Genomic DNA, 132,782 nt, shown 5'->3' with positions numbered 1-132,782 from the left:
TTTAATACAGAATATTATAAAATATTATATGTAATATATATATATATATATATAGCTAGATCTATATTATATATAAGGTGGCCTACTCTTATATTCATGTCACCTCCACCTCAAAAACATCTCCAGAATACGCCCTTTCCTTACCAGAGATACACTAAAGACACTTATTCATTCTCGCCTTGACTACTGTAACTCCTTACTAATCGGTCTTCCCCTCACTAAACTCTCCCCTCTACAATCTATTCTGAATGCAGTGGCCAGGCTCATCTATCAGGCTAGACACTACAGCGATGCCTCTGGTCTGTGCCAGTCACTACATTGGCTGCCTATTCCTTATAGAATACAATATAAAGTTATCACTCTCATCCACAAGGCTCTCCATAATGCCGCACCTCCATACATTTCCTCCCTCATCTCTGTCTACCGCCCAACCCGTGTTCTCCGCTCACACAATGACCTAACACTTCCATCCTCTATTATCAGAACCTCCCGCGCTCGTATACAAGACTTCTCCCGAGCTGCACCACTTCTCTGGAATGCTCTACCCCGGACAATCAGAGTAACTCCCAATTTCTACAGCTTCAAACGCAAACTAAAGACGCATCTTATCAGACCGGCCGATCACAATGTCTAACGTAAACCCTTAACCCTCCTCTGTCCCCGCTCCCACATTACCCCACATGATATGATGTCATCTCAGGATAACTTTATATGTCCGAGCTCCATCCACATGTTACAGGACACGGCTGGTGATGGCTCATAAAGTCTTATGTATGTGTAATAACAGTCACCTCTATTACAGGATTGTCTGACCCCTGTATAAGCAATGCCGCCCCTGCTACCTCTTGTGTCACCCCCTCTACCTCATAGATTGTAAGCTCTTGTGAGCAGGGCCCTCAGGCCCATTGTGTGAAATGACTTTCTCTGTAATGTATCTTTCTGTCTGTATTTGATCCCTACAAATTGTACAGCGCTGCGGAATATGTTGGCAATATAGAAATAAAATGTATTATTATTATTATGTGCCAATACACACCTGACAGACATTTCTGGAGCCATATTGTAAATGTAAAAGGACACATCTGCTACCAATCACTTGTAAGATAGATACATTTTTGGTGAGGGCCCCAGTGACCCCCATAATGAAGCAGAGCAGGTATACATGGCCGTGTAGGACACATATACACTGTATAAGTCATGTACCCTGTGTCTGGTTATGGCCATTATACCCCCCATACATCCTCTATCCATACTACACCCCTATAACACGGCGCAGGTCTATAGCAGCCGCTCTCTCTCTCCCACCTCACTCCAACTTTCCGTCTTCACGGCTCGCCTGTCTTGCTAGCGGCCATATTCCGTCTCCTCGGTAACGGGACGCGGCTCTGCAGACAGTGCGTTACTAGGCAAGCACGGCGGCCGCGCTGGGTCAAATCTCTTAGAAGTCGAAGCTTGCAGGTTGTAGAGATTTGTGTTTGTGAAATTTCCCGCTCCGAATGTGTTTCATGTGGCTGAGAAGAGCCCAGTGTCGTGTCTGAGGTAGACGGTGGCAGCCAGGCAGGCTATCCTCTATAATGTCCTGGGACAGCAGTATATATAGGGCCTCTGTATATAGTACAGGGTGAGGATATGCTCAGCACTTACCTGCTTTACCTCATAGACAAATGCTAATATGGAGGATTCTCACTGTGATACCACAGAGGCGTCTGAGGGGTTAAATCCATATGTTCAGGTAATTTACGTCCATTCCGAATTTCTGTAATGTAACCCCGCGATTGCCAGAAATCGCTGGCGGAAAGTAACATCTACCGTACAACTGTATATACCGTAAAGGGCGCCATTGGAAAGTCTACTAAAAATACATTTTATTTGGGCCCCCAGTATGTGCGGGATCTGTGGTGCCAGGTGTAGACAGACGCCAATGACAGTAAGGGTGCATTCACACTGAGTAAACGCTAGCTTATTTTGTAGAGTAAAATTACACTTGTAAATTTTGCTATCCCATTGACTTCAATGATATTTTTTTACAAGTGTAAAAATACGCCTGTAAAAAATACGCCTGTAAAAAATACGCCTGTAAAAATACGCCTGTAAAATGTCATTGAAGTCAATGGGATAGCAAAATTTACAAGTGTAATTTTACTCTACAAAATAAGCTAGCGTTTACTCAGTGTGAATGCACCCTAAGGGTGCATTCACACTGAGTAAACGCTAGCTTATTCTGAACGTAAAACACGTTCAGAATAAGCGGCGTCTAAAGCAGCTCCATTCATTTCTATGGGAGCGGGGATACGAGCGCTCCCCATAGAAATGAATGGGCTGCTTCTTTCACTCCGTGCAGTCCCATTGAAGTGAATGGGGAGTGCCGGCGTATACGGCAAGCTCTGCTCATGCCGGAGCGTACACGCCGGCACTCCCCATTCACTTCAATGGGACTGCACGGAGTGAAAGAAGCAGCCCATTCATTTCTATGGGGAGCGCTCGTATCCCCGCTCCCATAGAAATGAATGGAGCTGCTTTAGACGCCGCTTATTCTGAACGTGTTTTACGTTCAGAATAAGCTAGCGTTTACTCAGTGTGAATTCACCCTTAGGCGCCATATAGTAACGTTTATCGCAAATATACGCCCGTCAGAAGACCACGACCAGGTCAGTGACCCATCTATCCTCTACCCCTGTGTCGGCACAGTTCACATTGGAACATATGTCAGGAAAATCCCCTGCTATACTGTACGCCCCTGTGTACATTGCAATGGCGGATCCGCCCGCAGCCGTAATAAAACAAAACAATGGCCGCCACCTAGTTATATGCAGCGTTGGGTGCTGTTCACATGACATATGCACCTTATGTTCTGAATACACCTCAGGTAAGTCTGACACATGTAAAGGCGCATTCACATGATGCAGCTGGGAGTAGTTAAACCTGCGTCAAATCTCCATTATAAGGCGTTTTTGCTGCGTTCCTCCTCCTACAGGTGCAATGTCAATGAAAAACAAAATCTGCATCCAAACCTCGCACAGTTTGTTCCGCTGTGGTTTGGATGCAGTGTGAATACAGCCTCAGGCCTAGCCATTAGATTCTATATATAATGCCATGGCATTCTAAGCCTATATTCAGACCACCGTAAAAACATCCATTTTTCACAGCAGTTTTGCACCGGGGGGGCGCCCATGTTCACAGACTGTCAAAATATCAGTCATCTGAAAAGCTGCTATCCACAGACCGTGAGACGAACGCGACCCTGCGATGGCCGAAATCCACCGTCATGTGTATATAGGGTAAGGCCGGGGCCCCACGTGGTGTAAACTCTGTCAAAATAAACAGATACTGTGTAGGTGGATGGGATTCTAGTCAGGTAAAAACGCGCAGTGAGAACGTTATGATTTCCAAAACCATCCTGGAAAGTTCTGCCAACTCTCTGTGAAAAGCGCTGTGGGGAAAAACCGCCATGCATTTCCGCCTCGGTTTTTTCTGCAGTCCTTTTTTTTTGTTGTTGTAGCCTGCATGGGGATTTAGCTTAAGGGTGCCTTCACACGGAGTAACGCTCCACGCATTTTGCTACATAATGCACGTGTGAAATGTAGTAAGCCATTGAGTTCAGTGGGTTTTTTCGTATAACGCTTTTTGTGCGCGCAAAAACACGCGCGTTTAAAAAAAAAAAAAAAAAAAGCCATTGAACTCAAAGGCTTACTACATTTTACACGTGTGGAGGTAGATTGGTGGTGGGGGGAGGAAATAGGGGCTGCCCGTTGGAGTTTGTGTGTATAGCACTGCTGGGAGGCGTTGTTACGTGCCGTGGACGAGTACGGCTGCTGTGCATGGATGGGAGTGGCGCCTTTGGTTGCACGGGAGGATGGTGTGCAGGACCCACTTTGGGGGGGGGAGAAGGGTTGCCTCGCAGCAGAGAGAGGTTGCCTCTCCGCGGCTCAGCGCCGCCGCCAACCCACGGACGAAGTGTCGGGCAGATACTAGTCCCTTATACATTGTAGTTTATGGAGGGTAAAAATAGAAAATGACCTATATTTTGACATATAGTGCAATGAATGTTGTCTTGTGCATATAGGGTTACGTTCACACAGAAGCTTTTGCAGGCGGCTGTATTTTTCCGTTGGAGCAGTACCTTGTATTATGGATCCATAGAGCCTGTGTGCCGCCGTACAGGGTCATTACACAAGACTTTGTCATATACATGAGATCTAAGTGTATTATAGCGTCTTATGATGACTGAGAAGCTGGGTGGGGAGCCCGGAGCTGACCCCATACCAGCAGCGCCCCCTGTGCCTATAATTACACCTTGCAGGTTAGGAATGTTGGGATGAAAGTAGAAGTCTATGATGACCTTAGTCATGTTGACTCCTTCACCAATATAATTCACATTGTGACTCTGATAGTGCTGCGCTCGTGACTACTCACAAAAAGATTCCACACTGGTAGGTTTTTTTTGCAATTACGCATATGCAGGGTGGCAATATGACTCCATTCTCTTACAGTGGTGAAGGAGTCACAGGCAACATTTTGGTCTCCTAATGGGAGTCACCGTGTAGCCCGGACCATAGAATTGCTGGGTCCTATTGGCTAGTGATGAGTGATAGCCAGACGAGTTATCAGGAGTCCATTGATTCTGGCCAAGGATAAGTAATAATGGAGCCTGACAAGTATGGCGGCCTTTGCCTCTCTCCCGCCGCAGATTACAGGTGTATGTTAGTTCAGGCCGGTGTTTAAGGCTCAGGGATAAGTGGGATTAATGAAGCACTAATGAGATCAGTCTGTGTATACACCGTGAGTCATTCACCACGGGGGCCATAAATCAGCGCTCCCAGGCTGGGAAGCAGAACTGGGCCCTCTGCCCATCTCTCCCAAGTAGACTCATAAATAAAAAAGGCCACTGCAAGGATCCTGCCGCCCAGCACTCACTGCAGGAATTACAGCACCACATCCATCACTTTAATGCTTGTACTTTGCAAATTAAAGCTGTCACCGCCGCAGCGAGGAGCACAATTTAAACCCTTGACGTCCTTCCATTTTCACTGACATCCATTCCCTTTCATCCATCTCTATGAATTTTTACTGGCTGACATGTGTCTTTAGGATTTTTTATTTTCTAGCACAAGTGCGTTTATCTTCAAGATGTTGGCCAGGGTGAAATTTTGGGATTTTTTTTTTTTTTAAATTGAAAATTAAATTGGCCCAAATTGATCATTGGTCAAGTGACTTAGAGATCAAGTGTACCATCACATAACCTGGATGGCAGTGCAGTAGCGAATGTGTGAAGTGTAATGGAGCAGGCCACAAGTCATACAGAATACAACCTAAAAAAGTTTTGCATGTACCTATGTGGAAACCCTGTAATGCCTGCATAGAAAACAGGGCCATTGTAGACACCGGATATTTTTTTGAGTGCAGCTCTGGAGTATCATGCAGGATGTAACTCAGGATCAGTACATTATAAGTAATGTATGTGCACAGTGGCTGCACCAGCAGAATAGTGAGCGCAGCTCTGGAGTATAATACAGGATAAGTAATGTAATGTATGTACACAGTGACTGCACCAGCAGAATAGTGAGTGCAGCTCTGGAGTATAATACAGGATAAGTAATGTAATGTATATACAGAGTGACTGCTCCAGCAGAATAGTGAGCGCAGCTCTGGAGTATAATACAGGATAAGTAATGTAATGTATGTACACAGTGACTGCACCAGCAGAATAGTGAGCGCAGCTCTGGAGTATAATACAGGATAAGTAATGTATGTACACAGTGACTGCACCAGCAGAATAGTGAGCGCAGCTCTGGAGTATAATACAGGATAAGTAATGTAATGTATGTACACAGTGACTGCACCAGCAGAATAGTGAGCGCAGCTCTGGAGTATAATACAGGATAAGTAATGTAATGTATGTACACAGTGACTGTACCAGCAGAATAGTGAGCGCAGCTCTGGAGTATAATACAGGATAAGTAATGTAATGTATGTACACAGTGACTGTACCAGCAGAATAGTGAGCGCAGCTCTGGAGTATAATACAGGAAAAGTAATGTAATGTATGTACACAGTGACTGTACCAGCAGAATAGTGAGCGCAGCTCTGGAGTATAATACAGGATAAGTAATGTAATGTATGTACACAGTGACTGCACCAGCAGAATAGTGAGCGCAGCTCTGGAGTATAATACAGGATAAGTAATGTAATATATGTACACAGTGACTGTACCAGCAGAATAGTGAGCGCAACTCTGGAGTATAATACAGGATAAGTAATGTAATGTATGTACACAGTGACTGCACCAGCAGAATAGTGAGCGCAGCTCTGGAGTATAATACAGGATAAGTAATGTAATATATGTACACAGTGACTGTACCAGCAGAATAGTGAGCGCAGCTCTGGAGTATAATACAGGATGTAACTCAGGGCAAGTAATGTGTCTATGGCATTGCATATTGAGTATTGTACTTTCCTTTTCCCGGCAATGATTACCCATCGTGTATGGCTTTATATACTTGTCTGGGACCGCACAGAATATAAATGTATATTTATGTAATGACTTTATTCAGGATTTGCAGTTTCCAGCTCCATAAATTTTCTAATTTTATTTCTGTTCCTTGTAATATAAAGATTGAGCGATGACTTCAGGGTCACAAGGAGAGGACATGGGGACTTACAAGGGGTCACAGCACTCAATAATTATATTATAGTCAATAATCTTATCCGGTGACCCCCATCCATCTCTGGTCTTATAGATCATAACTATTCTGCAATAAGGAAATGAGAAAGCCGAAGCCGACATGAAGCGATGCATTAAATCTATAGATATGATGCCCTTTCGGCCCCCCCGGAGGATGGTAAAGTCTTCTTACTCCGTGGGCTGTTTGCTAATCTTTATCCTGGATATGGGAGCTGCAGAAGCCATTGACCATGGATAGGACATGATTGGGAATGATGGGGAACCCTGGACAAAAAGCAAGGTTACCCCCTTCTTCTTTATTATGTGACTGTTTTCCTCATTGTACCAGCTCACATAATTGTGCCATACAGTACACCATAACTATTTACTGCCCATGAAATAGTGTTACACAATATGTCACCCATAAAGCCGACCCTGTCCATGGTCACTGCCCTATGACGCCAGGTACCCGGACCTGATGGGTAACTTATTACTAGGCCGGTTGCAGTTCTTCCATAAGTTTACTCTGGAACTATGACAAGCCGTGTATGTTGATCTCATGTCCCAAACCACTGCTACTCCTTGCGTGAGGTTTACCTGAAATTTATTCTCTTTAGTTTTGACAGCTTTGTAGCTCTGCTTCATCAGGATCCATCAGTGACTCCATCTTACCTGCATTGTCTCTAGGAGGCTGAATTCTGTCCGCCATGCTCTACCCTGCAGACAGTCTAGTGCACTTAGTACATGGAAAGGTAATATGAATTAGGATAAGGTCACATGGCAGAAAATGAAGAGGAATTCCTTGTCATTTTCCGATGCAGTTTTCTGTCCCCGGGTTTGCCACAACAGGACAGCGATGTTGGGCGTTTCATTGCGGCTTTCTCAGATAAATGACCCTGATCAGCGGAGAGTCTCGAGCAGCAGGATAGGTGGCAAAAGCGAGCAGGATTCAGATTTATTTTTTTTCTTTTCAGTGTCCCACTACAATCTGTACCCCCAAATTGGTGACAAATTTCTCTGTGTGAACTTATCCTTACAGTAAAGAGAGTGATTATAAATAGAGATGAGCGAGTAGTGAAATATTTGAGATTCGTTTCGAGTAGAGCCTCAATATTCGACTACTCGATCGAATATCGAATCCCATTATAGTCTATGGGAAAAAATGCTCGTTTCCGGGGAAACCACTATTCGACTAAAGGAGAGTCACCAAGTCCACGAGTAGCAGGAGGAGAGTGTTTAGGAGGAGCGCTGTGCAGTTAAAGCGCACGGATCGCATTATAGTCTATGGGATCCGTGCGCTTTAACTGCACAGCGCTTGCAGTTGCACTGATAAAAAGTAAGCTCCCTCGTAAAAGCAAGCTGCCAGCTCTCTCGACTAGCAAAGACGAGCCTGTGGCAAATCAACGCTGGTTGTGCAGCAGACTCATCCTTGCTAGTCAGGAGAGCTGGCAGCTTGCTGTTACAAGGGAGCTTACTTTTTTCTCATAGGAATGCATTCACCAGCGTTGATTGGCCAGTGTACAGCATTCGGCCAATCAATGCTGGTTCTGCCGGAGGCTCGTCTGTGAGGAAGCGAGTCTAAAATTGGACCACAATGGAGACTGCTGTGGTCCGATCTTGGACTCCGCCTCCTCACAGACGAGCCTGCTGCAGAACCAGCGTTGATTGGCCGAATGCTATAGCATTCGGCCGATCAACGCTGGTTCTGAATCGAATATTTACTGCGAATAGCTAGTAGTATTCAATCGAGTACGAATATTTTGAATACCATAGTATCCGATCGAATACCTACTCGCTCATCTCTAATTATAAACCACAAGTAACTAATCCCCTAGTATCAGAAGGCTAAACCCCCACTAGCGGATGGGGCCTGCAGTACCACTATACTTCCCAGGGGGTGCTGAAGGTGGATGATTCTTGGTTCATCATCAGAGTTTATTATCACATAATTAATTCTCATTATTAACATGGACTTTTCATATGGCTTTTCTCAGACAAGGCAATAAACAATGACGGAATTAACAGAAGAGCGCCACCAAGTGTACAAATGAAAGTGGAAAAATTCAGTAAACCCAAATCAAGCATTTATTCCAGCCACCACCCCTGTCCTTATGTGAGTCACGCTGAGACCTGTAGTTAGTCTATCTCTAGCTCAGCCGGTCCTCTCTAGTTTACTGAGCAGTTCATGGTTTGGGATGTGGCTAGAGGCTCTGAGAAGCCAATATGGATGTGGATTAGGTGAGCAAAAACCGCCCCAATGTCTATGGTGGAAACCTCCCTTAATCCAATATATCATATAATCTGACACCTAGCAGATCCCATTGATGCAGGATTACAGCTGAGTATGAGATACCTGTCCATGACCATCCAATAATCCAAAATGTCTCATAATCTCCACAACAGATGACAATACCGGAGTAAAAGAGTTTTACTGATCACGTGCATTATTTTGTTGAATTCCTCTTTTTTGGACTCCCAGTGTATGTTTTTTTTTTTTTTTTGAGGGGACAGAATTTTTGCCTAAAAAATTCCCCCGTGGTGCTTCATTCCCTCGTCAATATCTCTGCTTTCTGTCCTTTTTACATCCTGAGGCTACAAATGTAACATTTTCCACAGCTGAGTTTTTGCTACAGTTGTACCCAGCCTAGACAATCCTCTGTGAGCTAAACCTATCCGCAGCACAAATCTCTCTGATAGTTTGTTACAGTGTGACACTGCATTGTCTACATGTAATTCCATTGTAGCAAACACTCAGCTGTGAAAAGTATTAGTCTGTACAAATTTTAAGATCTGGCAGTAAACTGTTATATTTCCATAGACTGACAGCAAGTAGAGATCAGAGAGGAATTACAACACAAAGTCTATTCCATATGTAACAGGGTTTCCAGGACTTTCCTATTAAAGGGATCCTATCATTCAGATGACTTTTTTTCTAAGTACCACGTCAGAATAGCCTTAAGAAAGGCTATTATTCTCCTACCTTTCGTTGTCTTTTCTGCGCGGCCGTTTGCCTACAATCCCGATTCTTCTCAGTATGCTAATGAGCTCTCTCGCAGCACTAGGGGCGTCCCCAATGCTGCGAGACAACTCTCTACAGCGCCGCCTCCTCTTCTTCAGTAGCGTCATCTTCAGCCTCTTCTTCCGGCTGTGGCTGTAACTTCTAAGGCCTCCCGCCTTGGGCAGGGCAGACTGCGCATGCCCATAGGCCACAAGAAAATGGCCGCTTGCATAGTATTGTAAGCGGCCATTTTCTCGGGGCCTGTGGGCATGCGCAGTCTGCTCTGCCCGAGGGCTAGCAGTAAGGAGACGCTACCGGAAGAAGAGAATGAAGAAGCCGTTCCTGATGAGGATGGAGGTGGCGCTGGAGAGGGTTCTCTCACAGTATTGGGGCCACCCCCAGTGCTGTCTAAGCGCTGAGGCCCGCCCCCAGTGCTGCGAGAGAGTTAATTTACATACCGACAAGAACCGGGATTGTAGGCGAACGGCAGCGCGGAGAAGACAACGAAAGGTAGGAGAAGAATAGCCCTTTTTAAGGCTATTCCGACGTGGTACTTAGAAAAATTGTTGTCTGAATGATAGGATCCCTTTAAGGGCCTGTCCTTTGTCACCAGAGGAGGTCCGGCTCCACAGGGCAGGTGTGAATTTCCCTATGGTGGGACTATGAAAGGATTATCTTATCTTGTTTGTAACAGATGGGCGCTGTGCAGAGAATATCATGTCGGTCACATGGTATTGCATCAGCTCAGTTCCATTCAAGTAAATGGGGCTGAGCTGCAATACCAAGCACAGCCACTATACAATGTCCACCTGAACATCACACAACAGATCGGCGGAGGTCCCGGGCATCAGACCTCCACTCCTCATATATTGATATCCCCTTATAAGGAAACCTCATCAATATATAAGTCCTAGAAAGCCCCTTTAAGCGTTATTAACCCTGAAGACCCTAGAACCTTAAACTTTCCATATCCAAGAGTTTTCCAGAGTTTAACCCCTTGCTACAACTTCACCCTCCCCCTGTTCCCTTGCAGATTATTAGTTAAATACATATAAATTAGATATATCCCCCTCCACATGTATATGGAGTCATGGTGTCCACGGTCAATAAATAATCAGGGTGTTGGGCTCTCGTGTGCCCGCTGTCCATGTGCCCGGCCCTTATAGGGAGGACACGGCCGCAGTCTCTTCCTCAGAACAAAACGATTCTGGGCTGTATCCACACTGCGCAGGAAGCCGCAAGATGTCCGGGCTGCGCTCTGCACTTTGTAACCCAGCGTCCTCTTCCTCCTCTTCTTCCTCCTCTTCCTCGTCTTCGTCATGACCATCCTTGGGTGGCGTTTTGTCTCCGGGTCTCTGTCTGTCCACTTGGCCGGACGGTCCCTGCTCTTTGATTTTACGGCTCCTTTTCCATTTCATCCGGCGGTTCTGAAACCAAATCTTTACCTGGGAATAAAGTCGGAGAAGATGTTTATACAGGAGGTGGCTGGAAACGACTGATCTGTATGTCATCCTGCCCTGAGGTTTCCTCTGCGGACTTCTTGTGAAAAGCACCATGGGAAAAACCTCAATGCGTTTCTGCTGCAGCTTTCACTAGGTGAGGCCGTAGCCTAAAGCTGAGGCCCCACATTGCGGAAATGCAGCTTCTTTTGTTGCAGTTTTTTGAGCCAAACCTAGGAATGGCTACAAAAGGAATGGGAACTATATGGGAAGTTCTTATATTTCTCCCTCCAGCTCAATCCCTCCTGGCTTTGATGCAAAAAAATGCAGCAAAGTCTGCAACAAAAAAGCTGCGTTTCCGCAATGTGGGGCCCCAGCCTTAAAGGGTTTTCTGCACCCAAATCCAGTTTTCATACTGATCTCCTACCAAGTCCAATTTATTTGCATGACGCCAGGAAAACCCTGTTCAGTTCTCTTTCTACCTGCTCTTAAAAAGGTCAAATCTGTATTTTAATTTGTAAGTTGCAAATCTGTGCTAAATATTTTGCTGCTGGTGATGATCATTCATTTAAAGGGGCTCTGTCACTAGATTTTCGTGTTGTTAGCCAAAGATATGCCTGAATAGCCATTAAAAAGGCTATTCAGGTGCTGCTAATCGTTTGTATCCCCGTTATTGTTAATTAACGTGGAAATCGATATGCAAATCAGCTCCAGGATGCACGGTGGGCGTTCCGTGCACCCCCTTGCACCATACCTTCTGCACACCCACCGCTGCCTCCAAGCCCTCTTCCTGCTGCTTATTCACCGCCTCCATTGACGGCGGTTTCTACTGAAGTCAGGCGCGTGCACAGTAGCTCCCTCCAGCGCCATTTTCCCGTAGAGAACATTGCGAGCTGGAGCATGCGCAGTAGCGCGTCAGAGGGAGCGCTACGGCACACGCATGGGATTTCAATAGAAACCTCTACTGCACACGCTCCAGCGTCCTTTTCCCGTAGAGAACATTACAAAGTGGTGCTGGAGCATGCGCCGGAGGGAGCACTACTGCGCACGCGCCTGACTTCAATAGAAACCACCGACAATGAAGGCGGTGAATAAGTAGCCTGGAGACAGCGGTGGGCGTCCAGAAGGTATGGTGCAAGGGGGTGCACGGAACGCCCACCGTGCATCCTGGAGCTGATTTGCATATCGATTTCCACATTAATTAAAAATAACGGGGGAGGGGGGTTTGATACAAACGATTAGCAGCACCTGAATAGCCTTTTTAACCACTTATGACCACTAGAGGGCATCACTGTATCTGAAATAAAGTTTTTTTTTCTGTAAAACAGGCAATTACAATAAAAAAAACTCCTAAAAACCAAAATGTATACAATGTATCCAAGAGGATGTAACGCAGACCATAAAGTAACACAATGACCCACAAACAATTACGGGGTCAGACTTGGGACCCTAAATACCAGAGGGGATGTCTATATTCGCTTACCTGGGTTTCAGTCAGCATAAGGGACGTCGCCACCTCAAACCGCTTTGGTCGTGACAGATATTTGTTGAGCTTGAATTGGTTTTCCAGTTCTAGAAGTTGTTGGCTGGTGAAAGCCGTCCGAGGGCGTCTGCATTTCCCCATCAGTCCGGGCGGGGCCGAGGCTACAAAGTAAAAGACCCCAGACCATGAGTATAATAGAGTATACCAGCGTGATTTATGTTTCTTCAAGACATTTTGTAAGTAAGAGTCAAACAATATATAAGACATTGAACAGTAAGTACAAAAAGCAAGAACATGGAGAGTTTACTAAGATCAAGGAAAAAAAGCGAGATCGGATCCCGCGCAAGAAACCTTTTGTTAACAGAAGGATGGCAAAAATTGTTCTGACAGGATAGGTTCACTTAGTGGGGTCCAACACCTGGCACAGCTGATCAGCAGGGGTGCCATGTGACAGACCCTCACCAATCTGATGTAGATGACCCAGTATAAGGATAGGTTTTCCCTCCTGTCCTTCCTTTACACTGAGCATGAATCCTCTTTGCAGAACAGACAAAGTGAAGACGGTATTAGTGGTGTCATCTGACTTTGGAGGCCACATCTTGATAAACGGGTCACTTCCGGCACGCCCGTCACCTGACCACAGATAGTGGACTCCTCTCCTCTCTCTAGAGGTTTTGCCAAATTATCTTTCGCTCATCTTCAAAGCTGTGTCCCACCCTGACAGCACCCCTATAAAATACTAGATGTGGTAAGCATGGATGATCCAGATGTCATACACTGTTACCACCATGTTATGGTCTGGATACATTTGTAGCATCTCGTCTGGGCTATTAATGAGAGTTTCTGGGTCTGGTTTGGGATCTGAATTAAGTTGATAGATGAGTTTAGGGATCGGGTTTGAGGTCTGAATTGATTTTAGGCTGCTTGGGGTCCTCAGACCAGATCCCTATCTGGACATTGAACCCCCACAGATCACATACAGCTCACATTTGGTCTTCAGTACGAAACATGCACCAGGGGCCTGAAAACTCTTTTTAGGCTAAGGCCCCACGCAACGAATTGCAAAACACTGCGGTAAAGACAGGGGCGGGATCACAGCAAAGTTTTTTTCCGCAGCGTTTTACACAAAGTCCGCAGAGAGAGTCGCCAGAATCCCATCCACTTTGCAGGTAACGTAAAACGCAGCGTTTTTTGCCGTATCGTTTTTGCATATGTGGTGCCCGGGCCTTAATGAGTTTATAGGAGTTACGTTAGGATTTGGGTCTGGTCTGGGGTATGATGGGTGTAAAGGTTTGGGTCTGGTCTGGGGTATGATGGGTGTAAAGGTTTGGGTCTGGTCTGGGGTATGATGGGTGTAAAGGTTTGGGTCTGGTCTCGGGTATGATGGGTGTAAAGGTTTGGGTCTGGTCTGGGGTATGATGGGTGTAAAGGTTTGGGCTATGGTCTGGGGTATGATGGGTGTAAAGGTTTGGGTCTGGTCTGGGGTAAGATGGGTGTAAAGGTTTGGGTCTGGTCTGTTTCTCCCATTGACAAATAATAAGTCTTGTCTTGATATAAATAATTTTATATTCATATAAAAAAAATTAATATAAAAATTTTCGCTTAATTTCAGCTCAGACCTTCAGGTCACTGCAGACGCAGGTAAGTGATCTTCTCTTATATCTAGCTGAATACCCCGATGTGCTAAATACTACAGTGTTGTTGCCTATGGTATATGTTCTGCCCCTATATATATATATATATATATATATGATCTGTTCCCTTGGATCTGGATGGCGGAGAGGACAGAAGGCCGAGGATTACTCAGTCCCAGCCCCAGGTAAATTAATAAACGCTTTAGTCGCTGGCAGTGAATGGCGCCGTCTCCTTATCTGCTTCCTAATAACTAATGATTGGTCTACAAACACAGATATCGGCGCAGTTTATAGAGGAGTTTACACAGTGTTATCCGGATCCAGCCCACGGGTCATAGTGCAGGGCGCACACGGTCAATGTGAAGGGGAAATTTGCTGCTCGTGTCAATATTATTATTAGGTGTGAATCTCCTGACCACAATGAGAACCTCTCACGGGAACAGGTGCAGGGAGTGTGCGCCCAGCCGGGGGGGGGGGGGGGGGGGGCAGATTCCTCCCTACATGTATTTAGATATGGATTTAACCTGCAAACAAAAGCTTAGGGGCCAAGAACACCAACCCCCATCCCCTATGCTTCTAGTCCTAGTATTGGACTAGGGCTTTGGTGGCGTTTCGGGCCACCTTGGGGCCTACGCAGAGTAGCAAAAACATGGAGCAGCACTATTTTTTATAGCTAGAAGTCATAGTTGCACTCACAGGGTGTCACGGCCATGTTTGTGGCAAAAGTCACCAAGAAACTCAGGCCATAGTTGTCTTTTTTGCACCACCACACCTGTAATATGGCCGGCAGTGGACACAGAGACGTAGGGTACAAATCTGATGTGTATTATACAACAGGATCCGCCGTACAAAACATAGGGTGACACTTCTATAGGGGAATCAGATTGCAAGCTTCCGGGGACAGGGACTGATGGGAGCAACTACAATGAGCAAGTGCTGCAGACCCTACCGATATTACATGTATGGGTATACTGAGTATATGGCCGACAGATACAGGACAGTGCAAAAGTTGTAAGGAGGAATGGATGGCTGAACAATAAGAAGGGTTAATAGTTTATTTTTATCAATGACGAAACGAGAAATGTAAATCCCATCACTACTTGGTGTGACCTTTGCCCTTTGGAGGAGGAGTCCTGGAAGTGATGATCCGGCCGCCACAGATATAGCCCTGATCTGCAGTCTGTCTGGGACGACATGAAGAGACAGACGGATTGGAGCAAGCAACATCCAGAGAAGATCTGGGCTTAGGTCTCCAAGATGGCGGCGGGAACAATTCCCTGCCCAGCTCTGCCAAAGAAGTTCTTCAAGGTACTTGCAGACATGATGGAAGGCAAAGGGCAAAGGTCACACCAAATATTGATGGGATTTACATTTCTCTTTTCTTCATTCATTTACTTTTGTTCATTGACAAGAAATAAACTAATAACCCGCACTCTCCTAAAACTTTTGCACAGTCCGTTACGTTTGCACCGTACCCCGACCGCTCAGTATCACTTACAGGTAGAGCAGCAGCCGGTGATCCCGAGGTGGGGGAGGGGAGAGTCCTGATTTATTGCTAAGCGGAAAATAAAACACTTCTTATCTTCTGTCCACAAAACGCACAAAATTAAAATAATGAATGATGGCTTTGGGCGATGGCGGCCACAGGATAAGGCTGAGGCTCCTTGTTCCGCCGATATTTTAATAAACAGACCAGTCCAGTTGTCTCTGCTCTGATAAGCTGCAAACAGGAAGGGCGGAGGATGAGAGTATTACTGCGCCAGGAGGGGGCGCTATGACACCTAACCTATATACTGTAATACCAATGGCACGTATATCAGGGGCTGTGGTCAAAGCTCTTTCCAATACACTTTGCTTCATTTCCTTTCCCTTTCCTGGATCTCTGCTTGCTGTCAGTGAATAGTAACCTTCTTGCTTACTTGTATATGCCTAATAGGTCTCACAGCTGAGGGTTTGTTACAATGTGCTAAACACTGCAGCACAAATCTCTCCTCATCTTTCTGATATACTTTGGGGGGATAGCAAAGGCGAAAACTGGAGTCAGAACCGCCTAGAATACAGCTTCAAAATTTACATTCCCAGCCAAACCCTTTAAGATGGTCTAGTCTAAGTTTGCACTGCCTAAAAATGAGTAAATCTGCCCCATTGTATGTGACATGGTTATGGGGCCCTATGTTAGTAATATGTGATAGAAGGGTCTAGGGCAAGGGCTAGTGCCAGGGGCCAAACAGAACACTTGTTACACATCAGAATCTATCCAATACTGGTAGCAACATTGGAGGCGGACACAGATATGACAAAAACAACCATGAGAACCAGTGACAGCGTGATGGTGTCACTGGTCAGCCGCCATCTAGTGCTCTCAGTACTATAATGCTGCATTTGTAAAGTTCATTGACTGTACAGTCATTCTCTAGATAGGAAGATAATACTATCAGCGCTGTCAGATACTGTGAAGATACTTCCCAGCTTACAAATCACTACAGCAGCCTATACAGTATTGGCCAAAAGTATTGGTATATGCTCTGCTGGAATCTTAGACCATTCTTCTTTGGCAAACTGCTCGCGGTCCCCCCTGAGATGTGAAGGGGGCCTTCTCCAAACTGCCCCCAAGAGATCTCTCCCCCTCCCCCACAGGTGTTCTATGGGATTCAGGGCTGGACTCATTGCTGCCACTTTACAAGTCTCCAGGGCTTTCTCTCACCACCATTTTCTAGTGCTGACCTGAAGTGTGTTTTGGGTCCTTGTCCTGCTGGAAGAGCCCTGACCTCTGAGGGAGACCCAGCTTTCTCACACTGGGCCCTACATGATGCTACACAATGTGTTGGTCGTCTTCAGACTTCATAATGCCATGCACACGGTCAAGCAGTCCAGTGCCAGAGGCAGCAAAGCAACCCCAAAACATCAGGGACCTCCGCCATGTCTGGCTGTAGGGGGCGTCTTCTTCTCTCTGAAGGCCTCTTTTTTTTCCTGTAAACTCTATGTTGAGGCCTTTTCCTACTTTTGTCTCCTCTGACCAGAGAACATTCTTCCAGAACGGTTTTGGCTTTCTCAGGTAAGTTTTGGCAAACTCCAGCCTGGCTTATGTCTCTGGATAAGAAGTGGGGTCTTCCTGGGTCTCCTACCATACAGTCCCTTCTCATTCAGACGCTGACACTGGATAGTACGGGGTGACACTGTTGTACCCTCGGACTGCAGGGTAGCTTGGACTTGTTTGGATGTTAGTCGAGGTTCTTTATCCGCCATCCGCACAATCTTGCGGTGAAATCTCTGGTCAATGTTTCTTTTGCGTCCACATCTAGGGAGGTTAGCCACAGGGCCATGGGCTTTACACTTCTTGATGACACTGCGCACGGTAGACACAGGAACATTCAGGTCTTTGGAGATGGACTTGTAGCCTTGAGATTGCTCATGCTTCCTCACAATTTTGCTTCTCAAGTCCTCAGCCAGTTCTTTGGTCTTCTTTCTTTTCTCCATGCTCAATGTGGTCACACAAGGACACAGGACAGAGGTGGAGTCAACTTTATCCATTTCAACTGGCTGCAAGTGTGATTTAGTTATTGCCACCACCTGTTAGGTGCCTCAGGTAAGTAACAGGTGCTGTTAATTACACAAATTAGAGAAGCATCACATGATTTTTCAAACAGTGCCAATACTTTTTTCCACCCCCTTTTTAATGTTTGCCATGGAATTATATGCAATTTGGCTTTGACCGGTGCTGCCCACGTAATGCCTCCAACCTATCCGGCCACCCGGCTTCCCCTGTGGCCTGCCCTGAGATGGCTGGCAGCAAATCGGAGGCCCACTGAAAGACCTGCGATGACATCATCGTGAAGTTTGAGGGGAGCAGCCGTGACTTGGGGGGGGGGGGGGGAGTGTGGGAGCTAAGAAGTAGCCTATGTTTCCTTCCTGGTGAATTTGAAGATATGTGTGAAATCTGAAGCCAATCCGTACAGCCGTTTGCTTGTGATTGAGGAACAAACATCCAAACTTTCGTAGGATTCCTTGTTATTTATTTATATTTTATGGTGAATTCTTCTTTTTGTAATAAGTATCCGAGTTTCTTCTCTCGCTTCTGCTTTTTGCTTTGTCGATTACATATCTGATATTTCAGTAATTCAGTGCTGGAGGTATCAGATTAGTAATTCGGGATTCCTGACTTCTGCAGTGTGAACATTAGTTGGGTAAATGATGTTATAATAAGCATATAATCCTCCGTCTAATCCCACATTAATAATCATAATCTCTGATAAATAATCTTGCTCGGTCTCACACAATTTTCACTTTCAGAAGCCAAATATCCGCCCTGTAGACAAACTCCCATGTAAAGTGTCATTTGCACTCACACCCCAATCACTAATCTGTGGTTTACGAGGAGGGGGGACACTTTGTTAATAATACTAAGCCTTGTATTCAGAGCAAAGATCTCTTCATTCAGGGTAATGGGGCAGAAAATGAAACCGTCCCATGAGATCAGACTAACAGGACATAAAGCAAAGAGGACAATGAGGCTGAAGAGAATGAGCCCCTGCCCAATTACCCCCCCCATAATATACGTCCTTGTGCCACACTCCAGGCTGCGCTGCCCAAGGTCACTGCCACATCGGATAACCCAGCTGGACTTGGGCTCTGAGACTTTTGCATATATCAGCAGCAACAATGTAACACTGCAGGGGGGGGATACTGTATCTAAGCCTGTCAGGAGGGATACAGTCCGTATAACCAAACTGACTGCTGGGCTGGTGTAGCTAAGCCTGTCCTGTCTGATGCTTGCCATCTACACTTTAAGGCTAAGGCCCCACGGGACATCCTGGAGCAATAAAATGCTGCGGGAAAAACCATGGCGGGAACGCATCGTGGTTCTTCCCCGCAGCGCTTTAAACAGAAAGTTTGCGGAGTTTTACTCTGCGGACTTTCTGTTGCAGTTGTATTTACAGGGAAACCGCCGGCATTTCCGTAGATATAATTGACATGCTGGGATTTCCAAAACCGCGCCAGTTTTTGAAATCGTGGCTTGTCCACACGGCGGTTTATACTGCACAGTGGATTCACTAGAATCCCATCCACTTTGTATGTAATGTAAAACGCTGCGGCATTTCCGTCCCGTGGGCGCCCCAGCCTTAAGGGGTTTTCCAGGATTTATATATTGATGGCCTATTGTTAGCATAGCGCATCAATATATATGTAATATGTATATATGTAATATCCCAGGGGGGCTAGAGGGGATTGTGGACTAACACTGACCACTGAACAATCTGAAATACAATCTGAACTACATGTTCTATCCGCCATTTCATCAGGTCTCGCTTTCTGCTATAGAGATTGGATGGGGACCATTCGAGTTAGACATGGCTCTGTTTATTGTTCTGTATGGGGGGCGCAGGGGGGGGGGGATGTTGTAGCTCCATCATTACTTAGAGCCACCGCCATGCAATAAGACAAAGAGAGAGGAGTTTACAGCGCTGTCACCACAAAGCCGCCACTTAACACCACAATTTATGGCCGACAAACCCACTCGTCCTAATTTATAGAAATGTCCTTGGGAAATAAATAGAATAAACTGGGGGGAGGTCGGCTCTGCAGGAGGATAACACTGACTTTAGGACATACTAATTATAAGGGGGCGTCCTTAGCCACTGAGCCGCCTCATCTTCCTCCATTCTTAGGAAAACCGTCGTCCTGAGGATCAAGTTCTTCACATGTTTTTTATTCAGCCATTTCTGGTTGGGTAGAGAATAATCTTCAAGGGCCTAAGTGTATCTAAGCCTGTCATGTGATAGACTTAGATACATCAGTCATGCTGCTACTATCGTGCAATATTGTCACAATCCTACGTGATACCGTCTGTAGGATTGGCATATCTATATCTGTCATGTGTGATACAGTCAGCTAAGCTAGTGTATCTAAACCTGACCTATGTTATACTGTATGCATAGCTGGTGTAGCTAACATGTGCGACACGGTCTGCTAAACAAGTGTATCTAAGCTGATCATCTTTAATACTGTCTGATAAACCAGTATAATCCTATCATATGTGATACTGTATGCTAAGGCGGTGTATTCAAGTCTATCATAGTAGATGTATGTAATCCTATCCTGTATAATACTGTCTAGAGATTGGATGTATCTAAACCTATCATGTGTGATCCAGTCTGTGAGGAGCCCAAGCGGTATATCCTATAGGTGATGTCAGATATAATCTCTTAGCTGTGCTATCTTCAGTGCAGCGATTATATACACATTACCCAAGGGGGGCGGGGGGTGATAAGCGCTATCTCTCCCGCCATAGAATTATCTGGATACAAAGTTCTCACGTGTAGTTCCTGTTCACTGCTGTCCCCGCGGCTGTCACTGATATATGATCACCTATAATTCTAATCAAACATTGATCTCAGGTCCCTGTCACTACCTGCGAAGACGGCGAGTCCACTGATAGACTTAGCTCTGGTGATTGCTGTGGGTAAATCTAGTCTTGTTTCATTATATGGATGTATACATAACGAGCGGCGTACACGTGAGATGTGATATGTGTGTCCCTGTCATCTCGTGATCCCACTCCGACCAGTCAGTAGAGGTTTCTCCCAGTGCCATATAAAGACGGGTTGACCCTCTTTATGGGACTGGATTTTGTCACTCATGACCAGTGGTTTGGTTTTTGTTTCCAGTTCCAGACTCTTCCACGTAGCGAAGCGCGGCATAAAAACACTGTGGACGTTTCTGACATGTCAGTATTCCCGCTGCAGATTATGGAATGTAAATCTCCACTTGTGAAGAACGTTCCCATCCATACGTGACTCCTCTTACCTCTTTGCTCCACATTTTGGGGACACTGACTCCCCAGCTCTTGAGTAACTACAACTCCCCATGGGCCCTGACCGCTGGCTATTAGAACACGCTGAGAGTTGTAGTTTCTCTGGAGACCACCTGGTTATAGTGCCCAGATTTACTCTAAAAACAAGTCGCCTTCCACTCAAAGTCTTCACTTTCACCACAACTCCTGCGGCCTAAGCAAAGATCACCATGCCGCCCTCCAACTCCTTCATCAAGGTAAACAAATGGAGTCACATGGTGACTCTGAAGATGCTGAGACTGTGACTGAAACATCCAGCGGTGCCTTGATACTTTTGCAACCAGAAGTTGTAGTTGCAGCAGGGTTGCAATGCAAATCCATTCACTGAAGTATTTGCAGAACCACGCAGCGATCTTTGGTAGCCAAACTATCTTTACATTCTGTGCATGTGTAGGGGACCTCGATGGATCTGCGACCTCCTAGGATGGGTTAGCACTGACTATATTCAGTCCGAGGACAATGAAGAAATTCTCCTTGGTATCATTCCATAGTATTTAGTGTAATCTCAGGTACCTGAACATTAAGGTGTTATCACTGTATACATAAAGCAGGGTGTACAGACTACAGTATATAGGATATTCACCGCTATCACCTGGAATAAAGGTTTGCCATTATCTTATCAGGCTTATAAACCAAACCTGGAATCTGGGCAGAGTCACCATTTCCTTATGTCTCTTATCAAAGGGAAATGATTGTACCGTGCCCTTAAGAGATTGTGATCTGAAAGTCTCCATAGATCAGAAGTGGCCTCTCTGTCACATATCCCTGCCAGCCAGTGACTACATATATGTCAGACATCTGCTGATGGGGTACTACAGCTCTCGGCATACCCTGCCAGCCAGTGACTACATATATGTCACGTGTCTGCTGATGGGGTACTACAGCTCTCGGCATACCCTGCCAGCCAGTGACTACATATATGTCACGTGTCTGCTGATGGGGTACTACAACTCTCAGCATACCCTGCCAGCCAGTGACTACATATATGTCAGACATCTGCTGATGGGGTACTACAACTCTCAGCGTACCCTGCCAGCCAGTGACTACATATATGTCAGACATCTGCTGATGGGGTACTACAGCTCTCGGCATACCCTGCCAGCCAGTGACTACATATATGTCAGACATCTGCTGATGGGGTACTACAGCTCTCGGCATACCCTGCCAGCCAGTGACTACATATATGTCACATGTCTGCTGATGGGGTACTACAACTCTCAGCATACCCTGCCAGCCAGTGACTACATATATGTCAGGCGTCTGCTGATGGGGTACTACAACTCTCAGCGTACCCTGCCAGCCAGTGACTACATATATGTCAGACATCTGCTGATGGGGTACTACAGCTCTCGGCATACCCTGCCAGCCAGTGACTACATATATGTCACGTGTCTGCTGATGGGGTACTACAACTCTCAGCATACCCTGCCAGCCAGTGACTACATATATGTCAGGCGTCTGCTGATGGGGTACTACAGCTCTGGGCATACCCTGCCAGCCAGTGACTACATATATGTCACGTGTCTGCTGATGGGGTACTACAACTCTCAGCGTACCCTGCCAGCCAGTGACTACATATATGTCCGGCGTCTGCTGGTGGGGTACTACAACTCTCAGCGTACCCTGCCAGCCAGTGACTACATATATGTCAGGCGTCTGCTGATGGGGTACTACAACTCTCAGCGTACCCTGCCAGCCAGTGACTACATATATGTCCGGCGTCTGCTGATGGGGTACTACAACTCTCACCATACCCTGCCAGCCATTGACTACATATATGTCACGTGTCTGCTGATGGGGTACTACAACTCTCACCATACCCTGCCAGCCAGTGACTACATATATGTCAGGCATCTGCTGATGGGGTACTACAACTCTCACCATACCCTGCCAGCCAGTGACTACATATATGTCCGGCGTCTGCTGGTGGGGTACTACAACTCTCACCATACCCTGCCAGCCAGTGACTACATATATGTCAGGCATCTGCTGATGGGGTACTACAACTCTCACCATACCCTGCCAGCCAGTGACTACATATATGTCCGGCGTCTGCTGGTGGGGTACTACAACTCTCAGCATACCCTGCCAGCCAGTGACTACATATATGTCCGGCGTCTGCTGGTGGGGTACTACAACTCTCACCATACCCTGCCAGCCAGTGACTACATATATGTCCGGCGTCTGCTGGTGGGGTACTACAACTCTCACCATACCCTGCCAGCCAGTGACTACATATATGTCCGGCGTCTGCTGGTGGGGTACTACAACTCTCACCATACCCTGCCAGCCAGTGACTACATATATGTCAGGCGTCTGCTGATGGGGTACTACAACTCTCAGCGTACCCTGCCAGCCAGTGACTACATATATGTCCGGCGTCTGCTGATGGGGTACTACAACTCTCAGCATACCCGAGCTGCCAATAATTGGTGCTGTAGTTTGCAACTCTCACAGTGTTGGATTGATTCCCTCCGGTACCAGAGGATCCTCCGGTGGGCTCAGGCTTTAACACAATAATGGTCCAGCAGAGGACACCCAGATTTATAGGTGCTATGGTCTACCTAGGGGTTGTTGGACGGTGACCCCTAGAATCATGTTATCTGATGTTCCCTCATTCTGTCATTGGACACACACACATATGTGTATGTACCATATATATAAATATATATATATATATATATATATATATATATATATATATATATATATATGAGCCACATGTTGCAGCCCAAGGCTCAGCAGTTTATTAGAGGTAAAATGGGCAGAAGTTCAAACTACAAGAGGTGGCATCAGGCCATGTCCCTGAATGACAGGGTGTGGTAGTGTGAACTAGCACCAATAGGGGGCTCCGTTGTGATATTTGTGATGGAGCCCCTATATGTGCACCCTGGGATTTGTAGGTTCTGCCCATTCTCCTATGGGCTTTTCCTATAAGGTCTCACTGCCTGGAGGGAAGCAGAATTAGAACTCATGCCAGTTTTAAGAGTTTTCATGGAAATTTTTTATAAAACTTTTATAAATGATCTGAACCCGGGTGTAGATGCTTAAAATGCCGGATAGACTTCAGGAGGTTCAAGGGGCAGAAGGTATAGGTATGAAGCGGGTATAAGTAGGTGCCAGTGTCATCCCAAGATGGATGGATAAGGTTGCTGTATGTGTTTAATGTTGTGCCAGTGTCGGACGATGATGCAGAGGTATGGGTGCCACATGGGTATAAGGAGGTTCCAGGTGGGTATAAGGAGGTGCCACGTGTGTATAAGGAGGTGTCAGGTGGGTATTAGGAGGTGCCACGTGGGTATAAGGAGGTGTCAGGTGGGTATTAGGAGGTGCCAGGTGGGTATAAGGAGGTGCCACATTGGTATAAGGAGATGTCAGGTGGGTATTAGGAGGTGCCAGGTGGGTATTAGGAGGTGCCAGGTGGGTATTAGGAGGTGCCAGGTGGGTATAAGGAGGTGCCAGGTGGTATAAGACTGGTGCCTGTGTCAGCTCAGCTATAAGGTAGTTTATATAGCCCCGGGCTGTCCTACTGCAGACATTCCTCAGTATACAGAGGCCAGGGACTATAGACAATGCTCTGTGACCTTTGCTCCTTCTCTGACCTCCTTGGGGACTGTGAAATAAACTCTAGACATTTACTTCAATTGATTTTCACTGAGGAACAAAAGTCAGCCATTGTCTAATCCCCAGGGAGCCATGAACTGGGAAAACCAAAGCATCCTAATGTCAGTGTATGCTCCACAGTCCTGAGGGGCACGGACCCACCTGTACACAGTCCCGAGGGGCACGGACCCACCTGTACACAGTCCCGAGGGGCACGGACCCACCTGTACACAGTCCTGAGGGGCACAGCCCCTCTAGCACAGACCTGGCTCCACTATCTTATTCTCTTATGTTTTCCTCTTACTATGTCGGATATTCTGCTATAGAATTGCATCACTTATATCTTTACATTGTGCGACCGGAGAGATTCTCAAGCAATGTTTTCTTTCCTCATCTAACTGTACAGTCACAAGAAGTCAAGTCTGAAATCATCTGCAAGAAATATCTGTCACCTCAGACATCCAGAATATCCGCACATACCAATAACCTATAATATACAGACAGTGGCCCCTGTATACCTGCAGATATCAGGGGAAAGATGTGATACAGACAGAGCCATAGATACAATAGATAATGATATTTTATAGATACATATTACATAGATGATTAGATAGGGGGTAGTTATATTATTTTAGCATATATCTAATATTAGATTATAGATCTCGCTAGATATTTGATAGTTGCAAAGGTATAAGTTATCTAGGTAGATATTGAGTAATTAAATATGAAACATTAGCTGTTTGATGGATATAACAGATAAGACATAGCTATGACAGACATCTGGATATGAGAGGAATACATATGACATAATTAAGTAAATGACAGATATTATTAGAGATATTTTATGTGATATTTACCATACTATGAAGCACCCCCCCTCCCCCCCATGATTCTTTCGGCCCCTGGCACTTACCATGCAGTTCGGGGCCCCTGTGCAGGAGTAGCCCTGCCCTCAGCCAGTGCTCCAGGGGCAGCGAGGCCGCTTTAATGTGCTCTGGGGCAGGAAGCCCTGAGAATCCATTGTAGGGGAAGTGAGGGTGCTGCACAGTGCCCAGGGGGGGCATATGGTACAGGGGTGCAGGGTACAGTCCATGGAGAGGCAAAAATCCAGCTTTAGGGTACAGCTGAGATACAGGGGCAGATAGACTATGCTCTCTGCCCTGAATTGGCACCACACGAGGGCGCTCTTCAGCGAGGAGGGCATCAATACGAAACTTCTGCGAATTCTCCATTATCTTCTGCATTATGGGAGTAGTAGTACAAGACTGGACTCGGGCTCCGCTGCTGGGGTGTGTATGGAAACTAAGTGCAAGCTCTGCAGCTCCTGCAGATTCTTAGTGACAGATCCTTGGGTAATAGCACATCTCGGGACTTGTTTTGATTCGGGCTTGTACCTGTCCCTTGTCCTTCAGCGATGATTCTAGCAGGAGTTGTAGTAATAAGACATCTTGAGGTTGATGGAAGGGATCATTCGTTTATCATAGTGAGTGTATTGCAAGCCCTTTGGTTTGTTGGTGGCGCCTTGTTGTCTTGGCCACGTCTTGGGGCTCTGGAGATTACCTTATGGTTCAGGTTAGTTGGTCTTGAAGAAGAGGGAAGGTGGTTGTCTCCGCTTGGCCAATACTGGATACTTTGGTGATAGGGTTAATGTTTGGCAAGCTCTTTGTCTCCTTCCAGATCTTTAGCAGATACCTTCAGCACACCTTGAGGCTGCAGAGAGATACTTGAGGCTCAGGTTCGTCTTTGTTGCAAATCCAAATTTGTTGATGCAAAATGTGTCAACTCCGCAAAGTTCTTCCTTCCTTGCACTTGTGTTCTCCTCTGAGTCCTGCAGCCTTCTCTGCCCCGTCCTGTCTCCTGGTGCCGGCTCCTCATTGGTTGTCAGACAGTTACCTCACCCCCTGTAGGTGTCAGCAGGACAATCACTTAATGAGCTCATTAGCCTGTCATTGCCACCAAGCCAAACCCTCTGGAGATAAGAGCAGGACCACGAGGAGGTGGCGGCACAGGGTGCCATAGAATATATATATATATATACACTGCACTACATCTGGAGGGAACTTCTGCTCTTTCTGTCCATCTCTGGTATCAGACAGTCAGTAGTCGGCTGTAGAGAATAGTCAGAGCAAAGCAATGTACAGTGTCTGATGGGAGTAGTCATAGAGGCGGGCTCTGCAATAACTATTATTATTATTATTATTATTATTCAGATTTATCTATTTATTTCATGAATAATAACCTTATCATTTATAGTGATAAATATGTGTATAATTATCTGTATGATCTCTAGTCATATAAAATAATAAACCTTATTATTGATATTAATGGAATTTCTGAAAGTATAACAATGTATGTATAACCTGTTACCTATAGTAATATATAATAATAATAATAATAATAATATTATTATTATTAATAATAATATAATATTATTCTCTCATTTATCTGTTGTAGAAATAAAATATTTCTTTCGATGTTTTTATCCTGTGTCTCTATATAGTCACCCATTGATAACCTGGATAAAGCGAGTACATGTTTATCCATCAGTATATATTGCTTAGCACATTTATATTTCTATAATATTTATCTATACATCCGCGAATATTTTCTGCATAGATCTATCTGCTCCCTCCGTCTTCTATCTGTCTCATAGATGTTTGCTGTCTTTTTCATATATATTGCGTCTGTCTTTTATCTATGACTTTTTTTTCTCATTGATATTTTGTCTTTTTATTTTCTAGGACTATCTATCTATCTATCTATCTATCTATCTATCTCCTATCCTATCTATCTCCTATCTTATCTATCTATCTATCTATCTATCTATCTATCTATCTATCTATCTATCTCCTATCTATCTATCTATCTATCTATCTCCTATCTATCTATCTATCTATCTCCTATCTATCTATCTATCTATCTATCTATCTATCTATCTATCTATCTATCTATCTCTCTCCTATCTATCTATCTATCTATCTATCTATCTATCTATCTATCTATCTATCTATCTATCTATCTCCTATCTATCTATCTATCTATCTCCTATCTATCTATCTATCTATCTATCTATCTATCTATCTATCATCTATCTATCTCCTATCTATCTATCTCCTATCTATCTATCTATCTATCTATCTATCTATCTATCTACCTGTCTTTATCTATCTATCTATCTATCTATCTATCTATCTATCTATCTATCTATCTATCTATCTACCTGTCTTTCTCTATCTATCTATCTATCTATCTATCTATCTATCTATCTATCTATCATCTATCTATCTATCTCCTATCCTATCTATCTATCTATCTATCTATCTATCTATCTATCTCCTATCTTATCTATCTATCTATCTATCTATCTATCTATCTATCTATCTACCTGTCTTTCTCTATCTATCTATCTATCTATCTATCTATCTATCTATCTATCTATCTATCTATCTATCTATCTATCTATCTATCTCCTATCCTATCTATCTATCTATCTATCTATCTATCTATCTCCTATCTTATCTATCTATCTATCTATCTATCTATCTATCTATCTATCCTATATGTATTATTTAATACTGTAACACTATAGATAAGCTACATAATAATAATAATAATAATAATAATAATAATAATAATAATAATCTAGATGCTTCTTCATACCTGTTTCCATATTCTAATCCTGTGACTGTACAGAGTACAATATCCCCCATATTCCCTATATCCCCAGCTGAGTGTCTTGCAGGGTCTGTATGTTCTTGTCCTCTCCTGTCACCCACCATTCCTGATCTTCCTGGTTCTTGTCCTTGCTCCTTGTCCATGTAATGACCACTAATGATTCCTGAGAATGTGTCTGATGTCTCCTGAGTGAGCAGATCCTTCTACCCCCAGCAGATAAGACAATCCTCAGTATACAGCGCTGGCTCTATAAACAGGTTATCACTTTATGGCCGGGCCCCTGTGATAGTGACAAGGCCTCCTTTGTTGTAGTCGCTTCATGTCACAGCCGGGCAAATCACTAATCTGAACAGTTCCCTGTGCCCAACAGCTGCTGGAGTTAGCCAGAACGCCATAAAACAATTAAATGTCAATTTACTAAAGGTTACAATTTCCCAGCATTGATATCAGGACAGGACGGCCATAAAGAGGCAAACACGGATTATTACATTTATATAAGAAAGATAAATATGGTTTACCATTAAAGGGAAATTTACAATAATAACTGAGCTATAATAAAGCGCAGAAGACAAGTCACAGACAAGAAGAATGAAAAGCAAAGATAGTAAAAAGTGCAATCCTGAAAATGAAAACAAAATCCTAATAAGCTAAAAAAAATAAATTGTAATAAAATAATTTGGAAAGAGATGAGTAACATTAGAGCAAAACCTATTATTTACTGTAAGCGTTATTCTTAATTATCTCCATTGTAAGTCATACAATTCCAATCAAATATCTAATATCATTGAATGTCATTTAATGTCTCTTATGATACATTTAGTTTATGATTATAATTCGCTATCATGGTTATTAATTGATGATTTAAAATTAATAATAAATATAAATAATATAATAGAGAATTTTAGTAATTGTTTTTCATTCATATATTTGTAATAATAATAATAATAATAATAATCTATTTGTAATTATTACCAATAGACTGCCTCAATTAAATTTGTCAATTCTATATAAAAATAAGAATGAATTATTCTCTGTACAATATTACGATATATGATGATTATTAGTACAATTATTATTACTAGTATATGACTCTGTATATACATTGTATAAACAAGGTAATTGTAGTTATATTAGCAGTATACATTGTGTAAAAGATGCTGCATTATTACAGGCACTAGGATTATTATTATTATTATTATTATTATTATTATTTTGTTTAATCTGTAGAAATTTAACATCTCTATTAAAATAATTACTGGAATATTACAATAGTTCCTTCAGAATTCTATAACATTCCCTTCTACGTAGGAGAGAAATAGAAACGTAAATGTTTGTTGTCCGGGATGTGCAGGAAAGAGAAATCTGTACAAAGAAAAAATAGATGATCTGAGAATTAGTAATCAATATATTTATCTCTCTATAGAATGTATTTCTATATAATCTAATGTCATTTATCTAGTGTCTATGTGTTGTATTCTTGGTTCATAATAATCTGTTGTATCCAAATATCTATCTATTTAATGTAAGGTAATCTAAATAATAGATTCTAGCTATCTATCATCTATCTATCTATCTATCTATCTATCTATCTATCTATCTATCTATCTATCTCCTATCTATCTATCTATCTATCTATCTATCTATCTATCTCCTATCTATCTATCTATCTATCTATCTATCTCCTATCTATCTATCTATCTATCTATCTATCTCCTATCTATCTATCTCCTATCTATCTATCTATCTATCTATCTATCTATCTATCTCCTATCTATCTATCTATCTATCTATCTATCTATCTATCTATCTATCTCCTATCTATCTATCTATCTATCTATCTCCTATCTATCTATCTATCTATCTCCTATCTATCTATCTATCTCCTATCTATCTATCTATCTATCTATCTATCTATCTATCTATCTATCTATCTCCTATCTATCTATCTATCTATCTATCTATCTATCTATCTATCTCCTATCTATCTATCTATCTCCTATCTATCTATCTATCTATCTATCTATCTATCTATCATCTATCTATCTATCTATCTATCTATCTCTCTCCTATCTATCTATCTATCTATCTATCTATCTATCTATCTCCTATCTATCTATCTATCTATCTCCTATCTATCTATCTATCTATCTATCTCCTATCTATCTATCTATCTCCTATCTATCTATCTCCTATCTATCTATCTATCTATCTATCTATCTATCTATCTCCTATCTATCTATCTATCTATCTCCTATCTATCTATCTATCTATCTATCTATCTATCTATCTCCTATCTATCTATCTATCTATCTATCTATCTATCTATCTCCTATCTATCTATCTATCTCCTATCTATCTATCTATCTATCTATCTCCTATCTATCTATCTATCTATCTATCTATCTATCTATCTCCTATCTATCTATCTATCTATCTATCTATCTCCTATCTATCTATCTATCTATCTATCTATCTATCTATCTATCTATCTCCTATCTATCTATCTATCTATCTATCTATCTATCTCCTGTCTATCTATCTCCTATCTATCTATCTATCTATCTATCTATCTATCTATCTATCTATCTCCTATCTATCTATCTATCTATCTATCTATCTATCTATCTATCTATCTCCTATCTATCTATCTCCTATCTATCTATCTATCTATCTCCTATCTATCTATCTATCTATCTCCTATCTATCTATCTCCTATCTATCTATCTATCTCCTATCTATCTATCTATCTATCTATCTATCTATCTATCTATCTATCTATCTCCTATCTATCTATCTATCTATCTATCTATCTCCTATCTATCTATCTATCTCCTATCTATCTATCTATCTATCTATCTATCTATCTATCATCTATCTATCTATCTATCTATCTCTCTCCTATCTATCTATCTATCTATCTATCTATCTATCTATCTATCTCCTATCTATCTATCTATCTATCTCCTATCTATCTATCTATCTATCTATCTATCTATCTATCTATCTATCTCCTATCTATCTATCTATCTCCTATCTATCTATCTCCTATCTATCTATCTATCTATCTATCTATCTATCTATCTATCTATCTCCTATCTATCTATCTATCTCCTATCTATCTATCTATCTATCTATCTATCTATCTATCTATCTCCTATCTATCTATCTATCTATCTATCTATCTATCTATCTCCTATCTATCTATCTATCTCCTATCTATCTATCTATCTATCTATCTATCTATCTATCTATCTCCTATCTATCTATCTATCTATCTATCTCCTATCTATCTATCTATCTATCTATCTCCTATCTATCTATCTATCTATCTATCTATCTATCTATCTCCTATCTATCTATCTATCTATCTATCTATCTATCTATCTCCTGTCTATCTATCTCCTATCTATCTATCTATCTATCTATCTATCTATCTATCTATCTATCTCCTATCTATCTATCTATCTATCTATCTATCTATCTATCTATCTCCTATCTATCTATCTCCTATCTATCTATCTATCTATCTATCTATCTATCTATCTATCTATCTCCTATCTATCTATCTCCTATCTATCTATCTATCTATCTATCTATCTATCTATCTATCTATCTCCTATCTATCTATCTATCTATCTATCTCCTATCTATCTATCTATCTATCTATCTATCTATCTATCTATCTATCTCCTATCTATCTATCTATCTATCTATCTATCTATCTATCTCCTATCTATCTCCTATCTATCTATCTATCTATCTATCTATCTATCTATCTATCTCCTATCTATCTATCTATCTATCTATCTATCTATCTATCTATCTATCTCCTATCTATCTATCTATCTCCTATCTATCTATCTATCTATCTATCTATCTATCTATCTATCTATCTCCTATCTATCTATCTATCTATCTATCTATCTATCTATCTATCTATCTCCTATCTATCTATCTATCTATCTATCTATCTATCTATCTCCTATCTATCTATCTATCTATCTCCTATCTATCTATCTATCTATCTATCTATCTATCATCTATCTATCTATCTATCTCTCTCCTATCTATCTATCTATCTATCTATCTCCTATCTATCTATCTATCTATCTATCTATCTATCTATCTATCTATCTATCTATCTCCTATCTATCTATCTATCTATCTATCTCCTATCTATCTATCTATCTCCTATCTATCTATCTCCTATCTATCTATCTATCTATCTATCTATCTATCTATCTATCTATCTATCTATCTATCTCCTATCTATCTATCTATCTCCTATCTATCTATCTATCTATCTATCTATCTCCTATCTATCTATCTATCTATCTATCTATCTATCTATCTATCTATCTCCTATCTATCTATCTCCTATCTATCTATCTATCTATCTATCTATCTATCTATCTATCTATCTCCTATCTATCTATCTCCTATCTATCTATCTATCTATCTATCTATCTATCTATCTATCTCCTATCTATCTATCTCCTATCTATCTATCTCCTATCTATCTATCTATCTATCTATCTATCTATCTATCTATCTCCTATCTATCTATCTCCTATCTATCTATCTATCTATCTATCTATCTATCTATCTATCTATCTATCTATCTCCTATCTATCTATCTATCTCCTATCTATCTATCTATCTATCTATCTATCTATCTATCTCCTATCTATCTATCTATCTATCTATCTATCTCCTATCTATCTCCTATCTATCTATCTATCTATCTATCTATCTATCTATCTCCTATCTATCTCCTATCTATCTCCTATCTATCTATCTATCTATCTATCTATCTATCTATCTATCTCCTATCTATCTATCTATCTATCTATCTATCTATCTCCTATCTATCTATCTATCTATCTATCTCCTATCTATCTATCTATCTATCTATCTCCTATCTATCTATCTATCTATCTATCTATCTCCTATCTATCTATCTATCTATCTCCTATCTATCTATCTATCTATCTCCTATCTATCTATCTATCTATCTATCTATCTATCTATCTATCTCCTATCTATCTATCTATCTATCTATCTATCTCCTATCTATCTATCTATCTATCTATCTCCTATCTATCTATCTATCTATCTATCTATCTATCTCCTATCTATCTATCTATCTATCTATCTATCTCCTATCTATCTATCTATCTATCTATCTATCTATCTCCTATCTATCTATCTATCTATCTATCTATCTATCTCCTATCTATCTATCTATCTATCTATCTATCTATCTATCTATCTCCTATCTATCTATCTATCTATCTATCTATCTATCTCCTATCTATCTATCTCCTATCTATCTATCTATCTATCTATCTATCTATCTATCTCCTATCTATCTATCTATCTATCTATCTATCTATCTATCTCCTATCTATCTATCTCCTATCTATCTATCTATCTATCTATCTATCTATCTATCTATCTATCTATCTATCTATCTATCTCCTATCTATCTATCTATCTATCTATCTATCTATCTATCTCCTATCTATCTATCTCCTATCTATCTATCTATCTATCTATCTATCTATCTCCTATCTATCTATCTATCTATCTATCTATCTATCTATCTATCATCTCCTATCTATCTATCTCCTATCTATCTATCTATCTATCTATCTATCTATCTATCTATCTATCTATCTATCTATCTCCTATCTATCTATCTCCTATCTATCTATCTATCTATCTATCTATCTATCTCCTATCTATCTATCTCCTATCTATCTATCTATCTATCTATCTATCTATCTATCTATCTCCTATCTATCTATCTATCTATCTATCTATCTATCTCCTATCTATCTATCTCCTATCTATCTATCTATCTATCTATCTATCTATCTATCTATCTATCTATCTCCTATCTATCTATCTATCTATCTATCTATCTATCTATCTATCTCCTATCTATCTATCTCCTATCTATCTATCTATCTATCTATCTATCTATCTCCTATCTATCTATCTATCTATCTATCTATCTCCTATCTATCTATGTATCTCCTATCTATCTATCTATCTATCTATCTATCTATCTATCTATCTTCTATCTATCTATCTCCTATCTATCTATCTATCTATCTATCTATCTATCTATCTCCTATCTATCTATCTTCTATCTATCTATCTATCTATCTATCTATCTATCTATCTATCTCCTATCTATCTATCTATCTATCTATCTATCTATCTCCTATCTATCTATCTATCTATCTCCTATCTATCTATCTATCTATCTATCTATCTATCTCCTATCTATCTATCTATCTATCTATCTCCTATCTATCTATCTATTTATCTCCTATCTATCTATCTATCTATCTATCTATCTATCTATCTATCTCCTATCTATCTATCTATTTATCTCCTATCTATTTATCTATCTATCTCCTATCTTTCTATCTATCTATCTATCCATTTATCAGTGGAATTTTTTAAATTTGTGATCTATTTATTTTCTTAAAGTGTTGTCAAGAAAACTGGGAAAATTGCCATGAAATAAAGCTAACCCCCCTCTCCAAAAAACAGGCAAAAAAAGTCTTTAAAATGTACTTTTATGTAAAAATATTTATAACATATAAAATCCAACAAACTGTTTGTTGTTCTGATCCTCCAATGGAGCTTTCTTCACACGTCCATAAGGTGAGATCCGTAATAATAATCACAGGCGCACGCTCTTCTGATTATTGGCGGCTGCTGTGCTGTGCGTGGTTAATCCATTTTTCCATTTATGTTAGGGGTGGTTTATAAAATATATATATATATATATATATATATATATATATATATATATATACACACATAATATTTTTAGGAAGACCATCTCTTCTTTTACAGCAAGATATTCCATGGCCAGATGTTGGCTGAAATATTTCTGCACTACAAAATATTCTTTGTGGGGTTTTTTCCCCCTCTTGGTGCCCTTTTGGCACATGGCGTTCTTCACCTTTTTTTTTCAGGTGTTTTCCTTAATTTTTTTTTTTTATTTAAAAAAAAAATGTTGTAAAATGTATAGACAAAAACAAGTATAAATTTTTTTGGCTTGTTTACCATATAGATTTAATAAAGGAAATAAAAACGCAGCGCAAAACGTAACAAAAACTCAGAGATTCGAAACACAGCTTTTCTTGTTGCAGATTTTGCTGTGGTTTTTGAGCCAAAGCCCGGCTTGGATTGAGCAGGAGGTCTAAGAGTTTTCTTCATATCTTCCATTCCTTTTCAAAAAGCCGCAACAAAAAAAATTTGCATTTTCATCAATGTGGGACCTCTGCCTAAGGTTGAGGCCGAGGCTTGCAGAAATGCAGCTTTTTTTTGTTGCATATTTGGCTGCGTTACTTTAAAGCCAAGAATGGCTACACAAGGAATAGGAAATCTATAGGAAGTTCTTATACTTCTACCTTCTTCTCAAGCTACCCCTGGCTTTGGCTCAAAAAACCGCAGCAAAATCTGCAACAAAAACGCTGCGTCTCCACAACGTGCAGCCTAACATCCCACATTGCGGAAACGCAGCTTCTTTGGTTGCAGATTTTGCTGTGGTTTTTTGAGCCAAAGCTAGGGGTGGATGAGCAGAAGGTTGAAGTATAAGAACTTCCTATAAAGTTCCCATTCCTTTTGTAGCCATTCTTGGCTTTGGCTCAAAAAACTGCAACAAAATCTGCAACGAAAAAACCTGTGTTTCCGCACTGTGGGGCCTTAGCCTTAAGGTGTTTTTTACACATCCCAAAAATGCAGATTTTCTGCAGTCTGGATAGTTAGGGGAAAAATCTTAATTTAAAAAAAAAAAAATAATTAAATAAATTAAATAAAAATAATAAAAATTTATATGAATTTTTCTTTTCTTTTTAGAAAAACCCTCTTTTATTACTTACTGTTATGCTATAGGGCACAGCTTAGGCTGAGTTCACACTGATTTTTTTAGGTCAGTAATCTGCCTCCAAAAATAGCCTCCCAATAGAACTGTATTGGGAGGCTTTTTTTGGAGGCTGATGTTGAAGTGGATTCCTGACCAAAAAACTCTGTGTGACCTCAGCCTTAGGGTGCATTCACACTACGGAACGCCAGCGTGTATCACAGCCGTACACGCCGGCGTTACAGCAGGGCTGCCGGACACTTCCCATTCATTTCTATGGGAGCCGGCATGCGAGCGCTCCCCATAGAAATGAATGGAAAAAAGCAGTCCATTCATTTCTATGGGGAGCGCTCGCATGCCGGCTCCCATAGAAATGAATGGGAAGTGTCCGGCAGCCCTGCTGTAACGCCGGCGTGTACGGCTGTGATACACGCTGGCGTTCCGTAGTGTGAATGCACCCTAAGGCTGGATTGCCATAGCCACAGTATACAGATTATATTATCGCAGGATACTCTTTCCTGACCACCGCTTGGGTTATATTCACACAGCTGTGAAAAAGGGATGAATTGGTTAATTTTTAATAGCCGTTTTGCGTTTGTTCCGTCTCCATTTATCCAGGTTTGACGGCCGTGTCCTCTGTGAACACCGGACGCAAAACAGAACAGACTGTTTAAAACCAAAATAAAAATCTGACATGTGAATACACTCATATTGTTAGAAAAACTTCCATGTGAATAAGCCCTAAGGTTACGTGGACAGGAATGACTTCAGTGGTTTTTACTGTCTGCAAAATGTGATCCATAATCTGTAAGAAATCATGTCCGCGTTGTCTCAGTGTGTCATCCGTAATCTCAGACCTGCAATAAGACTTGTCCGCTCCCTACCCTTGTATCTGTGAGTCCGTGCCACAAATACGGACAAGTACAGGGCCTGCTCCATCCCGTGCGGATACGGACACTGATCAGTAATAAGTGCAGACGTGTGTGACCGCAGCCGCTCTATACAGGCAGGACTTGTCATTTTTGCAGGGTCTTTGGTTGTGTATGGAGCATAGGCAGATACATCTAGAAATATAACAGTGTAACATATAAGGATTGCAGGACAGAACTCGGGCTATCGCTGACCCTGCATATACCCAACATCTGTATACAATGTCTATATGGCCGTGTCTTCTGAAATGACATTGTCTATTCGTTCCACACCCCGCTCCTCCCATCCATTTAATAAGGCATATTGCTGCCTGATATAGAGCAAATTTACTCCTGGGAAATCAGAGGTAACGGCGGCGTCTACTCCCCCAGCACCAGGAGCGGCCATGATTTAATGCCCCTCTATGTGAAGCTGTAATTACTACTACTCCCATTATGGCGCTGTGAGGGAATGCATCACCAAGACCGGGCGTCATGATATTACTCATCCCCACAAAAGCTTCTGAGATTAAAGGGATTTTACTAGATAAGAAAAACATGGCCACTTTCTTCCAGAAACAGCGCCACAACTGCCCACAGGTTGTGTCTGGTATTGCTGCTCCATTTAATTGAGGTGTATGAAACGAATTTGCTGATCCACACGTATGTCCTGTCTGTGTTTGGAAGAAGGTAGTCATGTGTCATCTATAGCTGGTCCAAGATGGCAGCAGTGTCTTGTACTTCTCCTCTGCTGACGTTTGTGCAGGTGCTGAAGATGATACCACTGCCATCTTAGAGAAGCCATGAGTGTCCTAGAGGAATGTCTTCAGAGTAGAAGCAATACAGGGAGGGAGGAAGCACCATCTGTGACTAGCTGTAGGCACTCTTGTTTACGCTGGGGGGAGGCTGCGGCACCCGTGGTAAACTTCTTGGGTAGGCTAAAGTAATCACTGATAGGCTCAAATTTCTTCTACCACTACCCAAGATATTTAGGAAGTTTCCCAATCAACTGCTAGACCCAACATATCACCCCAGCCCTGCAGATAGATAGGTTACTGTCACCAGAACCAGCATATCACCCCAGTCCTGCAGATAGATAGGTTACTGTCACCAGACCCAGCATATCACCCCAGTCCTGCAGATAGATAGGTTACTGTCCCCAGAACCAGCATATCACCCCAGTCCTGCAGATAGATAGGTTACTGTCACCAGAACCAGCATATCACCCCAGTCCTGCAGATAGATAGGTTAGTGTCACCAGAACCAGCATATCACCCCAGCCCTGCAGATAGATAGGTTACTGTCAGCAGAACCAGCATATCACCCCAGTCCTGCAGATAGATAGGTTACTGTCAGCAGAACCAGCATATCACCCCAGCCCTGCAGATAGATAGGTTACTGTCACCAGAACCAACATATCACCCCAGTCCTGCAGATAGATAGGTTACTGTCACCAGAACCAGCATATCACCCCAGCCCTGCAGATAGATAGGTTACTGTCACCAGAACCAGCATATCACCCCAGCCCTGCAGATAGATAGGTTACTGTCACCAGAACCAGTATATCACCCCAGCCCTGCAGATAGATAGGTTACTGTCACCAGTACCAGCATATCACCCCAGCCCTGCAGATAGATAGGTTACTGTCAGCAGAACCAGCATATCACCCCAGCCCTGCAGATAGATAGGTTACTGTCACCAGAACCAGCATATCACCCCAGTCCTGCAGATAGATAGGTTACTGTCACCAGAACCAGCATATCACCCCAGTCCTGCAGATAGATAGGTTACTGTCACCAGAACCAGCATATCACCCCAGTCCTGCAGATAGATAGGTTACTGTACCCAGAACCAGCATATCACCCCAGCCCTGCAGATAGATAGGTTACTGTCACCAGAACCAGCATATCACCCCAGTCCTGCAGATAGATAGGTTACTGTACCCAGAACCAGCATATCACCCCAGCCCTGCAGATAGATAGGTTACTGTCACCAGAACCAGCATATCACCCCAGCCCTGCAGATAGATAGGTTACTGTCAGCAGAACCAGCATATCACCCCAGCCCTGCAGATAGATAGGTTACTGTCACCAGAACCAGCATATCGCCCCAGCCCTGCAGATAGATAGGTTAATGCCACCTGAATCATATGAAGCATAGCCCCCTGGTGAATCGCTACCTCCATTGCCAAGTTATCGCTGATATCAGCGATTCACAAGAAGAAAACACTGTATGATTTAGGTGACCCTCGCCCATCTATCTGCAGGACTGGGGTGATATGTTGGTTTTTGGGGACAGACTCCCTTCACGTCTGGACCATCTCTTTGAGCAGATCACTCCCTTACCCAGACCAGATATGCGACATATTTTGGGCTCCGCTATATATTATATGTATTGGCCATCCTTTGATCCCTTTTCAGTGCAGTTTCCCAGTATATTTTATTTGGGGGTCATTGCTGCTTTATTCTACAGTAATGTCTAATCCAGACTTGGAGCAATTGTCTATTGAGTCACTGAAGAAGACATCCTCCGGAGTGAGCTGTGACTTCAGATGTCCTCGCTGCAGCCATCTTGGTCGGTTTCGGTGACTGTGAACCTTCCATACTCTCCTGATACAACGTCTTATCTATTCTTTGTCTAGTAACTATATCATTATTCCTGCCGTCCACCCTGCAGAGTCCTCTGTTACATGAACTGGTTGCACTATAGGTATCATACCTCTTATCCTTGCCTTTATTAACCCCTTCATGGCCAGGCCTGGATTGTCCTTTAAGAGATTGTGCCAATCACGACACCTCCACTATCCACATTATAGGCGTTAAGGCCGCACGTTGTGACTCTTTACGTTTTTTTTTTCTAGAAATGAGCTTTCTTAGGACCTTCCTTTACTATTCCTTGCCCCCTTCCAGATCGACCCAAACTCCCCGCAGCCCCAGACTGTCTTATCTGTAAACCTATTGAGATTTCATCACCTCTCCCAGTGGTGATGTAGCAGAGTTCAGCCGGTTCATCAGCTGATCCTACTATACCTAATACAGCTTATCACAGACAGGACCCTGAACTATGTACAGCTCGGCACAACGTCTGGATCCCAAAGCTGGGAGTAATCTCAGATCACATGGTGCGTAGGCGCAGGTCACTGGGTTCCTTGAAAGCTTAGTCCTGAAGTTCCTGTGTCCGTTGTATACAGGAGTAGTGGTCCCAGACGTTCACTTAGTCCCCATTTTCTGATGGGTTATTAATAAATTCCTTTAGCCTCATTAAAGGGGTTTTCCAGGATTTTGATATTGATGTCGGATCCCACAGGATTTTCCCACCATGGATTATGAATTATAATCTATTAGAGCCTCTTTTCCACTAGATAATCGGGACCCCTGGAGGATTGCAATGACATTCCAGTCTCCGTGCAGTCTATAGTCTATGGGGTTTACATCCTTGAGCCCGCACCGTCGCACCTCCATCATCAGTCATTATGGCTCCTACTTAGTGATAACAGAGCAATTTGTCACCTGCCTCTACGTCCTGCACCTCTCACCCAAATACCAGGCAAATTACACTGCAAATTACAGGTCCATCTGTGAGTTTCCAGGCCGGGGTGATAAGGAGTCATGAATGTGGATGAGAAGTCCTGGTCTCCCACGTAGAGCACATCTGTGGGGGTCCGAAATCTGTATCCTCCATAATCCTTCCATTATCAGAGGGCCAGGAGATGGGTAACCTGTGATGTAAGACACATACAGTATATGACCTGTGTTGCCGCCATCTTAGACGTGTACCTGTGCATTAAAGGGATCCTATCATTAAAATCACATTTTTTGTCGTTCACACGTAGGAATAGCCTTAAGAAAGCCTATTCTTCTCCTACCTTTAGATGTCTTCTCGGGGCCGCCGTTCGGTAGAAATCCAGGGTTTTGTCGGTATGTAAATGAGTTCTCTCGCAGCACTGGGGGCGGTCCTCAGCGCTCAAACAGCACTGGGGTCGTCCCCAATGCTGCACCGCCTCCATCTTCTTCACGTATGGCCTCTTCACACGTCTTCTTCTGGAGCTGGGTTCAAACTTCTAGGCTTTGGGCAGCGCTGATTGTGCATGCCCGCAGGCCACAAGAAAATGGCCGCTTACACCAGCTGGCCATTTTTCTTGTGGCCATCTGCTCTGCCCGAGGCCTAGAAGTTTGAACCCAGTGCCGGAAGAAGACCCGCAGAGAGGCTGTTCCTGAAGAAGATGGAGGCGGCGCTGGAGAGTTCTCTGGCAGCATTGGGGACGACCCCCAGTGCTGTTTGAGTGCTGAAGACCGCCCCCAGTGCTGCGAGAGAACTCATTTGCATACCGAAGAACACCGGGATTTCTACCGAATGGCGACGCGGAGAAGACATCTAAAGGTAGGAGAAGAAGAGCCTTTCTTAAGTCTATTCGTACGTGTGAATGACAAAAAATTAGATTTTAATGATAGGATCCCTTTAATACGTCTATTCTTCTCCTATCTCACATCCTCTTGTGCTCCTCACTGTTTCTGTAAAAAAGCGTTTCTTCTGCAAATTATGCTCTGGGAACACAGGAGCCGTCCCCCTGTGCTCCGAACACACCAGCACCATCCGCTGCTCGCCGCCCCTTAGTGCCTCCTGTTCACTCCCCCCTGCATCTTCTCCTCGTCTTCAGCCTTGCATAGACATCCAACGCTGTGCTATATGCGGTTAGAGCATGTGCAGGCGGATCTGCCACCTTGGGTTAGGGCAGAGCCGACTATGCATGCTCCGTCGGCCATTTTGCGGCGGTCTGTTACACGATTTCAACTGCGTATAGCGCAGCCTCGGATGCCTATGCGAAGGTGAAGATGACGAGAAGGTACAGGGGGGGAGTGAACAGGACGCAGTCCCTGAATAGATATTATGTTCATTTCTAGAAATATAGGTTGTCCTCTTTGTTCAGTCTCTTTATGGGTGTCTTAATGTAAGTGGGAGAATGACCGATGGATATGAAGAAAACCGCGCTACTCTCTTGGGATAAACCAATACATATATATATATATGTATATATATATGTATATATATATATATATATATGTATATTTATTTATTATGCCATTTGTTGTTTTTATTAGGGTATATTGTGTGTTTCGTGACACTTGAAAAAGGGGAATCCCCGAAATGCTGTGTTGTAGCGTCGTGTTTTTAAGAAAGTGGAATAAAGTGCGTGTATTGGTTTATCCCAAGAGAGTAGCGCGGTTTTCTTCATATCCATCGGTCATTCTCCTGCATCTTCTGTTCCCTAAGGGGTTCTGGATTGAATTACTGCTGCTGCCAATCTTCTTTGTATTGTATTAACAATCTATTTCTGTGGTTGCTCGGTATTATCATTTGTTCCTCATTAATGTAAGTGGGATACCACAACTCTTGGTTAGAAAAAAATAGCGTCCAGTTAGAGATTCTCTCCGGCTCAGAATACAAAGCCATTCACATACATCACATCCCTTTCATAGACATTTATTGCTATTTTGCATGCTCTGTAGTCTTGTCTTTAATAGGTCCTGCAGTACAAAGAGGTATTGGCTGTCTGCTCGCAATAGAAGTGTATGGAGAGGGGAGAGTTTGGGAGTGGCACAGTCACTGGGTAAATAGGACGTTTCTATATTCACATAAATACAGGTCATTACCCCTCTAAAATGTGCTACAAAGTGCTGCCCCTTGCAGACAGCTGTGTGCTATCTGTGTATTTCACGGATAGGGCACTGACCCATTCTCTTCTATGGACTCGTACGCACCATATCAGATAGAACCGGTCCTATTCCCGTCTTATTTTGCGGCCCATGCTTCCGTGGCTCCTATTCATTTAATGAAGGGAGCCATGGTGAAGAAGAAAGCATGGCCGGCACAATGGGACATCCCCGTGTCCCCCATGTGCAGCCCTTGCTTTTAATTCACAGTCATCTACAACCAGCCTTAGAGAGGGTTTTGGAGCGGATTCTCCTCTTCTTTCTTTGGGCAGATTATGGCAGGCATCATAGCAGCAAGTGTCTGTTGAAAAGTTTAGTTTGCTTTAAATAGTCCCTGTTAGAGGGGTAACTTGGATCTGCTTTGCCCCAAATTGCAAATTGTGTAAGAGTCCCGTTCGACCTTGTGCCATTTTGAATATTGGATTATTGTTACAGGGACCATTGGGGCACACGCAGGGCCCCGTGCATGCTAACTACTACTCCACCTTCCCTAGGTACGGCCCCTGGTCCCTTACATTTCAACAAGCTTTGCATAAATGAATAGTACAGGTGATTTATAAGAAATTTTGTGATCTATCTTATTAGAGACCAGTCTGCTATCCTGCAACCCTCCCTTTCGTAAACAGACTCCGAAAATCAGAAATTTCTCAAATCTCAAGGCGGACTGCAGGTCACATGACTCCGGTTATTCATGTCTATAGAAGTCTATGGAGAGGGGAAGGGGAGCAGTGAACAAAAAGTGCAGATGAGCTTGGGCTGATGCTACATAGAAGCTTTCTATCACAACCAAAGCAGTCAATGTCTCCTCTATATGTCCCGGGGCGGGTTATGGAGCGGATTATCCTCTAGTGACTGTGCGCAGCCTGTAGCAGCGAGTGTCCACCACCAGCTCAGAGAGAACTGCAAATAATGCAGAATACAAGTTACGTACTGACCACAAATATAGTATCATCTGACCCCCAGCATTATTTGGCCGTGGTACATGGATATTCCTCTTCACGCCCCGTCTGTATGTATCCGTGTGTGCTGCGGCCTACGGCCAGTGTGGATAGTGGTTAATAATTATACAGCTGGCAATCACTGCTCATTATCTCTTAATGATGGACATTAATTACAAGCCAAGGTCTAGGCAGACGCTGCAAATAATCCATCACGAAACCCTGGGAATCAGTCAACCCGGGACGGCTCCGTTTAACCCCTGACACACTGGAACGGGGAAGGGGCACATTGGTTCAAAGGGTATGTCGACTTTCACAACTAAATGTGTCTAAGATTCAGGCAGTCTTGCAAATAGTCTTGACTTAAAGGGGTTCTGCTCTAGGATGGAGGATACATAGGGGTCTGACTGCTGGGACCCTCACCAATCCTAACATGGAGGGGGGGGGGGGTCTTCCTTCTGTTGTGAATACCGCCAAACCCCTGGTGGTTGCAGGCACACCCCTGCTCCCTTTCATTTAATTGGAAGAGCCAAAGTATAGCACTCAGCTATCGCACTCTGACATGTGCACCCCCACATTCACAATGGGGTAACACACCCCCTGTTCTCTAGAGGGCGCTGTCAGACCCCCACGACCAGCAATGCATCCTCTAAACTGTAGACAGAGGATAAATATGTTTCAAAGCCTGACCCCTTTAAAGCTGGATTCTGTCGTTTTGTGCATGCAGCTCCTATGCCGATCTATGTGTCTGTGGATATACATTACACAGAACCCTGTGCAATCTGATCTTTTACATCTCCCCTTCAATTGCAAGAAGAGGGAACCCTGGCAAGCCCTGATGACCGTGATCTAAATCCCTTGACTTGATTTTGCAGTCACGTAACAGGTTTTCCAATATTTTTTTTGCAAAATCGCTGTAAAACCGTGTTGTGGAATCTAACGACGATGTGAGAAGCTCCTGCAATGGGATCTCGATCAGGCTGTGAGATGGCAGCTCCGTCTCTGCGCCCCCAGAGCTGTGAGTGACAGGTTAATCAGGAAATTGGTTGGGTGTTGGGGGGAGGCGAATGCGACTTGCGCCTCATTAAAGTGATGAACTGGTTAAGCCTCATGTATATGTAATAGATATTTCTAATCCATCGCTGACACGGTTTTAAACTCTTAGCAAGGTCAATCACACGACTACTTAGCTATTCAATGCCAATAGGACTTTACTGTTTGTTGCAGTTCTGCTTCCTGCCATTAGAGGTCCCACTATTGAACCATTGATTTGTAACCTCACAGGGACACGTGCGGGATCCTTCCATTTATCAGACTACACAAGTATTTCAACAAGAATTTTTGAACATTTGCAAATAGAAAAACATTGGCTTCTGCCTGGTATCGCCAATGCTGCCATATTGGAATTGCCAAAGAGCATGCCCACAGTTTTTATCTGCTCCCTATTCCTGTCTTCCCTTGCAAAACCAACAGGTATCCTACCCCTAACCCCATTATCCATACGCATTAGTAACTTGCAATATGGCTGCTATTCTCCGATTGGCACTTTTTACTTCACGATTCCTGACCGAGTTACCCCCAAACACAACCCCCTGTGTCACCTGAAGTCGCCCACTGGTGACAAAAGACGCACAAATCCCTCGACCCCTCAGGGGAGGGGATTTTCACACAAAAGCATTTAGATTTCATCTCAAAATCAATGTCAGATCCCATCCGGATTGCTTCTGATGGGAATCTGTTATGGACATTCCTTTTTTGGGATGTTGACTTGTGCCAAGTGAGCGGTGCTTCGCCCCTTGTTTCTGACGCTTTTTGCAGAGAAGGAAAGTGGAAGAGAATCCGAGGCAGAAGGCAGAAGACCTCCTTTCATTTCTCGTGACTTTCTGACATGTGAATGGCCCCTATAGCTCTCCGTACTGTAGCAGACGTTGCAGATACAATGTATAGAACATGCCCGTGAGGTTCCAGATATTGGGCAATGCTAGGCCTGACTCCGAAAGCTTCCAGGCCACTGATGCAGGGGATGGACTGCTCACCCCCTTCCTTATTGTTTTGCCGCCGTTTCTCCGGTAGATAACCCGCGCCGTGTCCCCTCTTCCACCTTCAGTCTCTAATGAAATATTCGGTGTGTAAATGAAACTAATCACCCAAAGTACATTTTCATTCTCCCTTTATTGATCGTCACCGTCCCCGGGGGATGACCCGACCTCCAATTAACTGGATGAAATTCTGCGCTTGACCTCTTCACTGCCATTCACCGGAACCGTCCTGAGAATGCGCTACTCGTCATCGGCCTCGCAGAGAGTCAGATAATGGCGGGAATTACATGGGGATTTCTATCGGCGTCAGAGCAAGTAGAACATAGGCCTTGGGTCCTCTCCAAATCTTGGACCTTCTCTTTCCCACCGCTGTCCGGCTACACCGTGCCTATAGTCCACTCGGTACTAGGAGCAATAACTAGTTGTTTTCATTCCTCTTGCCAAAGTGCTGCACCCCTACTTACTGACAGTCTCCAATTATTGCTGACTCTTTCGCACAGGGTAGGGATACATGAAGACATTACAAGAACTTACTATAAGAAACAGGTAAAATAGAAATCCAATGAGTCACAGGTGACATCTTTCGAGATTGATAGATGTTCTTTCCTTTTCTTCTCCACTCCGCCCAGGCAGCCTTTACCACTTCTCCAAGTTTGCAGCAGACGCGTCTTTAGCGCCTCAATTTTTCAGCCAGCCTCCATTTTTTTTTTTATACAATAAATATAATCAAACCCCAAACCAGACTTTAGGAGAACTCCAGACCCAACAAACTAAGATAAACTCCCAAAGCAGATGCCCCCAATGTGCAAGGGACTTAAAGGGGTTGACCAGGAGCAATACAAAGGAGTTAAAGGCAAGGATTGTTTGAAAATAAAGAAGTGTCATTCATCCCTCCTTCTTCTGTCTGTTCCATCAGCAGCTTCCATTGTCACCTCCGGTCTCCGATTCTGGCTCCCCAGCAAAGATGCCAAGAAGCCCCCCACACACACACATTGTATCCACTGCTGCCAATCACTGTACGTTTCAGCAATGGCGTAACTAACTGCTGCTCGTGTACGTGGCAAGTGATCAGCTCCGGGGGCCACATAGGGGCTCCTTGGCGTCTTTGCAGAAGTGCCAGGAACAGAGACTGGAGAAGATCATGGGATCCCCAAAAGTGAAATGGAAGGAGACAAAAAGGGGTTAATAGTCAACCATTCCCTGCTCTTAACTCCGTTTGACCCTTTTAGGCCTTGGCAACACAAAATGTGCAGTGGAGACAACGCGCACACTTCATGGGGAAATGCAGAATTTTGGCAGGTAGAATTAAAATGCTGAGTTTTTTTTTGCAATGTGGGGACGAGATTAAATAAAATCTCAAACACTTTCTGGGACTGTAAAATGCAACTTTTTTTTTTTTCTTTGCAATGGCTTTAGCTTCAGGGCGGCTTCCAGACGACCCTCGAGCTGGTTTTTGGAGTCCGCACTGTTACCCAGCACTACGACTTGTCAGATTTTTTTATTTTTTTGTGTCTTCGGTGCCCTCGCCATATACACACTGTGCGGCGGCGGCAGCGGCAACCAGATCGAAAATTTTTTGACGTGATGGATTTTCCTGGGCTCCAGGCGTCGCTGGCTTGACGGCAGTTAAGGGGTTAAACTGCACTTCCATAATCATTATGGGATGTTTTTCTTGCTGCCTTGACGCGAGCTCGCCAGATCTGTGGAGACCTCATAAATATAAAGAGTCCATTACTCACAGCCTCTCGTGCCCATTATCATGATTGGCTTATCAGTAACGGCTGAAGATGTATTTATAGAAGGCGGCCATTTATTAAGGCGAGCGCTCGCGTCTGAGCCGCGCATCGCCCTCCGCCATTATACGTTCTGTCATAGCGAGTAAGACTGACATAGTAGCACAAACAGCGCTGCGCATCGCCCTCCGCCATTATACAGTGTCATAGGAAGTAGGACTGACAGGGTAGCACAAACAGCGCCCCCTTGGCTTATCTGTGACTCCTATTTTTATATTGACTAAAGGGTTAAATTATGCTCTAGCCTATAAAAAAAAAAAAAAAAATCTCCTCCGCACATATCTATATGACCCTCCCCATGTAATACCGACTCTGCAGCGACTTTATCCCTAACTGTTGTGACGTTCCTCTGTTATTCCTGCTGGCAGTGTATAAATGTATTGACAACTGGGCGTTGCCAGTCCCCTTATCAAAAGGGTGTTCCCTATACCACCTCAGATTGTAGAGACTGATGGGGGCAACACGGTGACTTGCAGCGCTGGAGTCCTGGGTTTGAATCCCGCCAGGAGCAACATCTGCAAGGAGTTTGTATGTTCTCCCCGTGTTTGCGTGGATTTCCTCCCATACTACAAAGACATACTGATAAGGAAAAAAATGTACATTGTGATCCCTTTATCATATATCCCTATATGGAGCTCACAATCTACATTAAAAAAAAAAATTATAGAGACTGATAAGACTTCCTTAACACACTTCCAGGAAGAACAACAGAGGAACAGCACAAGAGAGATCAATGGAAGATAAGACGGGAGGGGAGACAGCTCCTTTATATAATAATCTCTGGGGCTCTTGGATCTCCCTTATGGAAACTTTGTACTGACCTTGCCTTGTGTTCCTCATGTATATTCCTGGCAGCCCTGTATGGAGAGATGGTGCATAGGTTAACCCTTTCCTATTTAGTGTGCATGTACTTGGTGCAGTTTCGATGCAAGTTGCAGTGCAGTTTCTTAAAGGGCTTGTCCAGGAATTGGACAAACCCCTGTTGCGTCTGGGGTCCCACGTTGTGTTTCTGCATTTTGGGGTCTCTGCCTTATGCAGATTTTGACCAAACCTAGACCTTCCCTTTTATATGGCCATTATATTGTCGCTCCCGTGTGCACTTGTTGATGTTACATGTGACCAGCCGCCCCCTGGGAACCATTTACCTCTCATCTCCATGAGTTTGTAGCCCCCGCCGGCCGCTGCTGGAATTAGCCTAATGAAAAGGGGAGCGGGCCTGGCCGGCATCTGTGACCACCATTGTGTCCCACCTGCCCCAGTGCAGCCCCGCGTTCACCTTTTGGGTGTCTTAACCTTGTCCCTCCACACACTATTCACCAGCCTGAAAGCCAACACACTCCCAAACACATCTGTCACTCCCTTAGCCACAATGGCCGCCTCATCCATCATGGTTACCAGGAGGGGGGCGATGTAGACAAATTAACACCTATTAATTCTAATGACTGCGCACACAACAAGTGTCTGCTGCTGCGGGGACCCCGGGCCTCATCTGCATATTGATCTGAAGGGTCAGCGGGTCAATAGGACACTTATCCCCCAACCATATATCTGCAGACCATTGTCCTGAGGAGCGACGGTCACGGCCTGAGGGTTTTCCCGTATCCTAAAATAATGGAGGATCTAAAACGGGTCATAAGAATGAAATTTACTGCAGAAGGCGAAACTTCAATTTTTTAAATCGCCAATGATCCGATTATAGGTTGGGAGGCGACGACCTGCGGAAAAACTATAGTAAGTGTCACCAGAAGGGATCATTTATCTTTTAATATTTCTGACAAATCGTACATTTATTTTATTTGATTATTTATTTATTTATTTTTTATTTGGGAAAATCGTTTATTTTAGGAATTATATGTAAGATTAGGATTTTTAGGAGTCTCAATGTTTATTGTAGAGGAGTTTTCGAAGGTAATACCGAACACATTAAAAAGCGGTTAGCTTAGGAAGCACATGGACCTCATAGACTATAATGGGTTCCGTGTGTTTCCGGCGCGGTGTCCGCACGAATCATGCGAGGAGAGAACAGCGAACAGCGATGCTTGCAGGACATTTCTCTCCGCATGTTTCATTCGGAAATTACACGGACCACATTATAGTCTATGGGATCTGCGTGTTTTCCCAGGTAACCGCTCTTCTATGCGTATAGGTTTCCGTTTAGGGGTCTCCAAGCAGACTCCCCGAACACAGATGTGAATGGGGCCTCACAGCAGGGGCGTAACTACCGCCGTAGCAGCAGAGGCAGCTGACACAGGGCCCGGGACATTAGGGGGTCGGCGACAACCGCTACCGCTCCGTGTTTTTTTTTTTTTTTTTTTTTTTGTTAATAGGCCATTACCGGCTGGAGTTACTCCAGCTGGTAACGGGCCCTATATACTTACTGATCCTGGCAGGGGTTTGCGTCCTCTGTCCAGTTTCGCCGGGGCTGAAGATGGAAACCCGGCCGAACGCACAAACCAGAGAACAAGCGCAAGTGGGAAAGCCCCCTGACATCGGCTATACATAGTGATAACACCTACTGTTTTACCATGAGGTCTTGGACCCCCCTGTTATGTCTCAGGACCAGATAGATTTGTGATACTTTATAACATAACTAATATGTTTGCTGAGCGGCTGCAGGCACATCTGCCCCCTCCTCGGGGCCCCTGGAGACCACTGCCCTGAATTCAGAATGACATATGACATTTACTGCCTCTGTTAATATATCACTGCTCTGATAAACAAGATACAAGAGGTGCAGCCCCAGCCGAGACATGTATCTGTGCACTGTATGGACTGGGGCCCCACGTAACAACTACAGCCTGCCCATACACTGTATATACTATATGCATCATTGTATCCGAGCTGTATACACTGTACGTTGCACCCTATCAGTATTCAGTTGCCACAGTGCTGCAGTTTTTGATTGACAATATCCCAGATGTAATATTAATGTTCTGCTCCCAAAAAATTACCGTCAACATTGTAAAAAGTTCTGAAACCTTCTGACATACTGATTGGCAGATTTGTCATGACACCAGAGGTTTATATTTTAAGGGTACAGACTGTGGGGGAGCATTGCAGACACAATCCTTTACATTCAGTTTTGTAACAATTATTGAGTCAAACTTGGACACAAAATAAATGAAAAACGCTCAAACCTTTTAGTACGTGGCAGCCATATAATCATTACAAATAATTTGCTGCCCTCTACAGATCAATAGGAGTAGTGACTGTAGCCAGCTGCCTTCTGCTGGTAAGAATTAATAGTACACTGTAACCTTCTGTTTTCTGCTGGTAAGCAGTAGTAGTGCTCTGTAACTTGCTGCCCCCTGCTGGTCATTGTGAGTAGTGCTCTGTAACCTGCTGCAGTCTGCTGATCAATAAGAGTAATGCTCTGCACCCTATTGCCTTCTGCTGGTAAGAATTAGAGGTGCTCTGTAACCTGCTGCCCCCTGCTGGTCATTGTGAGTACTGCTCTGTAACCTGCTGCCCCCTGCTGGTCATTGTGAGTAGTGCTCTGTAACCTGCTGCAGTCTGCTGATCAATAAGAGTAATGCTCTGCATCCTATTGCCTTCTGCTGGTAAGAATTAGAGGTGCTCTGTAACCTGCTGCCCCCTGCTGGTCATTGTGAGTAGTGCTCTGTAACTTGCTGCCCCCTGCTGGTCATTGTGAGTACTGCTCTGTAACCTGCTGCCCCCTGCTGGTCATTGTGAGTAGTGCTCTGTAATCTGCTGCCCCTGCTGGTCATTGTGAGTAGTGCTCTGTAACCTGCTGCCCCCTGCTGGTCATTGTGAGTAGTGCTATGTAACCTGCTGGCCCCTGCTGGTCATCATGAGTAGTGCTCTGTAACCTGCTGGTCATTGTGAGTAGTGCTGTAACCTGCTGCCCTCTGCTGGTCATTGTGAGTAGTGCTGTAACCTGCTGCCCTCTGCTGGTCATTATGAGTAGTGCTCTGTAACCTACAGCCCTCTGCTGGTCATTGTGAGTAGTGCTCTGTAACCTGCTTCCCCCTGCTGGTCATTGTGAGTAGTGCTCTGTAATCTGCTGCCCCCTGCTGGTCATTGTGAGTAGTGCTCTGTAACCTGCTGCCCCCTGCTGGTCATTGTGAGTAGTGCTCTGTAACCTGCTTCCCCCTGCTGGTCATTGTGAGTAGTGCTCTGTAACCTGCTGCCCCCTGCTGGTCATTGTGAGTAGTGCTGTAACCTGCTGCCCTCTGGTGGTGATTGTGAGTAGTGCTCTGTAACCTGCTGCCCTCTGCTGGTCATTATGAGTAGTGCTCTGTAACCTACTGCCCTCTGCTGGTCATTGTGAGTACTGCTCTGTAACCTGCTTCCCCCTGCTGGTCATTGTGAGTAGTGCTCTGTAACCTGCTGCCCCCTGCTGGTCATTGTGAGTAGTGCTCTGTAACCTGCTGCCCTCTGCTGGTCATTGTGAGTAGTGCTCTGTAACCTGCTGGTCATTGTGTGTAGTGCTCTGTAACCTGCTGCCCCCTGCTGGTCATCGTGAGTAGTGCTCTGTAACCTGCTGGTCATTGTGAGTAGTGCTCTGTAACCTGCTGCCCTCTGCTGGTCATTGTGAGTAGTGCTCTGTAACCTACTGCCCTCTGCTGGTCATTGTGAGTAGTGCTCTGTAACTTGCTGCCCTCTGCTGGTCATTGTGAGTACTGCTCTGTAACCTGATGCCCTCTGCTGGTCATTGTGAGTAGTGCTCTATAACCTGCTGCCCCCTGCTGGTCATTGGGAGTAGTGCTATGTAACCTGATGCCCTCTGCTGGTCATTGTGAGTAGTGCTCTGTAACCTACTGCCCTCTGCTGGTCATTGTGAGTAGTGCTCTGTAACTTGCTGCCCTCTGCTGGTCATTGTGAGTAGTGCTCTGTAACTTGCTGCCCTCTGCTGGTCATTGTGAGTACTGCTCTGTAACCTGATGCCCTCTGCTGGTCATTGTGAGTAGTGCTCTGTAACCTACTGCCCTCTGCTGGTCATTGTGAGTACTGCTCTGTAACCTGATGCCCTCTGCTGGTCATTGTGAGTAGTGCTCTGTAACTTGCTGCCCTCTGCTGGTCATTGTGAGTACTGCTCTGTAACCTGATGCCCTCTGCTGGTCATTGTGAGTAGTGCTCTGTAACCTACTGCCCTCTGCTGGTCATTGTGAGTACTGCTCTGTAACCTACTGCCCTCTGCTGGTCATTGTGAGTACTGCTCTGTAACCTACTGCCCTCTGCTGGTCATTGTGAGTAGTGCTCTGTAACCTGCTGCCCTCTGCTGGTCATTGTGAGTAGTGCTCTGTAACCTACTGCCCTCTGCTGGTCATTGTGAGTAGTGCTCTGTAACTTGCTGCCCTCTGCTGGTCATTGTGAGTAGTGCTCTGTAACTTGCTGCCCTCTGCTGGTCATTGTGAGTACTGCTCTGTAACTTGCTGCCCTCTGCTGGTCATTGTTGGTGTTTTCTTACCTGCTGCTCATTTATAAAGGGTTTCCTATGGGAAGTTTTATCCTGGATGATAGCAGATCCTCTGCACTAGTCTTGGCAGCTGCTTCTCCTGTGTCTCAGCAATGAAAACCCTAAAGTCAGCCTATATTACTTACTCTTGGGACCTTGGTATGTTAGGGGCCCAAATTTTCATCTGCCACATAAGAAGACTCCAGTACTATAAAGAGTATGTGGCAAAATGAATGCACAAACCAACATTTTCACAAAATCCTGTTTTTCTGTGGACCCTCGTCTTCTGTCCAGCCCTGTCCTCCATATCACACTCATGCAGTCTCCCTGATATACGGGGCAAACTATTAAGTGGACACATGAAACAGGAGGGCTATGGGGTCACCCTCGCTACATGAAAGCTGCTTCCCCCACTCCTCACTTTCGGTGCCCCTGTCCAGGAACAGCAATCTCTGCTGTGTAATCCGGCCGGAGTAACAACATCTCCAGAGTCTGATACATTGTGACAATTGTGTAATACCACTGTGCACCTCAAGATGGTGGTAATGTCCTTGCAATTGCTCCTTATTTCTGCAAAGCAATGGAGGCCCCTGAGGACACCTGCATGTGGTCACCAGGGTTATGTGACACGAATCTGAGCGGTCACTCATATGGTGAGAGATCATCATCATTAAGCTCTGCAACTTTCTGATAGTTTTAATGTATTGCTGACAGCCTCCCTTATAATGCCCTCTCTGATCATGGAGATCCGGCTCTTAGGGTTACATATATTTCCTACAAGTTCTGTTCTTTTATAGTTAGGCCATAGTCATGGACAGAACACGACTGCACTGTCAGGAACTGCAGGCCTTAACCCCTTCTATACTGAACGCTTGTGCTACATCATGCTGCTTCACTACTCATTGTCTGAGGATTCATGTATAGTGTACTGCATAGTGTATAGTGTACTGCAATCCCTGTCATCGGCTCCACCTGTTCCCCTGTTATTTTGCCTCCCGCCACCTCTCCTGGTCCTGCCTAGTCTGTATCAAGTTGCTTCTGAAATCTGTGGTGCTCCTGGATACGTTCCTGCCTTAATCCTTGGTGATTGGATATCTTTCCTAAACTGCTCTTCTGGTTATGACCTGTGGCTAGGTTTGTGACGACGTTACAGTCCAACTACCAACCTGTGTATCCACCTACCTGCCACCAGCCTGTGTATCCACCTACCTGCCGCCAGCCTGTGTGTCCACCTATCTGCTGCCAGCCTATCTGGCTACCAGCCTGTGTGTCCGGCTAACTTCTACCAGCCTGTTTGTCCGGCTAACTTCTACTAGCCTGTGTGTCCGGCTACCTGCCACCAGTCTGTGTGTCCGACTACCTGCCACCAGCCTGTCTGGCTACCCGCCTGTGTGTCCAGCTACCTGCCACCATCCTGTCTGGCTACCCGCCTGTGTGTCCAGCTACCTGCCACCATCCTGTCTGGCTACCCGCCTGTGTGTCCGGCTACCTGCTACCAGCCTGTCTGGCTACCCGCCTGTGTGTCCAGCTACCTGCCACCAGCCTGTCTGGCTACCCGCCTGTGTGTCCAGCTACCTGCCACCATCCTGTCTGGCTACCCGCCTGTGTGTCCGGCTACCTGCTACCAGCCTGTCTGGCTACCCGCCTGTGTGTCCAGCTACCTGCCACCATCCTGTCTGGCTACCCGCCTGTGTGTCCAGCTACCTGCCACCATCCTGTCTGGCTACCCGCCTGTGTGTCCGGCTACCTGCTACCAGCCTGTCTGGCTACCCGCCTGTGTGTCCAGCTACCTGCCACCAGCCTGTCTGGCTACCCGCCTGTGTGTCCAGCTACCTGCCACCATCTTGTCTGGCTACCCGCCTGTGTGTCCGGCTACCTGCTACCAGCCTGTCTGGCTACCCGCCTGTGTGTCCGGCTACCTACTACCAGCCTGTCTGGCTACCCGCCTGTGTGTCCGGCTACATGCTACCAGCCTGTCTGGCTACCCGCCTGTGTGTCCGGCTACCTGCTACCAGCCTGTCTGGCTACCCGCCTGTGTGTCCGGCTACCTACTACCAGCCTGTCTGGCTACCCGCCTGTGTGTCCGGCTACCTGCTACCAGCCTGTCTGGCTACCCGCCTGTGTGTCCGGCTACCTACTACCAGCCTGTCTGGCTACCCGCCTGTGTGTCCGGCTACCCGCTACTATAACATCCCAGTATTTCTTATTCCCAACATTTACATAAAAACACAAGCCGCTGTAAGTCATAATGTTATTTTATTGGAAGACCTGAGCTGAAATTGTGCTTGAATCCGTTCTGTGCCGGGGTGCAGTGATGCTACTCCGAGCGCTATCCCGACATTCTCCAGACCTGCAGACGATCTCAATCCTGTAACCCTTAGAAACCTTCTTCTCCCTCCATAGACGTCCCGGTAGGAATATAATATTAATAACTTTGTATATATATATTTATATTATATATATATATAAACAAGAAACATTTATACATCTATAATACACAGATACATAATAATAAAATAAATATGGCGGCGGGGACGTGGGGCCACGACACCAGTCAGTGGGGGAGGGGGGCATGCAATGCCTTGGAATCTCTCCCTGGAAGACATTAATATCCAGTCCGTACATGTTAATTCTTCCCGTGCAGGTGCAGATGTTCATGAGTTTATCATTCTAGATCCTTGGCACCAGAAGAATTGATTTAGCATAAGACATTTTGTCTGTAGACTAGAAGCTTACAGTCCAGGCAGGCAGCACTCGATGGGTTACGGCCGTCTGTCTCATGGAAGACCATCGCTTGACCCTCTGCTCTTTTGGACTGTCCCCCCATGTACCAATACATAAAGTCCGGTGTCTGTCAGATTAGAGGCTTCATCTGGATCAGAAGCTGGAATGTTCTCTCACCTCTTTCCTTGGTTCCCGCTTTGGTTAGTACCTTGACAATTTGGCTATCCCTGCCTGACCTCAGGGCTCTCTTATTGTTCCACGTGAAGATACTTATGGACGCGGCAAATTCTAAGCGATGACAAAGTTTTGGTAATGCCCCAGTTTTGTAAATCTATCATAAGTGCTACTGAAGGAACATCCTCGAAATTGAGGTCTTCATGGTACCTTAAGACTCATGACATCAATGGGAGACAAGTCTTTCTGTGCCATTGCTGATGGACACCATGGTCAGATGAGGGACAAGAAGAACAAGTCTCCTATGCATGGCCTCCTGGCTTTGTAGAACCTCTATACCTCTTGTAGGTCAGTAGACTATGCAGAACAAGGTGGCTGGTCACCCCTTGTAGGACACAGTTCATGGTCATCTCACTGCTTGGTCTTCAATGCTCAACTTTCCAGTAAGAGGAGCCCTTGTGGATGGAACTCATTCTTGTTCAAGATCATTCGGCCCAATTGGTAGAGGAGCTGGCTATACCAGTGAAGGCCCACTTGCTGAGAGGTCTCGTTCCCCACCATTGCTCCTAGCCCGTATAGTACCCGCAAAGGCCAATAAGCTATCTGTGCCAGCCTCTGTTTTTGTACCAAGGCAAAACAGGAAACTACAACATTGTCCACTAAAATTGTCCCATGTTGGGTGAGTGGAGCAAAAACTCCAGTGTCTATCTCCGTACTTACTGATGTTACTCTGGCTGGGACTAGACCCGGGGCGCCAGACACCAGAATGTATTGGCCAGGTCTTACTTGACTGGCAAATATAGCTTTGTATTCAGCAGCTGGGGTGGAAACATTGTCCGCTACAAAGATGAGATGAGTTGGAGTGAGGGAAAGCCTTCGAGGAGGGTCTCCTGTGGTGATCACCTGGAATAGATGCTGAGATCTGGGATCTCTATCCAAGAAGGTCACAAAGTCACTATAGGTGGGGCGGCCATCGTTGTCCATGGCCAGGACGCTCATACCAGGGAGAAGTTCTGAGATGGGAATCCTCTCCCCAGTGGATAAGGTGGCCATCGCCGTCCCTGGGAAGCAGCCTCCAGTCTTTGCCGCAGCAGAATGTTCTAGATAAAAAAGAAATAAATAAAAAATCAATAAGTTACAATGTGTCAGTGTCAGCTGTACATAATAACTGATACAATATAACACTACAGCGCAGATACAGTCTGCTACAATGTGTCAGTGAGCTGTACATAATAACTGATACAATATAACACTACAGCGCAGATACAGTCTGCTACAATGTGTCAGCGAGCTGTACATAGTAACTGATACAATGTAACACTATAGCACAGAGATACAGTCTGCTACAATGTGTCAGTGAGCTGTATATAGTAACTGATACAATATAACACACTACAGCGCAGAGATACAGTCTGCTACAATGTGTCAGTGAGCTGTACATAGTAACTGATACAATATAACACTACAGCGCAGAGATACAGTCTGCTACAATGTGTCAGTGAGCTGTACATAGTAACTGATACAATATAACACTACAGTGCACAGATACAGTCTGCTACAATGTGTCAGTGAGCTGTACATAGTAACTGATACAATATAACACTACAGTGAAGAGATACAGTCTGCTACAATGTGTCAGTGAGCTGTACATAGTAACTGATACAATATAACACTACAGCGCAGAGATACAGTCTGCTACAATGTGTCAGTGTGAGCTGTACATAATAACTGATACAATGTAACACTACAGCACAAAGATACAGTCTGCTACAATGTGTCAGTGAGCTGTACATAGTAACTGATACAATATAACTACAGCGCAGAGATACAGTCTGCTACAATGTGTCAGTGAGCTGTACATAGTAACTGATACAATATAACTACAGCGCAGAGATACAGTCTGCTACAATGTGTCAGTGAGCTGTACATAGTAACTGATACAATATAACTACAGCGCAGAGATACAGTCTGCTACAATGTGTCAGTGAGCTGTATATAGTAACTGATACAATATAACACACTACAGCGCAGAGATACAGTCTGCTACAATGTGTCAGTGTGAGCTGTACATAGTAACTGATACAATGTAACACTATAGCACAGAGATACAGTCTGCTACAATGTGTCAGTGAGCTGTACATAGTAACTGATACAATATAACACTACAGCGCAGAGATACAGTCTGCTACAATGTGTCAGTGTGAGCTGTACATAGTAACTGATACAATGTAACACTACAGCGCAGAGATACAGTCTGCTACAATGTGTCAGTGAGCTGTACATAATAACTGATACAATGTAACACTACAGCGCAGAGATACAGTCTGCTACAATGTGTCAGTGAGCTGTACATAGTAACTGATACAATGTAACACTATAGCACAGATACAGTCTGCTACAATGTGTCAGTGAGCTGTATATAGTAACTGATACAATATAACACACTACAGCGCAGAGATACAGTCTGCTACAATGTGTCAGTGTGAGCTGTACATAGTAACTGATACAATATAACATTACAGCGTATAGATACAGTCTGCTACAATGTGTCAGTGTGAGCTGTACATAGTAACTGATACAATGTAACACTATAGCACAGATACAGTCTGCTACAATGTGTCAGTGAGCTGTATATAGTAACTGATACAATATAACACACTACAGCGCAGAGATACAGTCTGCTACAATGTGTCAGTGAGCTGTACATAGTAACTGATACAATGTAACACTATAGCACAGAGATACAGTCTGCTACAATGTGTCAGTGAGCTGTATATAGTAACTGATACAATATAACACACTACAGCGCAGAGATACAGTCTGCTACAATGTGTCAGTGTGAGCTGTACATAGTAACTGATACAATGTAACACTATAGCACAGAGATACAGTCTGCTACAATGTGTCAGTGAGCTGTACATAGTAACTGATACAATATAACACTACAGCGCAGAGATACAGTCTGCTACAATGTGTCAGTGTGAGCTGTACATAGTAACTGATACAATGTAACACTACAGCGCAGAGATACAGTCTGCTACAATGTGTCAGTGAGCTGTACATAATAACTGATACAATGTAACACTACAGCGCAGAGATACAGTCTGCTACAATGTGTCAGTGAGCTGTACATAGTAACTGATACAATGTAACACTATAGCACAGATACAGTCTGCTACAATGTGTCAGTGAGCTGTATATAGTAACTGATACAATATAACACACTACAGCGCAGAGATACAGTCTGCTACAATGTGTCAGTGTGAGCTGTACATAGTAACTGATACAATGTAACACTACAGCGCAGAGATACAGTCTGCTACAATGTGTCAGTGAGCTGTACATAATAACTGATACAGTGTAACACTACAGCGCAGAGATACAGTCTGCTACAATGTGTCAGTGTGAGCTGTACATAGTAACTGATACAATGTAACACTACAGCGCAGAGATACAGTCTGCTACAATGTGTCAGTGTGAGCTGTACATAGTAACTGATACAATATAACTACAGCGCAGAGATACAGTCTGCTACAATGTGTCAGTGTGAGCTGTACATAGTAACTGATACAATGTAACACTACAGCGCAGAGATACAGTCTGCTACAATGTGTCAGTGAGCTGTACATAGTAACTGATACAATGTAACACTACAGCGCAGAGATACAGTCTGCTACAATGTGTCAGTGAGCTGTACATAGTAACTGATACAATATAACACTACAGTGAAGAGATACAGTCTGCTACAATGTGTCAGTGAGCTGTACATAGTAACTGATACAATGTAACACTACAGCGCAGAGATACAGTCTGCTACAATGTGTCAGTGAGCTGTACATAGTAACTGATACAATGTAACACTACAGCGCAGAGATACAGTCTGCTACAATGTGTCAGTGAGCTGTACATAGTAACTGATACAATGTAACACTACAGCGCAGAGATACAGTCTGCTACAATGTGTCAGTGAGCTGTACATAATAACTGATACAGTGTAACACTACAGCGCAGAGATACAGTCTGCTACAATGTGTCAGTGTGAGCTGTACATAGTAACTGATACAATGTAACACTACAGCGCAGAGATACAGTCTGCTACAATGTGTCAGTGTGAGCTGTACATAGTAACTGATACAATATAACTACAGCGCAGAGATACAGTCTGCTACAATGTGTCAGTGTGAGCTGTACATAGTAACTGATACAATGTAACACTACAGCGCAGAGATACAGTCTGCTACAATGTGTCAGTGAGCTGTACATAGTAACTGATACAATGTAACACTACAGCGCAGAGATACAGTCTGCTACAATGTGTCAGTGAGCTGTACATAGTAACTGATACAATGTAACACTACAGCGCAGAGATACAGTCTGCTACAATGTGTCAGTGAGCTGTACATAGTAACTGATACAATGTAACACTACAGCGCAGAGATACAGTCTGCTACAATGTGTCAGTGAGCTGTACATAGTAACTGATACAATGTAACACTACAGTGCAGATAAATTCTTAAAAAATATATTTCACATAAAAATGTGGCTTAATAAATAGGACATTAGTGACACATTCCCTATAAGTAAAGTTGCCAGGAATTTTTGTTGTCCTGAATTATTACTGCCGGGCACAAAAACACAGATAATGATAGTTTAGATTGGTGGCGCCTGTGTCCACGTGTTTGTTTTTTCTCGCTTCCATTGGTATCTTCCGATTATAAATCTGCCGCCGATGTTTCTGTTTGTTTTTTTTAAGGTATTGTGATTTATTTTTTTTTCTTAAAGCCATGAAGCGTGGCTGAAATAGTCACCTATTTACCCTCTACCTAAAATAAGGCGAAGCCCCGGAGAGAGACAGGACAGAATAAATAGCATTGGCCACGGGTGCTTACAAATAGAGCCATCCCAAGAATGGCCGCCGCTGCTGCCCGCATCCCACAAGCCACAAATAAAAATCACTAATGTAAACAAGACGCTATCACAAATATTGAGCTGGGCACAGAGCGGCCTGCGGCGGGGGGCCCGGTGCCAGGCCCGGCCTGCTGCTCTTATTTTACCAAGGTCTTCATCAATGAGATTTCTTAGAACGGAGCACACAGGGCGTCAGATCCGCAGCGCTGGACAAGGCTCCAGGAATATCGTCCTGATGCCACATGAAATGAAAACGCAGCTAAATAAGGCAATTTATTACATTGTTTACATGATTTTTAATTTTATTCTACTTTTCTACCAAACGGCCCAGAACGTATCCCTGCGACAACTCGACATCAGTTTGTTATGAGAAGATCAGTCGACGACTAAAATAGTGAGGTCTGGGTATTACTAGAGCAAGGCTGCAGGGACGGCAGAGCAAACATCAGAATCAACCGGCGGCGTCCACTGATACAGTCACTATGGAGCTTTATAGGGCCAAATGTATCAATATAATGTATCAATCTCATATCTCTATCTATCATTAGAAGTAGTAGTCATCTCGAGGTCTCTATTGCCCTCTGACAAGTAAAAGGTCTCCATTGAGCAGCCCCTCCCGGGCACCCCTTGGACACACCCGCCCCCCGGCCCCAAACCCCTGTTTGCTTTTGGTTTATATATAGGTGATCAGGTCGTTTTGAACTTTTCCAAGGACCTAACTGTGATTATTTTTAATATCCGTCTTGTTTTGCTGGGCGGCTCTGTGTGTTCTCTGTGGTCTGGGGATGTGGGTTTAAGATGCCGCATGTAACCACGGAGGGGAGCAGTCTGGCAGTCGTCACCCCTACGGGGGCCGGCCCTCTCCTTCCCTCTCTTCTCACCTCCGTCTTATGCTACCTTGTCCTCCTGTTCACTCTTTCCTTCCACGGATCTTCTGTCCCTATGTAACCTCCTCATTCTGCGTCCTCCCCTCCTTGGGATTTGTAAGAGTTCAATAATGGCCGTGACTTCCTGCTCGCCACCTTCATGCTGATAAGAGAGCTCTTTATCTGTCCTGACATCACCGCCGCCGCCGCGGCCTCTCATCCTTCCTTCTACTATAAAAAGGATCAAATAAACTGCAGTGTCCTTACCCCACATGTACAGTGACTGCACCAGAATACACTGCTCCGAATCCCCTGCTCCCCTACACACAGCCATACAGCTACATGATTAAATTGTTAGCGTCAAGACTGTGGCTGTCGCTGTTTGGGGTGGTCTGTGACCATCAGTATTTGGGGAGGACTGTGGCCGTCACTGTTGTTGGAGGACTGTGGCCGTCTCTGTTATAGGGAGGACTGTTGATCTCGGCTACAGGGAGTACCTTGGGAGTACCACTGTTGCTATTGTGGGTGGACTGTGGCCAACACTATTACAGGGAGATCCTCGACTGTCACTGTTAGGGATGGACTGTTGCAGTTGTCGTTTGCAGAGGACTGTAGCTATCACTGTTTAGAGAGGACTGTTGCGGTCGCTTTTAAAGGGTGAACTGTGGCTGTCGCTGTTGCGGGTAGACAATGGCTGTTGCTGTTTTCGGAGGGGGAACGTGGCTGTTGCTTTTTTGGGTAGACAATGGCTGTTGCTGTTTCAGGGGGTGGGACTGCGTCTGTCGCTGTTGTAGGTAGACTGTGGCTTTCACTGTTACAGGGTAGATTGTGGCTGTCACTTTTGTGGGGAGGACTGTTGCTGTTGCTGTTGCGGGGAAGACTGTTGCTGTTGCGCGAAGGACTGTGGTTGTTGCGGGGAGTACTGTGGCTGCTGTAGGGAGGATTGTGGCTGTTGCGGGGAGGACTGTGGCTGTTGCGGGGAGGACTGCGGCTGTTGCGGGGAGGACTGCGGCTGTTGCGGGGAGGGCTGCAGCTGTTGCAGGGAGGACTGTGGCTTTTGTAGGGAGGACTGTTGCGGGGAGGACTGCGGCTGTTGTGGGGAAGACTGTTGCTGTTGCGGGGAGGACTGTTGTTGCGGGGAGGACTGTTGCTGTTGCGGGGAGGACTGTTGCAGTTGCGGAGAGGACTGTGGCTGTTGCGCGGAGGACTGTGGTTGTTGCGGAATTAGGGGGTTCCCTTTTTGAGACTTTGGGGTGCTGTAGGGGATGTACATATTAGGGTGGGGGGTAGAACTGCTATTAAGGGGAATGTTTTCAATGTCCAGGAAGTGACTAAAGATTTACAGTAACTGAATGTAGGAAAATCCCCGGAGTCTTGTGACCGCGCCGTCCCCCTGCGCTTGCCGTCTCCGGCCCCGCAGCCTGGCACTCTCTGCAGCATTTCCTGCTCTGTTATTGACTACCTGACCCACAATATGAAATCTCAGCCAGGGGTGCGGAGCAGGATGAGACCTGCCGGGACCAGCTCGCGCCTGCACGCTGTCAGGAGAGCCCGGGCTAATCATTAACCACTAATTGCTAAAAAAAAATATCCAGATATGCAAAAATCGGCTAAATTTACAAGCCCATTGTCTGAAGTGTAGCGGATATGGCACAACGTGACAGCACTCACCTCTGTCACACTGCGCTGTGCCCTATTTAACCCTCGCCCCGACACAGGCCTGCAGGTCAATGGAAACCTGGAATCAAAGCCAGGTCATTCTAAGGAAGCTTCTAAAGGAGATGGGTAGGATTAGGAAAATACCGCCACCTTGGTAATGGGGCTGAGCTGCAATACTAGAAACAGCGCCACCCCATATCCATAGGCTGTGTCTGGTACTGCAGCCAGGCTCCATTAAACTGCACTGGATTGAGCTGCAATACCATGAAGAACCTGTGTACAGATGCTGTGCTGTTTCTATAAGAAATCGCCTTGTTTTCTCATCCCTTACGAGGGTCTTTAGGTTTATTGCCATGATAGTGAGGACGGGGGAATGCAAATCTGTAAGAGGCTACAGACTAAAACTAGGAGAAGCTGAATCTATGTCATCAGTACAGAGTATGTCAAGAGAGGAGAACCCCTCCCCCTTCCCGGTCTCTTGCCCTCTATATAATTGTACGCATTTGGGGAGTTGCCGTCTTCCCACCCCCCTCCAGTTTACATCTCTATATAGCTGTACACATTTGGGGAGTTGCGTCTTCCCCACCCCCTCGGCCTCTACACCTCTATATAGCTGTACACATTTGGGGAGTTGCCGTCATCCCCCCCCCCTGCACCTCTATATAGCTGTACACATTTGGGGAGTTGCCGTCTTCTCCTCCCCCTCTGCACCTCTATATAGCTGTACACATTTGGGGAGTTGCCGTCTTCCCGCTCCCCTCCAGTTTGCACCTCTATATAGCTGTACACATTTGGGGAGTTGACGTCATCCCCCCCCCTGCACCTCTATATAGCTGTACACATTTGGGGAGTTGCCGTCTTCCCCTCCCCCCCCCCCCCCCGCACCTCTATATAGCTGTACACATTTGGGGAGTTGCCGTCTTCCCGCTCCCCTCCAGTTTGCACCTCTATATAGCTGTACACATTTGGGGAGTTGCCGTCTTCCCCTCCCCCCCCCCCCCCTTGCACCTCTATATAGCTGTACACATTTGGGGAGTTGCCGTCTTCCCCTCCCCCCCCCCTGCACCTCTATATAGCTGTACACATTTGGGGAGTTGCCGTCTTCTCCTCCCCCTCTGCACCTCTATATAGCTGTACACATTTGGGGAGTTGCCGTCATCCCCCCCCCTGCACCTCTATATAGCTGTACACATTTGGGGAGTTGCCGTCATCCCCCCCCCCTGCACCTCTATATAGCTGTACACATTTGGGGAGTTGCCGTCTTCCCCTCCCCCCTCGGCCTCTGCACCTCTATGTGGCCATGCGTCACTCTGGTTTGTAACTGAGAGATCGGGGCTTGTTTTGTGTCGTATTGTATAACCCGATGGAACGGAACATGAAAATAATGACTGATGGCGGAGACTTGTTATCTCAGGTTGTTCTTTTCTGCTATTTTATAGTCTCAGCCGCAAACAAGTTTAACTCTTTGTGTACTGGAGAAAGTTAACAAACACAAATCGCAAGTCAAACCTATTTTGCACTAGGCAGAGATTTTGGTAACTATCCCGTGGTCAGTATGAGAATCCCGATGGGTCCTTTCACATGGTTATATCTGTGCTGGTCAAAATGGACAAAGAAAGGACATTAAAAGCGGTCCATCAACAAAACCAGACATGTGAACAGACACGTAGATAGTCGAGGCTAGTTCATTGGCCATATGGCGGCCATTGTTCCTTGTCGTTACAATATACTCTAATTAGTAGCTTTATGGACTCCTAAAATTACACCAGAAAAATCATCAGTTCTTCTCGGTACTTGCAGACAGTTTTTGGGCAGGGAGGTTGTTCCCGCCGCCATCTTGGAGAACTAAGCCCAGATCTTCTGTGGATGTCGCTTTCTCCAATCCGTCTGTCTCTTCACGTCATCCCAGACAGACTGGACCATGTTCAGATCAGGGCTCTATCTGCGGGGGCCGGATCATCACTTCCAGGACTCCTCCTCCAAAGGGCAAAGGTCACGCCAAATATTGATGGGATTTACATTTCTCTTCAAACTATGATCCCTTCTATTTCTGAAAGCATTGCAGTGTTACAGATCTTTCCATACCTGCCTAAAACTTTTTCACAGCATTCCCTCTACAATGTGGATGCTACAACCTACTCGTGTATCAGCCATAAAATCCCAGGCTTGGCCTGATCTCTGAATCCGTTCTCGATGGATTCCAGCGTTCCCCCTTTACCCCACGTTGTCGATCCGATATACAGAAGGCGCCACGAGTCGTATCTCACAGATCACTTTATTTTTTAAATATATTGAACAATTTCACAGAAGCAAAATATACAATTTACAATCACTGTAGTACCAAAAACCACTCTACATAAAAAAATAGAAATCGCTTACAGTAATAAATTAGCTCTTTATGTAGATTGTTCAGTAAGTAGCGACTACCCCGGCAGCTTCAGATTCTTCTACCGTCACATTGACAATCACTTTAAATAAATTAAAGGGGATGTTTATCAAGACAACCCCAGTCCGTCCGTCCTCTTAGGACACACGGACGTCATCATCTGAGGCCACTGAGCCCCCAATGCAAAATCTACAACCGGGCCCCCAAACTATCACAGATCATGTACAGTACAGGCTCCCTCTCATATGTCCTGCACCCCCCATTGTTACGACATTAGAGGGGGTCCCATACTTGCCACCCCTTCTGCCCCGCCCCCGCTCTGTCCACATATGATATGTTCATTTGTTCAGCCGGCATGCAATACTACATTTTCCCTGCAGACTTATATGGCCGACCCGCGGCAATCTGCTAGATACTGCAGAAGCTGTAGGGAAAGGGATCGTCTTCATGAGACCGCCGCTTGCATTAAGTATTTGATAACGTGCTGAGGAAAACAAGGACTTTAAAGGGTTAAAAATTGTGCAACTCGCAAAACGGCCTGAAATGGATTGCAAATATGTGCATACAATAAGGGTATTCCTGCAACGGAACTTAAAGGGATTTTCCGGATAACATTTAGGCCAAGGCCCCATGTGGTGTCCTGCAGCAAAAAAAAAAAACACGGCAGCATCGCAACAGTTTCAACAGAGGTTTCCTCTATGGACTTTCTGTTTCAATTATACATATGGCAAAACCTCCGCCGTTTCTATAGCTATAATTGACATGCTGCAATTTCCAAAACCGCCCGGGATAACAGCGGCCATATTGTTACTATTGACACAAGAGTTACATGTAGTCCATGGCAGAGGAGACTGGGGGTGCACAAAGCAAAAAGGGGGGACGGGATACTACACACAAGGGGTTGAAGATTGGCTCTAGATGACCAAACGGAGGGTCAAGGGTCTCTTCAAGGTCACTGAAACCAAAACGACAGAAGACACTGAGTACAAATATCACTAATGCCCGTTCCTCAGAATCTCACAGTTTTCTTATCTAAGTTCCACATTTAGTATTAAAATATTTCGCTTTTACGTCATATCTTTGCACACATCAGAAGTGACTCTTACGACCTCTAGGATATGCCATAAATATCTGGTATATGGTTCTCCCAACGTCTCCTACGGGGCTTGTACAGGACTCAAGAGACAACTGACCCCATGGCCTCCCATTCTCCTGTTTTATGGAGGGTCCATTGCATTGGTCTTGAGGTGCACTAAAGAGAATAGGGCAAAATCGAAACTTTACGCGCTGAGCCCATTTCTCTCATTCTCTCTTCACCCCGACAATCCCATACAGTGTGTACCAGCCACAGATGTCCCCTACAGAGGTATATGCCATGAACATGCAACCACAGATGACGCCATACACTGTCTCATCCTCACATGCATCCCAGATGACCAAGCACAGGCGCTAACCCAGTACCTCCGATATTCTAGGCTGTTTCCCATGTGGGCCGGCTATCCCCTATTCACCGGATAGGGAATAACTTGCAGATCACCCCCCGCGATTGGAATAGAGGTCAGTGTACGTGGCTAAGGGGATAACTTGCCCAGATGGCTAAGCCACTTTCACTTATTACCTGAGTCTAACTGGCCTTGCCCATGGCGTCAACATCACGTGATGCATTGTGGCCCTTGTTTTGGGTCCCAGTGCCGGGCTTTCATCCCTCAGAAATAAATGACTTATCCTAGAGATGCCCTTTAAGTAATGTAAATGTTATATACTGGATAGACAGAAATGCTACGTCTGGTCCTTGTTTTCGTCAGCACGGGATCCTCACATTATTAATGGCGCTTCCACCTTGACGACTTGCCTGTGCATTTCACAAGAACAATGTGACAATAGCTTTGAAATGCAAAAGCCTTGACAATAGAGCTGGAAGCCGCCTCATTGTACCATTCACATGGAATATTGGTTTAGGTTAATGAATTGGGCATTGAGTCCTCTACATTGATGTATATTCTACGATAGCTCGGCAGTGTATTTTCTAGAAAACGACTGGCCCAGTATATATCTGAATGTATAACTTAACACACAGTATTATGCTCCTTCCCAATGATAGATCAGTTATGCTTTGCTTCATATTATTCCTTCATATTTTCCGCGTCTCCAGTGATTATTGATTCTGTTATTTTCTTGCTGTTCCTATAAATGTTTTGGTCCCTTTCTCCTAGGTTTGTGCTTGCTTGGGGCCCGTTGTTGTGCCCATAGCGGTGCCCTGGGTTTGGAAGTCTCCCAGCTCACTTGCTTCTTCTCTTCCTTTCTTTGCACCGTTCCACCACCTTTCTTCAGCCTTATCAATCCATATCTTCCTCTTCTTCAGTTCTCCTTCATCCCCCATCCCTTTCCTTGCTTTCTTCCCTTCCGCAAGGCTTTATCGCTTGCGTTTTTCCCTTCGTTTTTCCTTTTCTTAATTTTTTTCTCATCGCCTCCTGGAGTTTTCCCTTTCTTATCCTTTTTATGTTTCCTTTCCCCCTTTTTCTTCTTCTTGTTCAGTTCTTTGAAGCTGGTAGATCCTAATTCTTCAGCTCCAGGTGACCTAAAAGTAAAAAAATAAAAAATGATTGACTATCGCAGCATGCAGACCTGTATGACTACATTCATCACATTTCTACAATTCAATGTATTCATATTCCAGGGCAGTAGGGTTGGTTGATACTCACTGATCAACTCTATCTCTTTGGTCAAGTTAACACGTAAACTATTGTTCTTAAGAAAGTGATTAAAGTCACCTCTTCTAAATGACATCTGCAGATGTATATACATATATGTAAGCACCAACTCTATGAAGGCCACTATAGTCACGATATAGTCTTTCCTTTCCCTGTCTTTGTGACCCATTATGGTGCCCATGGTAGTGCTCTATATCTATATCTATATTTTGTTTGTAATATTTTAGCAGAAGTGGAAGCTTAACCTTACTATGGTCTCCAGTGCCATGAAGCTTAGACCTTGTATGGTCTCCAGATCTCTGAACCTTAGACCTTGTATGGTCTCCAGTGCCATGAAGCTTAGACCTTGTATGGTCTCCAGATCTCTGAACCTTAGACCTTGTATGGTCTCCAGTGCCATGAAGCTTAGACCTTGTATGGTCTCCAGATCTCTGAAGCTTAGACCTTGTATGGTCTCCAGATCTCTGAAGCTTGGACCTTGTATGGTCTCCAGATCTCTGAAGCTTAGACATTGTATGGTCTCCAGCTCTCTGAAGCTTAGACCTTGTATGGTCTCCAGATCTCTGAAGCTTAGACCTTGTATGGTCTCCAGATCTCTGAAGCTTGGACCTTGTATGGTCTCCAGATCTCTGAAGCTTAGACATTGTATGGTCTCCAGCTCTCTGAAGCTTAGACCTTGTATGGTCTCCAGATCTCTGAAGCTTGGACCTTGTATGGTCTCCAGATCTCTGAAGCTTAGACATTGTATGGTCTCCAGCTCTCTGAAGCTTAGACCTTGTATGGTCTCCAGATCTCTGAAGCTTAGACCTTGTATGGTCTCCAGATCTCTGAAGCTCAGACCTTGTATGGTCTCCAGATCTCTGAAGCTTAGACCTTGTATGGTCTCCAGATCTCTGAAGCTTAGACCTTGTATGGTCTCCAGATCTCTGAAGCTTAGACCTTGTATGGTCTCCAGATCTCTGAAGCTTAGACCTTGTATGTTTTCCAGATCTCTGAAGCTCAGACCTTGTATGGTCTCCAGATCTCTGAAGCTCAGACCTTGTATGGTCTCCAGATCTCTGAAGCTTAAACCTTGTATGGTCTCCAGATCTGAAGCTTAGATCTTATGTGGTCTTCAAAACTCTGAAGCTTTAGACCTTGTATGGTCTCCAGTGTATTACAAGCCTAAATCTTGTATGGTCACAAGTGTTATTAAGCTCAGACAGGTATGGTCTCCAGTGCTATGGGTCTAACAACATGTATGATGTTGGGTCTTGGTCTTAGGATGGTCCGAAAGTCATAATATCATTAATGTTTAAAAAGGGTTTGCACCTAATACCTCTTGTACTGCGCGCATTGAAGCAGAGCCATCGAGGAAGTGTATGACCACCTTAGTGACTGCATGTCCCATGTTCTTGGGCTACGTCAAGCATTTACAGCCTGCACATATCCGTCACCTCTACACACTGTTTCCAAGAAATCTGGAGCCTCGGTGACCTCACAAGTTTCACAATCACTTGCATAATCTAGAGAAGTGATCTATAAGCTACAGGTTGGAGGTCTCTGGGACAATATATGTAGCCTATGGTTCTAAGTAAATTCTTGTTGTGATATTCTTAGTAAATGGGCAGATACAGTGGCAACCTGTCAGATCAGTTTGGTCCTTATGGAGGGTGATTTAGTGACCCAGATAACAGTGTTGTGATGCCGTCTGTATCCACATTACAGTTCAGTCTATATACTCCTCTCCAACGCTCCTGGTTCTTGCACAGTTCTCCAATGAAATGGAGAAAGTACACCTGGGCTTCTTAGTTAATGCAGGCACGGACTGCCTGACGACAGGGCTGTTTGGGACACTAAATCATTGGTACATAAGGACCCAGGGGTGGTTTAGCATTCCAACTCAATTTAACAGGAGAACTGCACTGTGTATTTTTTGCCATACATAATACATCATCTTGAATCAGAGATTGTAACCCCAGATTGGAGCACTGTGACCCCTTCATTATGGGATATGGAGGGTGCTCCAGCTAGATGGCCAAAAAGCTTACTAACTTTGCACTGGTTTAAATGGGAATTGAATGTATTTGGTGCAGTTTGTATTTTTGTTTGCAGGTTCCAATTCTGGGCGATGTCCTAAGGACCAATCCCAATCTCCCAGGTCGCTCCGCCTTATCCCTTCTCTACGGTTTGCATCAGCCATTGCCCAGGAGAAGGGAGGAAGCCAAAAAAAACCCCAGGGGACTGTGGCTGGTTCCGATCACGTAACCCAGAGTCCCGAACCCCCGATAGGTTAAAGTCCCTGAATAACCCCTGTAAGTCTTTATGGGCATCATGCAGGTGTAATCGTTATAGCAATATTATCTCCCTATAGAGAATTAATTGAACTGTTGCTACTTTGTAACAAGTCTTACAATTTAACGCAACACTAATTTTTAAAAGGAAACAATAATGGTATCACCTACTATGATTTCCTTCTATGGTTTAAAAACCTGCTACAATTTGCAACCCGAAGGATTTGAACCCCCCCAACAACCTCATCTATCTTCTCCTTTTATAGTCCCATTGTATCATCTCCTCCGTCTGCCCCTAATGTCAGAGGTAGGTTTGGGGAAAGTGCTGGTAGCAGGGTCCTCCTCTTATTGCATTATATAACCGCACAAATCTTAGCCCTGCCCCTTTTAATTAAGCCACACCCCCTTCTTGCTGGAGAAAACCGAGATGCAAATGAATCGGCTTTCTCAACAGATATCCATAAGATTGTTTGTTACAAGACTTCAGAAGAGGATCTAAGACCTGACAAGTGTGTGCTTTCTGTTATCAAGCAGGTCTCGCTTTAGTCCTTGATACATAAAATACTGTGAAATAATTTTTTAGGCAGATATTGAAAATACGTTGCACAGTAAGAATGCTTTTAGAAATAAAAGGGTTAATCATTTATTCTTATTAATTACCAAAATGAAGGGAAGGAAGAAAAGAGAAATGTAAATCCCATCAATGTTTGGTGTGACCTTTGCCCTTTGGAGGAGGAGTCCTGGAAATGATGATCCGGCCCCCACAGAGAGACCCCTGATCTCATCATCATCCAGTCTGGGATGACATGAAGACACAGAAGGATTGGAGCAAGCAACATCCACAGAAGATCTAGGCATAGTTCTCCAAGATGGCGGCGGGAACAACATCCCTGCCCAGTTCTGCCAAAAACTGTCTGCAAGTACCGGGAAGAAAGCAAAGGTCACACCAAATATTGATGGGGATTTAGTTTTAAAGGGACCCAGAGAGGGGTTTATATATGATAACATCAGTGGGAACAAAAACGGCATCCATTGGTATTTGGAGCTCACCTTAGGTGGTTGTCCCAAGGGTCATTCCCCCCTTCTGGCCGCACATCCGCTGCCCCCTGTGTTCTCCACACAGAGGGCGAATCTTGTGCTGCTTCCAATTTGCTCTTGTCACTAGAAGACCTCCAGGCAGGGTCCTGAGGGGCGTTTGGTGGGTTTCCATTTGCATGGTGCTCTGCCGAGAAAACACAGAGAGTGCCATAAACCACCCACAGTCAGCCGGCCGTAACCAAATATATATAAATATATATAAAACATTGAAACAAATAATACTTACCAAAGCAAAGCGGACCGTCTTCCACCATGAACCCCTGTGACGAACACCATAAAAAAAAAAATTCTACTTGGCACCCCAAGGGTAAGGCTTCATTCTCAACACAACACATTTCCAGGCCTCACATAGCCCATGCCATTCACACACTGGACTGTCAGCTCTCGCAGAAACCATCAATGTCACAGACGGAATTTCAAAAATTTCACTTTCCAAAAAAATTGTTACATGTTTGCCAAATGTCAGAAAATCCATTTCAATCCCATTTCTCCTTGGCAGAATTATTCAGATTCAGCACGTGGACTGCGATCCAAAAACACAACGGTAGCAGGGATGCCAATATTCACCTCTGGCTGTACGACGGCCCAGTGTCAAACCCCAGGGGGCACAGCACATTCTGCAAACATCTAGAATGGTCTAGTGAGCTATGTACCAAGCCTGCCAGATCAAACTGCAAATATTTGTGTGGAATGTTTGTTTTTTAATTTTACAAAGGAAATCTCTAGGCAAATGGGCATTAGAAGTGAGTAAGCGAAGGCACGGTAGAGACAAAACGTGTAATGACAGGGCTTCCATGAAGAACACCGCACGGAGAGCCGCGGCCTTAGGAATGCCAGCTCCTTTAATGCAGGGTAGATTCTACTTTGCACGTTTTGTTTTTTTTCTACTGCACCAATTTAAAGCACTTTTAGAGGACAATCATAGGACGCCATGTAAAATGAAGGAAAATTCAGGCATGTCTATGAAATGTTCCAACTTCTTAGGGTAGGATTACACGGTACGGTCATGATGCGGCCACAGAGTGGACAACAACTGGACGGCCGAGCCGACGGCTGCAGTTTTGGATTAGAATTCATTGCAGAATGTTTCAGTGTTCCGAGCTAATATCAGCATAAACCCCTGTGTCATTGTAGGAAACTTCTCTATTCCTTCCTTTATTAAACCATATACATTAAAATGTACCTTATGCATGGACTTCCTAAATTGCAATAGGAATAAACCTGTAGTACCACTTTTGTCCACTGGGGAACTGTAGTACCACTTATGACCACTGGGGCGTAACTTAATACCTGGTTCCGTTAAATACACATTTGGCTGTTTGTCAACCAGTCTAAGGCAGGATGTTCATCGACCATAGGACTGATTATTTCCCATATCACCTTTATTTAAATCGGACCTTTCACCACCTCCTCTTCTTTTCTTTACTAATAACTGCCCCCTCCACTGATTCCGCCACAGTTGGATTTTTTTCTCTAGCCCCCACCATTCCTGAGCAATCAGTGCAGTTAGTTTTTCTGCTAGATATGCTAACTAGACTCCCTAATGACAAGTGGGTGGTGTCAGCAGGAGCAGACAATGGGGTGTGACTCAGAGCTCCAATCAGAAAAAGTGTCACAGCTCTGAGTCACGCCCCTTGCTTGCTCCGGTCTGACATCACCCACTTGAAATTAGGGAGTTTAGTTAGCATATATGGTAGCAAAACTAACTAGACTCCCTAATGACAAGTGGGTGGTGTCAGACAGGAGCAAGCAAGGGGCGTGACTCAGAGCTGTGACACTGTTTCTGATTGGATCTCTGAGTCACACCCCTTTTCCTGCTCCTGTCTAACACCACCCACTTGTCATTAGGGAGTCTAGTTAGCATATCTTGCACCAAAACTAATAGCACTGATTGCTCAGGAATGATGGGGGCTAGAGGAAAAATTCCAAATGCACCAGAATCAATGGAGAGGAGCCTATTAAAGGATGCAAAGAACTGGAGGTGGTGAAAGGTCCTCTTTAACCCTATCATCACTCCAAATAGTTGTGCATGTTATTTCATACATGTTATCACCACGTTACACCCCATGTGAATATTCCAACCAAAACCTACTCTACTACTACGCCGCCATTATCTATATCAAGGCTGCAGAGATGTTTACAGGCAACTCCCACCAACATATTTTATTTTTAGCACATTTCCAATTAGAGCATGTCAGATTTACTAGTCCTCCAAAGAAAAGCGCAGTATTGATCGATTATTGATCTTCTATTCTAAGAGGAAAGGGAGGTATAGCAAGACATGCTTTAACCTGGATCAATAACAGATAAACAACTTAATCTGACAGCTGGTACAATATCGGGAAAGGATCCTGGACAGACCTCACTTGCTTCGAAGAGTGACTGATGCAAAAAGATGCAATGGAAGATTTTCTGCAAAGATATTTGCCATCCAGTCTACAGTGAGAAATATACAGCTATATGAAGGCGTTGCCCACTGTATACTTGCCCATCCATGATATGCAGATCTTGTCTGTTACTACTATGATCCCTAATGATCAGCTGCAATCAGTGGGGCAATATGGCAGCAAGTGTTGCATTTTCCTGCAGTGCCACCCCAGGAGAAATGAAGTACTACACAGTCTCAGGTCCTCCAGAGAGAAAAATGGTCTTTGTATTTGCTTTCCAATCTGTATGATGGATAAAGATGCATTATGTAAACAGGACAACCCCTTTAACAGAGCTGTTCATCCCAGTAGAGAAAGATGCTACAAAGTCAGTGCTGCTGGAAAAAAATATCTTCATATCCGTGATCAGACCTCGATTCGACTGGCTGGTCATTTCAATAGAGTCTTGGTTTGTGCTAACATGACCTTGGCCCAACTTTCAATGGGTCAAATAGCAGCCAAGGTGGCATTGCTACATAATGTTGAAATTGTGACTGCATGTGACCACCACTAGAGGGTGCTAACTGCATAAGAATTTATGCTATTTGAATTTAATATCTCTATGCATTGAGCTCCCCTAGTGGTGGGTAGAGGTAATTGCTACGACAGTGTGATGCAATACAGAGAGCTATTTGGCGCCAGGCCCTCCTTCACCACGGGGCCCATAACAGACATGTTGTCTGTATTTTATTAGTATATGCAAAATACAAATATCATACAAAAAAGTCATTGTGGCTGATGCAATGGTTGTTATAAACAGGATATACAGCGGACACATCGAAGGACACAGGAGACGTCTTATGCTATAAGGTAGAATCCTATATAAAACAATGTTCTTACCTGACTTCACAGAGCAGTGGATATGCGCTTTAGACTCGTAGTGCACCCAGTCAAATCCGGCCTCCACCGCCAGCCGGGCCAGCATGCCATATTTATTGCGATCCCTGTCCGAGGTGGTGATGTCCACCGCTCGCCCCTCATAGTGTAAGGATTCCTCAGAGTGATGACCGTCCTCATCCCAGCCTTCGGTCACTCGCAGCTTAATGCCCGGCCACTGGTTCATGACAGAGATGGCCAACGAGTTGAGTCGGTCTTTGCAGCGCTGTAAGAGAGAAGACGAGACGTGAGTTGACAGAGGCCGAATAAATTGGTCCATAAACTCGTAGGCTCAGAGGGTACGTCCAGATATTACTCAACCTGTGCACAACCGCAACTCCCATCATGCCCTGATAGCTAAAGGGAGTTGTAGTTTTGCCGTTTCGAATAGCACTCGCTCATCTCTAGTAACTATGTATCATCTGTTCTGGCTTCCCATCTGCTTTTCTTCTGTCTGTACAGCATCAGAAAGTAACACATGACTACAGAGTTTGTTTGTAGTCTGTTACCCTGGAGACACATAGCTCTGCACAGCAGATTTGTACACAATACGGTAGATTTTCAAACAAGACTATTTGATAAATCGCTTCATTTTTACATTAGATGCATTAGTGAAAGAAAACGAAATGACAGCGTAACTAGTCAACATCATGGTGTTCAGCAGAAACGTTTCGAGGTGAGCTCTGTTAGGCTGAAGCTGCACATTACGGAAACGCAGCTTTTTTTTTGTTGCAGTTTTTTGAGCCAAAGCCAAGAATAGTTACAAAAGGAATGGGAAATACAGGTAGTCCTCGGGTTATGACGGTCTTGGGTTACGACGTTTCGTGGTTACGACTAGAGATGAGCGAGTAGATCCTTGCTAGTCGGGAGAGCTGGCAGCTTGCATTTATGTGGGAGCTGACTTTTTCTCATAGGAATGAATTGACCAGCGTTGATTGGCCAGTGTACAGCATTTGGCCAATCAACGCTGGCCAGGAGGCGGAGTCTAATAATGGACCACAATGGAGACTGCTGTGGTCCGATCTTAGACTCCTCCTCCTCACAGACGAGCCTCCGGCAGAACCAGCGTTGAATGGCTGAATGCTGTACACTGGCCAATCAACGCTGGTCAATTCATTCCTATGAGAAAAAGTCAGCTCCCACATAAATGCAAGCTGCCAGCTCTCCCGACTAGCAAGGACGAGCCTGCGACAAATCAACGCTGGTTCTGCAGCAGGCTCGTCCTTGCTAGTCGGGAGATCTGGCAGCTTGCTGTTACAAGGGAGCTTACTTTTTCTCATAGGAATTAATTGACCAGCGTTGATTGGCCAGTGTACAGCATTTGGCCAATCATTTGGTTCTGCCGGAGGCTCATCTGTGAGGAGGCGGAGTCTAAGATCCGACCACAGCAGTCTCCATTGTGGTCTGATATTAGACTCCGCCTCCTGGCCAGCGTTGATTGGCTGAATGCTGTACACTGGCCAATCAACGCTGGTCAATTCATTTCTATGAGAAAAAGTAAGCTCCCTCGTAACAGCAAGGTGCCAGCTCTCCCTGTACAGTACATGATTTAGTGTGCAACGGCTCGGAACCCAGGAAGACTGTACTGTACTGTATATGGTACAGTCTTCCGCTGCACAATAAATCACGTTGATCCATTCCTACGCGGCGTCGTATGGTATGTTTCCAACTTACATCAAAATCTGGTTTACGCCGCCGCGTAAGAACGGATCAACGTCGTAAGTCGAGGGACTACCTGTATATAGGAAATTCTTATACTTCTACCTTCTTCTCAATCCACTCCTGGCTTTTTGCTCAAAAAAACGCAGCAAAATCTGCAACAAAAAAAGCTGCTTTTCCGCAAGGTGGGGCCTCAGGATGAGTTCACACGTTGCTCTTTAATTTTTGCTACAAAAATGTGTGAAACTGACAGATTTACCACAATTTAGACAGCTACAAAGTACAAGAGCGACCAGTGTCAAGGCTCGCAGAAGCAATTCTTAAGGGTTAGACAGGTCAGAGGTCATTGAAGCGCAGAGGATAGAGGAGAATACCAATAACCTGGACTAGTTGGATAGATTTAACAGAATTCTCATCTTGCACTGAGATATTACAATGTATTTGGGATGGACGGCCGTACAGTCCGCATTCCCTGTACTAGAAAGCTCAGGGTGTGCTCCCTGCATAGGTAAAGCATAGGAGATTCATTCACATTCAATGTCCACACTGATGCCAGAGAGTGGCCGGGCTGGGCTCGTGCGTCCCACGTTTCTGCCGCAGTCTGATTGGCTCCAGGGATCTAGCACGTTCTTTTTTATTCATAGGAGTAAACACAGCAAATCACAAGTGGTTCATTCCTGGCGCACAAACAGCGTCTGTCTACATACAGCCCCGGCCCTCGCTGCACAGGTTTCATTTAATACAACTGAATTGTGCCCATTATACGGCTCTCATCAGCCCCCAGACTTACCCTACACCCACAAAGCTAAAACTGCACAGATCTTGGATCACGTAACAATGGCCTTCTATGTCCTGGTCTCGGAGTGAAGTTGCACTTATGGATAGCATGATATAACATGGGTCTCAATCCTGGTTGGGGCAAGAATCTCAGAAAGCTGGACACTGGGCAAGAAGAATTTACAGGTGAGGATAGAATTATAATAGACTTGACTGAAAGAATTGTCAGAGTTGCCCACCTGGTCATTACCATGGGTATGTACATATGCTGCAGTCTATAGGCTCTCATAATGGCAATGGATAGACAGCATGTACTTAGGTGGATAGTCACACTATCCTCATGCTATACTGTGGATTAGAAGCATATGACCTATTGGTAGGGGTTATGGGGATCATAGAAGGGGACAAGACTGAGAGCCACAGCCAAAAGTTCTGGTTTCCCAGAATTATATAGATGCACAATGTTTCCTATTGTTTAACCTGTAATGCCCAGGAGGAGGCTGCCCATGATAGAGTAGTCACTGGTTGGTTATAATGGACAACCGCTATACACATACCCTATCAAGGCATTACTGGATGTAATCTAAGGGCATGATTTTATTCTGCACTTTCATCTATTATCTAGATCTGACAAGGACAAAGAGGTATAGAAATCTGCTGCAGGGGTATGGAGGGCTGCTGCAGGGTTATGGAGGGCTGCTGCAGGGGTATGGAGGGCTTCTACAGGTGTATGGAGGGCTGCTACAGAGGTATGGAGGGCTGCTTCAGAGGTATGGAGGGCTGCTGCAGGTGTATGGAGGGCTACTGCAGAGGTATGGGGGGCTGCTGCAGGTGTATGGAGGGCTGCTGCAGGGGTATGGAGGGCTGCTGCAGGGGTATGGAGGGCTGCTGCAGAGGTATGGAGGGCTGCTACAGGTGTATGGAGGGCTGCTACAGAGGTATGGAGGGCTGCTGCAGAGGTATGGAGGGCTGCTGCAGAGGTATGGAGGGCTGCTGCAGGGGTATGGAGGGCTGCTGCAGGGGTATGGAGGGCTGCTGCAGGGGTATGGAAGGCTGCTGCAGGGGTATGGAGGGCTGCTACAGAGGTATGGAGGGCTGCTGCAGAGGTATGGAGGGTTGCTGAAGAGGTATGGAGGGCTGCTGCAGGGGTACGGAGGGCTGCTGTAGGGGTATGGAGGGCTGCTGTAGGGGTACGGAGGGCTGCTGCAGGGGTACGGAGGGCTGCTGCAGGGGTACGGAGGGCTGCTGCAGAGTTATGGAGGGCTGCTACAGGGGTATGGAGGGCTGCTGCAGGGGTATGGAGGGCTGCTGCAGAGGTATGGAGGGCTGCTGCAGGTGTATGGAGGGCTGCTGCAGGGGTATGGAGGGCTGCTGCAGAGGTATGGAAGACTGCTGCAGAGGTATGGAGGGCTGCTGCAGGGGTATGGAGGGCTGCTGCAGGGGTATGGAGGGCTGCTGCAGGGGTATGGAGGGCTGCTGCAGGGGTATGGAGGGCTGCTGCAGAGGTATGGAGGGCTGCTACAGGTGTATGGAGGGCTGCTGCAGGGGTATGGAGGGCTGCTGCAGGGGTATGGAGGGCTGCTGCAGGTGTATGGAGGGCTGCTCTAGGGGTATGGAGGGCTTCTGCAGAGGTATGGAGGGCTGCTGCAGGGGTATGGAGGGCTGCTGCAGGGGTATGGAGGGCTGCTGCAGGTGTATGGAGGGCTGCTGCAGAGGTATGGAGGGCTGCTGCAGGGGTATGGAGGGCTGCTGCAGGTGTATGGAGGACTGCTCTAGGGGTATGGAGGGCTTCTGCAGAGGTATGGAGGGCTGCTGCAGGGGTATGGAGGGCTGCTGCAGGGGTATGGAGGGCTGCTGCAGGGGTATGGAGGGCTGCTGCAGGTGTATGGAGGGCTGCTGCAGGGGTATGGAGGGCTGCTGCAGGGGTATGGAGGGCTGCTACAGAGGTATGGAGGGCTGCTGCAGAGGTATGGAGGGCTGCTGCAGAGGTATGGAGGGCTGCTCCCCAGTGGTCTGTGGAAATGAGGACCTACTATTGGTAAATACAGCAGCTGATCACAAGGCCCTCATCAGCGATCCTATGACCTGATACTTTAGGACTCATCCTATGTGTTATTTTCGGCTTTTTTGCCCATTACCACAAGTATTTGCTACTTTGTGATACGAGATCAAATGGCATCACGAATCTACCTGAGACAATAGAAGAGGGGGCAGACTGCTCGTGCCCACAGACATGGCATCAGATGTTGCATAGTGACGTATCCTCAGTTCAGCCAACTAGGCCGTGCTGGGACTTGTCCTGCCGCTGTGTCTACACCTAAACTGCTCACATCGGACATTTAATCTGCAGCTCGCTGTTGGCACAGGTGAAGCGCCAGTCGCTGACTCCACTCTGGGTTATGCCCTGTAGAGCTTCTCATTTTAGAGGCCAATTAAAGCAAAACTCACAGCAGAACTTCTCGTTGATGCCTCGTATAGTGTCAATGAGAGGACTGGACTCGAAATTGTACAATTAGAATGAAGGACTGTCTGACTTATTGTATTACTTTAGTTTATTCTAGTCTGGGTGTGCATGTGTGTGGGGACATCAGGAGGAATAGCTGTCAGCCAAACACTTGTATTGAGGCTGTATAGTTACTTTACAGGGAATTGTCACCAGAAAATGACCTACTTTGAAATCAAGTTTTCATGTTAAACATATATTTTTAATAATTTTTGATATTTTATAGAATTTTCTATGTCAACTCATATTTTTATATAAGTATTAAATCCTGAAATTTTCACTCTTGCCACAAAGCCTAATACTAGACTGGCACTTGCCAATTTTGTAAGGGTTTTCTTTGCAGTAGTCACTTCATTTACATCACAGACAGGATTACAATAGAAGATAACACCTCTATAGATGACACCACTCATAGCATGTCACATCACAGAGTTGTCTCCAGTCTTGTGCTGCCTAAGGCCATGACTATCACCATATTACTAGATGATGTTGGCAGAGGAGAAGCTCAAGCAAGATGGCGACTCCCAAAATGGGGGAGTTGGGTTAACATTGTGTATCCTTGTGTAATATACAAATCTACTGATTTCATAGGCCACATGTGGGGCCCCCTGGAATAGGACCCCTGCTACAATGGACACCCCAGTGTGGGGTCTTACTCTATACATTCCCTGCAACTCTACTGATAAACATCCCATCAATCCGGAACCACAAAAACCTTCTTGTGCACGACACTGTCAGGATGGAGAGACGGCCTCTAATACATTGTTTTATCTCCCTCCCGGGACGTGTCTTCAGTGCCAGCATCAGGCTGTCTGCCCTCACATCTACACTTATACATTATGGATGCCTCATTAATACTTCATGCCATGCGGTAATGTTTACAAACCTGAAGGTGCCAATGAGCTGAGCAGGAAGCGGGCACGGCCATCGGCAAGGTCTACACGTCCCATGACTCCATAGCGTACACATGACCACTAGTCACACAATCTGCCCTCACATCACACTGGTGACACATTGTAACAAACCTGATACTTCAATGTATCATTTACAGGAGTCATTAGCATCATGTCTTACCAAAACCCTGTACGGATTACTGCCCCCTACTGACTAATGCATCTATATGGTGTCAGGTCTATATGGCTGCAGGTATACTATATTCAGCAGCATGGCAGTAGGCATAATAAATACACTTACATGGCGGCAGGTTTACTATATATTTTACATTTGTATGGCGACGTATGATGCATGTTTCTATGGCAGCCATTCTAAATACAGTACACATAGCGGCAGGTCTACTATATACAGTATATTGTACACGGTGGTAGGTCTAATATATACACTTACACACATTTGCATATCAGCAGATCTTCTACTATACATTAATATGATGGTCTAAATATATATTATTCAGTACAGTTACATGATGGATGGTACTATATGCACATGTCAGTAGGTGTAATATATATATACATACACACACACTGTACATTTATATGGTGGTAAGTCAGATATATATATATATATATATATATATATATATATATATATATGTATATACACATGTACATGGTTGTAAGTGTATGATGGTAGGTCTAATATATATATACAGCACATTCACATGTCAGCAGGTCTCATACTGTACATTCATATGATGGTAGGTACACACACACACACACACACACACACATATATATATATCCTATTAATATTATAAATGTGAAAGTTTGTGAGTTTGTGGGTTTGTGTTCGGATGTTTGTTCCTCAATCACGGAAAAACCGCTCCACCGATTTGGCTGAAATTTTCCACAAACATAGTTAATACACCCGATTAAACAATAGGCTACTTTTCGTCACAATAGCGCACATACGTTTGTGCCAGGACCCCCACAAACCCCAAACTCACATCACCATCTCTGCAATCTCACACACTTTGGACCATAGCAAGCCACAAAATTCATATTGCCCTCTACAGCCTCACCCCTAACCCCACACAATCTCATATACATATACTTTACCACTTTGCCCCTCACCTTACCGATACTCCAGGAGGCGCTCTTTAACGCTCCGGAGCAGCCATATTTGCCGACCCCCACCGCTCTGACAATCCGCGACACCGCCCACCCATGTCAATACCCCTAGGCGGTCTAATAAATGCAAAAAAAAGTTTAAAAAAATATAAAAAAATAAATAAAAAGGATTAAAAATTCAACTCTCCCCCCTTTCCCTAGAACACATATAAAAGTAGTTAAAAACTGTGAAACACATACATGTTAGGTATCCCCGCGTCTGAAATCGCCCGCTCTACAAAGCTATACAAATATTTTTCCTGTTCGGTAAACGCTGTAGCGGGAAAAATGGTCAAAAGTGCCAAACCGACGTTTTTTCACTGTTTTGATTCTGATAAAAAATTGAATAAAAAGTGATCAAAGCAATAACATTTCCCGAAAATGGTAGAACTACAAAGTACACCCGGTCCCGCAAAAAAAGACGCCCTATGCATCCCCGTACACGCACGTATAAAAAAGTTACGGCTGTCGGAATATGGCGACTTTTCAAAAAATAATTTTTAACAGTTTTGGATTTTTTAAGGGGTCAAAATGTAAATAAAACCATATAAATTTGGTATCCCCGGAATCATAACGAAACACAGAATACAGGGGACAGGTCATTGTGGCTGCACAGTGAACGCCGTAAAATCAAAGCCCGTAAGAAAGTTGCACAAATGCATTTTTTCTTCAAATCCACCCCATTCTGAATTTTTTCCCTGCTTCCCAGTACATTATATAGAATAAATAATGGTGCCATCATGAAGAAAAATTTGTTCCGCAAAAATTAAGACCTCATATGGCTCTGGGAGCGGAGAAATAAAAAAGTTATGGGGTTTAGAAGGAGGGGAGTCAAAAACGAAAAACACAAATCAAAACATGCCATCGGCGGGAAGGGGTTAACTTCAAATCCCTCTGTCCCAAAGTCACTATGTAAAGTTTCTCACAACACCGTATATATAGCAGCTCAAATACAAAGTAACTTCTACACAAAAGTCTCACGTATTCTCTGAATTACAGCAACAACAAGATACAAAGTTACATTTCATATCCCATACCTTATACACAGTACGAAAACCTTACCCGCGCCTGTATATACACACTGCTACAATCACCGCAGACTAAGTCGCGGGTACCAGCTAGTATATATATATATATGGCATTTACATGGCAGCAGGTCTACTATATTCACTCTCTGACCTTGTTGTTACAGTTTATAAAGTCAGCACAATGTGTAGAACAGGACAATAAAGTAAAATCAATAAAACACATTAATGGTAGCAGAATCTATTGATCCTGGGCAGGTAAATATAAGTCACTACTTTATCTCCTGATATAAAGCTTCATGGGAATTAACCGAACAATAAGCAACATGTCCCATGAAGAATGAGAAGAATGAGACAATTTTATAGGTAAATGTATGTATCATCTAGACCTAGGGTAACTCAGAATTTTCAGGGTAAAAGGCCCAGATACAGCACTTTGAAGTTCTAGTTTTGCACCTCTTGTATTGTCCCCCCTGGTCTGGCTGCCGTCTGCTCCTTATGTCCTACCATACCATCCTAATGCTTGCATCTATGTAGTGAGCATGCAGATATAACATGTGTGTAGTGAGCACTCATATGTGCACTTGCTTATATGTTGTGTACATGCAGATATAAGCATCCACCTATATAATGAGCATACCTATATGGACTTGCATCTATGTAGTGAGCATGCTGATTATAACACGTGTGTAGTGAGCACTCATACATGCACTTGCTTATATGTTGTGTGTGCAGATATAAGCATCCTCCTGTATAATGAGCATACCTACACTCACCGGCCACTTTATTAGGTACACCATGCTAGTAACGGGTTGGACCCCCTTTTGCCTTCAGAACTGCCTCAATTCTTCGTGGCATAGATTCAACAAGGTGCTGGAAGCATTCCTCAGAGATTTTGGTCCATATTGACATGATGGCATCACACAGTTGCCGCAGATTTGTCGGCTGCACATCCATGATGTGAATCTCCCGTTCCACCACATCCCAAAGATGCTCCTCTATTGGATTGAGATCTGGTGACTGTGGAGGCCATTGGAGTACAGTGAACTCATTGTCATGTTCAAGAAACCAGTCTGAGATGATTCCAGCTTTATGACATGGCATTGCATTATCCTGCTGAAAGTAGCCATCAGATGTTGGGTACATTGTGGTCATAAAGGGATGGACATGGTCAGCAACAATACTCAGGTAGGCTTTGGCGTTGCAACGATGCTCAATTGGTACCAAGGGGCCCAAAGAGTGCCAAGAAAATATTCCCCACACCATGACACCACCACCACCAGCCTGAACCGTTACCGATACAAGGCAGGATGGATCCATGCTTTCATGTTGTTGACGCCAAATTCTGACCCTACCATCCGAATGTCGCAGCAGAAATCGAGACTCATCAGACCAGGCAACGTTTTTCCAATCTTCAATTGTCCAATTTCGATGAGCTTGTGCAAATTGTAGCCTCAGTTTCCTGTTCTTAGCTGAAAGGAGTGGCCCCCGGTGTGGTCTTCTGCTGCTGTAGCCCATCTGTAGCCTCAAAGTTGGACGTACTGTGCGGCGTTCAGAGATGCTCTTCTGGCTACCTTGGTTGTAACGGGTGGCTATTTGAGTCACTGTTGCCTTTCTATCAGCTCGAACCAGTCTGGCCATTCTCCTCTGACCTCTGGCATCAACAACGCATTTCCGCCCACAGAACTGCCGCTCACTGGATGTTTTTTCTTTTTCGGACCATTCTCTGTAAACCCTAGAGATGGTTGTGCGTGAAAATGCCAGTAGATCAGCAGTTTCTGAAATACTCAGACCAGCCCTTCTGGCACCAACAACCATGCCACGTTCAAAGGCACTCAAATCACCTTTCTTCCCCATACTGATGCTCGGTTTGAACTGCAGGAGATTGTCTTGACCATGTCTACATGCCTAAATGCACTGAGTTGCCGCCATGTGATTGGCTGATTAGAAATTAAGTGTTAACGAGCAGTTGGACAGGTGTACCTAATAAAGTGGCCGGTGAGTGTATATGGACTTGCATCTATGTAGTGAGCATGTAGACATAACATGTGTGTAGTGAGCACTCATACATGCACTTGCTTATATGTTGTGTGTGTGCAGATATAAGCATCCACCTATATAAGGAGCATACCTATATGGACTTGCATCTATGTAGTGAGCATGCATTTCTATGTGTAATTTATAAGGGGGATATTTTAAGGTCTCCTTTAGCTCTGTGCATGACTTGACACCAGACATAATCCTCACTGCAGTCACACTTGTGAATATTATTAATACGAATGCTTCATTTATCTCTTATTCCTCTACTTGTAATTGGACTTTCATTTTTCGGGTGTCATGGGGCATTGCACATGAAGAGTTCTCGGCAATCCTTTCATTTTCATCCTCCATGCAGGTTATTGTGCTGTGAGCTCTGGTCAGTGTGTGATAAAGGGGCCACGCGCTCTATTGTCACAAGAACAATGCAACCTAATTATCTGCAATGCACAGGTACAATCTGCATATTAACACACTCATTGCCACAGCCTCGCTGTCATCTCTACAACACCGTCTTTCTCAACCTTACAGTGCATTAGCTGTATGTTAAAGGATTGTTCTCCAAGGTTTATTAATCCTTCTAAATGTAAAGCACCATGGAATTAATGGTGCTATATAAATAAACAATAATAATAATAACCTCAAACACGAAGACATTTTGCAAAAAGGCTTCATTAAACCATTTGTAGTTTTGTGTACACAGCTCCTTTGCAGAATTATAGGTTTCAAACAAGTACTAAGTAGTCTGATCCTACAGTCATTTTAAAATGCATCAATGTGGTGTCATGATGTAAGGCTAAGTTCACATCTGCATTTGGAGACTCCTGAAAAATGACAGAGAAAAAAGTCCTGCAAGGAGAACTTTTTCCTCCACTGTTTTCAGTTTTAAAAGTAATACCCAATGGACCTCATTATAGTCCATAGGGTCCATCAAACTCTGTGGGTTACGAATATTTTGCGGTCGGCCTATCCATTGTTCTAGTCCTCTGATGGTCCACAACAATATAGAGGCGATCCTAGTGTGTACCTAGCGTTACTAGCATAGTCTGGCCCTAAACAATAGAATGTATTAGATTTTTTGCTGCTACAATGTTTCCATCACTGTGCAGCCCCAGCCAAAGGTAAAGAATCCTCTGCACACAGTGTTATCAAGGCCTCCGAATCCAAACACAGCTGCAAGGAAAATGAGTTCCTTATATGATAAGATATGAGAACAGTGTCCTTCCCAACTAAGTCTCCAGGAAGTGACAATCCTGAGACAAAACCCTTGGACTTGAAAGCTTTTTCTGTTTTCTTTTTACACTTTTCTGCCCCAAGACAATAAAAATTATTATTGATTCTAATATTCACTTATTAGCCAATTGTTTATAATACCACCCCTTATGTATTAGATTATAACTGCTATAATACTGCCCATATATACAAGAATATAACTACTATAATACTGCTCCTATGTACAAGAATATAACTACTATAATACTACCTCCTATGTACAAGAATATAACTACTATAATACTACTCCTATATACAAGAATATAACTACTATAATACTACTCCTATGTACAAGAATATAACTACTATGATACTGCTCCTATGTACAAGAATATAACTACTATAATACTACCTCCTATGTACAAGAATATAACTACTATAATACTACCTCCTATGTACAAGAATATAACTACTATAATACTACTCCTATGTACAAGAATATAACTACTATGATACTGCTCCTATGTACAAGAATATAACTACTATAATACTACCTCCTATGTACAAGAATATAACTACTATAATACTACCTCCTATGTACAAGAATATAACTACTATAATACTGAGCGGTGTTGGTTTTATTTTCACATTTTTCTATCTTTTTCTCACTATGTTCTGTTGTTAAACCTCTGAATGTATTCACCCACTTGGGGTGAGTCCTTTTAAAAGTATGAAATAAAGTTTTTTTGAGTTTTAACCTCCTCTGAGCTGCAGATCCTTCAAACTTTGTTTGAATCCTTTTTGGAATTTTTTCTCAAGAATATAACTACTATAATACTACCTCCTATGTACAAGAATATAACTACTATAATACTACCTCCTATGTACAAAAATATAACTACTATAATACTACTCCTATGTACAAGAATATAACTACTATAATACTGCTCCTATGTACAAGAATATAACTACTATAATACTACTCCTATGTACAAGAATATAACTACTATAATACTGCTCCTATGTACAAGAATATAACTACTATAATACTGCTCCTATGTACAAGAATATAACTACTATAATACTACTGCTATGTACAAGAATATAACTACTATAATACTACTCCTATGTACAAGAATATAACTACTATAATACTACCTCCTATGTACAAGAATATAACTACTATAATACTACCTCCTATGTACAAGAATATAACTACTATAATACTGCTCCTATGTACAAGAATATAACTACTATAATACTACCTCCTATGTACAAGAATATAACTACTATAATACTACCTCCTATGTACAAGAATATAACTACTATAATACTACTCCTATGTACAAGAATATAACTACTATGATACTGCTCCTATGTACAAGAATATAACTACTATAATACTACCTCCTATGTACAAGAATATAACTACTATAATACTACCTCCTATGTACAAGAATATAACTACTATAATACTACCTCCTATGTACAAGAATATAACTACTATAATACTACCTCCTATGTACAAAAATATAACTACTATAATACTACTCCTATGTACAAGAATATAACTACTATAATACTGCTCCTATGTACAAGAATATAAGTACTATAATACTACCTCCTATGTACAAGAATATAACTACTATAATACTACCTCCTATGTACAAGAATATAACTACTATAATACTACCTCCTATGTACAAGAATATAACTACTATAATACTACTCCTATGTACAAGAATATAACTACTATGATACTGCTCCTATGTACAAGAATATAACTACTATAATACTACCTCCTATGTACAAGAATATAACTACTATAATACTACCTCCTATGTACAAGAATATAACTACTATAATACTGAGCGGTTTTGGTTTTATTTTCACATTTTTCTATCTTTTTCTCACTATGTTCTGTTGTTAAACCTCTGAATGTATTCACCCACTTGGGGTGAGTCCTTTTAAAAGTATGAAATAAAGTTTTTTTTTGAGTTTTAACCTCCTCTGAGCTGCAGATCCTTCAAACTTTGTTTGAATCCTTTTTGGAATTTTTTCTCAAGAATATAACTACTATAATACTACCTCCTATGTACAAGAATATAACTACTATAATACTACTCCTATGTACAAGAATATAACTACTATAATACTACCTCCTATGTACAAGAATATAACTACTATAATACTACCTCCTATGTACAAAAATATAACTACTATAATACTACTCCTATGTACAAGAATATAACTACTATAATACTGCTCCTATGTACAAGAATATAACTACTATAATACTACTCCTATGTACAAGAATATAACTACTATAATACTGCTCCTATGTACAAGAATATAACTACTATAATACTGCTCCTATGTACAAGAATATAACTACTATAATACTACTGCTATGTACAAGAATATAACTACTATAATACTGCTCCTATGTACAAGAATATAACTACTATAATACTACTGCTATGTACAAGAATATAACTACTATAATACTACTCCTATGTACAAGAATATAACTACTATAATACTGCTCCTATGTACAAGAATATAACTACTATAATACTGCTCCTATTTACAAGAATATAACTACTATAATACTACCTCCCATGTACAAGAATATAACTACTATAATACTGCTCCTATTTAAAAGAATATAACTACTATAATACTACCTCCCATGTACAAGAATATAACTACTATAATACTGCCCCTATGTACAAGAATATAACTACTATAATACTACCTCCTATGTACAAGAATATAACTACTATAATACTACCTCCTATGTACAATATAACTGCCACAATCTTGGTCCCCAGGTATAACAATATGGAGCTTTTCTCAGCTGGTTACAGCACATAACTGGTAGCAGATAAGAAGGTCCTTCTTCTTTGCCGCTGACTTGTCTACATTCCTGGCAGCATCTCTTATTATGGGTATTACATTCGGAGCTTCTGATTTTGAGTTCTGTTTCTTGATACAAATGTATAGAACATAATACAGCACATAATGCACCTGATTCAGTAATGTAGTAATGGTATAATTGGTTGACAATACAGCTAGTGCTGGGAATGTTCATGTGGCAGAACCTATACAGTACATATATAAGTATATACAGGAGATCCCCAGGTTATACCAGCATGGTCCATATCACTCTATACAAGATGATGTATAACTTATACCAGCTGTACATATATAATTATATACATAATAGCCGTATGGTCTGTTATAAACATTATAGAGAATGTAATGGGTTAACTCATTGGTAAGTTCCTGCATATTTCTGCCCCCTGTGAGTTAAGGGGTTAACAGGTCAGCTCCTTGGACCTTCCCACCCCTCTGTTGAGTGATTCTACTGGAATGCAGCCCAATGTTTGCTCTCTATTTAAAGGTGGAGATCCACCTAGAAACCCATGGCTGTCGCATAATAAAAGACTTCCCCATGTCAACTCCTCATTGAGGTTCAAAAGTCCAACTGGTTCAGCGCAGAGATTAGACTGAGGAATCTGAGCGGCTGATCGATACCTACCACACGTCCCAGCTAAGTCCATCTGTTGACAGCCGTGTCCTACAGCAATATAATATCTCAGCAGAATGTGCATTGTAGGCCCAGGAATGCTCTACAGAGGCCAACTACATCAAAAATAGTGCTGTTACCAGAAGAATAGTGAGCGCAGCTCTGGAGTATAATACAGGATAAGTAATTTAATGTATGTGCACAGTGACTGCACCAGCAGAATAGTGAGCGCAGCTCTGGAGTATAATACAGGATATGTAATGTATGTACACAGTGACTGTACCAGCAGAATAGTGAGCGCAGCTCTGGAGTATAATACAGGATAAGTAATGTAATGTATGTACACAGTGACTGTACCAGCAGAATAGTGAGCGCAGCTCTGGAGTATAATACAGGATAAGTAATGTAATGTATGTACACAGTGACTGCACCAGCAGAATAGTGAGCGCAGCTCTGGAGTATAATACAGGATAAGTAATGTAATGTATGTACACAGTGACTGCACCAGGAGAATAGTGAGCGCAGCTCTGGAGTATAATACAGGATAAGTAATGTAGTGTATGTACACAGTGACTGCACCAGCAGAATAGTGAGCGCAGCTCTGGGGTATAATACAGGATAAGTAATGTAATGTATGTACACAGTGACTGCACCAGCAGAATAGTGAGCGCAGCTCTGCAGTATAATACAAGATAAGTAATGTAATGTATGTACACAGTGACTGCACCAGCAGAATAGTGAGCGCAGCTCTGCAGTATAATACAAGATAAGTAATGTAATGTATGTACACAGTGACTGCACCAGCAGAATAGTGAGCGCAGCTCTGGAGTATAATACAGGATAAGTAATGTAATGTATGTACACAGTGACTGCACCAGCAGAATAGTGAGCGCAGCTCTGGAGTATAATACAGGATAAGTAATGTAATGTATGTACACAGTGACTGCTCCAGCAGAATAGTGAGCGCAGCTCTGGAGTATAATACAGGATAAGTAATGTAATGTATGTACACAGTGACTGTACCAGCAGAATAGTGAGCGCAGCTCTGGAGTATAATACAGGATAAGTAATGTAATGTATGTACACAGTGACTGTACCAGCAGAATAGTGAGCGCAGCTCTGGAGTATAATACAGGATAAGTAATGTAATGTATGTACACAGTGACTGCACCAGCAGAATAGTGAGCGCAGCTCTGGAGTATAATACAGGATATGTAATGTATGTACACAGTGACTGCACCAGCAGAATAGTGAGCGCAGCTCTGGAGTATAATACAGGATAAGTAATGTAATGTATGTACACAGTGACTGCACCAGCAGAATAGTGAGCGCAGCTCTGCAGTATAATACAAGATAAGTAATGTAATGTATGTACACAGTGACTGCACCAGCAAAATAGTGAGCGCAGCTCTGCAGTATAATACAAGATAAGTAATGTAATGTATGTACACAGTGACTGCACCAGCAGAATAGTGAGCGCAGCTCTGGAGTATAATACAGGATAAGTAATGTAATGTATGTACACAGTGACTGCACCAGCAGAAGAGTGAGCACAGCTCTGGAGTATAATACAGGATAAGTAATGTAATGTATGTACACAGTGACTGTACCAGCAGAATAGTGAGCGCAGCTCTGGAGTATAATACAGGATAAGTAATGTAATGTATGTACACAGTGACTGTACCAGCAGAATAGTGAGCGCAGCTCTGGAGTATAATACAGGATAAGTAATGTAATGTATGTACACAGTGACTGCACCAGCAGAATAGTGAGCGCAGCTCTGGGGTATAATACAGGATAAGTAATGTAATGTATGTACACAGTGACTGCACCAGCAGAATAGTGAGCGCAGCTCTGGGGTATAATACAGGATAAGTAATGTAATGTATGTACACAGTGACTGCACCAGCAGAATAGTGAGAGCAGCTCTGGAGTATAATACAGGATAAATAATGTATGTACACAGTGACTGTACCAGCAGAATAGTGAGCGCAGCTCTGGAGTATAATACAGGATAAGTAATGTAATGTATGTACACAGTGACTGCACCAGCAGAATAGTGACGGCAGCTCTGGAGTATAATACAGGATAAGTAATGTAATGTATGTACACAGTGACTGTACCAGCAGAATAGTGAGCGCAGCTCTGGAGTATAATACAGGATAAGTAATGTAATGTATGTACACAGTGACTGCACCAGCAGAATAGTGAGCGCAGCTCTGGAGTATAATACAGGATAAGTAATGTAATGTATGTACACAGTGACTGCACCAGCAGAATAGTGAGCGCAGCTCTGGAGTATAATAGAAGATGTAACTCACAACTAATGTAACTGTAGACAGAGATCTCTCTTTTCTTTTTGTACTATACGTTAATAGAGTGAGAACTGGCTTATAGCAATGAAATGATAATCTGAGGGTTTTACATTTTGATATCCCCCCCCCTCCTCCTCCAAATGCCCATCCACCTATTGCATCCTAATTATGAGTAATTGATGAATATTTCTGCCAGTCTCGGTGTGATATGACCGCTGTGTACGTGACCTGGTGACTGCACATGAGAACTAATGAGTTTATTAATGAACTTGTACTAATCCAAATCTATGACGGGATCTATAGGGCGCGGTGAGGACGAGGTCTCTCCTTGGGTATCACGTGACCTGGTGTCATCTCTTGTGTCTGATGTTTGTCTGCATAGGATGTAACAGCATTTCCCTCCAGTATTGGCCGCGGCTACCAACAGACTTTCATCCTGATCATTTAGGATTTCAGTTGCTCCAAGGATCAGATATCCAGATGAGCCAATTGAAGAAGGGGTTGTACAGATAAGCCAACCCTTATCAAGGGGCCTCACACAATAGTAACACGTGCCATAGAAGATGGAATCCGGACAGGATAAATGTAGCTGCACACAACACGACCTGGGTATGTTCTGCAGCTTAGATACACTGTATCTGTATACTGTTATGTAATGGTATCGGCCACGGTTACAGACCCCGATTTGTTATATACCTGTGGGTAGGTGAATATCAAGTCCATGACCCACTTGTGGCTATAACTAGAGGACCAGACACGTGACTGGGAGAATACAGGGGTCATACCAACCATGACTGTGATCAATACATCTCTAAAACTTCCATCATGTGACCAACAATGGCAGGGTGTGGCCCTGTGACTCCTTCAGTAATGTTAGTGAGTCCCATAGCGATCCCTAGGGTGCTACTGCGGGACCACTGGCATTAGTGAAGGAGTCGCAGGATGACCCGGCGATCTTTGGTTGCCTGCCGTGGGTTGTGGCCAGAGTTGCCACGTAGCTGTAGCCTAATGGATTGATGGGTGGGTGGTGGGTATGGGGGGGTGGTTTGGGTTATAACAGTCCATGGAGTCTCATCTTCCTCTTCGTTGGTGACTGCTATATGGGGGGGTGGGGTGGGGGTGGGGCGGGTGTATTGGGATATCGATACGCTGCATGTCATAATATCATAAGTTATTTGGCCCCTGTGATATTCATGTGTGTGGCCCTACAGGCACCTTTCTCCATAGATATGTCTTATCTCACGGAATCCCATAAAACATCCCTGGCCGAGTCTTGCACATTGGCCCGTTGCACCACGTTTGTGGCTACTAGTATACTGGTATCAAACAGCTCCTGAAAGGGGACAACTTATTATGTTGCGCGCTATTGAGCTCCTGTCTATAAACTAAAAGCTTTTCTTTGGAAGTGACTTCAGCCATGTCCAGGCATTGCAGTGTCACCCTGGGATTCCTTCACCAGTGTAACTGAATGGAGTCGCCGGGTGCAGAAGACATAGTTGCAGCATCCTTGGGTTTGCAATGTGACTCCACTTACATAAGTCACAGCCAAAAATGTGTAGCCCTAGCACACTCCAGCCTGAAATGGATGATAACAGGGAACAATAGCTCAGTATCACCGATAGCACCGACTTCGGGTATAACATCCCTTTAAGGACTGCTGCCTAGAAGTATCTGCAATAGGTAAGGCCCCAGCCAGCGCCCAGCTGCACCGTCAAGTGGAACAGTAAGACCCAGGCAGGTTACTCTTCTACTGACCTGGAACCGGACCCACTAAGTAAACACATCGACAACGGACACTTTTCACCTAGAACTGGTGTTTTTCAGGCTGAGCTGAAAACAAAGTAAACACAAAGAGAAAAATGTTCACCTTCCTCACTGCGTCTGAATGGAAAAAGGGCCCATCAGACTGTTTGCTGACTAAAAATAATATTTGTCTCCGCAAGGTGCAACTCACTCAGTCCCCTCTAATACAATGCAACATCCCCAAGACCCCGGAGGATGCACAAGACACTGCAGACACCTTGGAAGGAACCGTACAAATCAGGGGTTACCCTTATAGGTTCCTATATGGACAATCGCTTCTATATCAATTCCACAATAGAATGTCATTCAGCCCAGCAATGTCGCAGGAGGGTGAAGGAAGGAATTTAATATTTGCAGTGCCCCACAAAGGGAATTCTCGCTCTATTCCTAAATGTTACACTTGAGGGTGAATTCACACATGCCAAAATTTCCCAGACTGTCTCAATCCTCTGGATGGGAATTGCAGAAATTTACATAGTTGCCACCGAAAAAACAACCCATCAGATTAAGGCAAATGTCAGTCGCAGAAATGACGTCAATGGTGTTCGCCATTGTCTGCTTGTAAATGCTGTTTGCAGACCCAAACAACGGCGAGCCCGGTACAGATGTGCACCTAGTCTTAGGCTACATGTACACTTCTTTCCCAGACCCCTGAATGGAATTTACCAAGCTATACCATGCCTGTACCCTATAGATGTGACACTAATCGGAGTGGCCTATATTTACTTGTTCTTTCTATTTTGGGGGGTCCTCCAGATTACAAACCCCCCCAATAAGGGCCTCATCACCTGTAGTCAGTGACTAGTGACCGCAGGGCAAGCTCCGCGGTTTCTGACCCCGTATTACCAGATCCGAGAAGAACTTGGCAGTTTCCGTGTTTTTTTGCTATTTCCGCAGGTGACGCCTCAAAATAAAAGTTCTTATTTGTGAAGCGGTCGCGCAGTCCTCCATGCTTCCAGGACACAATTATATTTTTAAGACTTCCCTGCGCAAACATTGCAAAAATAACGCCTTCGCCATTTCTCAATGACATATTCAATCCTTCCTTTAGGAAATTTACTTTTTTTTTTCTAAAAGCACAACTTTCCCTTTCCACATGTTACAGGGTCATGTTTTATGCTCTAGTTACACCTAGAGCTGCATTTAGACTTTTGCTGGTCGCCCCTGGATGTAAGCAACGGTTTAGCTCCACCCCTTCCAATAGTCACGTGACCGGTTAAGTTTAGCTATAGCTGTGATGTGAGCACCCAGAATGCATTGCTACATGATGACAACACAGAAGATTATATGATGACATAAGCGATGAGGACATATTAAAACAGATTATAGATTATTCCATACCCGGGTATACAAGACTGGGGCTGTCCATGGGATCCCCGATTTTCCAGGGACCCTCGCTCTACTCGGGGGTGGTCCACCATATCCATGTGATTTAACAATTCTTATTTCCTGAGAGAATTGTGAGACCTTTTGCACCGACTGCAAACAGAGATCCCCCCCCCAGCCCCAAAGTATAGTGATGTGACCTGATCTGACGTCCATGACTTTTGGGTTTTGCTGAGTAACTGCTGATGTGTGCGCCTCCAGCGAGGGGCGAGGCCGCGCGCTTCAGGTGACGGACTGGGGTGACCTAGCGACACGAGTTGTTGTATCACATGACATTGAATATATTCTGGTTAATTGCCCTGAACCTGCAGCACATCAAAGCCTCGCCGTCTGCACAAGGCCTAATCACTTTTTGATGAATTTCTTTTTAACTGCGCATTTTGGTTAAAAGGAATTATCACATTCACAAAATATTCGATACAACGTTCAAAAGACATGTCACCTGCGGGGCGAATGGAAATTCGTTCATTGGCTCGGCGCCAACGTCTTGTTTTCTGGTTTTGGAAGCGATATGCTGGGATCTAGAAGGAGGCCTTTATTGTGAGCAACAGGGAGAACAGTGAAATAATCAGCTCCGGGAGCCATGATGGACATAGACGTCCACTGCAAGGGGGCGAGAGGCTGCCCAATATATTACTGGTACGTGATCGAGTATTGGACCAAATGTTATGTGTAAGGGCGTCAGTACAGAGCCAAGCTATGTAATATATATAATGTACTACCGCTATACAGGGACAAAATAACAGTGACATATACTGTAAATAATGGTGCCACACACTGCCATACCCAATGTACTATGGTACTGTATACCAAATACGGTAAATAATGGTGCCACATAGAACTATACCCCATGTACTATACTACTGATATACCAAATACGGTAAATAATGGTGCCACATAGAGCTATACCCCATGTACTATACTACTGATGTATCATATATGGTAAATAATGGTGCCACACACTGCCATACCCAATGTACTATGGTACTGTATACCAAATACGGTAAATAATGGTGCCACATAGAACTATACCCCATGTACTATACTACTGATATACCAAATATGGTAAATAATGGTGCCACATAGAGCTATACCCCATGTACTATACTACTGATATATCATATATGGTAAATAATGGTGCTATATAGTGATATACCCCATGTACTATACTACTGATATATCATATATGGTAAATAATGGTGCTATATAGTGATATACCCCATGTACTATACTACTGATGTATCATATATGGTAAATAATGGTGCCACATAGAGCTATACCCCATGTACTATACTACTGATATATCATATATGGTAAATAATGGTGCTATATAGTGATATACCCCATGTACTATACTACTGATATATCATATATGGTAAATAATGGTGCCACATAGAGCTATACCCCATGTACTATACTACTGATATATCATATATGGTAAATAATGGTGCCATATAGTGATATACCCAATGTACTATACTACTGATATATCATATATGGTAAATAATGGTGCCATACCATGCTATTCCTCATGTACTATCCTACTGAAATACCATGTAATGCAAATAATGGTGCCATACCATGCTGTACAACATGTACTATGCTACTGAGATACCATATACTGTAAATAATGGTGCCATATAGTGCTATATCCCATGTACTATGGTATTGAGATACTAAATACGGCAAATAATAGTGCCATACAGTGGTATATCCCATGTACTATACTACTGTTATACCATATACTGTAAATAATAGTGCCATACAGTGGTATACCCCATGTACTATACTACTGATACACCATATCCTGTAAATAATAGTGCCATACAGTGCTATACCCCACTCTTACATTGCTGCCAGCTTATTCTGGATGCCGTGCCTCTTACAGTATGATGAAGATGTTTATAGCCTTCAAAATCTCCAACAACACCCTCACAATTCACGAATAGCGCCCCCATAAGGAAATTATGACGGCTATCATTGCTTTTTTTTGCAAGTGTCCACAAGGTTTCCATTTAGTTCAGGAGCCTCTTGGCACATCCAGGATGGGTAACTATAGGATACAGCAGCAATGATGTCATCTTACACCACATGTGATGTCATTCTCAGTGGGTGTGGTCTTATGCTGCCGGGGACGGTCACCTTACATTATTCTATACAGCTGCATAGGAACATAGTACAGGCGGTGACCCTGAAGGACCTCACACTATGCAGCATTTTATTGCAGCGTCTTATCGATCGCATAGGAAAGATCAATCTTTTTTTTTTTTTTTTCAGCTTGTTCTAAAATCAGAATTAATTGGTTATAAAAATATCACAGGTAACCATGGCTGGTATTATAACGCGCCAATGTGTAATACTGAGGAGACTCTCTGCGTAATAGGGAAATATAAGGTCCTGGAGGGTCGTGTTCTGGCCGAAGGTCCTGGAGGGTCGTGTTCTGGCCGCAGGTCCTGGAGGGTCGGGTCGTGTTCTGGCCGAAGGTCCTGGAGGGTCGTGTTCTGGCCGCAGGTCCTGGAGGGTCGGGTCGTGTTCTGGCCGAAGGTCCTGGAGGGTCGTGTTCTGGCCGAAGGTCCTGGAGGATCGTGTTCTGGCCAAAGGTCCTCAAGGGTCGTGTTCTGGCCGAAGGTCCTCAAGGGTCGTGTTCTGGCTGAAGGTCCTGGAGGGTCGTGTTCTGGCCGAAGGTCCTGGAGGGTCGTGTTCTAGCCGAAGGTCCTGGAGGGTCGTGTTCTGGCCGAAGGTCCTGGAGGGTCGTGTTCTAGCCGAAGGTCCTGGAGGGTCGTGTTCTGGCCGAAGGTCCTGGAGGGTCGTGTTCTGGCCGAAGGTCCTGGAGGGTTGTGTTCTGGCCGAAGGTCCTGGAGGGTCATGTTCTGGCCGAAGGTCCTGGAGGGTCCAGTCTGAGAATAAGAAGAGTCAAGAAGCCGCCACTAATTTTGAGGTCTGATCTGGATTTATTTTGGGATCTCTATTTAGGGTCCCGCCAGGGTTGGGCCCCCTCTCTCCAGGGCCCATGCCATTATAGTAGTAATATAATACCTTCTTACAAGGTGGAGATGCGCTGACCGCCTCGTCTACTTCTCAGAAAACCCTGAGCGGCTTCAGATGCTACAAACGTCTTTAATTCACTAGGTGAACCCTGAAAATAATCCAAACCTGCAATTTTCCAAACCACTTTCCTAGAATCCCGCTCTATCGCCCGGCTAAATTTAGCTGCACTTCGCCCAGTGTTCCTTTCTGCTTGTAGAGAAGTTGAGATGTTTACGGGGGAAAAAAAGTAAATTAAAGGATCCTTCTTTTTTAAATAGTAATGCGGAGACGTCAGTGCGTGATGGTCAGGGCTGTCATGGGAAAGAGTGAGCAAGTCATGAGGTGGACGGCGGGGACGACTCATCCGGACATCCATAGAGAATAGCCCCAGTAACTAGAAAGCTCTGCCTATAATGAAAAACATCTGAGAAAGCTGGGTGACCAACCATGATGTCCTTATTGTGGTCGGGTTATCTTCTCATACATGTAGTGTCCTCCTGATAACCAGCCATGATGTCCTTATTGTGGTCAGGTTATCTTCTCATACATGTAGTGTCCTCCTGATAACCAGCCATGATGTCCTTATTGTGGTCAGGTTATCTTCTCATACATGTAGTGTCCCCTCCTGATAACCAGCCATGATGTCCTTATAGTGGTCGGGTTATCTTCTCATACATGTAGTGTCCTCCTGATAACCAGCCATGATGTCCTTATAGTGGTCGGGTTATCTTCTCATACATGTAGTGTCCTCCTGATAACCAGCCATGATGTCCTTATTGTGGTCGGGTTATCTTCTCATACATGTAGTGTCCTCCTGATAACCAGCCATGATGTCCTTATTGTGGTCGGGTTATCTTCTCATACATGTAGTGTCCTCCTGATAACCAGCCATGATGTCCTTATTGTGGTCAGGTTATCTTCTCATACATGGAGTGTCCTCCTGATAACCAGCCATGATGTCCTTATTGTGGTCGGGTTATCTTCTCATACATGTAGTGTCCTCCTGATAACCAGCCATGATGTCCTTATTGTGGTCAGGTTATCTTCTCATACATGTAGTGTCCTCCTGATAACCAGCCATGATGTCCTTATTGTGGTCGGGTTATCTTCTCATACATGTAGTGTCCTCCTGATAACCAGCCATGATGTCCTTATAGTGGTCGGGTTATCTTCTCATACATGTAGTGTCCTCCTGATAACCAGCCATGGTGTCCTTATTGTGGTCGGGTTATCTTCTCATACATGTAGTGTCCCCTCCTGATAACCAGCCATGTTGTCCTTATTGTGGTCAGGTTATCTTCTCATACATGGAGTGTCCTCCTGATAACCAGCCATGGTGTCCTTATTGTGGTCGGGTTATCTTCTCATACATGTAGTGTCCCCTCCTGATAACCAGCCATGATGTCCTTATTGTGGTCGGGTTATCTTCTCATACATGTAATGTCCCCTCCTGATAACCAGCCATGATGTCCTTATTGTGGTCGGGTTATCTTCTCATACATGTAGTGTCCTCCTGATAACCAGCCATGATGTCCTTATTGTGGTCGGGTTATCTTCTCATACATGTAGTGTCCTCCTGATAACCAGCCATGATGTCCTTATTGTGGTCAGGTTATCTTCTCATACATGTAGTGTCCTGCTGATAACCTGTCCACAATAAGGACATCATGGATGGATTTCTGACAAGTCTCAGACCATAGAAAGTTCCTACAGTCATGGTTGTATCTATTGGTAAACTGATGGACAATAGATGTCTTCAATTAAAATATTTAAAAACAAATTTTTGCAAAAATCTGTAACATTTAATAGTCTGCGCATATAAACCTGGATATGTTGATGGGGGAAAAACTGGAGCAAAATCTGTAACAAAAACTGCTGCGTTTCCGCCTACAGCAGGACAATAAGGTGAGAGGTTGTCACCATGTAGCAGTACAGGTCAGGGTTGTGTAGTTTTCCCCGTGCTGGTCTTACTGATGTCCCTGCAAATAATACACAAGGTTCGCGCCTTCTATGTGCTGCGGCCTGGGATAGTGCACGGTAAACAATGTGCCAAAGTCCGGACTGCGTGTAATTCGGACCCGTCCCTTTTATTGACTTCTGTTCCACCTAAAATACTGCTCAGGACATCACTGGTGAACCCATCATCAAATGGCCTTACATTGTACATCTACTCCAGTCACAGCCAAAGCTGCACTCAAAATCCTGGCCTACCGTAATTTCTACAGCGCAAACCCTATTATAGCAAAAGCGGGGTCACCTGACTGACTACAGAAATAAGAAGAATTGTATATTATTTTATCTTGCTTGGAATGTGACTGGAGTATAAAGCTATGGCCCGATATGACGAGGTAGTAAAGTAATACAGAGCGTGGCGGTATGGCCGCCTGCACCATGACTACACAACAAACACACAAGTGACCGACCAGAACGACACAAAGCTGTAGAGAGCAATAAATTTTGCCCCGAACCGAGTGTTATTCACCCTGATGTGTAACAAAAGAGCCGCACATCCAAGACATAGAAAAGATATTCCATAAGGTGTGAACACAACCAACAGTAAAATAATAAAAACCGTAATAAATAGCGATCCTATTAGTCAGCGACTAGTGTTATTCAAAGCAGAGTCTATCAGGTTCCCAAAAAAATTAAAAACCTTGATTTGTATGAGAAGGCCGCCCGGCATCTGTCTGCTATTTTATGTCTTGCCACTTTATAGCACTCTTATTTTGGCACTATAGGGCGGTATTATTTAGACACTGTATAGCTTTGTGATTCAGGGGATATATTCCATTGTAATTTGGCCATTGTATAGAGATATTACAGCGAACACATTGGGTACTCGAAGTTGAGCAGTGTGTAGTAGCATTTGGTATTAGTATGTACGGTATATTTGGCTATTGTATAATGGCTGATATCTGGGCACGGTATGGTGGGTTTATCTGAGCACTGTGTGACATTATCTGGACATTGTATAAAGTTATTATCAAAGTATGGTATGGCGACATTATTTAGATTACTATATAAAGTTATTATCAGAGTATAATATGGTGACATTATTTAGGCTACTATACAAACCTATTATTAGAGTACGGTATGGCGACATTATTTAGATTACTATATAAAGTTATTATCAGAGTATAATATGGCGACATTATTTAGGCTACTATACAAAGCTACTATTAGAGCACGGTATGGTGACATTATTTAGGCTACTATACAAACCTATTATTAGAGTACGGTATGGCGACATTATTTAGATTACTACAGTCCTATGAAAAAGTTTGGGCACCCCTATTAATCTTAATCATTTTTAGTTCTAAATATTTTGGTATTTGCAACAGCCATTTCAGTTTGATATATCTAATAACTGATGGACACAGTAATATTTCAGGATTGAAATGAGGTTTATTGTACTAACAGAAAATGTGCAATATGCATTAAACCAAAATTTGACCGGTGCAAAAGTATGGGCACCTCAACAGAAAAGTGACATTAATATTTAGTACATCCTCCTTTTGCAAAGATAACAGCCTCTAGTCGCTTCCTGTAGCTTTTAATCAGTTCCTGGATCCTGGATAAAGATATTTTGGACAAACAATTCAAGTTCAGTTAAGTTAGATGGTCGCCGAGCATGGACAGCCCGCTTCCAATCATCCCACAGATGTTCAATGATATTCAGGTCTGAGGACTGGGATGGCCATTCCAGAACATTGTAATTGTTCCTCTGCATGAATGCCTGAGGATTTGGAGCGGTGTTTTGGATCATTGTCTTGCTGAAATATCCATCCCCGGCGTAACTTCAACTTCGTCACTGATTCTTGAACATTATTCTCAAGAATCTGCTGATACTGAGTGGAATCCATTCGACTCTCAACTTTAACAAGATTCCCGGTGCCGGCATTGGCCACACAGCCCCAAAGCATGATGGAACCTCCACCAAATTTTACAGTGGGTAGCATGTGTTTTTCTTGGAATGCTGTTTCTTTTTGGACGCCATGCATAACGCCTTTTTTTTATAACCAAACAACTCAATTTTTGTTTCCAAAATGAAGCTGCCTTGTCCAAATGTGCTTTTTCATACCTCAGGCAACTCTATTTGTGGCGTACGTGCAGAAACGGCTTCTTTCTCATCACTCTCCCATACAGCTTCTATTTGTGCAAAGTGCGCTGTATAGTTGACCGATGCACAGTGACACCATCTGCAGCAAGATGATGCTGCAGCTCTTTGGAGGTGGTCTGTGGATTGTCCTTGACTGTTCTCACCATTCTTCTTCTCTGCCTTTCTGATATTTTTCTTGGCCTGCCACTTCTGGACTTAACAAGAACTGTCCCTGTGGTCTTCCATTTCCTTACTATGTTCCTCACAGTGGAAACTGACAGGTTAAATCTCTGAGACAGCGTTTTGTATCCTTCCCCTGAACAACTATGTTGAACAATCTTTGTTTTCAGATCATTTGAGAGTTGTTTTGAGTAGCCCATGATGCCACTCTTCAGAGGAGATTCAAATAGGAGATCAACTTGCAATTGGCCACCTTAAATACCTTTTCTCATGATTGGATACACCTGGCTATGAAGTTCAAAGCTCACTGAGGTTACAAAACCAATTTTGTGCTTCAGTAAGTCAGTAAAAAGTAGTTAGGAGTATTCAAATCAATAAAATGATAAGGGTGCCCATACTTTTGCACCAGTCAAATTTTGGTTTAATGCATATTGCGCATTTTCTGTTAGTACAATAAACCTCATTTCAATCCTGAAATATTACTGTGTCCATCAGTTATTAGATATATCAAACTGAAATGGCTGTTGCAAACACCAAAATATTTAGAACAAAAAATGATTAAGATTAATAGGGGTGCCCAAACTTTTTCATAGGACTGTATATAAAGTTATTATCAGAGTATAATATGGCGACATTATTTAGGCTACTATACAAAGCTATTCGAGTACGGTATGGTGACATTGAGCCCTGAATATTTGAGCACTGTATGAAGTTATTATTATAGCTTAGCATGGTGGCCACTGAGCACGGTATGGTGATATTATTAGGTAATGATATAGCGGTGTTATCTGAGCATTGTATGGCACATTACTTAGCACCACATGGAGTAGGGACGTTATTGGAGCCCTGTATGGCACATTATTTGGACACTGTATGGAATCATTAGGGCACAGTGTGGCGGCATTATTTCAGCACTTTAGGATACACTGATATATTTCAGGCCTTTCCTATCTACTTTTTAGTTTTCTCCTCCCAGAAAGGGGCCCCAATATTATGTTTTGTCTATTTGTAGCCCCGAAGATCAGGTCTAAGACGTTGTCACCCCATAACGTACACCGCCATCTTACAACAGAAATAAAGGGCAGCTAAAACGTCTAATCTGTCAGTACTGGGTGACCGTGACCATAGCTCCTCCATATCGCCCAACTTTCCAAAGCTTCTGAGCGGTAGATCTGCCTAGCTATGCAACAAATGGCAAATTAGAGACTCTATGATATTAGGGAAAGCTGCAATTTAGAAAGCTGGGTGACCAACCCTGTGTAAGGGGTAACAGCGGCTATTTTGGTTGTCACCCAGCTTTTTCAGGAAGGGATAGAACTAGAATATTAAGCGACCTGTCAGGAGGAGACGACTTCTGAGACGATGTGAGAAGAGGTTCGCCGCACTTGTGAATTTTACAGTGTCAAATAAATATTTCACATACCTCTGTAAGTATAAGCCCCCTCCAATATACACACACCTCACGACGAGAGCGGGAGAGGGACACGCAGAGCGCTGCCGCTCCCTGGATTTTTCTACAGCAACAAAACATTAAAAAAATGTATCACTAATATCCTTCCAATGGGAGTGATTGTTCCGTCTCCAGCCACTCGCTCCTCTAATTAGGGGAATTCCTAACCCCGAAACATTTCCTTTGTCAAGACATCTGCACAGAGATCCAGTGTTCTCCTCTCCATCCCGCAACCTGTCCCCATATACTCCCTTCCTATCGCTCACACTCCGCTTTCTGTAGGGTAGAATTACACCTCCTTAGTAGTAATCTGTGTCCGGGAAAGCTGAGTCACAACCACTAGGTGCCCTATAGAAGGTAGTGAGGCTGGTATACAGGACTGCAAGAAATCTCACGGTACAGACTTGAAACACCGCAGGCGGCTTAGTTGTTATTGGAAACAGTCAGCAAGTTTGTCATTAGCCAAATCCCTAGAACTGTTACACTGAGCAACTATAATGCAGGTGGATGGTTAGTATTATCTATATCAGATGAATGTACAGTGCTCGGTATAAGGTGGACTGTACCAGCAGAATAGTGAGCGCAGCTCTGGAGTATAATACAGGATAAGTAATGTATGTACACAGTGACTGTACCAGCAGAATAGTGAGCACAGCTCTGGAGTATAATACAGGATAAGTAATGTAATGTCTCTACACAGTGACTGCACCAGCAGAATAGTGAGCGCAGCTCTGGAGTATAATACAGGATAAGTAAAGTAATGTATGTACACAGTGACTGTACCAGCAGAATAGTGAGCGCAGCTCTGGAGTATAATACAGGATAAGTAATGTAATGTATGTACACAGTGACTGTACCAGCAGAATAGTGAGCGCAGCTCTGGAGTATAATACAGGATAAGTAAAGTAATGTATGTACACAGTGACTGCACCAGCAGAATAGTGAGCGCAGCTCTGGAGTATAATACAGGATAAGTAATGTAATGTATGTACACAGTGACTGTACCAGCAGAATAGTGAGCGCAGCTCTGGAGTATAATACAGGATAAGTAATGTAATGTATGTATACAGTGACTGTACCAGCAGAATAGTGAGCGCAGCTCTGGAGTATAATACAGGATAAGTAATGTAATGTATGTATGCAGTGACTGTACCAGCAGAATAGTGAGTGCAGCTCTGGAGTATAATACAGGATAAGTAATGTAATGTATGTATACAGTGACTGTACCAGCAGAATAGTGAGCGCAGCTCTGGAGTATAATACAGGATAAGTAATGTAATGTATGTACACAGTGACTGCACCAGCAGAATAGTGAGCGCAGCTCTGGAGTATAATACAGGATAAGTAATGTAATGTATGTACACAGTGACTGTACCAGCAGAATAGTGAGCGCAGCTCTGGAGTATAATACAGGATAAGTAATGTAATGTATGTATGCAGTGACTGTACCAGCAGAATAGTGAGTGCAGCTCTGGAGTATAATACAGGATAAGTAATGTAATGTATGTATACAGTGACTGTACCAGCAGAATAGTGAGCGCAGCTCTGGAGTATAATACAGGATAAGTAATGTAATGTATGTACACAGTGACTGCACCAGCAGAATAGTGAGCGCAGCTCTGGAGTATAATACAGGATAAGTAATGTAATGTATGTACACAGTGACTGAACCAGCAGAATAGTGAGCACAGCTCTGGAGTATAATACAGGATAAGTAATGTAACGTATGTACACAGTGACTGCACCAGCAGAATAGTGAGCGTAGCTCTGGAGTATAATACAGGATATGTAATGTATGTACACAGTGACTGCACCAGCAGAATAGTGAGCGCAGCTCTGGAGTATAATACATCATAAGTAATGTAATGTATGTACACAGTGACTGAACCAGCAGAATAGTGAGCGCAGCTCTGGAGTATAATACAGGATAAGTAATGTAATGTATGTACACAGTGACTGTACCAGCAGAATAGTGAGCACAGCTCTGGGGTATAATGCAGGATAAGTAATGTAATGTATGTACACAGTGACTGCACCAGCAGAATATTGAGCGCAGCTCTGGAGTATAATACAGGATAAGTAATGTAATGTATGTACACAGTGACTGCACCAGCAGAATAGTGAGTGCAGCTCTGGAGTATAATACAGGATAAGTAATGTAATGTATATACACAGTGACTGTACTAGCAGAATAGTGAGCGCAGCTCTGGAGTATAATACAGGATAAGTAATGTAATGTGTGTACACAGTGACTGCACCGGCAGAATAGTGAGTGCAGCTCTGGAGTATAATACAGGATAAGTAATGTAATGTATGTACACAGTGACTGCACCGGCAGAATAGTGAGCGCAGCTCTGGAGTATAATACAGGATAAGTAATGTAATGTATGTACACAGTGACTGTACCGGCAGAATAGTGAGCACAGCTCTGGGGTATAATGCAGGATAAGTAATGTAATGTATGTACACAGTGACTGTACCAGCAGAATAGTGAGCGCAGCTCTGGAGTATAATACAGGATAAGTAATGTAATGTATGTACACAGTGACTGTACCAGCAGAATAGTGAGCGCAGCTCTGGAGTATAATACAGGATAAGTAATGTAATGTATGTATACACTGACTGTACCAGCAGAATAGTGAGTGCAGCTCTGGAGTATAATACAGGATAAGTAATGTAATGTATGTATACAGTGACTGTACCAGCAGAATAGTGAGCGCAGCTCTGGAGTATAATACAGGATAAGTAATGTAATGTATGTACACAGTGACTGCACCAGCAGAATAGTGAGCGCAGCTCTGGAGTATAATACAGGATAAGTAATGTAATGTATGTACACAGTGACTGAACCAGCAGAATAGTGAGCACAGCTCTGGAGTATAATACAGGATAAGTAATGTAACGTATGTACACAGTGACTGCACCAGAAGAATAGTGAGCGCAGCTCTGGAGTATAATACAGGATATGTAATGTATGTACACAGTGACTGCACCAGCAGAATAATGAGCGCAGCTCTGGAGTATAATACATCATAAGTAATGTAATGTATGTACACAGTGACTGAACCAGCAGAATAGTGAGCGCAGCTCTGGAGTATAATACAGGATAAGTAATGTAATGTATGTACACAGTGACTGAACCAGCAGAATAGTGAGCGCAGCTCTGGGGTATAATACAGGATAAGTAATGTAATGTATGTACACAGTGACTGCACCAGCAGAATAGTGAGCGCAGCTCTGGAGTATAATACAGGATAAGTAATGTAATGTATGTACACAGTGACTGAACCAGCAGAATAGTGAGCACAGCTCTGGAGTATAATACAGGATAAGTAATGTAACGTATGTACACAGTGACTGCACCAGCAGAATAGTGAGCGCAGCTCTGGAGTATAATACAGGATATGTAATGTATGTACACAGTGACTGCACCAGCAGAATAGTGAGCACAGCTCTGGAGTATAATACAGGATAAGTAATGTAATGTATGTACACAGTGACTGAACCAGCAGAATAGTGAGCGCAGCTCTGGAGTATAATACAGGATAAGTAATGTAATGTATGTACACAGTGACTGAACCAGCAGAATAGTGAGCACAGCTCTGGAGTATAATACAGGATAAGTAATGTAACGTATGTACACAGTGACTGCACCAGCAGAATAGTGAGCGCAGCTCTGGAGTATAATACAGGATATGTAATGTATGTACACAGTGACTGTACCAGCAGAATAGTGAGCGCAGCTCTGGAGTATAATACATCATAAGTAATGTAATGTATGTACACAGTGACTGAACCAGCAGAATAGTGAGCGCAGCTCTGGGGTATAATACAGGATAAGTAATGTAATGTATGTACACAGTGACTGCACCAGCAGAATAGTGAGCGCAGCTCTGGAGTATAATACAGGATAAGTAATGTAATGTATGTACACAGTGACTGAACCAGCAGAATAGTGAGCGCAGCTCTGGAGTATAATACAGGATATGTAATGTATGTACACAGTGACTGCACCAGCAGAATAGTGAGCGCAGCTCTGGAGTATAATACTGGATAAGTAATGTAATGTATGTACACAGTGACTGAACCAGCAGAATAGTGAGCGCAGCTCTGGAGTATAATACAGGATAAGTAATGTAATGTATGTACACAGTGACTGTACCAGCAGAATAGTGAGCGCAGCTCTGGAGTATAATACAGGATAAGTAATGTAATGTATGTACACAGTGACTGTACCAGCAGAATAGTGAGCGTAGCTCTGGAGTATAATACAGGATAAGTAATGTAATGTATGTACACAGTGACTGCACCAGCAGAATAGTGAGCGCAGCTCTGGAGTATAATACAGGATAAGTAATGTAATGTATGTACACAGTGACTGCACCAGCAGAATAGTGAGCGCAGCTCTGGAGTATAATACAGGATAAGTAATGTAATGTATGTATACAGTGACTGTACCAGCAGAATAGTGAGCGCAGCTCTGGAGTATAATACAGGATAAGTAATGTAATGTATGTACACAGTGACTGTACCAGCAGAATAGTGAGCGCAGCTCTGGTGTATAATACAGGATAAGTAATGTAATGTATGTACACAGTGACTGTACCAGCAGAATAGTGAGCGCAGCTCTGGAGTATAATACAGGATAAGTAATGTAATGTATGTACACAGTGACTGCACCAGCAGAATAGTGAGCGCAGCTCTGGAGTATAATACAGGATGTGACTCAGGATCAGCATATGATAAGTAATTTAATATTATTTACAAAGTAATAATTGTTTCACAATGTGAAATCACTGAATCTATATGCTGTGAACTGATATAGATGTAGACATAGACGATACAAGGAAATCCCTCTTACTCATGGACTTTTAGCTTGAGGACACTTTATGAGAACACTTGTGATGGAAGGAGAGGACATTCCACAGCTACAGATTTATAACTGGAGATAAGAAGTCATATAGTTAAAAATGTAACCTGTAGATCAGAAAGAAGCCGCCTCTGTACAGTAGTCAGTTGTCGATTAACTTCTCCAGCACAAAGTCGCTCATAGCCCTGTCCTCCTATATTTCCTCCTCTTATATACAGAGAACATTTTACTCTCTGTAGATCCAACATTCTCTTCTGATTAGTTTTATTATCTCTTTATAAAGTTGCAGATCTTGTCTGATCTAAAAAGCTCCAAATATCATGTATTACATTCTAAACTTGTCTGCCTGCAGCTGCCACTAGGGGGAGCTGACTTGTAGACTGTTTATATATAGTGTTTATATGGAGGATCCAGCTGTCACTTATATAGCAATGGGAGAAAATATTATATGTAGGAGAAAATCTATTGGGTTTAGGGAATCTTTTTACGGTAGTTAATGGAGGGAAGAATAAACAAGCCTGTTTCTTGCTGGAGATCCATAAGGACAGTCTTCTTCCATTTCAATAATTTTCTTGCATGGCTATAGAAATACAACTCTGTCTGCTAGGAATCTCAGGCTTCTGCTCTGTCCTCCATGCTTTATACTGCAGGTCTGTTGATTTATCAGTCTGATTTCTATCACAGAAAGGATTATAAAGGACAAGTATCGAAATCAAGACAGATCAAAACTTTCTTGGGCTGCTGAGTCCCAGCCCAGACCAAGATTTATCATCTTCTAGGATTCCTGCAATGTCTAGCTGACAACTCTTGATCGATCACCTTCCAAATAGGATATGTTCAGTCTAAGAAGCCTCATCCATAGAAACCAATAGATACTGTCACGTGGGGGTCTCAACAAGCCACTTCTATGGGGAGAATATGGAAGTCACGGAACACCGGGGGCATTGTACAGGTATTATATGCCGCCATATACATGCACTGCCTATTGCTGCCCTATTATGTAGCACAAGATCCTCTGCCCCCCCCCCCCAGGCATCAGGGTTCAGATGGCTTTGCAAGATCCGCACCCCAACTATAGCACAAAACCAAGGGTGCCATCTAGTGTAGAACAACTCAGTCACCAGATGGTTAACTTTTCACCGATTTACTCATTTTCCAGGATTTTTATATGCAAAGCTTTTTGACAACTTTTTGTAAAGCACAACCCCAAACATCCATAGTGTACCTGCAGGAGTCAGAACACAACACCCCCAACGTCTACATACCACTTGGGTGTAATATGGCTGCATTTTAGCATCTGCATTACAAATTCATTCCCGGGACCCCTCAAAGTACTTGAGAACTGCACTCAGACCAGCAAAGAATTTTACAGAAATGAGTTTGCTAGAACCACAAAAAGGATCTGATTCATATGGCTAATATACAGTATATATATATATATATATATATATATATATATATATATATATATGCATATATATAATGCGCTGCTACATTCACCTGCAGGGAAGCTGAGATCTGGGCTGCTGTTTGTCAGGATTCACACAGGGATTTAGTTATACAGTAGAACAAGCTCCTGCTCCCCATTGTCCTGCAGCTCCCCATATCTCAGCTCCCTGTAAGGATGATATAAGGGAATGGGATATCAGAGTTAACCTCTCTCGAGCGTTCATGGCGCCTCCCTGCAGTGAACCTGTCGGTTGGTTGTTGCTCTCTAGTCAACCTGTTGGTGATTTACAACCAGAGCAAAGTCCATGTGACAAATAGATGTCATAACTCCAGGACAACGTGTGGCCATGTTTCAGGCTCTTCCACCTGCAGATCTGTTTGTATCCGGATTTAGTGAATCCATCAGGACATAGAGATGGCATCCATGATCCAACTAGTGTCCTATATACAGTATAAGCCACTCTGTGTGCACTTGAACTAAGGAAAAGCAGCAGTTCCATGTAAGAGCCATAATAATCCATACAATGAGGCTGAAGATGTGGGGGGACTACAAGTCCCAGCATGACCGCACAAGAACAACTGTGTAGTAAGAGTGAAGATGTAACCTGTAGGTGTCAGTCTTTAGAGAACTACAACTCCCAGCGTGACCACACACTGACAAATAACTATGTAGTGAGGGTGAAAATACAACCTGTGAGAAACTACAACTCCCAGCAAGACAGAACAATGACAACAATGAAATGGGAGTATAAATGGTGGATGTTCAGCCGTTGAGATACTACAACTCCCAGCATGACAGCACAATGATGACTATGTAGTAACGGTGACCAGACATTACACTAGACTTTGTCTACAACCTATTGTGGATTCAGAAAAACTATAACTCCCATTATACCCTGCCAGCACATGCTGAGAGTTGTAGTTTCCCAAACATTGCAAGTCATAGGTTGTAGACTGTAGCTTTGGTATTTAAGGAGAGACTGCTGAGTTGCTGACACTTGTAGTGCCACAATAGAATGAGATTACAATCTGGGTGATATTATGTTGCAGACATCATTCCATACATTCTATAAAACTGCAATTAAATCCCAAAATAGCCATATAGGAGGACGGAGGAGGAACCATCAGTATCCTCCATACACCCTGCCAGTGCAGCAGCTTGTCACAATGTATCTCCGGCTCTGCAGTCACTGATACATTGTAACAAGTAATGAACATTCCAGAATCTGCAGACTGACCCTCTGTATCAGGGGTGACCCTAGAATACTGCAGCCTCTGCCATTACCTGGACCCTGAGATGTCTGACATCTCCTCAGATCTTACCAGATTCCTTCCACCCCCAGCACCATTGCCATAATCTCAGCCCTCTTCTTGCTATGTCCAGAATGTCAAATAAGATCATCCTCCCTGTGCCCTTTCCCAGAGTTACTCCTTCATTCTCAGCATCTTCTGCCAATCCATTGAAAATCCATATAAAATCACCCATGTGCAGAGTTCAGTTTTGCCCTCCACCTGTACCCGCTGCCAGTCGTCTCACCCGTGCCATAAGCCCCATTCATTTTTACTTGTGCCAGTCTTAGCTGACACCTGTATCATGAACCCATCTCTACCTGTAAACCTCGCTCATGTGCCAACCAATATCCTTCACCATTATACCCTCACATGCACCCCCTGCACATCACATACCTGTGCCAGGCTCAGCCTCTCACTTGTCAGTACACACCTGTGCCCGTTTTGGCCTCTTATGTGCCATCCTCACACCTCTGCCCCATCTCAGCCCCACACTAGTGCCCTATACCTTTGCCAGTCTAAGTTCCTTACTTGTCATCTTACACCCCCAGCTCTTAAACATCACTTGTACCCCCCCCCCCCAAGCCTTTTACTGGCCAACCCCACACCTGTGCCAGTGTCAGCCCCTTACTTGCCACCCTACACCTGTATCCGTTCATCTATGCCAGTGTCATGCTACCCCCACCCGTGCCCCTGCAATCTGTCATGCTATGCCAGTCGCTGCCTTTTCCTTGCCACCCCTCACCTGTGGCAGTTTTGGCCGCGTCCCTGCCCCCTGACACACCTGTGCCCCTCACCTGGGTCATGAGCCGGTCTGCCCCCGTGTTCTCCTCGTCCTTGAAGATAATGTCCGCGTTGTAGTTGGGGGTGAGCTCCTTGAAGCGCTCCGAGTTTCGGGCGATCTTGCCCTCGTACCTCCCGCTGGCCCCCAGCGTCTTCTCGGGCACATTGGGGCTGAACTGCTTTAAGGCGAGCGGGCTGATCTTGGTCGGTCTTCGCCTCCTGCCCACCACCCTGCCCGGCCCACAGCCGCGCACCGCCGGGCTCAGGAGCAGCGCAGCGCCGCAGAGCAGCAGCACGATCAGGGGGGGCAGCTGCATGGGGCGTCCGGTGCTCCCTGAGGCTGCCCTGGATCACGGGAGCTCCATCCGCCGCCCGCTGTCTGCGCCCTGGCGCTAAGTCCTGCGCTGTGCTCCGGGTCTCCTGTGTGTAGCTCCGGGGCTGCCCTGGACAGCTCCGCCCGGGCTCTGCCGCTCTCTCTGCTGCGCTCTGCACTGGCCGCCCGGAATATATAGTTCAGGCGGTTTGTTTTGGCACCTGGTCACACGAGGAGGAGGAGGAGGGTGGGGGGCTGCTCTTATACCGGGGTCTGCGGAGCTCACACTCACTCTCACGCCCACTGCTGCTTGGAATAATCCGGGCGCCTGGCCGGGTCACTTCTGCAGCAGCAGCATGTGGGGATGTCACTGAGCTGTCACCCACATGGGAGCAGAGGAGGGGGCACCTGGGGCTGGGACCAGAGCTCATCTATCAAATGGGGCAATTCTAAGCTATAATCAGTGCTGACATAACTGAGGGGGCACCTGGGGCTGAGAGCAGCTCTAATACATTATAGCACTGGACCCAAATCTGATGTAATGTATCCCATGGGGCACCTGAGCCATAATCTGGTTTGATATAATGTACCACACAGGGGGCACCTGGTGCTGAGATCAGCTCTAATACTTGATAGCACTGGACCCAAATCTGGTATAATGTACCACACAGGGGGCACCTGAGCCATAATCTGGTCTGATATAATGTATCCCATGGGGCACCTGAGCTATAATCTGGTCTGATATAATGTATCCCATGGGGCACCTGAGCTATAATCTGGTCTGATATAATGTATCCCATGGGGCACCTGAGCTATAATCTGGTCTGATATAATGTATCCCATGGGGCACCTGAGCTATAATCTGGTCTGATATAATGTATCCCATGGGGCACCTGAGCTATAATCTGGTCTGATATAATGTATAACATAGGGGGCACCTGAGCTATAAAATGATTTGATATAATGTATCCCATGGGGCACCTGGGGCTGAGAGCAGCTCTAATACATGATAACACTGATGCTGGACCCAAGTCTGATATAATGTAATTCATGGAGCACCTGAACCATAATCTGTTGTGATATAATGTATCACACAGGGGGCTCCTGGTGTTAGACTCAGGTCTAATATAATGTATCACATAGGGCACCTGGTTGTGGACTCAGTATAACATAATTTATCACTTGGGGTACCTCGCCCTAGACAGATCTGATATAAAGTATCTTAGGACACCTGGAGAGGGGGTAAATCTGATACATTGGTGCAACATTCACTGGTGAAAATTTCTGCCACTTCCATCCACGTTTGATGGGGCATCTGGTGCTGAACACTGATCATACATCACTGATGGGGCACCAGAGCTGTAGCCAGATCTGATGTAATGTATCTCTTAGAGTTGGGTCTAGCACTAGATGCCCCCTAAGTGATACATAATATTACACTATATAAGATCTGATTACAGCTCTGGTCAAACGGTGATATAGGGTCTGTAATACAGTGTATCGCTGGTGAGGAGGGGGCACCAGGGTCTGTAATATAGTGTATCGCTGGTGAGGAGGGGGCACCAGGGTCTGTAATATAGTGTATCGCTGGTGAGGAGGGGGCACCAGGGTCTGTAATATAGTGTATCGCTGGTGAGGAGGGGGCACCAGGGTCTGTAATATAGTGTATCGCTGGTGAGGAGGGGGCACCAGGGTCTGTAATATAGTGTATCGCTGGTGAGGAGAGGGCACCAGGGTCTGTAATATAGTGTATCGCTGGTGAGGAGGGGGCACCAGGGTCTGTAATACAGTGTATCGCTGGTGAGGAGAGGGCACCAGGGTCTGTAATATAGTGTATCGCTGGTGAGGAGGGGGCACCAGGGTCTGTAATATAGTGTATCGCTGGTGAGGAGGGGGCACCAGGGTCTGTAATATAGTGTATCGCTGGTGAGGAGGGGGCACCAGGGTCTGTAATATAGTGTATCGCTGGTGAGGAGGGGGCACCAGGGTCTGTAATATAGTGTATCGCTGGTGAGGAGGGGGCACCAGGGTCTGTAATATAGTGTATCGCTGGTGAGGAGGGGGCACCAGGGTCTGTAATATAGTGTATCGCTGGTGAGGAGGGGGCACCAGGGTCTGTAATATAGTGTATCGCTGGTGAGGAGGGGGCACCAGGGTCTGTAATATAGTGTATCGCTGGTGAGGAGGGGGCACCAGGGTCTGTAATATAGTGTATCGCTGGTGAGGAGGGGGCACCAGGGTCTGTAATATAGTGTATCGCTGGTGAGGAGGGGGCACCAGGGTCTGTAATATAGTGTATCGCTGGTGAGGAGGGGGCACCAGGGTCTGTAATATAGTGTATCGCTGGTGAGGAGGGGGCACCAGGGTCTGTAATATAGTGTATCGCTGGTGAGGAGGGGGCACCAGGGTCTGTAATATAGTGTATCGCTGGTGAGGAGGGGGCACCAGGGTCTGTAATATAGTGTATCGCTGGTGAGGAGGGGGCACCAGGGTCTGTAATATAGTGTATCGCTGGTGAGGAGGGGGCACCAGGGTCTGTAATATAGTGTATCGCTGGTGAGGAGGGGGCACCAGGGTCTGTAATATAGTGTATCGCTGGTGAGGAGGGGGCACCAGGGTCTGTAATATAGTGTATCGCTGGTGAGGAGGGGGCACCAGGGTCTGTAATATAGTGTATCGCTGGTGAGGAGAGGGCACCAGGGTCTGTAATATAGTGTATCGCTGGTGAGGAGGGGGCACCAGGGTCTGTAATATAGTGTATCGCTGGTGAGGAGGGGGCACCAGGGTCTGTAATACAGTGTATCGCTGGTGAGGAGGGGGCACCAGGGTCTGTAATATAGTGTATCGCTGGTGAGGAGGGGGCACCAGGGTCTGTAATATAGTGTATCGCTGGTGAGGAGGGGGCACCAGGGTCTGTAATATAGTGTATCGCTGGTGAGGAGGGGGCACCAGAACCCTGACACCTTGTTTCACCAGACTGTTTACATATGACACAACATTTTGTTACATTGTATCACTTGGTAACCACAATCTATAACCTGCTGAGGACCAGCCACAAATCCTACACGGACCACAAGTCCCAGCCTGCCCTGCCAGCCAATAACTGGCAGTCTACACAGGTTGCTATTGCAGTTTTGCACTTCACAGTTTAAGCTCTTCTTGGTCAGGTGGTTAATGTGCTATTGCCCTGATCCCTACATACTGGGAGTCATGCAGCAATGCAGAGGACAGACCGCTCCCAGCCAGGAGAGGGTTAAACCCCTGTGGTTGTTCTATTACTGGCTGGAGAGATGGGGATCCTGCTGAGACCTCTCCCTGTCCTGCCCTCAGCTCTGCCTCATATTCTATCCTGCCTGTCTGTGGCTGTGGGAACAGGAAAGAGTCAGCTCCACATCACCTACTAAGTGTCTACTGCTCCCTGTTATCAGCCAAATCAGACTGTGAGGGTAGGCACACTATATAATATACGTGCCACTAGTAAGACACGTTGTGACCACGTGATGAAATATAGTGTAACATACCTGTTTGATAGCTCTTATATATAAATATTAAAATGAGTTTGTCTGTCCTTCTGTCTGTTCTTATGGAGCAATGGAAACTCGCACGTTCTTCAGTCTTCACATACACACAGCTTTACACTAGCTTTCTATAGCAACCAACCTATTCTTATGGGGCCACTACACAAACAAAAATTGTAATATACCTGTTCGAAGCCGGGTCCTTCTGCTAGCTTTTTTTCTTTATATATACATAGATATAAAAATGACTTTCTGTCTGTCTGTTATTTATGCACAACCAAACAGCTGGACCGATCTTCACCAAATTTGGCTCACAGATAGAACAGGTATCAGGTTTAATACCAGGCCTCATCTCTCTCGGACGTACCGTTCTGGAGATACAGTGCTCCCTAAACAATGACCGGCATTGGCCAATACAAACCTGCAAGTCTTTCACTTGTAGTCCAACTGCCATACACACAGTCACTCCACATGTACAATCCAACACTAATATCCAAACTGAGATACACGCCAGAGGATTAGATACATGGCTTAGCACACAGTACCACACGCTGAAGGATTAGATACACGTCTCATCACTCAGTACCACACGCCGGAGGATTAGATACGTGCCTCAGCACACAGAACCACACGCTGGAGGATTAGATATGCGGCTCTGCACAAAATATGACACGCCAGAAGATTAGATACGTGGCTCAGCACACAGTATCACACAACAGAGCTTTACTCCAGGTTTCCATAGCAACCCAGCCATTTTTTTAACTGCTGTATGTCAGCTTTAAAAGGGGAAGGGCACAGTGGATGACACTGTTAGACAAGGTCACATACACACAGCTTTACTCCAGGTATTCATAACAACCGATCGCAGGTTTTACACCGATATCCAATCTGAGATACACATGATCACATGACGCTTATGGACACACACACACACACACGAATGACATACAAAATACACCAGTGCAAAACTGGGCAATTCTTATGGGGCCACGACAGAAACAAAAAATGAAATATACCCGTGTGAAGCCGCATCCTCCTGCTAGTATATACATAAACATGAGTTTCTGTCTGTCTGTTTCTTCTTTTCTGCGTGACCAAACGGCTCAGATACATCAGGTGTCTGGGAAGGTTTTAGACCAGGTCTCAACTCTAGGACATACCATTCCTGAGATACAGGATATTCCCAAAAAATGACCTGCATTAGCCAATACAAACCTGCAAGTCTTTCACTTAAATTCCAAGCGTCATACACACGGTCACATGTCCTTTATCACACCTGCGGATTACTTTAAAAACCCATTGAAGTGAATGGCTTTTTAAACGGACCATTTGCAAACTGTTCCCAATCAGTTTTTTGTGCAATTTTGGTAGATTCACGATGAACAGACATCAGGCGCAAGTGTGAATACCCCCTTACACAATGTCACATACACACAGATTTACTTCAGATTTCTATAACAACTGACTGCAGGTTTTTTTACTGATATCCAAACTGAAATACACATGATTACATGATGACTATGCACTAATGAAAACTAGCAGGTTCAGTAGTCTTCAGATACACACAGCTTTACACCAGGTCTCCTTTTGCTAGTATACTGTATATTTATGGAAGTATAATAGTAGTTAATTTATTGTACATAGGAGTAGTATTATAGTAGTTATATTCCTGTACATAGGAGTAGTATTATAGTAGTTATATTCTTGTACATAGGAGGTAGTATTATAGTAGTTATATTCTTGTACATAGGAGTAGTATTATAGTAGTTATATTCTTGTACATAGGAGTAGTATTATAGTAGTTATATTCTTGTACATAGGAGCAGTATTATAGTAGTTATATTCTTGTACATAGGAGTAGTATTATAGTAGTTATATTCTTGTACATAGGAGTCGTATTATAGTAGTTATATTCTTGTACATAGGAGTAGTATTATAGTAGTTATATTCTTGTACATAGGAGGTAGTATTATAGTAGTTATATTCTTGTACATAGGAGCAGTATTATAGTAGTTATATTCTTGTACATAGGAGCAGTATTATAGTAGTTGTATTCTTGTACATAGGAGGTAGTATTATAGTAGTTATATTCCTTTACATAGGAGCAGTATTATAGTAGTTATATTCTTGTACATAGGAGTAGTATTATAGTAGTTATATTCCTTTACATAGGAGCAGTATTATAGTAGTTATATTCTTGTACATAGGAGTAGTATTATAGTAGTTATATTCTTGTACATAGGAGTAGTATTATAGTAGTTATATTCTTGTACATAGGAGTAGTATTATAGTAGTTATATTCTTGTACATAGGAGGTAGTATTATAGTAGTTATATTCTTGTACATAGGAGCAGTATTATAGTAGTTATATTCTTGTACATAGGAGCAGTATTATAGTAGTTGTATTCTTGTACATAGGAGGTAGTATTATAGTAGTTATATTCTTGTACATAGGAGCAGTATTATAGTAGTTATATTTTTGTACATAGGAGCAGTATTATAGTAGTTATATTCTTGTACATAGGAGGTAGTATTATAGTAGTTATATTCTTGTACATACGAGCAGTATTATAGTAGTTATATTTTTGTACATAGGAGCAGTATTATAGTAGTTATATTCTTGTACATAGGAGCAGTATTATAGTAGTTATATTGTTGTACATAGGAGTAGTATTATAGTAGTTATATTCTTGTACATAGGAGTAGTATTATAGTAGTTATATTCTTGTACATAGGAGGTAGTATTATAGTAGTTATATTCTTGTACATAGGAGTAGTATTATAGTAGTTATAATCTTGTACATAGGAGGTAGTATTATAGTAGTTATATTCTTGTACATAGGAGCAGTATTATAACAGTTATATTCTTGTACATAGCAGTAGTATTATAGTAGTTATATTCTTGTACATACGAGCAGTATTATAGTAGTTATATTTTTGTACATAGGAGCAGTATTATAGTAGTTATATTCTTGTACATAGGAGCAGTATTATAGTAGTTATATTGTTGTACATAGGAGTAGTATTATAGTAGTTATATTCTTGTACATAGGAGTAGTATTATAGTAGTTATATTCTTGTACATAAGAGTAGTATTATAGTAGTTATATTCTTGTACATAGGAGCAGTATTATAATAGTTATATTCTTGTACATAGAAGTAGTATTATAGTAGTTATATTCTTGTACATAGGAGCAGTATTATAGTAGTTATATTCTTGTACATAGGAGGTAGTATTATAGTAGTTATATTCTTGTACATAAGAGTAGTATTATAGTAGTTATATTCTTGTACATAGGAGTAGTATTATAGTAGTTATATTCTTGTACATAGGAGTAGTATTATAGTAGTTATATTCTTGTACATAGGAGGTAGTATTATAGTAGTTATATTCTTGTACATAGGAGTAGTATTATAGTAGTTATAATCTTGTACATAGGAGGTAGTATTATAGTAGTTATATTCTTGTACATAGGAGCAGTATTATAACAGTTATATTCTTGTACATAGCAGTAGTATTATAGTAGTTATATTCTTGTACATAGGAGCAGTATTATAGTAGTTATATTCTTGTACATAGGAGTAGTATTATAGTAGTTATATTCTTGTACATAGGAGTAGTATTATAGTAGTTATATTCTTGTACATAGGAGTAGTATTATAGTAGTTATATTCTTGTACATAGAAGTAGTATTATAGTAGTTATATTCTTGTACATAGGAGTAGTATTATAGTAGTTATATTCTTGTACATAGAAGTAGTATTATAGTAGTTATATTCTTGTACATAGGAGTAGTATTATAGTAGCTATATTCTTGTACATAGTAGTATTATAGTAGTTATATTCTTGTACATAGGAGGTAGTATTATAGTAGTTATATTCTTGTACATAAGAGTAGTATTATAGTAGTTATATTCTTGTACATAGGAGTAGTATTATAGTAGTTATATTCTTGTACATAGGAGTAGTATTATAGTAGTTATATTCTTGTACATAGGAGGTAGTATTATAGTAGTTATATTCTTGTACATAGGAGTAGTATTATAGTAGTTATAATCTTGTACATAGGAGGTAGTATTATAGTAGTTATATTCTTGTACATAGGAGCAGTATTATAACAGTTATATTCTTGTACATAGCAGTAGTATTATAGTAGTTATATTCTTGTACATAGGAGCAGTATTATAGTAGTTATATTCTTGTACATAGGAGTAGTATTATAGTAGTTATATTCTTGTACATAGGAGTAGTATTATAGTAGTTATATTCTTGTACATAGGAGTAGTATTATAGTAGTTATATTCTTGTACATAGAAGTAGTATTATAGTAGTTATATTCTTGTACATAGGAGTAGTATTATAGTAGTTATATTCTTGTACATAGAAGTAGTATTATAGTAGTTATATTCTTGTACATAGGAGTAGTATTATAGTAGCTATATTCTTGTACATAGTAGTATTATAGTAGTTATATTCTTGTACATAGGAGTAGTATTATAGTAGTTATATTCTTGTACATAGGGGGCAGTATTATAGTAGTTATATTCTTGAACATAGGAGCAGTATTATAGTAGTTATATTCTTGTACATAGGGGGCAGTATTATAGTAGTTATATTCTTGTACATAGGAGGTAGTATTATAGTAGTTATATTCTTGTACATAGGAGTAGTATTATAGTAGTTATATTCTTGTACATAGGAGGTAGTATTATAGTAGTTATATTCTTGTACATAGGAGGTAGTATTATAGTAGTTATATTCTTGTACATAGGAGTAGTATTATAGTAGTTATATTCTTGTACATAGGAGTAGTATTATAGTAGTTATATTCTTGTACATAGGAGTAGTATTATAGTAGTTATATTCTTGTACATAGGAGGTAGTATTATAGTAGTTATATTCTTGTCTATTCCATAGGATTATTGTAGTATAGTTTTGTATATATGTGGCAGTATTATAGTATTTTATAGTTATGTTCTTGTATAATAGGTGACACTGAGTTAATTATTTTATGATTCTCCCCATTTTTATATTTTTTTCATCTAATAACATTATTATTACATCATGTCTTGAATAGTTGTACAAGTGCAGGTTTCCCTTTGGACACTTCCTTTCCCATTTTGAATATGGCGCCTAGAGTGAAGCATTGTGGTCCTGAATGATCAGCTACTGTCTGCTTAGGAAGTCATGAGTCATTGGGCAGGACCTCGGTCATTCTCACTATCTCTGCATGGGTGCGAGTGGGTACAGGGCATCTAGAATCAATCTGAAGTTTGGCCTCCGGCTGAGCAGCACCTCCCTTATCAAAGCAACAGACACAACATTAAGGGACTCTGCTCCTTTGGGATAAAGGTTAAGGCCGCTCACACTGCTGCAGTGTTGCTCGCTGGTTGAAGTTTAACCAGAACAGGCTCCGGTCTCTATTGTTTTGATATGAGGCCCAATATTTCCACAACAGGATTAAATGATCTGATTAACTCTGTCAAACAACAATACTGGCCAGGGATGGGCTTCCCTTTAGAGTTGCCAACGTGAAAAAATAATACTAAAACACCCTTATACTGTAAAGTAATGGCAGCTCAACCTATTAACCTCTTCAAACCTGGAGGAAGCTGCAGACACGGAGCGTGCCACATAAGGGCATCATTCCAGTTCTACTTCTGGAAGCATCTTTACTAGAGATGAGCGAACAGTGTTCCATCGAACACATGTTCGATCGGATATCAGGGTGTTCGCTATGTTCGAATCGAATCGAACACCGCGTGGTAAAGTGCGCCAAAATTCGATTCCCCTCCCACCTTCCCTGGCGCCTTTTTTGCACCAATAACAGTGCAGGGGAGATGGGACAGGAACTACGACACCGGGGGCATTGAAAAAAATTGGAAAAAGTCATTGGCTGCCGAAATCAGGTGACCTCCATTTTAGACGAATAGTGGATTTCAAATCCGGGTCATATGAGAATGTGAACTTTGTGACTATGAGACAGGGATAGCTGTACAGGCAGGGATAGCTAGGGATAACCTTTATTTAGGGGGGAATGTTATTAAAAATAACTTTTTGGGGCTCTATCGGGTGTGTAATTGTGATTTTTGTGAGATAAACTTTTTCCCATAGGGATGCATTGGCCAGCGCTGATTGGCCAGAGTACGGAACTCGACCAATCAGCGCTGGCTCTGCTGGAGGAGGCGGAGTCTAAGATCGCTCCACACCAGTCTCCATTCAGGTCCGACCTTAGACTCCGCCTCCTCCAGCAGAGCCAGCGCTGATTGGCCGAATTCCGTACTCTGGCCAATCAGCACTGGCTAATGCATTGTATTGGCGTGATGAAGCAGTGCTGAATGTGTGTGCTTAGCACACACATTCAGCTCTACTTCATCGGGCTAATAGAATGCATTGGCCAATCAGCGCTGGCCAATGCATTCTATTAGCTTGATGAAGCAGAGTGTGCACAAGGGTTCAAGCGCACCCTCGGCTCTGATGTAGCAGAGCCGAGGCTGCACAAGGGTTCAAGCGCACCCTCGGCTCTGATGTAGCAGAGCCGAGGGTGCACTTGAACCCTTGTGCAGCCTCGGCTCTGCTACATCAGAGCCGAGGGTGCGCTTGAACCCTTGTGCACCCTCGGCTCTGCTACATCAGAGCCGAGGGTGCGCTTGAACCCTTGTGCACACTCTGCTTCATCAAGCTAATAGAATGCATTGGCCAGCGCTGATTGGCCAATGCATTCTATTAGCCCGATGAAGTAGAGCTGAATGTGTGTGCTAAGCACACACATTCAGCACTGCTTCATCACGCCAATACAATGCATTAGCCAGTGCTGATTGGCCAGAGTACGGAACTCGACCAATCAGCGCTGGCTCTGCCGGAGGAGGCGGAGTCTAAGGTCGGACCTGAATGGAGACTGGTGTGGAGCGATCTTAGACTCCGCCTCCTCCAGCAGAGCCAGCGCTGATTGGTCGAGTTCCGTACTCTGGCCAATCAGCACTGGCCAATGCATTTCTATGGGGAAAAGTTAGCTTGCGAAAATCGCAAACTGACAGGGATTTCCATGAAATAAAGTGACTTTTATGCCCCCAGACATGCTTCCCCTGCTGTCCCAGTGTCATTCCAGGGTGTTGGTATCATTTCCTGGGGTGTCATAGTGGACTTGGTGACCCTCCAGACACGAATTTGGGTTTCCCCCTTAACGAGTATATGTTCCCCATAGACTATAATGGGGTTCGAAACCCATTCGAATACTCGAACATTGAGCGGCTGTTCGAATCGAATTTCGAACCTCGAACATTTTAGTGTTCGCTCATCTCTAATCTTTACCTTTCTAGTAACCCTGAACCAAACTAAGCTTTCACATGTATTATACTGCAGAGCTGTATTCATAATTTTGCAGATTACAGAGCTTGCTTTGGAGATCTTCATTCTGGGAAGTGTTATCTTTACTTCACGCTGTACCTAGTGACTGCACCAGCAGAATAGTGAGCGCAGCTCTAGAGTATAATACAGGATAAGTAATGTAATGTGTGTACACAGTGACTGCACCAGCAGAATAGTGAGCGCAGCTCTGGAGTATAATACAGGATAAGTAATGTATGTACACAGTGACTGTACCAGCAGAATAGTGAGCGCAGCTCTAGAGTATAATACAGGATGAGCAATGTAATGTATGTTCACAGTGACTGCACCAGCAGAATAGTGAGCGCAGCTCTGGAGTATAATACAGGATAAGTAATGTAATGTATGTACACAGTGACTGTACCAGCAGAATAGTGAGCGCAGCTCTGGAGTATAATACAGGATAAGTAATGTAATTTATGTACACAGTGACTGCACCAGCAGAATAGTGAGCGCAGCTCTAGAGTATAATACAGGATAAGTAATGTAATGTATGTACACAGTGACTGTACCAGCAGAATAGTGAGCGCAGCTCTGGAGTATAATACAGGATAAGTAATGTATGTACACAGTGACTGTACCAGCAGAATAGTGAGCTCAGCTCTGGAGTATAATACAGGATAAGTAATGTAATGTATGTACACAGTGACTGCACCAGCAGAATAGTGAGCGCAGCTCTAGAGTATAATACAGGATAAGTAATGTAATGTATGTACACAGTGACTGCACCAGCAGAATAGTGAGCGCGGCTCTGGAGTATAATACAGGATAAGTAATGTATGTACACAGTGACTGTACCAGCAGAATAGTGAGCGCAGCTCTGGAGTATAATACAGGATGAGCAATGTAATGTATGTTCACAGTGACTGCACCAGCAGAATAGTGAGCGCAGCTCTGGAGTATAATACAGGATAAGTAATGTAATGTATGTACACAGTGACTGTACCAGCAGAATAGTGAGCGCAGCTCTGGAGTATAATACAGGATAAGTAATGTAATGTATGTACACAGTGACTGCACCAGCAGAATAGTGAACGCAGCTCTGGAGTATAATACAGGATAAGTAATGTAATGTATGTACACAGTGACTGTACCAGCAGAATAGTGAGCGCAGCTCTGGAGTATAATACAGGATAAGTAATGTAATTTATGTACACAGTGACTGTACCAGCAGAATAGTGAGCGCAGCTCTAGAGTATAATACAGGATAAGTAATGTAATTTATGTACACAGTGACTGCACCAGCAGAATAGTGAGCGCAGCTCTAGAGTATAATACAGGATAAGTAATGTAATGTATGTACACAGTGACTGCACCTGCAGAATAGTGAGCGCAGCTCTGGCGTATAATACAGGATAAGTAATGTAATGTATGTACACAGTGACTGTACCAGCAGAATAGTGAGCGCAGCTCTGGAGTATAATACAGGATAAGTAATGTAATATATGTACACAGTGACTGCACCAGCAGAATAGTGAGCGCAGCTCTGGAGTATAATACAGGATAAGTAATGTAATGTATGTACACAGTGACTGTACCAGCAGAATAGTGAGCGCAGCTCTGGAGTATAATACAGGATAAGTAATGTAATGTATGTACACAGTGACTGTACCAGCAGAATAGTGAGCGCAGCTCTGGAATATAATACAGGATAAGTAATGTAATGTATGTGCACAGTGACTGTACCAGCAGAATAGTGAGTGCAGCTCTGGAGTATAATACAGGATAAGTAATATAATGTATGTACACAGTCACTACCAGCAGAATAGTGAGCGCAGCTCTGGGGTATATATATGGATATTTACAAATTCATTTTACAATGTAATTTCAGTAATATTACCCTCATTTAATAAATACAGATCACGTATATCTTGAAAATTCAGATGTAAAACACTTAATATGAATCTGGTCCATAATGGAATCTGATGACCAATGTAAATAATACAATATACATAACTGTGACCATGTTTTTTGGAATTTATGAAGTTTAATTGTTTAGCAGGCATAAAATATTCAGATTTTGGTTTTAAAACAATTTATTTTCCATTTTTTTTATTTTGATCGCTACAGAATCCCAGAATATCCAGTCTATTAAATCCATTCTTTACATTTTGGGAAAGCTGGGTGGCCGCCACGATTGTGGGTATTATACCTTGCTATAGGTTGTGACATATATTTCCTACATTACTGATACATTTACCTGCTTATGCAGGGGCTCTGGATCTGGAGTAGGATGTATCATTGCCAAGATGGGATTATAAGAAGGTTTAAGGGCCAATTAATCCAGAGACTTTGTTAAGTTTCCTGCAGCCGTTCCTGGATATGGAATTGTGGAAAAGTGATTCTGCAATGTTAAGTACAAGGGACCTGGTGGTCAGCCGTGCAGGTTCACTGCCGTAGGAAAGGTGGATTAATATATATGGCAATGCTTATGGCCTTGTCTTCCAAAAACAGCACCACACCTGACCTCAGGTCGTACATGGTATTACATCTTAGCCTTACTCTTTTCAGAGGATGTCTACCATCTGATAAGTGGAAAGTTGGAATGATCATAGACTGCCATAAGTCCCTGCATTGTGCAGCACAGATGTGCACCCCCAGCTGAGCGCTTGTACCAGGCGTACGCACATGAGCCGCTGGTGACAACCGTACTATAATAAACACATTGCTGTTGTGACTTTGAAGCTTTGTCCTTAAGCGCACTGTCTATACAAACTGCAATGAGCCGGCCGGGGGGCAAATGAGATGTGGAAATATCAAAATTGGCAAAACGCCCTTAATAGACAGACAACAAAATACCCTTAGAGGGAAGACTCCTATTCCTGAATCAGATTGTAGTGTAAGATCACAGGGATCCCGCAGTCAGTGGGGGGCGATTCATTCACAAAATTCGAAATAAAATTGATACATTGTAACGGATTCTTCTTTCTACGTTTATCAGACTCTTTTCCTGATCTCCTCCCTCCTTTACTCCAAATTCTCTTCTAAATCTGTTTTGGGAGACGAGATGGACCGTCAGTTTACAGATGGATCAGATTCCAGCTCTCCATAAAAGTCTATGGAGAAGGGAGGAAGTGGAGCTTCGTATAATAGAGCTAGAGGTGCTGCTGTTGCTACATGTAGATTTTCTATGTGAGAAAGCAAAATCTCCTGTTTTTTTTCATAGGTGTTGCCTATAGGCAGTCTCATTGCACATTGGCTCAGGGAAAACCGAAAATGATTGATTTTTTATTTATTTCTCTTACTTGTATAGCGCTATCATATTCCACAGCACTATACAGACATGGTCAGTCACTGTCCCATATGGTGCTCACAATCTAAATTCCCAATCTTTGGAGTGTGGGAGAAAACCGGAGAACCCAGAGGAAACCCACGCAACATACAAACTCCTTGCAGATGTTGTCCTTGGTCGGATTTGAACCCAGGACTTCAGTGCTTCTAGGACACAGAATAGGGGAAAATTGCACTACTACTAGTCATATAGTGTCTATTTACATGCCAGTCATTTCATGGAAGGGCATGTAAATGGACAGGTACGCTTTACGTAGAGTGCGGTTTTCCTACATACAGATTTATAAAACTGGTGCATGGTGCACCAGCTATACATAGATAAGTCTCCTACTGGAGGCAACAGGTATACATGGAGGGTACCACCACAAACTAGCCGTACATTGGTGCAAGACAACAGGTTGAGAATGGCTGACCTACTGTACTAGGTACAGATTTTTTTGAAGGTCTCCGCAGTGCCAAATCAAAAACACCAAGTGCACGAAAAAAGTGTGGGTGTCACACTAAAAAAAACGTGCCCAGGATGCTTGCCAAAAAATGCACCCTTCCCCTAAAGGGGAGAGAGGTTCCTGACCAAACTCTTCCCCACAAGGACCAAAAGGTGACCGAGTGGGGTCGAGTAACCGAAAGGACCATCTGCCGGAGCAGGAGGTCCTACCAACATCCGTTTTCCCCTCGGGCTGCCACCACCAAGGGTACTCAGGATTACCAGTCGCCAAGTTTCTCTCCGGGCTGCCACCACCAGAGATACTCCTTGACTCAGGCAAAGAGGTCTGCGTCTGCCCCGGTTCCCCAGGACAGGTCGACTGACAGAGGGGAGAGACCCATTACAGGCCTCATCCCCAGACAACCGTCAGGAAGCGTCCCATAAGGGTACAGCATCCCTTCATTGACACACAAAAAGGTTACGAGTGGACAAAAAAGTGAAAACATCTATATAAGTGGTAAAGTGCTCTGTATGAGCCTGGTTTACCGCCAGATCTATAAAAATTACTCCAGTGCTGGTAAACCAGGCATTAAGGAGTGGTGTGCTCAAAAGGGTGTAATCTAGTGCCACACAATAGTGCCTAAATCAGTGGGTTTCCCACGCCCAGTGACTTAAGGCACCCTGGGGGCCACTCAAACCCCCAGGGCACGACACCAGAGACCTTCGAGTGCTTCCCTGGCCCATGGTAAGATCCCCAGGGAGCATCCTGTCCCCCTGGTGGTCGTGTTGACAGCGTCAGTGGCGTTCTGCCAGCCCCCTGCAGTGGTGCCATCACCTCCACTGGCGGAGCCGGCGTACTAACCACGTCCCCAATTAACAACGCCTCAAGTGGTTCTCCATTCAGATCTCCATAGATTTCGGCCTACTCCTGCTGTGGCCGATCCCAGACCGCGCTCTCCAGCAGTTTCGCCTACTCTCTACTTCTGATAAGAACAGATACTACACTTGATCTTAGCCAAAAGGCCGAGAAGCGATATACCTGCTGTGCCACTAGAGCTTCCTTACAGCTCTGTTTACATGCAGGTGATTGACTGAATATACTTTATCTTGGTGCTGAGACTTCCTGCTGGGAGAGGGAGGGAAAGAGCTGCTTTATTTACGATATGGACACTGAGCTGCTGTAAACATGTCACATTGTCATATACTGAAAATATTAAAAGGATAAACAGGATATTACATAGGACTGGGAGTAGTCTGCATACATGTTACATACATGGGGCCATATCATGCTATCCTATAACGTGCAATGCTGTTAGGGAGGAGAGCCGGCTTCCCATCGCTTCGGGTTGTTCTTCTCAAGGAGGGAGTGCCAGATGAGAGGAATTTTACTATAGTCCACACCTTCTGGTACAACCAGATGCTCCAAGCTTATTGTCACCTGGGAAGACAATGGAGTGTTGTCTGCTTTAAGAGCCTTCAATACCATCTTTAATATTCCTCAGACAGCAGAGATCAAAGAGTCTTCCCGATAGAAAAACCACAACAACGATCCAAAAACATCAAATGGATTCACATGCAAATGACTCGGAGGAAGACGCTGCTACAATTGTAGATCTGTAACTCACCATCTTACATGTGGTAGGTTAGTAAGGAGTAGGGACATGACCGCAGGGTCAGACTACATGGGGTTTGTTTGTAGTCTGTTACCAGGGAGATGCTTCATTAGCTATAACAGCAGGAGCCTTGTTCTAAGGATATTTGCAATACAGTGAAACAAATGGGTGGGGATAAGATACCGATGGCCTGTTTTTAGGATGGGTCATCCATATCAGACTGTCGGGGGTCCAATGCTGAGCACTGTCATAGATCAACTACAGAGATGACATATACATGGCCAGGCCGCACTACTGCAGCTCGGCTACCATTCACTTGCACCTGGCTCTGTGCACAAATGGGCCGGTCTGATGATGCCATGCACTTGGCACTGGGTATCGGACACATTCTTACATGGCACTGTACTCCAGATGAAGGAAATCATGTCATAGCCGCATTACTTCCTCCGTCTGTGCAGGAATTGTAATCCAGCGTTATATTGTGTGTGCAGGGGCTGTGCACAAAGAACGGTTAGTGAAGGTGCAGTGACCAGGCTGCGGGGGGCGCATTCTAGCACAGGGATCAGCACTCACCTATGGCTGCTGCGAAACTACAACTCCCAACATGAGCCTTGCACTTGTATGGGAGTTCCAAGAACAGCGGAGCAAGTATGCATGCTGGGAGTTGTAGTGTCACTACAGCTATATAAGATTGTTTTTAGTTACTGCAATATATTCTAATTCTGTGACCTCCGACTAAACATACACATGTATCTCCTAAAATACTCTGTGCTGCTGGGAACCTTGCTCCTTCTACTTTGCATTTAACATCTCTCTGGCTATGGCCCCACATCGTGGGCTGCAGCAAAAATCAGAGTGGAAAGATATTGCATTTTTTCCCGCAGAAAGACCTCTAGGAGAACCGCCGGCATTTCTGTAGGTGTAATTGACTTGCTGTGATTTCCAGAACCGCGACGATCTTGGAGCCAGCAGCGTGTCCGCTGTGAGTATAGATGGGATTCACTAGAATCGCATCCACTTTGCAGCATTTTTTTCCTTTCGTTTATGCCACGTGGGACCTCGGCTTCATAGGGGTTAGGATAGGTCATCATTATCGGGTCTGACACCCGGGACCCTCACAGATCAGCTGCTCTGGGACAGTGCGGTTCCCAGTAACATTCAAATGCCAGGAGCTGTAGTGGCTGCTTTATTTACCCCCCTTCTCAATCACGTCACTGTCTCCCACTAGACTCCTGTGCTGAAACACTCTGTGCTGCCTGAGAATTCTGTTTCTTTGACTAATATCTTATTTCCTTCCATTTGCATTCAATCCCATCTTCAGTAACAAAATAACTCCCTAACGCCCATGTAATTGTCACACTGCTTTCCTGAAATACTCTGTGCTGCTGAGGCATCCTGCTTTACGTGTAGATTTTTTAAATTGAACTTGTTTCTGCAGGGCTCGGATTGTTTATCATTGATCTGTAATGCGAATGTGCACCATGTGCAGATATTTTTACACCGGTCTTGCCCTTGTCATGTGTTATAAGGCTGCAGGCATTAAATGGTTAACACCCGACTAGTTACAGCAACAGCTAATTATAAATTGTGGTTTAACCCTAATAAAACCCTCCTTGACCTCGGCATTGTGGTGCCCCCGTATGCTACATCCAAAGCCCCTCAGTGCCAGTCGTGCTGTCTCCGACTAAGGAGGAGGGGGGTACACTAATGAAAGATGGGGACACCAGGTCCCGCCAGGAGCTAGACGGACTCTCTACAAGCCTTGTTCATTCACGGCCCTTGTTATCCCCATTCTAAAAATACTCCTGGGCCAATCAAAGAGGCCTTTAAACAAGCCTGGCTCCCCCAAAACCACTCGATAAAAAAAAAAAAGTGACAAATTAGCAGGGTGGGGCACCGGTGTGTTGGGGGGGTCACGGCTATAGTATAGGAACGCCAAAGCGGCCAGGACGCTCACTATTTACAACCCCAGGCGAACCCACTGCGGCTGCCAACAATAACATCCTATGCAGGGGTTAATACGCTGAGCCCTCGGGGGTTAACAAGTCAGCGCTCTAGGAACCGGCAAGAGACCGAAATCACACACATAGGGGTATGTCTATAGAAGATGTAGATATATGTATGTAAGTGGTGTATATAGCACTGCGCACCCTGCAACATGTAAGAACAGAGTGTACAGGGCTGTACAAGGAAAGGTAAAAGGAGAAAGGGGTCCCTGGCCAGAAGAGCTGACAGTCTAAGAGCGAAAGAGATGGATATAGACATAGAGAGATGTGATATATAGCAATCTATATGTCTATCTATATATAAGTAAAAACTAGGCGCAGTAACCTATAGAAAAAGGCGCACATCCAAAAATCCAAGCCAAGGACCGAGCCACAAGCTAGATAAAGGCTCCGAGGAAGAGATGAGAGATTGCAGCCGGCTGAATAAAGTCTGTACTCCTTATATCTATGACAGATAGGAATAGAAAGTCTAAGAACAATACAGGTAATATACATATATATTGAGACGGTCAATATACTGTATATACCAAAGACATAAACAGTTCCAAAAAATCAGTGTCCTTATTCCAAGTAGCGACATCTCAGTCCCAACTGGAACTATTCTCGAGTGTGTCTGTCTTTATTATGACAGATCTGATAGACAAGACGATAAAGAGAGATGGAAGTATGGAGATCAATAGATAGAAATAAGATGGATAAACTCATACCTGTTTAATCTGTCTCAGATTTGTCTCATGTCACTTATAGACAGACAGATAGGAGATGGATAATACTGATCTTGTATCTATCTACAATGAATAACCTCGTATCTAGCGGAAATGTATCTGATTATTATTATTATTCTCATTCTCATGTTTATAAAAAATGGATGATAAATAGATGTGAAACCTATAACATATCTATCATCTATCTATCTATCTATCTATCTATCTATCTATCTCCTATCTATCTATCTATCTATCTATCTATCTATCTATCTATCTATCTATCTCCTATCTATATCTATCTATCTATCTATCTATCTATCTCCTATCTATCTATCTATCTATCTATCTATCTATCTATCTATCTATCTCTCTATCTATCTCCTATCTATCTATCTATCTATCTATCTATCTATCATCTATCTCCTATCTATCTATCTATCTATCTCTCTATCTATCTCCTATCTATCTATCTATCCATCAATCATCTCCTATCTATCTATCTATCTATCTATCTATCTATCTATCTATCTATCTCCTATCTATCTATCTATCTATCTATCTATCTATCTATCTATCTCCTATTCATCCATCTATCTATCTATCTATCTATCTCATATCTATCTATCTATCTATCTATCTATCTATCTCATATCTATCTATCTATCTATCTATCTATCTATCTATCATCTATCTCCTATCTATCTATCTATCTATCTATCTATCTATCTATCTATCTCCTATTTATCTATCTATCTATCTATCTCCTATCTATCTATCTATCTATCTATCTATCTATCATCTATCTCCTATCTATCTATCTATCTATCTATCTATCTATCTATCTATCTCCTATTTATCTATCTATCTATCTATCTATCTATCTATCTCCTATCTATCTATCTATCTATCTATCTATCTAT

General features: G+C 43.5%; 2 protein-coding genes and 1 pseudogene across 3 annotated transcripts; all 3 read right to left on the bottom strand.

Annotated features, from left to right (window-relative positions):
* Positions 1-10,819: 10,819 nt before the first annotated feature.
* Positions 10,820-25,900, bottom strand: LOC142217283 (motor neuron and pancreas homeobox protein 1-like). The gene is made up of 3 exons (XM_075285475.1): positions 25,582-25,900; positions 12,582-12,742; positions 10,820-11,104 (listed from the first exon to the last, which is right to left on the bottom strand). Exons 1-3 carry the CDS (start codon positions 25,898-25,900, stop codon positions 10,820-10,822), a joined length of 765 nt encoding a protein of 254 aa, XP_075141576.1.
* Positions 25,901-55,958: 30,058 nt separating this feature from the next.
* IHH (Indian hedgehog signaling molecule) lies at positions 55,959-113,241 on the bottom strand. 2 transcript variants are annotated; one of them, XM_075284625.1, is made up of 4 exons: positions 112,618-113,241; positions 75,105-75,366; positions 71,791-71,962; positions 67,616-68,334 (listed from the first exon to the last, which is right to left on the bottom strand). In XM_075284625.1, exons 1-4 carry the CDS (start codon positions 112,918-112,920, stop codon positions 68,115-68,117), a joined length of 957 nt encoding a protein of 318 aa, XP_075140726.1. In that variant the 5' UTR covers positions 112,921-113,241; the 3' UTR covers positions 67,616-68,114. The 2 variants fall into 2 exon arrangements, with proteins under 2 accessions (XP_075140725.1, XP_075140726.1); XM_075284624.1 differs by lacking the exons at positions 67,616-68,334; positions 71,791-71,962 and adding an exon at positions 55,959-57,037.
* A 15,181-nt stretch (positions 113,242-128,422) lies between these two features.
* On the bottom strand, positions 128,423-128,571 carry LOC142217747 (U2 spliceosomal RNA; annotated as a pseudogene).
* Between the last annotated feature and the right edge of the window lie 4,211 nt (positions 128,572-132,782).

This window comes from Leptodactylus fuscus, chromosome 8, assembly GCF_031893055.1.
Source record: "Leptodactylus fuscus isolate aLepFus1 chromosome 8, aLepFus1.hap2, whole genome shotgun sequence".
NCBI classification, from domain to species: domain Eukaryota; kingdom Metazoa; phylum Chordata; class Amphibia; order Anura; family Leptodactylidae; genus Leptodactylus; species Leptodactylus fuscus.
Note: the sequence above shows the minus strand (reverse complement) of the source record. Positions and strands in the feature narration are given on the sequence as shown.

Bases quoted from the DNA above. Each gene is read 5' to 3' on its own strand.
- LOC142217283 (XM_075285475.1), bottom strand. From the start codon at position 25,900: ATGGAGAATTCGCAGAAGTTTCGTATTGATGCCCTCCTCGCTGAAGAG. The intron at 12,743-25,581 runs GTAAGTGCCAGG...TTTACTTTGTAG, and splicing joins CAGGGGCCCCGAACTGCATG to CCTCGGCCCCGCCCGGACTG. The intron at 11,105-12,581 runs GTAAGCGAATAT...CTTTATTCCCAG, and splicing joins TTATGCTGACTGAAACCCAG to GTAAAGATTTGGTTTCAGAA.
- IHH (XM_075284624.1), bottom strand. From the start codon at position 112,920: ATGCAGCTGCCCCCCCTGATCGTGCTGCTGCTCTGCGGCGCTGCGCTG. The intron at 75,367-112,617 runs GTGAGGGGCACA...TCTCTCTTACAG, and splicing joins CAGACCGGCTCATGACCCAG to CGCTGCAAAGACCGACTCAA. The intron at 57,038-75,104 runs GTAAGAACATTG...TTTTTTATCTAG, and splicing joins CCACTGCTCTGTGAAGTCAG to AACATTCTGCTGCGGCAAAG.